The sequence below is a fragment of the Abrus precatorius genome, unplaced genomic scaffold (genome assembly GCF_003935025.1).
Source record: "Abrus precatorius isolate BTA unplaced genomic scaffold, Abrus_2018 Scaffold2, whole genome shotgun sequence".
Classification (NCBI taxonomy): domain Eukaryota; kingdom Viridiplantae; phylum Streptophyta; class Magnoliopsida; order Fabales; family Fabaceae; genus Abrus; species Abrus precatorius.
The window spans coordinates 11,485,921-11,609,796 of NW_020874362.1; the positions used below are offsets into that span (position 1 = coordinate 11,485,921).

General features: G+C 35.5%; 2 protein-coding genes and 1 non-coding gene across 3 annotated transcripts; 2 read left to right on the forward strand and 1 right to left on the reverse strand.

Moving 5' to 3' along the window:
* The first annotated feature begins 16,250 nt into the window (after positions 1–16,250).
* On the forward strand, positions 16,251–71,661 carry LOC113858177 (protein PHYLLO, chloroplastic). Its single transcript, XM_027490686.1, has 26 exons — positions 16,251–16,673; positions 16,885–17,002; positions 17,082–17,198; positions 24,245–24,346; positions 25,173–25,232; positions 25,372–25,440; positions 39,717–39,821; positions 39,887–40,081; positions 44,025–44,123; positions 44,963–45,529; positions 45,692–45,916; positions 46,197–46,496; positions 55,251–55,318; positions 55,581–55,739; positions 56,412–56,537; positions 56,620–56,751; positions 56,865–56,982; positions 58,395–58,550; positions 58,853–59,095; positions 59,212–59,379; positions 59,582–59,725; positions 60,629–61,090; positions 61,637–61,930; positions 62,014–62,171; positions 62,284–62,391; positions 70,047–71,661. The coding sequence occupies exons 1-26, from the start codon at positions 16,297–16,299 to the stop codon at positions 70,291–70,293; spliced, it is 4,917 nt and encodes a 1,638-aa protein (XP_027346487.1). The 5' UTR covers positions 16,251–16,296; the 3' UTR covers positions 70,294–71,661.
* An 8,584-nt stretch (positions 71,662–80,245) lies between these two features.
* Positions 80,246–80,941, forward strand: LOC113859452. The gene has a single exon (XM_027492224.1). The coding sequence runs from the start codon at positions 80,246–80,248 to the stop codon at positions 80,939–80,941; it is 696 nt and encodes a 231-aa protein (XP_027348025.1).
* A 7,150-nt stretch (positions 80,942–88,091) lies between these two features.
* LOC113860377 lies at positions 88,092–88,196 on the reverse strand. The gene has a single exon (XR_003503830.1). It is a non-coding gene; the product is annotated as a small nucleolar RNA R71 (small nucleolar RNA).
* Between the last annotated feature and the right edge of the window lie 35,680 nt (positions 88,197–123,876).

Sequence of the window (123,876 nt, forward strand, 5' to 3'; positions counted from 1 at the left end):
AATAAGCAATATAAAAATAATCTATTACTAGTTTTGATTGGTAAATTTAATAATATGATGATTAATAGATTTGTAGATTAATAATAATTATATTTCATATTGATTATAAATTATAAATACAAATTCATTATCATGAGGGTTGAGAAGATCAATTTTTTATATAAAATTTATATTTTAAAATTTTTAATAATTGTAAAAAAGAAAACTAATATATATATAATTTTCAAATTTGTCTTTACATTTGATTTAAAATATAAAAATATTAATTTTATGATTCAGTGAATAAATTCCTTTTATGAAGTTTTTTTCATAAAAATCTATGATTGGTATATAATTCTAGAATTTTTACTTTATAATAATTACTTTAAATAAATCATTACTAATTGAAAATTTTTAATTATTTGATAGTTTAAAAATATTTTGACGATCAGAAAAATTTTAATAATATAAAATTATTTGATAGATAAAAAAAAATATATGTATAAAATAACAATTATAAATTGTATATAATTTAGATAAGTCCTTTTTATTTTATAATTATATTAGTTTGTTCGGATGCAATTGATTAATAATAAATCATATAAAATCTTATAAGACTTATAAATAAATTATAAAATTTTGTAGTATTTATTAAAAATATAATTAAAAAAGATATTTTTGCACCAATAAAATAATTATAATGTAAGTTGAAGTATAATATAAAAACTTTAGTATTATTAGTGTTATTAGTTGTATTATTATAGGGAGTTATTTATATAATTAAATTTTATTTAATTATTATTATTTATTAAAAATTCTAAATAATGAAAAAATTATGATTAATAATTGTCATGAGATTATTAAATAATTTATTATATTTTTAATAATTATAAGTATTGTTGTATTTTAATGTTTGGAAATCATATAAATTTTTATTACATATAAGTGTTATTGTAATATATTAATTTAAGTAATTATTAGTATTTTACATAGACACGAACTATTGATATAATTTTTTGACATTACATTAAATATTATTGTTATTTTGATTAATTAATTAATTATAGTTAAATTTTTTTGCTAATAATTTCATCTTTTAAGTAAAGAGGAGTCATTAATCTTGAACCAAAGGATACTTCACGGTTGGCTATTGCATTGCGCTTTTAGAGCATTTATGTATTTGATCACATTTGAAATGGTTGAGCTCACCATATTTTGAAGATTAAGAAGAGTCTGTTTATTTAAGATAGTTTAGAAGGTGAACCGATTGAGATACTTCCCCATTTAGAGCTTGTTAGATTTGTTAGAATTGCATAGTTGTCTTAATTCTCACTAGACCTCTTGTTGATCACTGCACTAGTGAAGAGATGGAAGACAAAGACTACACATTTAACCCCCCTCTTAAAGAATGTACAATCACTTTACAAGACCTTTCCATTCTTTTGGGGTTATAGATTGATGGAAGAGTAGTAATAGCCGCTACTAGAGGTGACTAGGCACAAAAATATTGAGGATAGTCTTGGGATTTAGCATGATGCTCTTGTAGGTAGCTTCTTAAAGATGAGTTGGTTAGAACAACATTTTGTCCAAATCATGATACATGATCACAGTCCTATCTAGATAACTCGTTTTGCCAAAGCTTGCATATTATGGTTTATATGAGGGTTTATGTTGAGCCACCACTTCAGCGGTAAGGTTTCAATGAGGTACTTACTTCTACTTTAGGATTTTGTTGTTACCAATCAATATAGTTGAATGTCAGTAGTTTTGAAAGTTTTGTATCGAGAACTCTACATAGCCACCAACATTGGTCAGACTTGTATGGGAGGTCTTGCTACATTAGTTGTCATGTGGGCATGGAATAGGTTCTCCTGGTAGTCACATACACACATAAGGCCATCTTTTGTATATTGCAAGGTATTACATGCATTTGACTTTGTGATGAGGACATGACCATAAGTAAGGGCAAGGATCCACTTGAAGGACTTGGAGGACCTATGACAAGGGCTAGAGCCAGGAAAGCAAAGGAAGCTCTTCAACAAGTGTTGTCCATATTAATTGAATACAAGCCCAAGTTTTAAGGAGAAAAGACCAAGGTTGTGAATTGCATCATGACCCAAATGGAGGAGGACTAATGTGCCACTTTGCTTCAGTTTTTAAGTATTTAGTTTGTTTTAAATAATGACTCAATCCTTTGTAAAGTTGGCTGACCAAATTATGTTTTGGGTTAATCAACTAATGGGCTTTAGTTTGATTTTATTTCAAGTTGTAATAAGGGCCCAATTGGCAACTTAGGCATCAGCCTTTAGGAGATCAAGAAGGCACATATCTGGTGGCTTTTGGGTGACTTTTGGTTGCCACAATTTCAGTTACAATCAGCCATTAAGTAGTCTTCATTTCCCTAGGTTAGTGGATCATTATTAGTTTAAGTGGAATGTCTTTTCCTTTACTGAATCTTTGTAATTCTAATGGTAAAGCTTCTATATAAATTGAACCATTTTTATCAATAAAGCAAGTTGAGTTTTATTTAGATATATCAGAGTTTATCTCTTTTATATTAGTGAGAGTGATTCTCCTAAGTTCTTGAGTGATTTAAGAACACCTTAGCTGTATCAAAGGACTTTCACACCCCTTTGTGTGTTGCCTTCCTTCCAAAGAGTGATTCTTTCATTCCACCATTCATATTCACCACCAAAATTCTAGAAAACTCAGTTTTGCCTAGAATTATCTTGTAGTCATAACTCTCATTCTACTCACCCAAATTGAGTGATTCTTGAGCCTAAATTGAAGTTCAGAACAAGAACTTTCACTTCATTTTGGAATCACCTCAATTGGATTTCTATAACTTGAGATATTGTTGTTTCTAAAATTCTATCCAGCCACCACCAAACCAGCATTTTTGCTTCCTTTTTCATTCATTTTAACACCAAGAACCAACATCTAATTTGCCCAAAAATTCATCACTAAATTTTCTAATTTTCCTATAAGGTTCTAACCCTAAAGATCCTAAGTCAACCCTTGTGCAAATGGGATTCATATCACTTTGCATTGGTTAGTTAATATACTATGATTTACCATTTCTTTTCTCATATATAATAGTTATTTTGTAACATTTTTTGTAGGTGGTTATCAAATCAGGGTTATAAGAAGGGAAAGAAGGACTTTTATTATTATAGATATAATTTTGATCACTTAAGTTGTAAGGAAGTATTATTTTAATTTTTAGTATGTATAATGTTATTATTATTATAATTTATGTTTGTTATTCATTTTAATACTGATAAGGGTTAATATTTTTGATAAAATGTAGATTGAATGGCAACTATATACAATTCAATTGATCAATTTGTTACTTGCAATATGTCGTGAAAATATAAATTTGTGGAGGGTTATCCAGTCACTTATATGTTTCTAAGTGTGTGAGTGGCACTAACCTGATCGAGTCATGTGCCAGTTTGATATAGTTCAACATACACCTTGTGTTTCATATTAGCTAAATGCACTACATGACTTGACACTTTGAGGAAAGACATTAGAGAATTAGTAGGACAAGCTTAAGGATGTATTGTAGATCTAAGAGAGTAGGAGAGACTTTGTAACACTCTCAATTTTATTGCCTTTGTTTTTATAAAAGAGGAATTTAGTGCAGAGTTTCTCGCTCAAGCGAGACATAGTTTTCTAAAAGAAGGTGTTTTTTAGCACTCTCGCTTAAGTGAGACAAACTTTACTTAAGCGAGATAGGATAAAGTTGCCCCAACTGTCCTCTTGCTCAAACGAGAAGTGTAACGCCTCGAATTTTGTAATATTGTTTGACTATTGATATAAATGTATAGGTTGTTATTTGAATGTGTATTTGATGTACATGATGATGTGGATATATGTGTATACGTGTGATATATGTGGATACTAATTATGCATTAAGATTGGATGTGCAGAAACCAGAATGCAGTTTCTTCTGAGATTTTCACTGAAGCGAGAGATGGCTCGCTGTAGCAAGAGTGTTGCGACTCAGGGGTATTTGAGGGGTCTAAGATTTGAAAAATTCATTTCTCATTCCTTTCTTCGAAATCCCTTCGATTCTCTCGACTCAAAACCCTATTTCACTGATTAAATTGCCTCCAAAGTCGTTCGTGGGTTAGATTGAAGACTGGAATCGTGTTTGGAACGCTTGGAGGTGAGTTTTATGGGTTAGGGTTTCGATTTTTGTCCCTCTTCCTTGTTTTCTCAGTTTCTTATGGAGATTTTCCATGTGTTTAGGACAAAATTCGTGTGGGGAGCCTTTTCTTTGTTAATTTCATGCTGGGTCTTCAATTCGAGGTAAGGAGGACTCTACTTTATCTCATTTTGCTTAGAAATCCATTTATTTGTTATATGTTGTAATGTAGTTGAGATAGGACGTAGGAACATGTGTATTTTAATGGATTTTCATGCTGGATATGACGTATTAAACATCGATTGATATTACATGTGAGGAAATGACTTGATTGTGATTGGGTGGTAATAGGAACCTTGTGTAGAATGTAAAAATAATTGACATTGTGTATGATGCATGATGAATTGACTTGATTGTGGTGAAATTAGGATAGAAATTGTGTGGTTGGATATAATGTGGTTGAACACAGGTTGACATGCCCTTGATTGAGAATGAGAGTGAATATGTATATTAACATGCCATCGATTGATGCCGAATAATTTGAATGGTTGGAAATATGTGTGAATAACATGTTAGATGTGATTGTGATGATGTTTGAAAATGTTAAAAAAACTATGAATGGTCCAGTGATACACTAGAGGTATGGAAGATGTGGGAGGTAGAAATACCTTAGGGAAGAAATAGTGGTAGTGACACCAACAGTGAGTGTGAGTGCACTACAGGCCACACACTCTTCTCCTGACTCAGCCTCTGACTAACACTTTTGTTTGGGGGATTCAGTATCGCACGCGTTGTATCCGTGGAGCCAGAGCTATCCGGCGACCATCCATGGTATGAACTGAGTAAGTTCTTGAAGTTGAGGGCATCAGGAATCTGTGATCACAGTGAGCGTAGCTAACGTGTAGTGAGCGCACATGTTGGATGAAATGATTGAAGGTGCAGTGAATTGATGTGCAATTATATGTGAGTATTATTGAAAGTAATGAATTGATACTTGTTTAAATGTAATTTTATCATATGAGTAATTATCGTGGAATGTGGAAAGTGAGGTGAGTCTGTGCTTGTGTATGATAGTGTAGAGTACTCATTCTTACATTTATTTTTCAAGTAACCAAGACGATCAGTACCAGGTTTAGTGAAGGGATGGATGAAACTGTTATAGGACTTACAAAGTTATTTTTGAAAACTATGATGTATTTGAATTAGTCATGTAGCAATTACTTGATTCAAATTGTAATCCATCTTTATTTTGAAATACTTTGATGAAACCATGCGTTGGGAATTGTTAAATAAAAATTTTATTTATTCTCACTTATTGCAAAATTTATTTATTTTAGAAATTAAATTAAGGTGTTACAAGAAAGGTTCTTGCTCAGGCAAGAAGCAGCTTGCCCAGGCGAGGAGTCATAAGAAAAGAGGGAACTCTCTGGATAAAACTATTGTGTAGTTTTCTCGCCCAGGCGAGAATCGAGCACGCTTAAGCAAGAATGCGTTTGCTCAAGCATTATTTAAGGGACTTTAATTCAAGAATTTTCATTTGATAACCCAACAACTTTCCCTCTCATTTCTCTCTATTCTATCACCTTCTTTTCTTAGAGAAAACTCCCATGAACCCTGAATCTCTTCTAGATCTGAGCTTGAATGTTTATTTCATTCAGATCGAAGTAAGTTTCTTAAAGCTTGGTTCTCTAACTCCATTCCTGTTTCTTAGTTTTCTCTTAAGCTAAAGTTTTATGCTTCGCAATACTCAAGGAAACCTTGATCTTTAAGACGATATCCTCCATAGGGAACGTTGTACCTCTCTCTTGGATCTCTAGAAAAACTTGAACTAAGAAACATATTTCCAGGTAAAAGGAGTTAAGCACAAACCCTAAGTCTTATCTATGTATTTTGATTCAAAAAAATATGTACTAACTTATTCTAAATATCTAAATTGTAAGGCTTTTTCGAAAAATCATGATGTACAAAATAGATTTTTGTTAAGAAAACTCCATTTTAAACTCTAATTCCAGTATTCTAGTTTTGGCTAATAAAACCCTAATGATTCATGAGGTTTTAGTACTAAGAATGGAATATGGGGCATGAAGAACCGATGATTTATTTCAAAATTATATAGATAGAATTTTATAATAAAAATTATGAATAATTAAGTTTTTGAGAAATTTTTAAGGTTTTACTATTATTTATGTATGTGTAAGTAATATTTGTCAGGCTCGTAGAAGAAGAAGAATAAGTCTTAGATGTGGCTAAGAGTGATAAGATGTGGTAGGTTTATGTTAGAAGAAAGAAGAATTAGTTATATCAGTTAGTTAGTAATCACATGTGCAAGTATAAGGCTTTGTTGTATAAATACCTAAGTGAGTTGCTTGTAAGAGTTAGTTTTTTATTCTTGAAGTTCTTTCTCTTCATTTCTATAAACTTCTATTTTCTCTTCCTAATTCTCTCAGTTCTTAACAATTGATCTGACCTGTCGAATCCATTTTCCCCAATGAGTACGAGAATGAATGAGAGGGTTGATTTGTTGGATATGCTTGCCGATGAGTTAAGCAGTGCAAGTCAAATTCATGGCAAATGTCAAGAAGCTTTCGTGAAACAAATGGAAGAATTACAATCGATGCAGAACTCTTTACGCATTACGTCGAAAGCTTTACTTTGTGAAGTTCATAAATTGACCAACATTAGGGTTGAGGATCTCAATGAAAGTGGAGGATCATTGCACAGGGAAGATAATAATGTCCTTCATGATATCGCTGCCGTTGACACAGAGTTTTGATCGTCCGTCAAAAAGGTTGAGTTGTCGGCTTTTGATGGTATTGATCTCATCGGTTGGATATGTAAGGCAGAGACATACTTCAAGGTTCAGAATACGTCAAAGGTCAACAAGATTCATTTGGCTAAGATTTGTATGCAAGATCACATGACTTACTAGTTCAATCTTTGGCGTGAGGAAATTGAGACGCCAAATTGAAAGACTTTGAAACAAGCCCTAATTGTTCATTTTAAGGGCGATCGTTTAAGTAATCCTTTCAAGAAGTTGAAATTGTTAAAGCAGTTAGGTATGGTGGATGAATTCATACACAGATTTGAGATTTTGGCTTAGCAAATTCCCAAATTGCCTCATGTCAGGCTAGAGATTTATTATTGAGTAATATATAATATTTTATACTTGTTCAATGTTAATTGAAGGATTATTTGGTATTGGAATAGATTTAGATGGAGTTTGAAATTATTAACAAAAAAAAAAAAGTGAACAGTACCGTATGAACAGTGTCGAATGAACAGTAAAACCGCCTATGAACAGTGCAAACCGCGTACAAACCGTGTATGAACAGTGAAAACCGCGTATGTACAGTGACTGCTAACGTCATCAGTGACATCATCATGACGTCATGGCTGATGTCACATACGCGTACAGTGCGTGTACAGTACTCGTGTACAGTATTTCCCGGCATGAATAGTGCTTTGAACAGTGTTTCCGGCATGAACAGTAAGGCGGTGAACAGTAAATTCCGGTGGTGAACAGTAAATTTCGAAAATTTTCTATAAAAAGGGGGCTTCACACGAAATTTTCATTTCTTCACCCCTATCCAAGGTTCTCAAAGGTTCTAAGGCCAAAAACTACCATTTCTCTCATACTAAACCTTCCTAAACTTAGATTTCTCGCCAGATCTGAGATCCTACGTCTATTCTGAAGGATTTGAAGTAAGTTTCTTTAAGCTTGAAGCTAGATTTACCGTTCGTTTCTCTTCTTCTTCTCTTTTTCATAGAAGTTCATGGTATTCTTAGGAGAAACTCCGTTCTAAAGCCAAATCTTCGGTGAATCTTGCTATAAAACAAGTAATATTCAGTAGATCTAGTGTGAATCGTCGTTCTGAGGTAAGGGGAGTTTACTTTAACCTGTGAACTACGTTTTGAATGGTTTAATATGCTATTTTAAGATGTTTTGATATGATTTTGTTAGATCTATTGAATAAAAGCTATTTTCTAAGCTGTAACTGCTGTTAATTGATTTAAAATGCTGAGATTTTGGCTGATCTATCTTAAACTTGCCTTAGCTGAGCTGTTAAAATAATTTTGGCGGTGTGCATCATGCTGAGATATATGTTTTGCATCATTATAGAGCCGAGTTACATGTTTAGGTGGGTAGACGTGTAACGGTAAGTTCATGCTGAGCTGCTGTGCTGTGCTGTCTGGATCCAGATACCGGAATGGGTCGCTCCCGGACCGGCTCAGTTCCTTCTGGATTACTTAGGCTGTGAAACCAGTTAGAAACCGTTTTCATGCTGTGCATTAGATGGGCCGGAAATGCATGGGGCTATTGCTGTGAGAAATATTTTACTTTATATATATGATTTTATTTTATTTTTGTAAGCTCACCCTTGCATTTCTTTCTATGTCGTTGTGTGCGTGTGTACTGCGATGATCGTACGGTGGTACGTGAGCAGATGTAGCAGGTGTTGCATCTACTTCACAGGCTGAGGGGCCAGTGAAGAAATGATTGAAGTTGGGGTCGAGTAATATTGCATCAAAGTCCTTTTTCCTATATTTTGAGACCTCATGTAGAGGGAGCTACGTAGTATAATTTTGGGTGTTTTTGAATATTATGAACTAAATGTAATATTATGTTGTTCTGTTGGATATTTGTTGTAAGAAACTCTGTTTTATTTTGAATGAGAAGAGAATTTCATAATTATATTTTCTATACTTTATTTCAAATAAGTTTGTGATGTAGAAACAATGTTCTCGGTTCCTTATAAAAGGGGTCGTGACACCTCAGTAGAAATATTTGGGATACTTCATGGGTGGCTTGAAAGAGGATATTCAGATTCGCATTCGTACGTTGGATCCACTATCACGTGAACATGCGATGCGTCTAGTTCGGGGTTTGGAAGCGGAGATACGTGTGGTTGACGACGCTTCACGTGGCAAAAGTTTGCTGATCAGTGGCTATGGTGGTTCAGGGGTTCATGGGAGTTTCTATTCCCCTAGTTCTTCATCAGTTGCGCATACAGTTACAGGATCAATTGTAGGCACCAAATCTTCTTTTGTGGGCCTTTATTCTAGCGCCGCGCCCAATGGTAAGTTATTCTTTGGGTTTAGACATTTTGGGTAAGTCTAAACTTTAGATAAAGCTTAGTGATAGCCATGTGGTTGTCACAAGAGGTTATTGTTCTCAGATTCCTTTACATGTGATTGGGACGTTCATGCACACAAATGCACATGTGTTGGATCTAGGGGACATGATGTCATTTTAGGGTTATGTGGCTTAAGACATTAATGACTATGAAATTTCTTTAGGGACTTCAGCAAGTGAAGCTCAAGGGAGTTGGGCCATCGCATAAAGGGAAGCTAATCTCACCATCCTAGGAACCTTTTTATAGTGCCCATAATTGAAAGTTTAAGGTGGTATTTGCTTGCTACTTTGGGTTATATTCAAGAAAAGAAGTTGTCAACTTCCTAATTGCAGGAGTTGAATGAAATTTTAGAGCAGTATGGTGGGGGGTTTCATGGACTACAAGGGTTGCTATTGACTTGAAAGAGAGCTACAAGGGTTGCTATTTACTTGAAAGAGGGTTCAGAACTATTTAGCATCAGACCCTACAAGTACTTGCATCATTATAAGAATGAGATTGAAAGACAAGTTCAAGAGTTGCTGCAACAGGGGATAATCTATCATAGCTCCTGTTCGTGGGTTATACATGTTTTTAAGCCATTTACCTTAAATTATAAGAAAATTAAACTAATTTATATGTTTTTATTTTTTATAAAAATCTTTGCAAAGAATTTCAAATTTAAAGATGTCAAAATAACAGGGTAAAAAAATTTGAAAGCAAAGTGATTGGGCATGAAAACACTGTATAGTGCATGTATAAATATCATTGTCCAATGTTTTGATACTCAGAGATGGAAAATTGATGTTTTCTGTCTCCCACACTTGAAAATGCCAAATATTTATGTTTTAATACTTAATATGACTTTAAGAATTTATAAATAGATATCATCGGACAAATTTTAGAGAAAGTTTATTTTTAATTAGTTAATTTTAGAAAACATCTTTTTTTAATTTTTTCTCATTTCTTTTTTGCTCTCCTAAGATTTATAAGGACTTATTGTAATTTTTATTGTTTCACTTTGTAATTATGTGAATATGCATAACTGATCATCATTAATTAGGAAATGTTAAACTTTTGTTCCAGTCAATTATATTTTCATGTATCAACTAGAATCACAAAAATTTCATTCAATATAAAGGGTTAAGGGTTCTCTTTGACTTAAAAATTAATTAGCAAAAATACTTCTCCAATTTATGAATTATATTCTTCTTCCTTACTTGATTTTGTGTTTGTCTTTGTCTTTTTGGGTAAGGTTGTAAGGGTGTGTTGATCTCCTCTTTTCTTGGTCTAGTTTGAGTCTCTTTACTATCCTTCCAAGTCATCTTTGAGTATGCCCAAAAAAGTCCTCAAATGTTGAAGTTCTTATGCCGAATTTGGTGTCAGGGTTATTTGGTGCTTTTGGAGTTTTTCTACTTTATTGGCTTGGAAAGTGATGTCACGACCCTCTTTTTATAAGGAATCGAGAACATTATTTCTACATCACTTTCTTATTTGAGATAAATAAATAACAAAGAATATAAATATAAAATTCATTTTTCATTCAAAATAAACAAAATTCCTTACAGCAAATATCCAACAAAACAACATAACATTACATTTAATTTATAGTACTAGAATACACAAAAATTTTACTACATAACTTCCTCTATATAAGATCTCAAAATATAAGGAAAATGACTTTAATGCAAAATCACTTGACTCCAGCCATCTAACACTTCTCCATTAGCCCATCAGCTTGTGAAGTAGATGCAATACCTTCTATATTTGCTCACTTACTACCGTACGATTATCACAGTATACACACGCACAACACTATAGACAGAAATGCAAGGGTGAACTTACAAAAGAAAAATCATATATATAAAGCAAAATATTACTCACAACAGTTCCATGCATTTTCAGCCCATCTAATCCACAACATGAAAATGATTCCAACTGATTTTACAGCCTAAATAATCTAGAAGGAACCGAGTCGATCTGGGAGCGTCCCATTCTAGTATCTGGATCCAGACAGCACAGCATAACTTAGCATACTCTATCGTTACACGTCTACCCACCTAAATGTGTAACTTGACTTTATAATGATGCAAGTCATATATCTTAGCATGATATAGCATAGTCAAAATCATATTCTCAACAGCTCAGTTAAAATAATTCATAATATTTCAGTCAAATCTCATCTTTTAAATCAATTAACAGCAGTTACAACATAGAAAATAGCTTTTATCCAAGAGATATGACAAAATTATCTCAAAACTTTTTTGTAATAACATATCAAATCGTTTCAAACATCGTTTAATAGTTAAAGTAAGCTCCCTTTACCTTAGAACAACAATTCACACTAGATCTACCGAATATTACTTGTTTTAAAGTAAGATCCACTGAAGATTTAGCTTTACAACGAAGTTTCTCCTAAGATATCATCAACTATCTATAAAAAATAAAAGAAGAAGAGAAATAAAAGGTAAATCTAACTTCAAACTTATAGAAACTTAAACTTACTTCAAATCCTTCAGTATAGACATAGAATCTCATATCTGGCGAGAAATCTAAGTTTAGGAAGGTTTATTATGAGAGAAAATGGTAATATGTGGCCTTGGGTCTCTCTAGAACCTTTGAGAAGTGTGAAGAAGTGAAAATTTCGTGCAAAACCCCCTATTTATAGGCAAAATCTTGAAAAAATTTTTTTGACACTGTTAAAAATAAATCAATAACTTAATTATGAATTGCATTTGATAAAAATTTATTGAAAATTTTAAAATACTTAAAGTCATATGTAATTATGATCACACATATTATCAAAATAGATATTAAAAACAAAAATAGTAAAATAAATATAAATTATATTTAATAAAAATTTATTGAAATGAATTAAATGTTTCACATATCTTAGAAATTTAAATTATAATTGATTCATAATTATTATATTTGAATTTATTCAAAAAAATTTATTAAAATTAATTATATATAAAAATTTTACATCGATAGTTATACAATGTGAAACATTTAATTCATTTCAATAAATTTTTATTAAATGCAATTTATATTTATTTTATTATGATCACACATATTATCAAAATAGATGTTGGTGTAAATTAAAAACAAAAATAATAAAGTAAATATAAATTGTATTTAATAAAAATTTATTGAAATAAATTAAATGTTTCACCTATCTTAGAAATTTAAATTATAATTAATTTATAATTATTATATTTGATTTTATTCAAAAAGATTTATTAAAATTAATTATATATAAAAATTTTACATCGATAGTTATACAATGTCAAGAATGGAAATAACAAATTCATAATAAATTGCATTTAATAAAAAATTGTTAAGTTTGATTATATAAAAAAGTGAAAAGGCTCACCATAAAATTTGAAAATAAAAAAATTACTTAAAATTATACAAAAATAACCTCAGAGAAATTTAACAAATCTTGAAAATAAAATCATATAAATTATTTTAGATCTTATTCAAATTTGAATGATATTGACTTAAATAATTTTATTAATTATTTAAATATATTTAGCATTTAAATATGTGTATTAAAAATTAAAATATTTTTAAAATAAAAAAATTACAAACTCACAAATTATAATTTTGTATTGCATATTATTAAATTATTTTTACGATGAAAAGGTAAATAAATTATAATACAGATAAAAAGATAACATTTATTAAATTGATCTTTCATCTTGTGATATATTATTAAATATATATTTATCTTTACTTATATAATAAGCAATTTTTACATAACTCTTGAAAACTTGTCAATAATTCTTTATATTATATTACTTTATATTTGTGTATTAAAATTAAGGATGGAAATAAACTAAAACATCTTACAGGGGCTTACAATTTAACTTTTTTAAAACTTAGCCTGTCTATTTAATTAATTTAAGCTTTTTAAAAAGTCTATTACAGTACTTTCATTTTTTTAACTAAATTTTTAGTTATTCGTTGTCATTTTAACATTGAGATGTAAATTATATGTATACTATTAAAAATATTGATATTACAAGATTTGTGATTTTTTCCAACTATGAGAATTTCAAAAAATTTATATGAAATTTTGATGATGATATAATTAAATAGTGATATAGTAATTTAAATTTTTTTATATTTTTTTCTTATTCATCTTTTAACTAAAATTATTTATTAATTAAATTTTAAGAGTGGTGTTATTTGTTTTTAAACATTACATTAATGGTTATGACTTTAAATTTTAGATTAAAATTATCTAATTAAAATAATTAAAATAAATTAAATAATATTAAATATCATTACAATGAAAAGGTAATATATAAATTTGTTATTAAAATCTTATTGTAATTTTTGGATTTGCATATTTAATATTTTTATACTATAATAAATAAATAAATAACTTATAATATTTTAAATATAAATTAAATTTAAATATTATATTTAGTTTTTATATATATTATTTGTTTTAAAGGTAAATTTGAACTCTTCAACTTTTTAATAATTTTTTTACGTTTCAAATATTTCTCTTACGATTATTAAAAAAATATAAAATCAAATAAAGATATGAATTATTTTTTAAAATAACATAAGAATATTTTTTTTAATATTAATATTTCATATTATATTTATTTATTAATATTTACATTTTAATTATTTAAATTTTTTTTGAGATTAAAATTGAATTTAAATACTTTTAAGTTTTTAAAGTATTCAACCATATAATGAACTTACAATTTATTATTCAGCTATAAACTAAATTATAAAATATAATGTAAGATAAATATATATTTTTGTATTGATGTAATTATTTAGAATATCATATTTTTAAAATTAATAATAATTTAAAAGTTAAAAATATTTTAAATTAAAATTATTAATTATTAGTATACATTTACTTTTTATAAATTAAATTTAAATAAATTATTTTAAAATTATCAATTAATAATATTATAAATAATTTATATTAATATTTATTTTAATTCTTAAAAAATAAAAATTAAACTTCATTTAAATGGATCTTGCTCGAGTATAATACAAAAACTCATTTTTTATTAAAAAATATTTTTGTTATATTTCTACTTATTGATATATATTTTTTTATGTACTTTTATTTTAATTTAAATTTTTTTATTAATAATAATATAGTAAATTTACATTATTTATATTTTAAAATAATTAAAATCTTTTACTATATATTTTCATTTTCATATTCTTTTTAATTGATTTTTAAAAAAATAATTTTTTATGTGTACATCAACTAAAAGAATAATAATTTTTATTATTGAAGAGAATGAAAAATATATAAAATATATATAAAGTTATATATTAAAATATATTTATTATATTTTTTAATATAATTATATTTAATATAATAAAATTTTATGATTATATATTTTTATTTTAAAATTATAATTTTTTTATATTAAAATAAATAAATTTAATAAAAAATATAAACAAATTTGAATAACACATAATTATATTTATTTTTTATATAATTATTTTAAAAATAATTAAATTTTTTATTTTTATTTTTGTGTTACATTAAATAATTATTTTTTAAATTATATTTATTTTTATACTAAATTAATTAATAAAAAATATAAATATATTTGTTCAAATCTGTAAAAAATATAAATATATTTAATAGTATTTATAAAAAAAGAAAATTTTTATTTATTTTCTTTTGATTCGTAACTTAATTTTTTATGTGTGTGAGCCATGCTCTCGTTTTTATTTTGTTTTCAACTGAACTAAAATATATTTTTTAATTAAAATATGATAGTATATGTATTTTTAATAATTAATTATACTTATAAAGTTTTGTGTACTTTAAATTTATTTTTATTTATGAATGTCGATTTATTTTAATTTTATAAATTCTTAATGAGTTTTTAAATAAAATTAATAAATTTTTTAATTAAGATACTAAAATATAGATTAATAATATTTTTTAAAAGCCATTTAACTTTATAAGTAAATAAAATAATAAAATTCTTGATATGAATTAAATTTAAATATGAAAAATCACACATTATTTTATAAAATAAAGTATTTAAAATATTTTAATATAAAAATATTTATTTTTTAACTATATTTTACAAATTTCAAATATTTAAAATAAATTAAAAAATAAAAACTTTTCATAAAATAACATCTATTATAAATGGAGTAATGTAACGGAAAAAAGATACAAGATCCCTGGTCATGACAAAGCCACGCCTAAATTAAAATTCAACACTGCAGATAAGTTCAAATTTTATTATTATTATTTAAATGTAATCTTTTAATTGCACTTGTATAAACAAATGCACAACACTGTTTAATATACGCCTATTTTTAATTTTGGCATACACACATTTTTTGGATTTATATATATATATATATATATATATATATATATATATATTTCTGTATCATTAATTTTAGATAGGATTTATCAAGAATATTCGTTTCTAAAATTTTCTGAAAAACTCACTTTACTTTATCTATCTATTGGTCCTTCCGTTTTTCTCTGCCAAGAAAAGAAAAAAATAAAAAAGAAAAAAAAAGAGAAAAAAATAAAGAAAAACTCTGATCTTCTCGTTTGATATTTAAAGTTAATTTAATGTAAATTTTTATTAAAATTTTAATTATTAATCTAAATAAAAAAATTAAAATTTCTGCTTTAGTAACTTTTAGATTTTTTTTATAATATTAAATATAAAAATAAAAATAATTGTTAACTCCATAATTTTATCATTAATAATATTTTAAATACTATTAAATATAAAAATAAAATATTTTATTTTTCATAAATAATTATTGAGTCAAAAGCAAGGGGAGTTACACACATAAGCTAGGCTTTCCCTCTTTCTTTCTTATCCGTTGTTATCCATCTTGTACTGAGCAATGAATTTGGCTGTGGCGCCCTTGGGAGTGTGGGGGGCGTGCAATGGGGCAATGTTTATGGTTGAGGGACCTCGTTGTGTGGGGAGTGGTGGGAGGGTGTGGGCGAGGAGGAGTAAGAGTAAGAGTAAGAGTAAGAGTGAGTTTGTTGTAGGAGTGGTTGGGGGAGGAGTGAGGATGGATGGGCCGGTGCCCCTAAACGACGACGTTGTGGAAAAGGAAGTGGTTTTCGAGCAGTGCATGACGAGGACTCTGCCTCCAGCACTGACATTGGAAGAGGGACTTGAGAAATTGAAGGAGGCTCTTCAATTGTTGAAGGTGTCGCGTCCTCTCTCTTCCACTGGTTTCCTTCGCTTTCAGGTGGCCGTGCCTCCCAGCTCTAAGGCCTTCTCCTTGTTTTGCTCTCAACCTCAGTCTTCGCCAGTGTTTCCTCTCATTTTTGTTTCCAAGACCAACGCCGACTCTAAGTCAATCTATGTCAGTGGAGGCCGAGGAGTTTTTGGCATTGGTGTTGCTGTTTCTTTTGCCTCTCCCAACCCCACTTTCATCAAAAGGTCAGTTTTTGCTTCCAATGACTGATTTCTATCTGCTCATGACTTGAGACTACTTGTTACTTCTTGCCATGTGTATCAGTCATTGGATTGGATTATGTAGACATTTATTATGTATTCGAAGAAGGCTCTGCATGCTATCAAACTTTTTTGGCCAAGCATGGAATTTTTTATTTATTATGAAGCTAACCAAAGAATTAATTTATTTCCGCAGATACATCTCAACTGATTCAACCCATTTAGTGGCTTATGGTTTTATGGATGTTAATTTGGATAATGATCCGGTTTCTGTGACTCATGAGGAGGGTTCTTTTTGCTTTTTCATCCCTCAGGTCAAGGTTTTTCCATGTTATTGCCATTAGTTTGATGGTCCCATTTTTAGCTTTTAAACTGTAAATTTTGTTATGACAGATTGAGTTGGATGAGCTGGAAAGTGTTTCCATTCTAACAATGACACTTGCATGGGATGACTTTTCCCTCTCTACTTTTGAAGAAGCTCATTATTTGCTTGAAGTTTCTCTAAACCAGGTGCCCAGTGCCTTTATTGTTAGAAATAATAATTAGAAAATAAAATGTTGCATGGTTACAAAAATGACAGGTTGTGAGCAATTGAGTTAAGAACCATAATTCCTTAATTAAGACTTATAATTTTTGATTGTTAACACTTAATATTCAATGACATAATGGGTCAATTATTTGATATAAATTAAGGGTTATCCTACCCCTAATATAAATAGTGGATCATATATGTCTACTAAATAATAAAATCCTTTTTTTCTATTATTCTTCTTTTCCTACTTTTAAGAAAGGGGTATTGGAGATGACAAAGAATGGCCTAAATATGTTTCATATAAGGTGTTCAAGAGGGGCAAGGTTGTTAAAATCGAGATTTTACTTCAAATCGTTAAGGGAAGTCAAAATTGTAAAATCATAAATGGGAAGTAAAAATCGTAAAATCATAAATCGAATTGTAAGATTTTACAAAAACTATATATACATGCATATAAGTTCATATTCTGAATATAAAATAGCTGAAATTAAAAAAAAACATTAAATCACTAAAAGTACTTAAATAATACATATTCCATGAGAAGACTATCAAGCATAATCCATAATGTAACAAGTTAACAACCCAAAATAGCCAAATGACCATGTTTTTGGTAAATTAAAAAGTACAAACATCAAATATAAATAGGAACTACTAACTAGTAATATTCTAAGATGTCTAATCTAACAATTGTGCCACATTAAAATCATAAAGATCCACCATATGTTATTCATCTTCATCTGCATCAACTTCATCATCCAAATTCAGCATATCAACATCATTCTCAACAGCATTGTGGCCAGCTTGGTTCTGTGCTAAGGTCTCATCTCCATCCAAATCCAACCATTCAATATCCCCAAACATTGTCAAGGTCTAGTTCACGAGCTCTTAAGTTGCTTCTTTTTTACCAATTTTGAATTAGCTATTACAAAGACAACATCAGTCATTGTCATTTGCTTCAAGTGATTTCTCTTTTTGATATAGACCTAAACACATTCAAATATGTATAAGCAATCTGTAGGCTTGTAGATAATTGAAAACAACTTTACTAAAAATTTTATCATCTCAAATGCACTCTAATTGTGCTTACATCCAGGGGAACATGTTAAACTTAATACACGAATGACAAACTTTTGAAGCTTTGAATGTTCATCTCCATTTGACTCCCACCAATCAGTTGGGATCTCCTTCTGAAGTGTTGCTCTAGCTAAAGGGCTACTGAAAAACATTTGTTGTTTCTTGAAATCATCAATTTGAACATCAATCTTGCCCTGTTCTTTAATATTAGACACCATTCTTGCCATATAATCATATAGTCCTCGTTTAACTTTAAGATCAACTTTAAATCCAAGACTATAATGCAATTGAGGGCTGGCTTACAAAGTTGTTTGTTCTATATATCAATTATATTCCATAGAGATATGTAACTAAAGAATAAATAAAATGGGTTAATTTTCTAACAATGAATAAAAGACTACAAAATTTTAATTTTAACTAAATTTGATAGATAATCAATTACCTCTTCTTGATACCATTGAAATCTATATGAATAGCCTCTTTAGCTTGGTCTATTGCCTCATAAACAAAGCCCATGGCTGGCTTCTCATCTGAATCAACCAAACGAGTGACTTTGATTAAAGGATATGCACCCTTTAAATATATTAGAACATGGTAGTCAAAATCGAGATTCTGTGTAGGATCAGAGAGGGGATGAAAGATCGTAACTCGTAGGATTGTAACACGGATCGTAAGATCCTACAAAATTGTATAAATGCATATAAAATAGTATAAATATAAAGATGAGGAAGTAAAACAAAGACAAATGAGGGAAGAGTTCAAACCAGAGACAAGGAAATGCTAAAAACAGAAATAGAGAAGAAGGAAAAGATGGATAAGGTAAGGTATTCCGTTAGAAAGACTATTTTACCCCTAAAAAAGATTTAAAATAAAGTCATTTTAAGGGCTAAAAGGGAAAGTCAGATTATTTTTAAAAATTAAGAAGTCTTTTTTACCCTTAAAAAATCCTAAAGTCAGATTGTTGACTACTTATACTCCAGCGGCACTGTTGCACTGCAAATGAGGCTCCAATGATTGCAAATACAACTAGGATGACCACCACAGCAAAATGCTCCGCTTTGACAAGGTCGCCGGTGCAAAGCACAGTGCTGGCACAGACAAGTTCGCTGGAGCAGACACAGTCATCGGAGCGAAAGCTGCAGGGATCGCAAACCAAAACAGAGCACAAAAAGCAGAAAATCCCAGACCAAATCACATTAAAAATCCAGTCGGGGAGCCAAATTGCAGTCGCTGGAAAAACGCACAACAGAGATGTAAAGTTTTGTAGAACAAAATGAAGAAGAAAGGAAGAAGTCGCAGCGCGGAGTTTTTGGGATTTTAGGGTTCCAAAGTCGGGTTGGGTCGCGGGTCGTTGGCCCAAAATATCTTCTTCTGTGCACATCGGAATCATGTGTTTTCAACGTTTTTACGTCCCAGCCGATCCCACCATTTTGTGTTCCTAGCACCGACTCAACACGGAGGCGTGGCTAGAGATCGTAGAATCGTATGATTCTACGATCCAAAATGTGATTCTACGATCCAAAATGCGATTTTGACTACCATGGATTAGAACATTCTTCCATAATTGATTGTCCAAAACAACTTTCTCCACCAATTTCCCCTCTCTTGTCCTAGAAAACGTATTGGATTTCCATTCATCACACGAGAACATTCTTAATAGAGCTCCTTTGTTCTCATGAAGGCACCCCCAAAGTTAAATATGAAGTGGCAAATCGAGTGATACCTGGTCTCACCAAATCTGTTTCTTTTGTGAAGCGTTGCAATGATGAAATGAGAAAAGTCCTTGTGTGAATATAGGTTGTGATTTTTCTGCACTTTGGGATTGTTTCCTCATGGAGAGGTATCTTTTTCTCAAAGTCTTCCAATATTAGTTTAATGCAGTGTGCAGCACAAGGAGTCTAGTATAAATTCCTCTTTTTCTCCATCCACATCTCTCCAACAGCTTTATAGATTGCTGCATTATCACCTACAATCTACACTACATTTTCCTTGCCAACCTTTTCCACAACTTCATCAAGTATGCTAAATAGTTTGTCAGCTGTTTTGGTGATGTGGGAGTCATCTATTGACTTCAAAAATACTGTATCTTTGGGGCTGTTTACTAAGAAGTTTAGAATGGTTCTCCTCCTTTTGTTAGTCCACCCATTTGTCATTATCGTGCAACCAACACTCTTCCAAACAATCTTATGTTCTTCAATAAGTTCCCATGTCAACTTCACTTCTTGCACCGTGTTGTGCAATTAACTCACATATGGCAGGAAATTCTTCACTTCTTGCCACATTGAAAGCCATGGCATTATTGTACAAAAATCTTGCAATATGCATCCTCCCTTATACCCTTCTTGAATATGCTGTTTATTGTGGCTTGTGGACCAACACCCCTTTTCTTGCAAAACTGTCCGATCCCAACACTCTCAACTTCAGCACCTTCAATGGCTTTTCTCTTTTCACCTGTTTCCAAAGAGTCATCTATGTTAGCTACTTTTTTCATCAAGGAAGTAGTAAAAAATCAATCATCTTCTTATTCACTTCCTTAGGAACAGATTTGCAAGGTTCAACATTTTGATTTGTTTTAGCCGAGTGGTGCTTTAGGTGATAAATACCTCCACTTAGTACTTGTTGGCAGACTTTGCATTGAACCTTCACAGTTCCTTGAACTGAAAATCGATATTTTCATCTTGTTGTTTTTCTGGGTCACTCGCAACTATAACCGATAGCTCCAATGCTATGGCTCTTCAAGCGTGCCTCATAGGTTGGTTCCCCAGAATGCTCGTGGAAACAGGGGTGATGTTTGAAGCCATTCTCCAACAAGATGAAAAACAATAGAGCAAGAAGAAAAAAAGTCGTTGTCGCCTAGTCGGTTTAGGGTTCCACAAAGAAACTAGAGGAAGATGAGAAGAAAATAACTAACGAGTAGGATTGGGGCAGAGAAAACCAGAGAGTTGTGAAGAAGAAAAGAAGGATTTAGCTAACAATGCACATGAAGTCACTTTGAGCAAGTCTAGGGTTCGACGAAGGAGAAAAGAACGCTGGACTTCATTTGCAAAAGAAGAAAATAACACGGGACTTCATTTGCTCCTAATTAAGAAGCTGGGTTGGGCTCAGGTTATAAAGGATTTGGGCCGAGATCCAGATCCAACCTGTGTTTTGCTGAAATCGGAAGCAAATTGAGATTTTACTGATTTCACGATCCAAATTGTGATTTTACTACAATTTCACTATGCTCCGATTTCCATTGTGATCTGAATCGTTCAGTTGAGAAAAATCGTAAAATCCTACAATTTTATGATTCTACTCCTGATTTTAACTACCATGAGCAGGGGTGCTTTTTTTTACAATGTGGGAAAGACTTTTGAAGGGATTTGGAAGCAAGACAGTCCTAAAGTGGACTTATTTGATCCTGGGGGAATTCACATGATGAGTTCCAAGGTGTTTCGAAGGGTTCATAAGGTGGGAAGACAAAGGGATGAGTGAATTGATATAGTTGCAACTTGCAACTGCAATGGAAAGGGTGAAATCTGCTGCCCATATTCATACAATGGTTGGCACTTTAGCAAATGCAGTGGGGAAAATGATAGAAATGGGGCAGCAACCTGTCAATGTCACTTTGAGCCTTTTCCAACTTGATTCATGTTAAAAAACATAGGCCTAACTCACTTCCAAAAGCTATCTCGTAGGAGGAGGACTACTCTATAAGGAGTATTTTGGCTCTATTATTAACTAATGTTAAGACACAGTGTGACTAGGATCTCACACATAAGTGTGAACTAAAGAAAAGGGAGAAGTAGAACTGCAATGGACACGACTAGTTAAAGAACGGCGAGTATATTTTCCTAATTGAAACAACTCATAGGACAAAGTAGATAACTTGGAAAGACTTTGTACCAAGTGTTGTAACTTGGTTAAACTAGGATGTCGTAACTGGGCATGAATAAGAAGAGGTGAATCAATTATTGAACCAGCATGAGTAGAAGCATTTAAATGGTAGAGACCATGAGACTCACATGTAGTGCCAATCATCCTCCTTAAACACCGGTCTTGCAGGTACACAAAATCTTTTGTGAAAGAGATAATACAATCAAGGGAACAAGTGGGATGACTAATGGAAAGTAAGTTAAAAGGGGATACGGGAACATCAAGAACATTATCAATAGAGAGGGACGGAAAAGGGTGGACAGTACCAATACCCTGAGATTGTGTTTGGGACGCATTAGCGGTCAATGGCCCTAGAATCAACGGCCCATGGTCCAAGGGAGGAAGAGGGAGAGACATCAACAAAAGAATTACTCGTGTGCACAACAAAAGTAGTGGGACCAAAGGCTTGATGCTCCTCAAACCATTGTAGAAAGTCACTATATGTGGGGGAAGGAGCATGTGCTGGCGATTGCTGAATTTTGATGTAGGAAGGGGTAGAGGTGGCCATAGTGCAGCATGAACAGTACCAAACAGGGCCAAAAATGGAAAAAATTAGGGACCCGTAACTTGGATCGAAGAATAAAGTACAGATTGGAGGACAGCCTGACAAAATAGGCAGCAGTCAGAGACAGCGCTAGAGAAGGAGAGAAAGCTGGTAAAAAAGCATGTCGAAAAAGTCGCCAGCGGTGCGAATAGTGGCCGTCAGAAAAGTTGCCAGCAGAGTGAACAGTGGCAGTCAGAAAAAATCAGAAATCAGAGACACGGTTTCTGAAAAAAAATTTAGGCCCACCGAGAAAGGATGGATTAGGATTTCTTCGTTGTTAGGCTCTGATACCATGTTGAGAAATTCACACCCAACTCACTCCTAAGAGCTTGCTCATGGGAGGACTACCTTAGTCCTTATAAAGAGTATTTTGGCTCTATTCTTAACCAATGTGAGACATCTTATTTTTTATTCTGATACCATATTAAGAAATTTGGGCTTAACTCTTTGCCTCTGATATTGCTGCTTGACCCATGGCAACTCTGGCCCCTCCCAAACTTGAAGCATCTATTTTCACCAACTTTATCACTACTGAGCTGTCTACTAACAAGTTGGATGACAAAAATTGCTTCTTGGGCCTCTGACATCAAACTTTGGCTCAAGGGTCAAGATTATCTTGACCGTCAAAGAAGCAACTGTGGCATAGAATGAACGTGCTTAATGGAGTAAGATTGATGCTCAACTTTGCAGTTTCATCAAGTCCATTATTCATTATTTTGTGAAGCAGATTTTTTACTCCCATGATACATGTGAATTAGTTTGGTCACAAGCCAAGTTACTTTACACCAGTGACATACAAAGTCTCTAGAGTATGTCAAAATCTCATGGATGCTGCGGCTTAGAAACTTGATTGCACTATGCCAAACTATTTGTGTCGTATGAGTGGTCTTCATGACTTTAATGAACTTCTACCTTCCTATGAGATTGCTGCCATGGAATTGGAGAACTGTCAGACCTTTTTTATGTTGCTAACTTTGTATGGTTAACTTATTGCCTTCCACTTTTGCTCCCACTATGAGGATTGCTTGGTCCTCTTTGCTACGCATTCCTACCAAGGCCACCACTGCCTCAGACATTGTTCTTGCTCGTATCATCTACCCCTTTTGACTCTTCCGCCTTGCTCTCACATTTTAAGTGTGACCACTCCCACAAAATTGGCCCCACTATTGATCATTGTTATGCTCTGCATGGTCGGCCCCCTAGAACTGCCAATGTGGTGCAGTTTGCTCCTCCCGAATCTGCTTTGCAGTCTGCTCCCACTGAATTTACTTTCACTTCCAACATTCCACCAACACTCTTCAACGATTTCCTTGTCTAAAAGTTTAAATTGAATTTTCAATGAACTGTTGTTAACTTGTTATTAATTGATTGCTTTACCATTATAAGTGCACCACAGACTTAAGGATGATTCTTTTTCTCTTCTGTTCTTAAAAATAAAAAATCTCATCTCCCTTTGTATCTATAGTTAATGTTATATTTCCTTTGGTGTAGGTTATGTGCCATGTCTGGTCCACTATTGACACATGGAAATCCAAATGCATAAGAGCTGCTCTCAGAAGACTCAATTTGATAGAAGATAGATCTATATCAAGGGTATAAGCTCATTTCTTTCCTAATATGTAAGGTTTACTTACAGCAACTAATTGTTATTTCCTAAATTGCTAATATCTGTTTGACATATCTTTAGTTGTATATCTTGGTTGAAATACAAATCTAGTTCTTATAATTAGCATTCATTTACGAAATAGTTTTTATACTTAAAAATTACGTTTTAGTCCTACATGAGCATTTGTTATGTTTTGATCCCTGTTATTTTTTATAATATCAAGGACCAAAGTAGAGGTTATACTGAAGCAATACTGACTAAAGTGTAATAATGAAAAGCTTGTGTAGCAACTAAATTTTAAGTTTTTTTAGCATAAGGATTAATCTGTAAATGAGTTATAACTATATAGACTAAGTGTGTATTTTAACCATTTATGTTTTTCATATCTTTTTCCATGGGTCTTGTTGAATGTTATTGCTCTGAAGCTATTTTCTTTATCTTTTTTTTGCTTAAATCTATTTGACTATTGTGCTTTTCAGCTATAAGACAGTGAATGTTTAGGGGAATATATAGACACATTATTCTCTGTTTCTTGCCCAAGGGCATCTGTATGCACTACCAAAAGGGATAAGAATTATGTAAAAGAATTCTGTTCCTCTATATATCCTTCATTTCATTCATTTCTGAAATTTAAAGTTGGTACGTAGTTTTATATTGTATTTTCCTGTATTTATTTCATTCCTATGTTTTTTTATTAATTTATTTGCACAATGCTCCTGTTCCAGTATTGTTTTTAGAGTGACGAGCATTTCTTGATCCATTAAAAGATTGCTCTAGTTGTTTATTTATTTGCTGATCTACATGAATCACCAGGTCTACATGAGCACAATTGCATCAGGAGGAAGGGAAAGTGTAGGCAACATCATGGAACTGGTATCTTATTTTTCCAGTACATTTTACATTTCCACCTTTTCCTACATTAATTTGAAATTTGTGTATTTTTCCATCTGTATATGTTTGTTCTCTCTTCTGCATAGTTGAACATTTCTAATTTTATTCACTTCTATTGCAGAAAGAGTCTCCATCTTCCAGTCAATTTTGTGTCAGGCTCTCAGCAGCCCTTGCGGTTTCAAATAACATGGTATATTGTAATTTTGGATAAAGAATGTTTTTTCTCTTACCCAAAGAGTCATCCAATGCTAGAATATAAAGGCAGAGAGTTGGTTAAGTGAAACGCAACCAATCTGTTATGACCCAGAAAAAGATAAAGGAGATAAACATGGCATAAGAAAAGCAGAACCTAAATCATATGTAAGTTGGATAATTTGGTTGTTATCCTTATTCAAACTATTTTCCTAACTTTTAGAACAGACATTTACAGTTGTCTATATGTTGATGGATAGATATGTATTAAGTGTATGTTATTATTAGTTTTAGGTGTTAGTATATGATACCTGTTAGAATTTGTTAGTAATTATCAGTGAAAAGAACAAAGACTACATAAATTCCTCCAAAGGAATGAAGTCTTTAGTCAGATCCAACTGCATGCTGTCTGGAGAGGCAACTGTGCCCCATGTCCTAGGGCGAGGAGTAAGAGGAAGCTCTTCATCATTGTCTCTCCAACCAATGAAAGGTGGGGGTGATCGGGATATAGATTGAGGTGGCGGTGGTGATGGGAGATATACAAAAGGCCTCGTCTCATCAGGGGGTGGTACAAGAATAGGGGAAGAAGGTTTGGGAAAAGGGCGAATGGAGGACTCAATGACCTTAATAGACACCCAATAACACCAGAATCAACAAACAACCTAGAATTAAGAATTGTAAATGTGAATAAAATGATGGGTGCTATATTTAGTGAATATGCAAAGAAAGGAAACTCAGAGAAGGGAGAATTCTCCTCTGCCAAGAGCTAGGCTCCTACACAAAAGCCATAACCGTAAATCATAACAATATCCCCTTCCATAAATCACTGAATCTATATATCACTGAATCTTCTCTCTCCCTTAACCGCAAGCCTCGTCAACATTTTTCTTCTTCCGACGTTCATACACAATCCACTGTTTTGGGCCTCCTTTTCCTTCATGGGCCAGTGGTTCTATTGACCCATGGTGAACTTGGGTCTTATCAGACCTCAACATCCTTCCATTCAAGTTTTGGAGGTGGTGATGAGTCTCTAAGAGGAACATTGTTATGGCCAATGTCGGTAGGGGTGTCCGAAAAAGGGCTCTGAGTGTCCATGGGAGAACTCCCATCATCAGGCTGTGGTACATAAATTGGTGAAGTAGGCTGTGGTGGAGAAAGGTTAGGAATAGTAAAGGGAAGATGCTGCTCTGACTCAGGTGAAGGGATGGAAATCTCTTCCAAAATGCTGTCAACCCAGTACGGCTCCCAGCCATTTTTAGTCACAGACCCCACACCTAGGATCACCAACCACTTGTAGGTGTGCTTACACGTTTCTGGGTCGTAGATCCACATGTCCTCCTTGCTGGACAGGACCCAAATCTTTGCTTGGTCTATGCTTATCTGTACAATATAATATAACAGACAACAAAGGAAAAGAGAATACCAAAAGTACACAAGACGGTGAGTCCAAAACATAATATAATTCATCAAACAATCATTGCATTCAAATATAATAATTAAGGGAATTTACATTTAACCAAACATTCACATTACATTTAATCTTACACAGCACAATGTGCAATGATTTATGATGCAACTAATTATGGATTTATTATTTGTTGGTTAAGTGATGCAATGCGCGTTTCTCTTATCAATACTTCTACTCAGTCATAATCATCCTCCTCGTCAATAGTGGCTAGAGGACTCCACTCCCTACTACACAAAAGCGCACACAATTACCTTAAAAGAATTTGTTGACATTTCCATGCTATGAGAATGCCTACTATGACCTTGGTAATAAGTGTCCACATCAGGATTAGCAAAGAGTTTGACGGTGATGTGACTCGATTGCAGTGAACTACTCTGAGCCATTAGATCCTTAACTACTCCCAAGCTTCTCCTGAACCTAAACACAAGCATCCCACAGCTCTGCTGCATTGTTTGCCTTGACAACTCCCCCTCTCACATGCACATGATGTATGGTGAACAATCAATCATCTGAATCTCACGGTTATTATCATTATTATTATTTGTCATACGTTCAACCTTCATTAATCATCATCACATTCAACCAAGTCTTAATTCCTAACTCCTAGGTTGGTCACCTAGAGTACGTGCATTCAAGGCTGTCTAAGGAACCCCATTTACCACTCTCCTCCTATTCCTCTTTGGTGCCAAGTTGTCTTCTTAGTTTTGCTCCTCCCTTAGCCTTGTCTCGGCTTATTTGTTGACATTACCTTAAAAATGTCCTCCTTGGTCATATACAAACCTTGGGACTCACATATAAAGGTAATCATCCTGTCCGAACTTCGGTTTTGCATAGTAACAAAATCTTCGGTAAATGAAACAACACAAATTAGGAAATGAGTAAGACAATGGATAAAGAGTAGATTAAAGGACCCTGGAACATAAAAGACATTATCAATGGAAACACATGGAAGAATGAATACAATGCCAATACCTCTAGGTTATGTTGGGAACCATTAGACACAATGATTAGGGATAAAAAAATTAGAAAAGGACAGAGTAGAGAAAAGTGATTTATTATCATTAATGTGATCGGTGGCCCTAGAATCAAGAACCCAAAAACCAAGGGAATGGGGGATGTCAACAAAGAAATTACTAGTTTGCCCAATGGAACTGGAAGATTGAGGATTTCACCATTTTAGAAACTCATCATAAGACACAAATTACACCTGAGGAGGAGTCAGATGGGCCCTTTGAAGAAAAGTGAGCAAAGTTGGCCATGCGAGGATGGCAACCATGAAGTGCACAAGAGGAGAAGGAACAATCTTGATAAATGTCTTAGTCAAAATACAAAGCAAGGTGGACTGGGGAGTGTTTAGAGTAGGAATAGTGGGATATCCCTAAATTTGGTTGCGAACATTGAAATGTGTCTCAGGTAAATCATACAAGGCTAGTAACAAAGAATTGCTTCTCAAACTGCTTGCTAGTTTTATCAACATGAGATAAGAGCTCATTGAAATCGTGAAGGAGGCTAGAAAATCAACCTAGGTAGGTAGCCGTAGAATTGTCAAGAGATTTAGCTCCAATAACAGTCTCATGACATATCCCATAAAGCTGAGTTTTATTGGTATAAAGAGACTTATTTCGAGTCCCTACAGCTTCACGTCTCATGGGCATGGAAAACAGGTCGATTAGAGGATGAAGGGTAGGCTTAATAATGCAACAAAGTTGGACATCGATCTTCTTCCAATGAGGACAATTAGCCTCAACAAATGTTTCAGCTTTTGTGGTGATATGCTCATCATAATCCTATCCAACAAGCCAAAGATGAATATTGGAAGCTTATGCAGTATAAATTTTACCATCCAACTGCTCAGTAGAAAGAGGAGCAGTGATGTGGTTGGTAAAGATAGTAGGTCTAGCCTTGGAAAATTGGTAGCAGCCATGGGCAGCGTTGAGGAGAGAGAAAGGTCATAAACATTGTCTGTCAAAGAAAGAATATGGTGGAACCAGATTAGAAACAGAGAACAAAGTGGTTTCTGAAAATTTTTTTTACAACAATAGACAGTGGGCCAATTGGTATTGCGCAGATTAGTATTGCACTCATGTCGGACTCTAGATATCAGGATGAATCCGCGTGTTTGAATACATAGCAGGGCTATATTTATGTTATAATAATAATGCATGATAATTACATGATATTGCATAATAATTACATGATATTTTATTATCTAAAATTATGCTAATTAAATAGTTACCCTATTTACATAGTTTTCTTATTTACATACATTAATCTCAACAATAATTTTTGCACTTGGTCTCATCACTTAAAGAATCCTAAAACAAGATGAAATTATATCTATCAAAAAATACGCATATTCTTCTGAGATCAACATACTATTATACTAACTGTTGTAAATAGGCGTAAATTTAGGAGATTATTTCTATTCATCACAGATTTATTTTCTTTTCTTAGGGACAAATTTGATTTATTTTTATCCTCCTTGTAATTTATTATTTCCTTATTTAGACAGATTAGCTCCCTATAAAATGTATAGACCCTGTACAGCATTCAATATCAGAAAATAATATTTTAATTCCTTCACACTTATTTTCGACTTGGTATTAGAGCTCCCGATCTTGGGGGCTCAGCTTCTGCATGGCGGCTCTTGAATCTTAGTTGCCTTCATTGCCGTTAAGCTGTGGGTTGCCTTCATCGCACCCCAACGCACCTTCAGAGTGTCCGTTCTCTTGTTCACCGTTGCTGTCCGCCACTGCTGGCCGGTAAACACTTCCTTGTACAGTTCATTAGGGATTCTGTGTAATAATTGTTAGCTGTAATTTTTCATTTGCCTTATTTAGAATTAGCTTTTATGGGAAGATCAATTTCCCTGATTTCTAGGCTAGATTAATATCCCCAATGTATCATTCACAAATTCAAGAAAATAAAAAAAGTTTTCCGCATGGTTCAGAGCATGATCTGAACCATCCTTAACCCTAGCTGCCGCCAAGCCATGGTGGAAACCAAATCTGATGAATCGCCCACGCTGGAGGATCATCTCTAACCAGCTCACACAATGGGCTTACACATCTCATCACTGGCCATAAACAGAATGGTCAAAACTATACCCAATGGGTAAGGTCAGTCAAGATCTTCCTCCAAGGGAAAGGAAGAGAAGGCTACATCACAAGAGATTCGAAGTGCCCTGAGGAAGGGACACAAAACTTCAAAAATGGAAGCTTGAGAACAGTCAAGTAATGTCATGGCTGCTCAACACCATGACAAATGAAATTCGTGAAAATTTCATGTTCTATGACACTGCAAAAGACATATGGAATGCAGTGAAGGAGATGTACTCAAACATGGACAACACATATGTTGTGGTTGAGATAAAAAGCATACTCCATGATCTTCGACAAGGAGAGTCCTCTGTTGCTGAGTACTTTAACATACTCTATAGGCATTGGCAGCAGCTAGACATATATGAAGAAGTTACATGGTGTTGTACAGAGGATAAGAAGTATAAGGAGCTGGTGGAAAAAGATAGGATTTACAAGTTCCTACTGGGACTAAACCAGGATCTAGATAAAGTTCGTGGAAGGATCCTTGGAACCAAACCACTTCCCAAAATTCGGGAAGTCTTCTCAAAAGTAAGAAGGGAAGAAAGCTGACGGAAACTCATGCTGGGAACATCCATCTCATCTCCATCCATTGAGAGCTCTGCAATGGCAGCAAGAGGAAACCAGCCTCGACCACCACCAAAGAAAACTCGTCACTAGTGTGATCATTGCAAAAGAGGCCAGGCCACACCAAGGAAACATGTTGGATCATACATGGAAAACCTCCAGAAGTCAAGCAGTTCAAAAGCAAGGAAGGCAAAGGCAACACAGCTATCAACCATCAAGAGGCTGAGGTAAATTCTAATTTATCTCCATTCAGTCAAATGGAGGTTCTTCAGAAACAAGTGGAAGCTCTTCTAAAACAGTTTCAGCAGTCTAGGTTAGCTGCAGAAAAAGGTGGTACTGCTGTAGTGGCTCAAAGAGGTAATTTTTTACATGCTCTAAACACTAGTAAAGAAAGAACAAAGTCATGGATCATTGACTCAGGAGCTTCAGATCACATGACTGGAGATCTTACTTTTTTAGTAGTTATTCTCCCTGTCCATATAACTATACTGTTCAGATAGCTGATGGTACACATTCTAAGGTCATGGGTAAAGGATCAATTATTAGCACACAAACTATTACACTTGACTCAGTTCTGTATGTGCCTAAACTTGATTGTAACTTGCTGTCCCTCAGCAAGATTACCAGAGATTTGAAATGTGTTACTAAATTCTTCCCTAATCAGTGTGAATTTCAGATTTTGGAGTCGGGGAAGACAATTGCCAATGCTGAAGAGTGTGCTGGACTCTACCTCCTTCAAGTTGACAAACCAGAAGAACTTAAGAGACATTCTTATGTGGCAACACCACCTTCTAGTAGTGACAATTCTATCATGTTGTGGCACTATAGATTAGGCCACCCAAATTTTATGTACTTGGAAAAGATGTTTCCCTCATTCTTCAATAAAAAGAAGGAACTTATTCAGTGTGAAATTTGCTAGTTGTCTAAATATACATGCAGCCATTATCCCCCCAACCCTATCAACCATCCAAACCTTTTTCACTAATTCATAGTGATGTATGGGGACGGTCACGAGTTCAGAAATTTACTGGCTCGAGATGGTTTGTCACCTTTATTGATGATCACACACACATATCACCTGGGTGTTCCTAATGAAGGAAAAATCTGAAGTGGGGAGGATATTTGAAACGTTCCACAACATGATACAAACACAATTCCAAAGCAGGATTCAAGTGCTTAGAATTGACAATGGTCGTGAGTACTACAACCTTGCTCTTAATTCATATCTTCAAAAGGTTGGAATTGTTCACCAAAGTTCTTGTGTGGACACCCCCCAACAGAATGGAGTTGCGGTATGAAAGAATAGACACCTTTTGGAAGTGACTAGATCAATCATGTTAGCCTCAAATGTTCCAAAACAGTTTTGGGGAGAAGCCGTCCTTTCAGCAACTTACCTCATAAATAGAATACCTTCACGGGTCCTTGACTTCAAGACCCCCTTCTCTACACTTCAAACCTTCTTCCCAACCAACAAAATTTTCTCTTCTATTCCATTCAAAGTGTTTGGATGTTCAGCTTTTGTCTATAACCTCAACCCTCATCGTAGCAAATTGGACCCAAAATCCATCAAATGCATCTTCCTCGGTTACTCTACTCACCAAAAAGGGTACAGGTGTTACTTTCATACTAAAAATTTTTATCACACCATGGATGTAACCTTCCTTGAAAGTCAGCCCTATTACCCCAAAGTTGATATTCAGGGGGAGCAACCACATCCAACTCAAAATTCAGAATACCAACCTTTGGTTCTTGAGCTAATCGAATCGGCACAAATCCTACCAGATCAAACCTCTAACACTCAACCAGCAGTAGATGAAACCGTACCATACACTCAACCAGCAGCTAAAACTATACCAGACCAGAACCGTGACTCACAAACAGCTAAACCTTTACCTAAACTAGCTGAAAGGGCAGCAGAAGTTGTTACAGGTAACTGGAAGGTTTATAAGAGGACAAGGAGGAAGGATGTAGAGTCAAGCACAACTCCAGTGCAAAACCATGAATCCAACCAGGCTTCAGGAAATGAAGTTCCCACAGGTAATTCTTTTCCTAACCCTGGACCTATTGATATAAGCACATCAGCTACTTTTATTCCCATTGCTAAGAGTTAAGGGGTGAGAACTAAACACCCTATCGAGAGATTTGTTTCCTATTGGAAAATTGTCACAAAGTTACAGGTCCTTTATAGCAGCCATTGACAGCGTAAAAACTCCAAGAAATATTCAAGAAGCTCTACAAATCCCTGAATGGGCAGCAGCTGTAAAAGAAAAAATTCAAGCACTTGTAAAAAATGGCACATGGGAAAAACCACTATTCCAAAAGGGAAGAGGGCAGTGGGATGCTAGTGGATATTCTCAATCAAATATAATGCTGATGGCAATATAAACAGGTACAAGGCATGGTTAGTTGCAAAGGGTTTTACACAATCATATGGAATAGATTATGAAGAGACGTCGCACTTGTTGCCAAGCTCAATTCGGTTCGAGTCCTATTATCTCTGGCAGTAAACCTAGAATGGCCTCCACACCAACTAGACATAAAAAATGCTTTCCTAAATGGGGAGTTAGAAGAGGAGGTATATATGCAAATACCTCCACGATTTGAGTCATCCAGCACCCAAGACATGGTATGCAGGCTCCGTAAGTCCTAATATGGCCTCAACCAGTCCCCAAGGGTGTGGTTTGATAGGCTAACAAAAGTTGTCAGACAAGATGGGTTTGTTCAATGCCAAACAGACCATACTATGTTTGCCAAGCACTCTGTGGATGGAAAGAGAGCTTTATTCATTGTGTATGTTGATGATATCGTTATTATAGGTGATGATTATGATCAAATCAAGCATCTAAAGAGTCTCCTAGCCAAGGAATTTGAAGTCAAAGGACCTAGGCCAGCTCAAGTATTTTCTAGGGATGGAAATTGCTCGAACAAAGAATGGTATTTCAGTTTCTCAATGGAAGCACACTTTGGATTTACTTCAAGAAACAAGGATGTTTGGATGCAAAACAGCCAATACTCCCATAGAACCAGCCAAAAGGAGTGAAAAGGAGGGTGTACCAACTGACAAAGATAGAGATCAAAGTCTAGTTGGAAAGCTGATCTATTTAACTCATACTGGGCCTAGACATTGGCTTTGCTGCGAGCATGGCTAGTCGCTATATGGCAAACCCAACAGAATATGACATGAGAAATGTAAACAGAATCCTCTAATACCTTAAAGGTACACCAAGCCGAGGGCTCTATTTCCAGAAGAATTCAAACAGAGGTATTGAAGTCTATACTGACTCATATTGGGCAGGATGTTTAGAAGACAGAAAATCAACTTCAGGATATTGCACATTTATATGGGGTAACATAGTAACTTGGAGAAGCAAGAAACAATCTGTTGTGGCTAGGAGTAGTGCTGACGCTGAATTCCGAGTTATGGCACAAGGTATTTGTGAAGGAATATGGCTTAAGCAAATGTTGGATGAAATCAAAATTCCTACCAACTACACCATGAAGATATTATGTGATAACAAGGCTGCCATAAGCATTGCGAAGAATTCAGTTCATCATGATAGGACAAAGCATGTGGAAATTGATAGACATTCTATTAAGGAGAAAATTGATCAGGAAGTTATAAGTGTCAATCATGTTCCATCATGCCAGCAAACAGCAGACATCTTAACAAAAGCCCTACCAAGGAATATATACGAGAATATAAGATCCAATCTGGGCATGATAGACATCTACCACCCAAATTGAGGGGGAGTGTTGAAGATTGGCACAGAATCAACAAATTTTCCTAATATTCTGCCTTGTACAGCTCATCAGGGATTCTGTGTAATAATTGTCAGCTGTAATTTTGCATTTGCCTTATTTAGAATTAGCTTTTAAGGGGAGATCAATTTCCCTGATTTCTAGGCTAGATTAATGTCCCTAATTCTGTCACGATCATTCTGTATATATCTCCCAATGTATCATTCACAAATTCAAGAAAATAAAAAACAGTTTTTCGCAGGTCCACTATGTCAGGAGAACAAACAAGCACTATGGGCACTGTTGCACCCTTAGTTCCTGCCTTGAACCAAACGAGCATTACGGGCACTGCTGCATCCTTGGTTCTTGACTTGAACCATATTGACCTTCCTATTCTACAGGGAACATTCTGCCTTGATGGACATAATTACCTCTAGTAGACCCCAACTCATCCACACCACTCTTAAGGGACGTAAGAAGTTGAGCCATATTGAAGGAAAACCCCCCGACAAGACTGACCTGCATTATGAGACTTGGGATGATGAAGACTCTCATATTATGACTTGGTTATGGCACTATGATTCCGGAGATTAGCCGAAAGTACATGTTCTTCTCCATTGCTCGGGAGATTTGGGAGAACTTGGGATAGACCTACTCCATGAAACAAAATATCTCAGCTTGTTATGAGCTGGAGAATAAAATCTTCAACACTAAGTAGGGGTCTCTATCAGTAACTGACTATTATGAGATGTTGACTGGATTGTGGATTGAATTGGATCAATATTAGAATTTGGTAATGAAGTGCAAGGAGGATACTGCTACATTGATATAGTTTGTTCAAAAAGTGCGGATCTTTCTGGCCTAAATTCTGAATATGATCCTATTAGATTTCAGATTCTAGGCAAGGAAAAACTCCCTTCTCTCTCGGAGATAAGACTGTTTGGGCTGAAGATAGCCGCAGGGCAGTTATGCTGGATGAAAAATCCATAGATGGCTTAGCTCTAGCCTCTGGAAAGGCTCCCATTAAAGGATCCTCCTATTTTGAAAAGGCCCCTGCAAGATTTAATAGGGATGATCGTTGGTGCACACATTGTAAGAAGTTGGGCCACACTAAGGAAACCTGTTTCAAACTTCATGGTAAGGAGAAAGTCCTTGAGTAAGCGTCCCGGCATTTAACAAGGCTGAATTGGAACGTCTACGGGCTCATGAATTCATTGAGTAAGCCTTTGGAACTTGTTCTCTTACTATGACAGGTAAGAATTCTAGCTTCTTGTGCTAGAAAACTCTGGATCATTGACTTTGGTGCTACTGATCACATGACACCATATCCCTCAAACTTCTCATCGTACACCAAGCTTCCTAACAAATACCACATAACTGTTGCTAATGGTTCCCATATAGCAGTTACTGGATGTGGTGTCATTCAACTTCAACCTTCCTTTCATTCAAAAAACGTGCTTCATGTTCCTAAACTCTCCAATAATTTTGTATCAATTCACAAACTAGCCAAAGACTTAAAGTGTGCAGTGACCTTTTTCCACTCCCATTGTGTCTTTAGGATCTTGTCACGGGGAGGACAATTGAAGTTGCTGAGGAATGGGACGGGTTGAATTATGTGAGGCTTGAAGAGAGTAAGAGCAATATCAAGCAGAAAACATTCAGTTTCTGTCACCAGAGCAGTTCAGGATCCTTAACTTCTCAAATTTGGCTTCAACACAGGCGTCTTGAACATCCTACTGTTAATGTTCTTAAGTGTTTGTCTCCCCATTTGTTTACCAAAGAGTTTGTTGAGTCTTTTAATTGTGATATTTATCAGTTTGCCAAACACCATCGTACCACTTTTCTTCCTAGTAATAATAAAAGTAGTTAACCTTTTGATCTTGTCCATTCTGATGTATGGGGGCCTGCTTCTACTCCTAATGTTTTTGGTGCAAGGTGGTTTGTCTCGTTTATGGATGATTGTACATGCACTGCACTACATGGATATTTTTGATGAAAGATAAGTCTGTGGTCTTGCAATTATTTGTGAAGTTTTATTGGATGATCCAAACCTAGTTTGGGAGATCAATTAAAAGAATACGATCCGATAATGGGAAGGAGTATGTGAATCAGAACTTCTTCAAGTTTCTAACAGATAATCGTGTTGTTCATGAATTGACTTGTGTATATACTATACAACAAAATGGGGTTGTTGAAAGGAAAAACCGCCATCTTCTTGAAGTTGCTAGAACATTACTCTTTCAAATGTTTGTGCCTAAGTCGTATTCGGGAGAAGCTGTCTTAACTGCCACCTATCTGATAAACAAATTACCTTCTCATATTCTAAATGGTATTAGCCTGTTTAACTCATGAGTCATAACTACTTTCTTTCCTTCTGTTTTTGTCATGACTAGCCTTCAGTGTCGTGTCTTTGGATGTTCTGCATTTGTCCATGTTCATGGTCCTCATTGGGGAAAATTAGATCCTTGCGCTATCAAATGTATCTTCATAGGTTATGCTCCAGACAAAAAGGGATATAAACGTTATCATCCTCAAAGTTGTCGAGTCTGTCTCCATGTATGTCACCTTTCATGAAAGAGTCTTTTTATAGTAGTCCTCAACTTCAGGGGGAGTATAATCTAGAAGCTGAGTCCATTCAGTTGTCATCTGTCCCTCTTATGTCATCTATCCCTCTTATGCAAAATTTGATGCCTTCACCTACAGTTGTTGATGACAATACTATCCTTGATAGGGATAAGGATCCTGAACCAGCACACAATGATGAAGATAAATTTTATAGTGTCAAATATGAGAGAAGACAAAAACTCGGCCTGGTCCAAAAGCAACTTCAACAGTCCAAGCCGGAGGTAAGTACTCAAACCCTTGAATCTTTCGACTTGCCCATAGCCTTGCGAAAAGGAAAAAGATCTTGTGCTAAGTATCCCATATCTCAGTTTGTGTCCACTTAACACCTTTCTGTATAGCATCAAAGCTTTGTTTCAGCTATTGATTATGTCAGAACCCCTACTTCAGTACAAGAAGCCTTAAAGGATGAGAATTGGATTTGAGCCATGAATGAAGAAATCAGTGCATTAGAGAAGAATATGACTTAGGAGATTGTTGAAAAACCCAAGGACAAGTCTGTGGGATGCAGGTGGATATATACTGTGAAGTATCGGTTAGATGGCACTCTAGATTGGTACAAGGCAAGACTTGTTGCAAAGGGATACAGTCAGACCTATGGGATTGATTATGATGAGACGTTTGCACCAGTGGCAAAGATGAATACAGTGAGGATCATTCTCTCCTTAGCAGCTCATTTTGGTTGGGAGCTACATCAGTTGATGATTAAAAATGCCTTTCTGCATGGAGACTTGGAGGAAGAAGTCTATATGGAGATCCCACCAGGCTATGACCCCATTGATGGAAGGAATAAGGTGTGCAGGTTAAAAAAGGCCTTGTATGGCCTCAAGCAGTCTCCTCATGCTTGGTTTGGGAGACTCGTCCAAACTATGATTTCCTTGGGATACAGGTAGAGTCAAGGTGACCATACTCTTTTTATTAAACATTCCCAAGAAAGAAAACTTACACTTCTTTTGGTATATATAGACGATATGGTTATTGCAGGTGATGATGAGCTTGAAAGACAGGCTCTAAGGGAAAAATTAACTGCTCAGTTTGAAATGAAGGACCTACAAAAGCTGAAGTACTTCCTTAGGATAGAAGTTGCCTACTCCAAACAAGGCATCTTTATCTCCCAAGGAAATATGTTCTCGATCTCCTCAAAGAGACTGACAAGTTGGGATGCAAGACCACCAGAGCACCTATCGAGCAAAACCACAGAATTGGAAGTGATGAGGAGAGCCCAAAGGTGGAAAGGGTCCAATATCAGAGATTGGTGGGAAAACTCATTTATTTAGCCCACACAAGAACAGATATAGCCTATGCAGTTAGTGTCATTAGCTAGTTCATGCATGATTCACGAGAAAGGCACTTGCAAGCTGTGAATAAAATACTCCAATACTTAAAGTCAAACCCAGGAGGAGGACTATTGTTTAAGAAGGAGGGAAAGCTCGCTATGGAAGTATACACCGATGCTGATTATGCAGGGTCAATAGTTGATAAGAGATCCACAACTGGGTACTGCATGTTTTTGGGGGGAAACTTGGTTGCATGGAGGAGTAAGAAGCAAAATGTTGTTGCAAGGTCAAGTGCAGAGGTGGAGTTAAGAGCTATTATGGGTCAAGGGGTCTGTGAGTTGTTATGGATGAAGATCATAATAGATGACCTCAAAGTAAAGTATGAGGTTCCCATGAGACTATTATGTGATAATAAGTCAGCCATTAGTGTTGCACACAACCTAGTTCAGCATGACAGGACTAAACATATTGAGATACATTGGCATTTTATCAAAGAAAAGTTGGACAGTGGCTTGGTAATGACTACTTATGTTCCTTTTGAACACCAACTAGCAGATGCTCTAACTAAAGGCCTATCAACTAAGTGACTTCAGCATCTTACTTGCAAGCTGGGAAATGATATCCACTCACCAGCTTGAGGGGGAGTGTTGTAAACAGGCATAAATTTAGGAGATTATTTCTATTCATCACAGATTTATTTCCTTTTCTTAGGAGCAGATTTGATTTATTTTTATTCTCCTTGTAATTTATTATTTACTTATTTAGACATATTTGCTCCCTATAAAATGTATAGACCCTGTACAGCATTCAATATCAGAAAATAATATTTTAATTCCTTCACACTTATTTTCAACTCTAACTATTATATTTTTCCTTTGTTAGTGAAGCCTTAAAAGAAAAGTAAAAGAAATTACTTTTTAATGTTTTACATTATCCTTTGAACTAACTTTTCTAAAAGTTAAAAAAATAAATATTTTTAATAATAATACTAGTTTGTGTCCTATCCATATTGAAGTGCCAGCTAAAGTATCTGAGCTGACAAAAAATAATTTTATAATTGGACAATTCATGGGGAATGTCTAAGACTAGTCAATCAAGTGTCAGGGAGGTGTTGATGTCAGAAACGTCTTACACTATGATGCTTCAAACAGTGAGATGAGTTTGTGCTTTATATTGTTGGGTTTTAAAGAACAAATTCTATCTCAAATTCAATTTTCTTAAGAACTAGATCGATATTTGAAATTGAAATGATAACTGTATGGTCTAAATCTAAAAAACAGGCTCCACTTTTGAAGGTTGGCAAATGCCTTAAGCTGATGGATAATTAGATTTCTTTACGATAGAGAAAACAAGAAAATTATTCAATAGCCATGTTATTTCTGGTTGCTTTGTAATGCTATGTCAGTTTTATTTTTTATCTTACTGTGAAGTGAATTGAGGATTTATTTTAATAATGCTAGACTGAGTAAATTTGGCTGAAGTTTGTTCTCCCATATATTCTCAGTTGGATCATACCAGTGAATTATCGCACTCACTGAATGGAAGTCCAAACTTCAACGCTGTATGGGCAACACTTATTGTTGAAGAGTGCACCAGACTTGGTTTGATGGTGAGATGATTATAAATCTATTCTTCACCTTGAGAAATATGATTCTTATTTATTGTTTCTATTAGTATTTCTGCATTGCTCCTGGATCTAGATCTTCCCCACTTGCTGTTGCTGCTGCAAGTCACAAATTAATCACATGCATTTCATGCCTTGATGAGCGTTCACTTGCATTTCATGCTGTGGGATATGGAAAAGGATCTAGCATTCCAGCAGTAGTCATAACATCATCAGGCACTGCCGTTTCCAACCTTCTTCCGGCTGTAAGTTCCATTAATATTGATTTAGTTCTAGTGGTTTGGTTTGTTATTGATAGAATACCACGCTGAAAATAGAGATTCTTGTTAAAAGAGAGAGAATTACACTCAGTTCACTACTTAATGCCCCTTGTTGAGATATTATTAGCTGTATAGTTGCCTATTGTTTGGTTTGTTATTTAGTTACCGTAAATAGCTGAATCCAAATCCCTAAACTTTAGGGATTGAGGTTGTCACTTTTGTATATAAATACTGTAAAAATTACTCAGAAATAAATGAAAAATATTACTCTCATTCAACTTCAATTTGGTATAAGAGAAACCCTAGTTTTTTGTGCTCAGCTGCAGTCAAGGAGGCTGACTTGTTTTCATCTCAGGTGTTGGGTGTCTAATGTAACACCACTGTCCAGTTCAGAAGCTGCCAATTGGTCTCTCTGCCAAGTGCTGTCACTGAAACCTCTCCACATGCGCTCATGTGCTGTTGTTGCAGGCTCACCAGCACCCAGCGTGTGAGATCCATGTGCTGCCCTATCCACTTTAGACTGTCAACGTCTGTCTCTTCTGGTTCGTCTTGGCTCCCCAGTTTGTTTTTGATCGCTTCTAAATTGTGGGTCACAGTCTTAGTTGCTGTTTGGCTGTTCTTTGCCACTGTTCATTGACATTCTTTGGGCAATATTTTGTTCGATGAAGTTCTGATCTAGTTCTGTGTTCTTTCAAGAGAGTCTTCGACTTTTCTCCTCAACGCCTCTCCTCATGGTAGAAGCTCCCATGTTTGACATACTCCCAAAGGATGACTCCAAAGTTGAGTTCTAAAAAAGAATTGATCTCTTTTGCATTCTTTGATTTTTCCGTAATTACTATAAACAAGCTGAATGGTAAGAATTATCTGGACTGGTCTAGTGCTGTTGACTTATGGTTCTTAGGCCAAGGACTCTTTGATCACCTTACTATGAAGGCTTAAGAGATTGGTAAAGAAGTGAGGAATGAATGGTAGTGGGCAGATTATCAGCTTTTCTCCTTGCTGTGGCAGTCCATTGAATGTGCTAATGACATCCAAAGGTTGTATGAGCTTGTTCGTGGCTTGACAACCCTCCAAATGACTGATAATGATTTACACTCATATTTGAACTGGGCCAGTCCACCAATGAAGAGCGTAAATTAATGCTTGTTAGTGATGATCTCCAAAAGATGTTGCAAGCTTGATAATATGTACATGGTGTTTATCCTTCACGGCCTTCATAAGGACTATGGATCTGTTCTGTGAGACTCCTCACTTTGGACTTGATAAATGTGCATTTATAGCACAATGTTCTCAACCTATGCTAAGAGCCCTCATGCGTGCTAGGGTCATAGATCTACATTTTCTCTTGGGAGGGTAGGATCTAGAACTTTAGCCGGTTGTGACTCATCTGTAAACACATCACAAATAAACATTCAAAAAGAAAGAAAATACAAAAGCATGAAGGGGTCCACAACACAATAACACACAAGTCACATTCACATAGCAATTTAGAAACAAGCTCACAATCAACTATGTCACTAATAATTGTCAAGGAGACATAATCACACATAACTTAATACAAAGATACATGTCTTATGATGCATGATACAAGTTTCTTATGAATTTCTTTATTATGTATGTTTGTATTAAATTATGTGTGCGATTATATATCTTGCTGATGATTATTAGTGACACGGTTGACCCCTGTTTGTGAATTATTGTGAATGTGACTTGTGTGTTAGTTGTGTGGATTCACCCTTGTGCTTTTTGTATTTTCTTTCGTTTCTTCCATTTTGGATGTTGTAATGTGTATACATATGAGTTGCGACCGAGTGAAGATTTTGATCTTACCCTTTGAAGAGGACCTATGGATTTATGACCCTATCATGCGTGAGTGCTCTTATCATGGGTTAGTGACCGGGGGAATATGGCCTGTGAACGAGGGGGTTGGGAGTGCCACTTTATTGACGATGCTGATGCTGAGATCTTTATGCTGAGACTTTATCGTCGTTTCCACCTTGTCGTTCCACCCTTGATTCTTGGATGGATAGGGAGTGATGACGAGGACATGGTTGGACCATGGTCTAGGTCGATGGACACCTCTGAGTAGGAGACCGAGTTTGATCTTGGGAGAGTGGTGTGACCTGGTCACAGTGAGCTATTCTGTACCATTGAGTCATCCCCTTCTCCCCCCCTAAGCCACTCTCAAGGTCTACCTAGAACCTGAACACATAGCATTCCACAACTGTGCCAAATTGTTGCATAAAAAATCATCTCAATATCATGTTCATGATGCATGATAAAGTATTCAACACTTTGAACATTTCTCAGTTAATCCTCTCCCTTTTTAATGTTACATGCTCATGTTCCCTAGTGGATATCCATTGTCGGTTTCATTCCAAATCACTTTAATTAATGGAATCTCCTTGTTTCAATTGCATTCCTTTTGTGTGTGTGAACTCTTGTAATGCTTGGCCGCTTATTCAAGATTGACATTGTCCCCACAAATCAACACAAGTTTTTTAAATGTGTTATGTCCTCACTCATACATTTCGTAAGAACTTCCGAGGATTCATCCTATAATTGCTCCAAGTTAAGCACGATTAACCTTGGAATTCTTAAGTGATAGGCTACTGAAAAGTAAATACATTTTGTTGGTATAAGTAGTACTAATTAATTTCTTTAAACTATCTTCAACTTGATATATCGTTCCCTGTCAGAGTTGTAAGTCAATTCCTTAACTCTCCTTGTGAGTGTCATTGCCATGCTGTTGTCCGAATTCTTACATTAAAGGATCACTTGGAAAGGAACTTGTTTACACTGATAAGGGGCACCCTAATATTGTTGGATGCTCAGATGCAGATTGGGCAGGAAATGTAGGAGAGAGGCGGTCCACTTCATGCTATTTTTTCATGGGAGGTAATCTTGTCTCATGGAAAAATAAAAAGCAAAGTGTTGTTTCTAGGTCAAGTACAAAGGCTAAGTATCGTGCATTGGCTCACACTACATGTGAGCCACTGTGCTGCAACATTTACTTCAGTAGTTGCATTTTTGTGAGGTTGGTCCTATTGAGCTTATGTGTCACCTTTCTCCACTCTAGTGTTTCGTGAGAAAGCAAAATATATCGAGGTGGATTGCCATTTTATTGGGGGAAAGATTCTCTTTGGCATCATCAAGACTTCCTTTGTTTGTTTGCTCTAAAGATTGGTTGGCAGATATTTTTACAAAGTCTTTACGCGGCCCTAGTATAATGTAAATATGTAACAAACTGGATGCATATGATATATATGCTCCAACTTGAGGGGAGTGTTGAGATATTATTAGCTGTATAGTTGCCTATTATTTGGTTCGTGATTTAGTTTCCGTAAATAGCTCCCTTTTGTGTATAAATATTGTACAAATTACTTATTACTGTCATTCAACTTCAAGTCACCTCACCAGAGCCACAATTCTTACAACAGCAATTTCTTTCAATCAGAAGCCCTGACCACACCTCCTCCTGTTCCTTTCTCTCAAATTCACAGCATACGTACTTTCTTTCCTCTCCCCTATTCCCTTATAAACCAGATTCCCTCCTAACAGAATACCAGATTCCTAACTACTGCCACACTGGTAGATGGTATTCTCTTTTTTCTAGAATATACTTACCATAATTGGGGTCTTGCAGGGCTTGGATCAAGTAATTAATCTGTATCAAATTCCAAGGGTCTATCAGTTATCATTCTGTGTGCTGTCACTATTACATGCATTATAAATTTTTATGAAATAATTAATTTTCGATTTTCAAGAATCTGTTCAACTGGTTGCTCTGCTTCCTTTATTACTCCCACTTGTTTTACTCTTACTTCCATCAATTTGAGTTGTAGATTTTCAACAAAGGGATATCTAGCTCCAGTTTCTTAAGATGCAAAAATATTTTGATCACTTTAGGTGGCTATAAAATGTGCAGGTTGTGGAGGCAAGTCAAGATTTTGTGCCACTTATTTTGCTTACAGCAGATCGACCTCCAGAGCTTCTGGATTGTGGGGCAAACCAAGCTATTGATCAGGTTAAAACCATCAATGTTCTTTAATATTATGGTACAGGTAGATATACAACATAGAATGTGGATAGAAGATAAGAACATATGAAATGGCCGCCTTTCTTTAACCCCACTTCAAAATGATTTATTGATATATTTTATCTTAATAGTATATGTTGTTAATTGAATATGCATAAATGGTTTTTATATTATATTTTTAACATGCCCCTTCTTTCTTGAGCCCTTTGGGCTTGGAAGTGTCGATAATGCACAAGCCCTTCTACCTCGTGCTGAAATTCAACTTTTTATTAGAATAATGGGGGCAACAAGGATAAATTTTAGACCACTTGCCCATAAAACTTTCAGTGCCATGTCATGATGAAAGATTCCAAAAGCTTAAGATGTTAAGTGAAGCCATATGAATTATTTTATATCATATATTAAGATGTGTGCTTATGCTTGGACTTTTCTTATTGGTTTGTGTAAATTATAGAATGCTTTCTGTTCTTATTTATTGTTTGGAAAAATTACAAAAAGGGAAGTGTTAAGCGTGGGGTTTTGGGGAGAGTCTGAATACACTCCCTTGCCTTGTGAGCAAACAGGCAGTTTAGTGATTTGTACCTGTTGCAAGTTGCTCACAAAGTAGCCACCTTGCCGTTCTTGCAAAATGGGCCCTATTTTGTTTCTATATATGTTACAAAAGTAAAATTCATCACTGTATTTGCTGCATTAAATTGGTGAGTCTAAGTTTTTTTAATGAGAATATAGTTAGTTGCACTGGCAAGTATATTAGTCGTTTGGAATGTAGGGATCTTTATATCCATGTTTCTTGGTTACTCAAGCTACACATTCAATTTTCATATCAGGTGAATCATTTTGGTTCTTTTGTGAGATTTTTCTTTAATCTCCCTACACCCACAGATGAAATTCCTGCAAAGATGGTACTTACTACTCTTGATTCTGCTGTACATTGGGCAACAAGTTCACCGTGTGGTCCTGTGCACATAAACTGCCCTTTCAGAGAGCCTTTGGAAGGCAATCCCTGCAAATGGTCAAGAAGCTTTTTAAAGGGATTAGACTACTGGATGACTAATGCTGAACCATTTACCAAGTATATTCATATGCAATTGTCTCATACTTGTATAAATGCTCCTGGAGAAATGGTTGAAGTTTTAAACCTGATTCTAAGAGCCAAAAATAGTCTTCTATTATTTGGTGCTATCCATACTGAGGATGAGATGTGGGCTGCTTTGCTTTTGGCTAAACACCTCCAGTGGCCTGTTGTGGCAGATATCTTGTCAGGGTTGCGATTGAGAAAGCTTTTAACTTCTTTTCCTGAAATTGATCGGAATTTCATATTTGTTGATAATCTTGATCATGCTCTTCCCTCAGATTCTGTCAAGGACTGGTTACAGATTGATGTGGTTATTCAGGTACCACTTATTCATGGATCTTTACCCAATTCCCCATCTATTTTCTTCTATAATTTGTATTTTCTATTTAAAATTTCTCTTTTTTTGCATATATTCATTTTTTGATTTGATAGTTATACCTTTTCCACTTGTTCCTGTCCTGCTTGTTTTAATTCGGAACAGATAGGAAGCAGGATAACTAGCAAAAGAATCTACCAAGTTCTTGAGGAGTGTGCTCCTTTTTCATATATTATGGTTGACAAGCATCCACATCGTCATGATCCATCACATATTGTAACTCATCGGATACAAACTTCCATTTTTGAATTTGTGGGCTGTATACTTAAGGCTGTCGTTCCACATACAAGGAGCATGTGGAGCACTTCCCTTCAATTGTTGAGTAAAATGGTATTAATTCCTGTAATGAAAAGTCACTTCTTGTTATGATAATGTTAGCAATTTTCTCTTTTACATTTAGTCTGATGTATTCCTGTGGTATCTATCCAGTTGTCTGATATCATTTGAAAGCATGTCTATAGTTGGCAATCTTTTCCATTAAAATGTTGCTGGAATGGCATTAGATAACTACGCTTTGAGGTTTCTGTTTGTCTAATAATAATTTCTTCGTATTGGATACAACTATAGTCATTTCGTAGTAAAATTTCACTAATAACATTTTAATTTGTAGGTTGAATGGCAGATACAATTTCAAATTACTGCTGAGTGTTCGCTAACTGAACCTTATGTTGCACATGTGATGTCCAAAGCTCTTTCCTCTGAGTCTGCTCTTTTTCTCGGTAACAGTATGCCTATTCGTGATGCAAATATGTATGGATGTAGTTGGTCCATACACAATAGTGTTTCATCATTCATGTTAAATTCAGACCTGCCAATCAACTTGATGAGGGTGGCTGCTAACAGGGGTGCAAGTGGTATTGATGGGTTACTGAGCACAGCCATTGGTTTTTCTGTAGGATGCAACAAAAAGGTAACTGCTTATATTTTCAGAACAACCCATTTCATGAATATATTAGCTGCTGGTTGCTGTACTTAACTGTCTCTTGTAGGAATATAGAGTTTAAAATAGGGTTTTTCTCTTATTACAATATGTAATTTTGATTGAGTAGTATGTCTTGTAGGAAATAAAGAGTTCAAAGTATGTCCAATGCTGCAGTACTAATTTGGCATAAATAATAAGAAGATTGGTTAATCCCATTGAGGGTTGTGTGGGAAATTTGAGGTGGGGGTGGGGGCCTAAATGACAGGCCCACAAGTACTCGACTTTTGTCAAGTTGTAAAAAGAAATTGTTTCCATATGCTAAACATTTGCAATTCAACCATCTAAACCCACCCAATTAAGTAGATAAAATAAAGAAATATTGCAGAAAAGTGAATTATATTTCACTGATGCAAATTTGGTACAATGAAGGAGTATAAATAGAGGAAAGAAATCAGATCTGTATAATTAATCTAGCCCTGGAAATTAGGGCAACATAATTCTCCTATAAATGCAGCAACTAAAAAAGGAAAGAAAATGGAAGACATGATCAGGAACCTTGCAGATCTAGTTGGGAGACTGTCTCAGGGACAGAAACATGTAGGCAAAGGTGATATGGATGTTGAGTCAAATAGGGGGTCGGAGAATGGACAACAACAACAAGATCACAGTTCTTGTTGGCGCAAACTTGATATAGCCATTTTTATGGGGAAGAGGCATATGGGTGGACAAACAATTGGAGAGATCGTATTGCAGGAAGACCGGATACAAGCAGTGATGGTAGCCTTGGAGGGAAAGGCTCTGAATTGGTTTCAATGGTTGGAATCTTGCAACCCTAATCCAACGTGGGAATCATTCAAGGTAGCTGTGATAAGGCAGTTCCAACACACTATGATGAGAAACCCATTCGAAATTCTGCTTTGGTTGAGACAAGGAGGCACTCTGGAGGGAACATATTGAACAATTTGAGCTGTATGCAGGGTTCTTGAAGGGGATGGAGCAAGATTATTTGGTGGCAATATTCTTGAATGGATTACAAGATGACATCAAGGCAGAGGTGAACATGAACCAAACAACTTGGCAGATTTGATGACAAAGGCTCAAATGGTGGAAGATGTTAGAAATATGCAAATATAAAAACATGTAATTATAGTAATGCAGTAATTAGGGAGATGATATGCTGCATTTAGGGAAATAATATTCTTGTAATTATGATAATTAGGTAACCATAATATCTATGTAATTAATCCTTGTATCAATACTCCGAATATAAATATATGCTCCGGTGTGTAGTTGAGACACACGGATTCACTCAATGCTTTTTCGTTTTATTTTCTCTTCACATGGTATCAAAGAGCCAGCGAAAGAGTAATCCTATTTCGTGTATTTTCAGTGGGCCCACTGCTCATCAGTTGAACTTTTTTTTTCCAGAAATCGTGTTTTCCTTCCAATTTCTGGTCTCTGTTCTGTTCTGGCGACATTGTTCTAATGTTACTGTTCATCGCAGTGTACTGTTCCGACGAATTTTCCAGACGGCGATTATACCCCCAGACTCCTCTTGCTCTACTGGTTCTGAATCTGCCCTCAGTTTTTTCCTTTTGAGCCTCTACCAGGTTGTTTCTATTTTTTTTTTTCTGTTGTAGGTGTTTTCTCTCTCCTCGTTGCAATCCATGGTTAGTTCTGCTACTTCCAAAGCTGATGCATCCATTTTACTAATTATATTACTACCTCATTCTATACGGAGAAGCTTGACGGCTGCAACTATGATTCTTGGGCCTTCGACATCAAACTTTGGCTTAAGGGCCAAGGCTATGTGGACCACCTTACGACCAAGGAAGACTCTGTGGATACTGCTGACCGTGAAAAGTGGAGTAAGATCGATGTCCAGCTTTGCAGCATCAAGTCCACCATTCATCCTTCTTTGCGGCAAATTTTTCGTTCTGATGAGACTTGTGAGACTGTTTGGCTACAGGCTAAGGAACTCTATACCAATGACACTCAGCGTCTTTATGGGGTTTGTCAAGATCTCACGAGTGTCATTGATCTTCGCCGTCTTGATGGAACAATGTTTGAATATTTGGGCAAGGTCAGTGGTGTTCTTCATAACTTTAATGAACTCTTGCCTCCCGCTGATACCCGTGCAAAGGAATTGGACCAACGAAAGACCTTCTTTATGCTATTAGCCTTGTATCGGGTACCTATTGATTACTCTGGTTCGGGATCAGATTTTGGGCTCTCCTACTGTTCCTACTATGAATTCTGCTTGGTCCACCTTACTTCGTATACCGCCCAGGTCTTCTTTTGACCCGGATGTGCCTCTTGTACACATTGATCCCGCTGCTTTGGTCTCTCAGAATAGTGACCATAGTCGCCCCCGCAAACCTAGTAAAGGTCGTCCCAAGTGTGACCATTGTCATAAATTTGGTCACATCATAGACCAGTGCTTTGCTCTCCATGGTCGTCCCCCTCATACTGTGAATGCTGTCTAGGCTGCTCCACTACCACTGCCTGAAACTACCACTTTGCCGTCTGCTTCTTAGGCGCCTCCTGCTATCCTTTCCAATTTCTCAAGTGGTATGAGGATCGCCAGACCTCTACTTTCACTGCTTTTGTTGCACATACGGGTAATTCTTTTGCTGGTATATCTCACTCTACCTCTCTTGGTCCATGGGTCCTCGACTCTGGCACTACTGATCACATTACTAGTAATAAGTTTATTTTTTCTTCTCTATCTACCTTTGCTTATTTACCTTCTGTTATTCTGGCTGACGGGTCTCAAACACAGTCTCAGGGCCTTAGTATTGTTCATCCCCTTTCATCACTTTTTATCAATAGTGTCTTATATATTCTTGGGTCTCCTTTTAATCTTCTCTCTATAAGTCGTCTTACTCGTTTTCTTGACTGTGTGGTTTCTTTCACTAAAGGCTCTGTATTTTTACACAGGACTAGATTTTGGGACGGATGATTGGCACTGGATGTGAGTCACATGGATTATATCAACTTCATCCCTCGGCTCATGTTGGATCGGTGGTGAATTCTCCTCTCCTTCTTCATGCTTAGTTGGGTCACCCTAGTCTTCAGAAGCTCCAGCAAATGGTGCCGCGTCTCTCCACATTATCTACTTTGTCTTATGAGTTATGTCAATTAGGAAAACATATTCGTAGTTTTCATAATTGTGTCAATAAACGAGCTGCGTCTCCTTTTTGTTTGGTCCATTCAGATGTTTGGGTCCTAGTTGTACTATGTCTACCTTAGGGTTTAAGTATTTTGTTACCTTCATTGACGATTATTCTCGTTGTACTTAGTTGTTTTTAATGAAAAATCTTTTTGACTTATTCTCTATTTTTAAGTTCTTTTACCATGAAATTAAAAGTCAATTTGGTGTTCCCATTCGTATTTTACGTAGTGATAATGCAAAAGAATATTTGTCTCAATCTTTTCAATCATTTATGGCTTCCAATGACACTCTTCATCAAACCTCTTGTGCACATACCCCTTAACAAAATGGGGTTGCTGAAAGGAAGAATAGACATCTTATTGAGACTACTCGGATTCTCCTTTTTCATGGTAATGTTCCTCATCAATTTTGGGCCGATGCTGTCCTTACAACCTGTTATCTTATCAATCGTATGCCTTCTTCTACTCTTAATAACTAGGTACCACACTTTGTCTTGTTTCCTCACCAGTCCTTTCATCCTTTATCTCCTCGTGTTTTTGGGTCAACATGCTTTGTTCATAATCTTAGTCCAGGGTTGACAAACTTTTGCCTCATGCTCACAAATGTATCTTCTTTGGTTACAGTCGATCTCAAAAAGGTTATAAGTGTTACTCTTCCATCCTTAAATGCTATCTTATCTCAACTGATGTTACTTACTTTGAGCCTGTTCCTTACTTTGGGTCTGACTCTTCTCCAACACCTTCTCAGTCTGTCACATCTCTCCCACCTGTTCCTGTTGTTTTTCAACCCCCAGAGACACCACTTCTACCAGATGACTCTCCTCCAGATGCTCCTCCTTTGCATCCTTTACAGGTTTATCTCCGCCGGCCCCACCCATCTCCTGTGCTACCACTAGCCAATGAAGGGACCCCATCTGACTCACTACTGACTCCAAATTATTCACTTATTCTGGCCTTGCCTTCTGAGACTGATCTTCTTATTGCTCTTTGTAAAGGTATACGTTCCACTCATAATCCATCTCCTCATTATGTTGCTTTATCATATCATCGTTTATCTTCCTTCCATTATATGTGCCTTTCGTCTTTGTCTTCTGTTTCTATTCCTAAACATCCAGATGAAGCTCTTTCACATCTTGGTTGGCGTCAAGCTATGTTTGATGAGATGAGTGCACTTCAGAACAGTGGAACTGGGGACCTAGCTCCCCTACTAGCGGGCAAATTAGTTGTTGGATGCCGATGGGTTTACACAGTTAAGTTTGGACTTGATGGGCGTGTTGATCGCCTTAAAGCTTGCTTTGTCGTCAAAGGTTATACCCAAATCTTTGGCTTGGATTATGGTGGCACTTTCTCTCTAGTGGCCAAAATGGCCTCTGTTCGCTTATTCTTGTCCATGGCTGCCATTCGCTATTGACCTCTTTATCAGCTTGACATCAAGAATTTTTTTCTTCATGGTGATCTCACTGAGGAAGTCTATTTGGAGCAACCTCTTGGTTTTGTTGTTTAAGGGGAGTCTTCCGGATTAGTCTGTCGTCTTCAAAAATCCTTGTAAGGCCTTAAACAGTCTCCTAGGGCATGGTTTTGCAGGATGACTCAGAGTGAAGCAGATCATTCAATTTTCTACCGCCATTCACCCACAGGATGCATTTACTTGATTGTTTATGTCGACAACATTGTTATTATTAGTAGTGATCATCATGACATTACACAAATAAAGCAACACCTATGTCACCATTTTTAGACAAGATCTTGGCAGATTTTGATACTTCTTGGGAATAGTGGTGACAATCTACGAATGGTATTGTTATTTCCTAAAGGAAGTACGCATTGGGTATCTTAGAGGAAACAGGTTTGATGAGTGCTAAACCTGTGGATACTCCTATAGATCCTAATTCTAAACTTCTGCCAAGTTAAGGGAAGCCTCTTTCGGACCCAGAGAAATATGGAGATTGGTTGGGAAGCTAAACTATCTTAATGTGACTCGTCCAGACATCTCTTATGCAGTCAGTGTGGTAAGTCAATTTCTTAATTCTCCCTGTAAAGGACACTGGGACGCATTGATTCACATCTTAAAATATATCAAAGAAGCCCCAGGAAAAGGACTCGTGTATGAGGACAAGGGTCATGCTCAGATTGTAGGTTGCTCTGATGTAGAATGGGCAGGTTCTCCTGTTAATAGAAGATCTACTTTTGGTTATTGCATTCTTATTGGAGAGAATTTGATTTCTTGGAAAAGTAAGAAGCAAAGTGTAGTTGCTCGATCAAGTGCGGAAGCAGAATATCGAGCCATGGCTTTAGCCACATGTGGACTTATGGGGCTGAAACTTTTCAAAGAACTGAGATTTGGGGAGATTACACAAATGACATTTGTTTGTGATAACCAAGCAACCTTGCATTTTGTCTCAAATTCGGTATTTCATGATAGGACAAAGCACATTGAGATCGATTGCCACTTCATTCGTGAGAAGATCTTATCGGGGGACATTACCACAAGCTTTGTCAATTCAAATGACCAACTGGCAAATGTTTTTACTAAGTCTTTGAGAGGTCCTCGAATTAGTTACATATGTGATAAACTTGGTGCATATGATCTATATGCTCAAGCTTTAGGGGGAGTGTTAGAAATATGCAAATATGGAAACATGTAATTATAGTAATGCTGTAATTAGGGAAATGATATGCTGCATTTAGCGAAATAATATTCTTGTAAGTAACCATAATATCTCTGTACTTAATCCTTGTATCAATACTCCTAATATAAATATATGCTCTGGTGTGTAGTTGAGACACACGGATTCACTCAATGCTCTTTAGTTTTATTTTCTCTTAACAGAAGAAAAGATCAGACTGGGGGAAAAATAGGGACACAGACAGGAAGTAGACCTGCTAGCCTGTACAGACCTTTTTCTGCAACTAGAAGCTATTCGAGAGAGGTAGGGTACCCAACCTCAGCAGTTGCTAGTACGAAGGGAAAGGGGTAGTCTTCTGAAACTTTGAGCAGTAGAGGCAGTAACATGGGGTGAACTCGAAGTAGGGGTGCTGCAATCAAAACATTATCTGAGGAAGAAATGCAAGAAAAGTTGTGAAAAGGGTTATGTTTCCATTGTGATGACAAGTTTGGGCCCAACCATGTGTGTAGAAATAAGCAATTACACATGTTGCTGGTAGATGAGATACATCTTGGGAACCTGAGGAATTATTGGAGGAAAGGAATAGGGAAGATGATGTGCAGGACAGCCAGAGAATACTGCAGTTGTTCATGTTTGCCATTGCAGGACTTATTTCCAGAAATTCTTGGAAAGTATGGAGACAAATAGGGAAGGAGAAAGTAGTGGTCTTGATAGATTGTGGAGTCTCTCAAATAGGTTGACATAGTGCCATCAAGTTTTCGAGCTGCAACTACATCCATGTGTCAGAGGCCCCAGAATCATAGTTATTACCATCCAGCTTGTCAGTAGACAGCAGAGCAGTGTGAATATCGAAGCTTCAAGTTTAGGAGGACCTGGAGTCGCCATGGGCCAGCTTAGAAGAGAGAGAAATGCAACCAAATAGTGGCAAAACAAGGTAAAAGCAGCAGTTGAAACTCAAATGGAGAAAGTGACCACGGGGTTGGGTTGGGTTGCACAAAGGGGGGCAACACCAGTGGTGGTGGTAAGCCAGTAAAAAAAGCACGCCGGGGGTGTGAACAGTGCTGCTGGAAAGTCGTTGGAGATTGACTAGTGCATTCAGAAAAGTCGCTGGTGGAGTGAACAGTAGTGGCAAAAAAATATCAGAAACCGGAGACATGTTTTCTGAAAAAAAAATACACCTATGAGTGGTGGCCCCACAGGGAAATGTTTTCAAACGATATCATTTCAAGCAGAGGATGAACAGAAAAATAGAGCTTTAGCACTTTTAGAAAAGCAATGCTTTATCTCTTTCAGCAAAAAAAGGCATGAAATCATGAACAGAAAAGGATAGTGGAGAGAAAAAACCAGAGCATGAACATCAAAATAGAGCTTGAACAGCAAAGCAGAAGATGAAGAGAAAAATAGAGCTTGAAGCAAGAGTGATTAGTGAACAGAAAAACGGAGGAGAATCCAGTAAAGCTGATTTCTCTGTTGAACAGAAAAACAGAGAAGACGTCGGAAAAACTTATTTTGCTAGTGAAATGGAATGAGTGAGCTAGTGAGAAACCACTAAGGCCCTGACTTTTCGTGCAAAGAGGAGCATGCAAAGAAGATGAAATTAATTTGATATAGGTTTTATAAAGGGTAGTAAATGATCTTTCTATCCTTAATATTAATCAAAACACACTATTTTAGGAAAAACAGAATAGGGTTTTTATACTCTCACAAAATTGCGCAATAGCGCATGCGAACTGCTCCTATCCTGGCTTCAAACCCCTGCAACTGCCGCAACGTGACAAATGCCCTGCATCATGGAGGCCGACGGTCATGCTATGCCCCGCTGGCACGATAGCGCCACTGTAGTGCACTATTAACAAATTCCCTCCCAAAAACATGCAATATCCTGGGATAGACCTTCTATGAATGACCGATCCCACATAATCTGCACCAATGTACATTTCAATGGATAACATTTCTTCTTTCTTAAATAGCAACCCTCTTCTTGGACTTTCTTTCAGATATTGAAGAATCTTGTTGACAGCTTGTAAATATCTCTCTCTAGTGTCACGCATAAACTGGTTGACCATCCTAACAGCATAAGCGATGTCAGGCCTAGTATGTGCTAGATAAGCTTTCCCACAAGTCTCTGATACTGTGTTTTTTACATAGGTGGGCTCCTCATTGTTTCTGATTCTGTGATTATGTTCTATAGGTGATTTGATGGCCTTACAACCAACTTTCCCTGTTTCCTTGAGGAGATCAAGAACATACTTTTTTTTTTTTGAAATCAAAATACCTTGTCTCGAAAACTCAATTCCAAGAAAGTACTTCGGTTTTCCCAAGTCTTTCATTCTAAACTGAGCGGCTAGTTCTTCCTTCAATTGCTGAGTTTTACTTCATCATCACATGCAATGATCATGTCATCCACATACACTAACAAAATGTTTAGCTTGCCACTTTTTCAGTGTTTTATGCATGAGTGAATCATCCAAACCTTGCATTTAAGTCCATAGAGAGCCTTCTTCAGTCTACATGCCTTGTTTTCACCATCACTCGGACCATACTTAGGTGGGATATCCATATACACCTATTCCTCCAAGTCTCTATGTAGAAAAGCTTTTTTAACATCATACTAGTGTAGTTCCCATCCAAGATGTGCTGCTAATGAAAGAATGATCCTGACAGTGTTCATCTTTGCGACCAGTGCAAAAGTTTCTTCATAATCAATTCCATAAGTTTGGGTGTATCCTTTTGCAATCAGTCTCGTCTTGTACTAATCAAGGGTGCCATTTGAGTGATACTTGACAGTGTACACCCACTTGCAACCAACAACTTTCTCGTCAACTTTATTTGTTTTTTCATTTTGGTGTCTTTGAAAATTGTTTTCTCCATTTATTTTTTGATTCAGTATTTTCCTTTCTCTTTTGTAACATTGTCTCTTTCAATTTCATTATTTCTTCAGGTCTTTTGTGTAATTGGAGATATCTCTTTACTGCATGATACAAATGGTTTGACAATTTTGAACCAGAGGTAGGAAATATCTACCGAATATTGGGTTATAATAACAGATTACTTGATAGCTAATAACATAATATCTTAGCAATAATTATTACCCTTGTATTTATGACTCCTAATATAAATATATGCTCTACTTTTGAATTCAAACACACATATTTATTCACATTTTGTCACATATCTCTCTGAACATACTTATTGGTCAATAAGGCTATACTATGGCTGCTTATACTTGCATGTTCCACAGCTAACATTCTAAAAATATTTCAACTTTTAGGAAATTGCGGAAACCAATGACAATTCTTGTGGTTAATAATCATGGAGGTGCAATTTTCAGTTTTCTCCCTTTGGCAGATAAAGTTGAACCCTGTATACTGCATCAATATTTTTACACCGCTCATAACATTTCGATTCGTGCGCTATGCATGGCACATGGGTATGAATCTAAATATTGGGCAAGAATTATGTGAAAGATGCTTTTGTCTTATTGATATTTCTGTTTTCTTTATGGTATATCCTTCTCTTTCTCTGGTTGCTTATTATGTAACTGATGCCATTAAGTTGTTTGATACTTTATTCTGTTTGGTAGAAAAAAATGGGAGACATCAAATTTGAATAGTGTTTACATTAAGTCTGAAAATTTGGTTTTTGACCGAGCTCAGTTGTGTTGTGTGATCCATGTAACCGACATTACCTAGTGAGATAAGGCTTGATTGTTGTTGCATTGTGTTTACTTTGCTCTTGTGCTACGGCAGTTACTGGGATGTCTATTTCAACTTTATACTCATGAATGGAGAGTTGGTATGGTCTTTTCTAATTTGATCTTGAAACATTGCAGTAGTGGGTTGTTGTTACAATACAAGAAGGGCAGTATTAACATGAGATTTTCACTGTTACTTGTTTAATATTACCTGACGAATTAATACTATCCTGATCTTGTAATAGGTGTCAGCATAGCAATAGCAGAAATTCTGTAATGTATAACAGCAAGTAAATATGCATTATGTATTCTGTTTGAACTTAAATATTTTGCCCAATTATTTGGATATCTACAGTTCATGCTTTCCAATCCTAACTTTTCCTGAGGAAAAACTCATTATACTTGCAGTATCAAACATTTACATGTGAAGACAAAGGTAGAACTTGAAGAAGCTTTGTGTGTAGCTCAACATGAACGGCTGGATTGTATGGTTGAAATTGAGAGTTCCATTGATGCCAATGCTAGCTTTCACAGGTTTATATGCGTGACACTTATTTAATATTTTGTTGTTTGAATGTATTATCACCTCTTTCCTGACATGTCTCTCTCGGTTCAGCATTTTGAAAAAAATTGCTCTCCAAACTGCTCAACACACCATAAGATTCCTCTCAGTGATTTTCAGTCAAGGCTCTATAAAGGATGACTTTTGTTTATACAAAATTTCTAAAATACACTGCTTAAAATATAGGTGAGTTGTCACATTATACCTAGATTCTTATCACTACTTTCCTATTTGGAGATTTGATATTAATTTTCATTTCTTTCAATTCTTTTCCTGTGTATGCAATGGTTCGGTGGCAGAATTGCACTAAGTGCTCCTCTAACATCTGCATCTATTGATGATAGTTGTAAGGAATTCTATAGAGAAGGATTTATTTTTTCTTTAATTCTTGAAGATGGAAGTGTTGGTTATGGTGAGGTTGGTATCCTTTAGAAATTATATCTTCTTTTGTATCTTGTTTTAATTTGGTGTCTTGGTTTATGATTGTTAGAAATATAACTTGTTAATATCTGTAGGGATTTGATGATGATTAGCATTTATTTATAATATGTATGTGTTTCATTACATTGTAAACTAGAAATACACTGTTATACTGTTTTAGACAGAATAACTTAAATATAATAATGATTACATAATGGAACAGGTTAGGCCAGTGGTAATTGTTTATATGCATATGGGCTTCACAGTATACTCAAGACTAGAGAATCATAACATTTACTTAAGATGAAGCCCAGTCTTCCTTTTAAGACTTCTTTTCGTACATCTCTAGTTCCCCTTTAGCCATGGCTTTAGCCACTTGTGAACTTATATGGCTTAAACAACTACTCAAAGAATTAAGATTTGGAGAAGTTAGAGAGATGATGCTTGTGATAATTAGGCAGCTTTACATATTGAGTCAAATCTAGTTTTCAATGAGAGGACTGAATACATTGAGATAGATTGTCACTTCATTAGAGAGAAGATTTTATCTGTAGACATCATTACTAGTTTTGTTAATTCTCATAATCAACAGGCAAATGTCTATACCAAGTCTTTAAGAGGTCCTTGAATTATTTATATATGCAACAAACTTGGTGCATATGATTTATATGCTCTTGCATGAGAGGGAGTGTTGGAATTATGTAATTATTTATTATAGTAATATTATAAATAGGAAAATTAGTATCTTTGTAATTATAGTAACTTCTTATTTTGTATCAATAGTTTCTATTATAAATATATGTTTCGGTATGTAGTCAAGACACACAAATTCATCCTATGTTTCTTATCCTCCTTTCTCAACAACTATAATTACATATATTTAATAGATAACATGTTGACAGAAAAGAACGAGACAACATGTGAATGAATTCATGTGTCTTGTGTTATGTACCGGAGCAAATATTTATATTGTGTCATTGTGTTAGAAACTGGTTCAAATATTACGAAGATTGTGGAAGAACTCCCAATTTACAGAACTTTGAGAGTATAACTCCCAAATAATTTACATAACTTTGATTGAAGGGAGGACAAGTGATTTATATTAATTTTGTGCTCAACAAGAAAATTTTTTGTCAAGTTTTTCTTTGCATGAATTACACACAATGCAAGATCTAACATCTAACATTTGCAAGATCCATTAATCAATCATGTGGTTCAAACAGTTCAAGAGTGATAGTCATCCACTCTTGAGCTGAGTTAATCACGAGTGGTTAGTGTTGTAAATTCTTAGCCCTTATCTTTGTATGTAACAATTCCTTTTTTTGTTATCCAATTCCTTTTCGAACTTTCTGTACAACAGTCTCTCAAGCTTTTTAAAACACTGTTAGTCTGTTATTGGCACCAAACAGGTTGCACCTCTTGAGATCCACAAGGAAAATCTGGTAGATGCGGAGCATCAACTCAGGTTTCTTATACATGTCATGCAACAGGTTGATATTAGTTGCTTCCTCTCTCTATTGAAGGGTTCATTTTCAAATTGGATATGGAGTGAGTTGGGCATCTTGGTAAGCTGTCTAATCTACATCATTTAGACAATGGCTAGATATATAATATAAATAAGAACCACTAATGAACCCACACCTAAAAGCTTAAACTTTTGGGTGATGAGTTCCTTGATCTGGAATTAAGTTCTTTTCTAACAAAATGATTTTGTATGAGGGGTGTGATTACAGAATACAGGTACGTTGAAGGTTTCTTTAATGTGCTCCTGTGACACCTGAATAGATTGGGAAACTTTTTCCTTGAAGATAAATTTTTCAAATCTTAATACAATCAAATTTAACGTTTTCTTGATTCTGTGATGCAGCCATCTTCTATTTTTCCCAGTGTCAGATGTGGTCTGGAAATGGCTATCCTCAATGCCATTGCTGATGTAAAAGGCACCAACATGTTGAACATACTCCATCCCCCAACAAATGAGAACAATAAATGTGAAAGGTCATTAAATGTTCAGATTTGTGCACTAATTGATTCAAATGGGTCTCCAACTGAAGTAGCTAATGTTGCTGCCTCATTAATTGCGGAAGGATTTTCTGCTATTAAGCTGAAGGTGAACTACTATTTCATTATTTAGTTTCTGCTGGATATACAGTCAGTTCTCTGCTGCATTTTATACAGACTAACTATTGGAGAGGCTAAAAGCCAATAGGTTATAATGCTATGCAGGTAGCACGTGGGGGTGATCCAATAAAGGATGCGTCATTAATACAAGAAGTGCGAAAGAAAGTTGGTTGCCACATTATCATCCGAGCAGATGCTAATCGAAACTGGACTTATGAAGAAGCTATAAAATTCAGCTCTTTGGTTAAGGATTGTAACCTGCAGTATATTGAGGTAGACTAAGAAGAAAATAAGACATTTTTAATATTTCATGGATTCTCAAGTTTTCTTTAGAGTCTCCCTACATGGTTGGTTGTGAAAGCTTTCTCACAAAGCTGTCAAAAATAAGCATTCATTCAAACATGTCTAGACCAATACATTTATTGCTGTATGTTTTTGATACAATTTTAACATGATTCAAATGTCCTCCTTGCAGGAACCTGTTCAGCATGAAGATGATATTCTCAAGTTTTGTGAAGAAAGTGGCTTACCTGTTGCGCTAGATGAAACCATAGATAAAATTCAAGAAAATCCCATGGAAAAGCTAGTGAAGTTTACTCATCCAGCAATAGCTGCTGTTGTATGTAAATAAGAATTTCTATAACATATTAAGGAGCAGGGTAGCTATAATTCATTCTGGTAGTGGTACTATGTTTCTTTCCAAAATCAAAATATAATTATTTTATCAAACTGCAAGGTCACTTTTCTGTGGAATAGAGATAAATTTAGCCTACCTATAGTCAGCGACAGCAAGACTTTAGTTTTTAGGGATATACTAATGAAATAATTATGATGTAGAACATAACTCCAAAGGTGCTCCCTTTGGCAGTGTACTCCCCTGAATAAACCTAGAGTACTCTTCTAGGGTGGATACTCTCTGACTCAATTGTGAAAATGAAGTAAAAGCGAATTTGTGTGCACATAGAGAACCTATTTATAGACTCAATAAACTCTTAAGCCCAATATGAGCCAAAAGTAAAGAGAATAAAATCCCTTAATAGCAAAATAATCCCAAATCAAAACAACAGCTTTGTTTGATTTTGGTGCTACTGTACTTATAAATCAAAATAGACAAATAATCCCAAATCAAAATCCCTAAAATAAATCAAATCAAATCAAATCAAATTGATAACCCAATCTGCTAAAAGTTATGCTATCCTATCCATATTTTGTACCTTTAATTCATGCGGTAGGATTAGAAAAAACTAGAAACAATGCTTAATCATTATTGAGCTTCCATAGTACTGCATTCAGTGATGATGATGATGATGCTGACTGATTTGGAATTGTGAAGACATTTACTTTTTATGTGTGTTTGACTATTGTCGCTCCAACTGGATCAATATCTTGATTAAATGAATGTAATCATCTTTTGTGATTCCCTGTCAGAACTTTATTTACAATTTAAAAAGCTCAGTTAAATGATCTTGTGCATGTAAAATGCTAACTCTGTCTTATTTAGAATTTTATTTTGATTTTTCAGGTGATTAAACCAAGTGTTGTTGGTGGATTTGAGAATGCAGCATTAATTGCGCAGTGGGCTCACCAGCTAGGGAAGATGGCTGTTGTTAGTGCTGCATTTGAAAGCAGTCTTAGTCTGTCTGCATATACTCAGTTTTCTAGTTATCTAGAAATACTGAGTTCAAATACATTCAAAATGTTAGATAATATAGCAGCACCTATTGTAGCTCATGGTCTAGGAACATATCGTTGGCTTAAAGAAGATGTAGCACCAAATCCTCTTTTGATTTGTCGTAATCCCCATAGTGGTTTTATTGAAGCATCTGTGGTGAATGCTAGTCAATTTGTACATGATTTTCAAGTCAACCAGAATGTAATCTCTAACGTTATTGTTGAGGAGCCAGTTCGTCAGTACCAATTCAAGGTAGACCTTGACAATTTGTCTTGTTTATTTGAAGTTCGTGAAACAGGGCCTAAAACAAATGTAAGTAAAAGTTTTTCCGTACAAAATAATTATTGTTTTAGTTAAGTTCTTAAAATTTAATAAATTTGCTGTGATTAACGGTCAATATTTTGATTCACTGTCCTTTAATGCTTATTTATTAATATTAATTTAGATGCAGAATATTAATATGATAACATAAATATATAGAGTGCACCCTAAGTCCTTCCATATTTATATATGCTCTTACATTAACATAAAAATATATGCAAATAAAGTCAAGCAGAAGATTATAATGCTTTATGTCTTTGGATTCTTAACATACACTCTTAAACTGTATCATATATCAGATGGGATCATACAGTTATTGAAATTGCAAAAATATACCAAGTGAACAGATGTTACGGTTATTATAATGAATGGAAATCCAATGGCTAATTTTAAGTTCAGTCTCTGTGCCTTTGCTTTCTCTATTAAGCAAATCTGCTCTATAAATGTGTAAAATACTCAATCTTTGCATGTCTTAACTTGAAAGTAAAAATTGATTCCTTCATACAGATCTGATTTAGTTAGATTTAGCAAATGTAGGATAATGTACTGGTATTTCTTCATGGTTTTCTTGGAACTGGTGAAGATTGGATTAGTATCATGAAGACCTTTTCTGGTTCAGCAAGATGCATTTCAGTTGACCTTCCTGGTCATGGAAAATCGATATTAAATGGTGCAAAGGGTGCTGGTGAGGAACCATGGTTGTCACTGGAAATAATTGCTGCTATATTGCATAAATTAATTTACCTTATAGCTCCAGCAAAAGTTACACTCGTTGGGTATTCAATGGGAGCAAGAATTGCATTGTATATGGCACTGAAATTTAGCACTAAGGTATTGGAGTTATATTCAATGTTATTACTTTGTTTTAATGTTTTCATGACAATTGGTAAACAATTTGAACTTCTATGTTGCAGACAAAAGGAGCTGTATTAATATCTGGAAGCCCTGGATTAAAAGATAAATTATCAAGAAAAATTCGTGCAGCTAAAGATGATTCTAGAGCTCGCACAGTTGTTGCACATGGTTTACAACTTTTCCTGAGTTCCTGGTATGCAGGACGGCTGTGGAAAAGGTAACCTTTGTTTCTATTCTAACCTTTAAATTGTTCAGGGATTTATGTTGATGTTACCGTACTTGTATGATTTATTCCTTCTGTAAGTCTCAACAATTGTTTTATCAAACAGCTTAAGGAGTCATCCTCATTTCAATCAAATCATTGCTTGTCGCTTGAAGCATGATGACATGCAGAATCTTGCACAGATGCTGTCCGGATTAAGCATAGGAAGGCAACCGTAAGCTAATTAAGCTTATTAACTATTTTCTAATTCCTTAGCTTTGGTTATTTGTTATTGTCTTCTTCTCCATGCAGCATCTTATTTATAGGATTAGGAACAACCATATCCAAAGCCCTTAATATCTCAGAGGTTTTGTGAAAATTGTTTTGTACAAAGAACATTCAAGACATGAAAAATATAATATATACAATGTATAATAAATCAATTGATACATGCATGATCACTGCTCAATAAAGTATCCTCCCTCCCCCGTGTGGTGAAATCCATCAGCATGCAGCAGCAGAGGAAAAATCTATAATAAAACTAAATAGATGATGTTCAACTGGCAACCAGGTAACTATGGTGTCAGATTAATATGCAAAACACTGACTGTTAGACACAAGGATATAGGTGAACACAAATGAAACCTCAAATCAAAACCTAATCTGGCCACAAACTGGAAAATTTTGGTCCTACAGAATTTTGCAATCTCAAAGGAGTGAAAATTCCCTAACCGCACAATTGTGTGTGTAGGTTTTAGGGAAGAGGGAATATTATTTTTATTTACTGAATTCTGATTACATTCCAGAATAAATAGACAGAATTGGTAACACCAAGCCTTATCTCACTAGGTGATGTCCTAAGACAACTGAATATGACCATCAATGAAAGAAACAAACCATCTTTTTCTAGAAGAGGTAGCCTCTACTAGGTCCCCATACATCACTATGTATTGAAGTAAAAGGACTGGACTCTTTATACGATTGAGAATAATAAAATGATTTATGATGTTTAGCTAGTTGACACACTTCACAAATAAACAAAGATGGATTTTGATTCATTAGGAGGCAAATGTTTCAAGTACAGAAGGCCTGGGTGCCTAACCTATAATGCCACAGTATGAAGGGCGTAGCATAATTCTTCTTCATGCCTCTTCTAGTCTGACTTTTGAGAAGACTTCTCTAATTGGAGGTAATGGCTTCTGACCAAGCATTCTGCCTCTAACTTCATCTTATTCATGGTTAAGGCTTGATAAAAACATATTGTTGATAGAGGAGATTCTGAGAGACATTGGAATGAATCTGGGTGTATTGGTCACAACGGAGCTATTGAATTTTATAAGGAAGAGACCATAATTACCAAATATACAGTTATTGTTGTAAAATATAATTAGGAGATTTGTTATGTAATTAGGACAGATTTGGCTGGTTTAATTTGTACAGTTTTTTTTTTATTTCCTTAATTAGGAGACTAGTAGTCTATATAAATATATTTTGTACAAGCTCTCAATTAATCATAATCAAGCAATTCAAATATTATTCAAATAATATTCTGTTCCTTTTTTCAAGTTGGTATCAGAGCTCCTGATCCAGGGGGCTTTGCTTTTGCATCTTCTAGGCAGCCTTCATTGCTGCGAATCTGCTCACTTTTAGCACTGTCTGCCGCCGTCTGCCACTGACCACCGCGGATCCAACCGAAAAACACACCAGGAGGAGCGCCTCTTCAAGGTTGACCTATCCCCAAAATTTTGCCGTCAATCACCAGTTCTGCCTCCGGCATGTGTATGTCACGCGCTGTCTCCCCAGCTGCTGTTTTTACTTTTTTTTTGACCGAGCGACCACAGACTTGGTCGCTGACCATCCCTGATTCTGTTCAAGGGGTTGTTTCATCTTAATATGGCCTTTTAAGTACTGTTAAGAGATTCTACTTTAAGAGGGACTTCTGTTTCTGCAATTTATCATTCTCCCAATATATCTGAAGACAAGATACTAACGATCTACAGGTTCTGTAAGGATCTTATTGCCTTGATGGGCAAAATTATTTACAATGAGCTCAGTTAGTTCGCACAACCCTCAAGGGACGGAAGAAGTTGAGTCACATTGAAGGAGGCCCTCCAGCCAAAATGGACCCAAAATATGAAGCTTGGGATGATGAAGACTCTCTGATCTTGACCTGGCTGTGGCATTCTATGACACCGGAGATCAGCCAGAATTGCATGTTTTTCTCCAATGCGAAGGAAATTTGGAAGAACCTTAGAAAGACGTATTCTATGAAGAAGGATACTGCAACATGTTATGAAATAGAGAGCAAGATCTTTAATACCAAACAAGGGAGTCTTTCAGTAACAGATTACTATGGAACATTGAATGGTTTATGGATTGAGTTGGACCAGTATCAGAATTTGAAAATGGAGTGTACAGCTGATTCAAAAACACTGACAGAATTCCTAGAAAAGGTGCGAATCTTTAAGTTCTTGCATGGACTAAACTCAGAGTTTGATCCGATTCGAGTTCAGATTTTGGGCAAGAATGATCTTCCTTCTCTCTCGGAGTTGTTCCACATTGTACGAGGTGAAGAAACTCGGAGGTCAATTATGTTGGAAGGGGGGCAGTTCTATTGATGGTTCAGCTTTGGCTATGAGCAAGGGTCCTATGGATGGTTCAGCCTTAGCTAGTGGCAAGGGTCCTATAAAATGCTCTTCATTTGGAAGGCTACCAATAAAAGCTAGCCGTGATGATAGGTTGTGTAGTTATTGTAGGAAGATGGGCCATATTAAGGAGACATGTTTTAGGCTCCATGGGAAGGATGGAGGGTTCAAAGGGCTTACACAACGACATGTTAATCGGGTAACATCTAACTATGAAAGTGCCGCATCTGCCCCACCAGCAGAAAATGTGGTATTAGCTCTCAGCAAAGCAGAGTTAGAATGCCTAAGGGCTCTTATGGACTCTCTTAGTAAGACATCTAGTTCTTGTTCCTTAACCATGACTAGTAAGAGTTCTAGCTTCTTATCCTTTATGGGCTTTGATACCACTGTTGGGTTGGGAAAGTATTTAAGTAGGGAGCCTTACAATTAGTAGGACACCACAATGCAATCCCAAAACCTTAAGGCTATGGGTACATGGGTCCATCTCTTTATAAACCCCTAACTTGCTCATATCCCATTCCATATGGGACTCAATTCACACTTATTTCAACAGTTATTATATTTACAAGATTCTAACATTCAAATAGGTCATATGCACCAAGCTTGTTACATATGTAGTTAATCCGAAGACCCTTAGTGACTTAATAAATATATCTGCTAGTTGATAATGGGAATTGGAAAAATTAGTAGATATTTTCCCTTAATGGAGTTGAGGTAATATGCATGGTGGCCTGGTTATCACATACAAGTGACGTGTAATCTCTCCAAACTTTAGTTCCTAAAGCAACTATTTGAGTTATATAAGTTCCTGACTGGCTATAGCCATAGCTTGATACTTTGCCTCTGCACTGGACCTGACCACAACATTTTGCTTCTTGCTTTTCCAAGAGACAAAGTTATCACCGAAAAATATACAGAACCCAGAAATGGACCTTCTATCAATGAGAGATCCTGCTCAATCTGCATCATAATACCTCACGACTCGAGTGTGTCCTTTGTCTTCATACAAAAGACCCTTTCCTGGAGCTCTTTTGATGTATCAAACAATGTGAGTCACTGCATCCTAATGTTTCTTACATGGAGAGTTAAGGAATTGACTTACTACACTCATTGCGAACGAGATATTTAGACGGACAATAGTGTGGTAGTTCAACTTCTCTACTAATCGTTTGTACCTTTCAGGATCTAGAAGAGGCTCTCCATAATTTGGTAGGAGCTTGACATTGGGATCCATGGGAGTGTCAACTGTCTTGAAATTTAATATTCCTGTTTCTTTTAGAATATCCATTGCATACTTCCTTTGGGATATGATGATTCCATTTTTTGGATTGTGCTACTGCTACTCTCGAGGAATATTTGAGTTTGCTAAGATACTGTCTAAAAATGTTTGAAGAGATGTTTCACCTATGCAATTCCGAGATGGTGACAATGTCATCAACATAAACAACTAGGTAGATGCAACTAGTAGGTGAGTGACGATAGAAGACAGAATGGTTAGCCTTGCTCCGAGTCATGCCAAACTGTTGAATCACAGTACTAATTCTGCTGAACCATGCTTTGGGTGACTACTTGCGGCCATATAAAGATTTTCGTAGTCGACATACAAGCCAAAAGACTCCCCCTAAGCAGCATAGTAAGGAGGTTGCTCCATGTAGACCTCTTTGAGCAAATCACCATGTAAAAAGACATTCTTAATATCCAACTAATAGAGGCCAATGAAGAATGGCAACAATTGATAGAAATAGTCGCACAAAAGGCATTTTGGTCACGGGAGAAAAAGTATTCGCATAATCTAACCCAAAGATTTGAGTATAGCCTTTACCATATACACCCATTAGTAACCAACAACTGACTTTCTTGATGGTAGAGGAACGAAGTTCCAAGTTCCATTGTTCTGTAATGCACACATCTAGTCTAGCATAGCTTGTTGCCATCCTGGATAGGCAAATACATCACCTGCACTCTAGGAATAGAAACAGAGGATAAGGAAGAAAGACAATAATAATAGGAAGGAGAAAGACAATGATAACTCAAAGAAATATAATGAAGAGACACATTAAGAGTAGAATGTATACCTTTTCAAAGAGCAATGGGAGTGGCAGATTTAGGAGGTGGGACCGAAGGATGAGGCAAAAGAGTTGGCTCCGAAGGTGAGTCCATGGTGTTGCTGGTGCTAGGTGGTGGCAATACAGGACGAGTATGGTGCTGATAGACTTGCAAAGGTGGAGATGGGTTTGGAGGGGACGGAGACTCCTCTGGAGGACAAAAAAGGACTAAAACAAGTGTAGTCGTAGAAGGAGAAGACTCAAATGTAGATGTAGATGCTTCAGGTCCAAAGAATGGAATAGAATCAAAGAAAGTAACATCAATAAAGATGAAATACCTGCGAAGAGTAGGAGAATAACACTTGTACCCTTCTTGAGATCGTGGGTACTCGAGAAAAACACACTTATGAGACTGAGGAGAGAGCTTGTCAATGCCAGGATCAAGAGCATGAGCTAAACATGTAGAACCAAAGACCCGAGGTGGTAAAGGATGAAGAGAGTGGTGAGGATATAGAACTTGATGAGGAATTTTACCTTTTAGAATGGAGAAAGGCATGTGGTTGATGAGATAACATGTAGTAAGTATCGCATCACCCCAAAACTAATTAGGAACATGAGAGTGGAGAAGAAGAGTTCGGATGGTCTCAAGAAGATGCCTATTCTTGCATTTTGCAACCCCATTCTATTAGGGGGTATGAGGACTAGATATTTGATGCAACACTCCATGAAATGCCATAAAGGTCTGAAACGGAGTAGACAAATACTCACGTGCATTATCACTTTTTGAAGTGCTAATAGGGATACCGAATTGATTTTTGGTTTCATGAAAAAAGGATTGAAAAATTGAAAATAATTCTAAATATTCTTTCATTAAATATAACCAAGTACAGCGAGAAAAATCTTTTATAAAAATAACAAAATATCTAAACCCTAATGTAGAGGAAATACAACATAGACCCTAAACATCTAAATGAACTAAACAAAAGGGGACGAAGCCCAACTCATAGTGTGACTAGAAAAAGAAGTACGAATATGCTTTCCTAATTGACATGACTCACAAGACAAAGATTCTAACTCCAGCAATGAACATTGTGCATTGGAAAGTAATTCTGACTATGAACAGTACTCCAACAATGAACTGTGCACACTGGAGAGAAGACCCAAAAAATTGGAACTGAAGTGCAGTTTATGGAAAAAAAAAATATTCACTATTGAAAATTGGCCCACCGGCAAGGAAAACTAAAAGTGTTGATGGAATCCATGTGTTTCAACTACACAACAGTGTATATGTTTATATTGATATTAGCAATAATTACATAATATTTGTAGAATATTCTTACCTAATATAATTACAAAGATAGAATTGTTTTATTACTATAGTTACATATATATTTTGCATGTTGGAAATGTGTAATTATAGTAATGTTGTAAATAGGGAAGTTAATATCTCTATAATTACGATAATGATGTAATTGTATATTTTGTTATTTAATTTGTGTATTAATGATTCCTATTATGAATACATGTTCCACTGTGTATCTAAATCCTAACGTGAAATAACCTTAATCTGTGATTACCCAGTGGGCCCACTGCTCGCTGGTGCAAAACCTTTTTTGAAAGTTGTGCGCCTCATTCCGTTTTCTGATTTTACCTTCTCTGGACACCATTCCTCCGCTGGCTGCTATTCTGGTGACTTATCTAGCAATTTTTCCAGCGAACACCCTTGGATTTGGTGCGCCTTCCCCTGTTTGCCCGATCACCAAAAAATCACACTGAATGGTGCATGTCCTCTCTCCTTGCACAGAACACCGGCAGAAAAATGTCAGTGTAATGACTGGGCAGTCAACCATATTGGAAGACATGGTTGACACAGAGAGAGAGAGAGAGAGATGAACCACGGGGTAGTGGGTCCACCAGGTGAACATGGTTGAAGATGCACTAGTAACAAGGACAACTTGGTGCTAGGTAGAAAAGTATATGGACTAGGAAGTGTGAAGAAAAAACACATCAGAGGAAAAAGAATAAAGAACAGTGACCTCAATGTCAACATACAGAGACCAAAAAGCTGCTGGGCTGCAATGCACGGACAGACAGTTGGCTTGAAACAATGCCAGAAAACTGTGGTTTGTGTTTTCGGAAACAACATTCAGATCAGCCTTCGTGTTTTGTCTTAACAGAGTGGAGAACTGTAGTATTTTTACTTAAAACAGGAAACCTATGCATTTCAAATCTGAAAGAGAAATCACAAAAATACCCATAGAAACATATCATACAGTTCACAAAATGATGTGGTAAACAAGATTTTCCCATTAGGAATAGCAGTTGCAACAGCAGGGATTTTCCTGGATAACAGCCAGAATTTGCATATGTGACTACAAGGACAACAAAATGCGGAGCAACCTGATTCTCATAGCAGCCAGAGGCCACCTTGCACTGCTCGAGTGTGCAATTTATAACTCTCAGCTCACTATTCAAAATATGATCTGGTCTGCCATCTTAGAAATTGGGAAATTTAAATGCTTCAGTTGTGTTACAAAACATTGAAGAAATAATGAAATTTGGTTACTTGTGTGAATTTGTTGGATGTAGATGAATTAAATTTGCTAACAAATGTTACTAGAACCATCCTTTAGCACTTCATCTAATACAATTGAAAACAACAAATACATGAATCCATATTCTGGAAAATAAATATATGAATCCATGTAATAAACTTCCACCCTGATTTCATGCTCTTACCCGAAATTTTATGCAATTTACTGGAAATTAAAGCTCTGAGAGCAGAATATTTGAAATATTTTCTACAGTCATTTCCTGTCACTTTGAAATGCTCTATTTCTGTTTCTTCTATAATTTGAAAGATTTCTTAAATATTCAACTTGCCTATTTACCATTTTTGCTGTAAAGGAAATAATCAAGTTCCTTAACTATGAGCTGTGATCACTCATTGAAGAAGTTTCTAATTATACATGTTGATGTTTGCTATCTATGAAAACTCTATTTTAATAGTAGCATCGAATGAGGGGATCCACATGCATCAAACTATCTACTCTTTGATAAGGGCAACAATTTGAACTACTAATTTCTATTGTTTGCAGATATTAATGTTATATATGTAAATGATATAGTCATCATTTAATGCTCCATTATAAGAACTTGCAGAATTTGTTACCTCTTTTCTTTCTCTCTCTGCTTGGCAGGTCATTGTGGGAAGATTTGCCATATTGTAGAATACCCCTTCTTATCATGCATGGAGAGAAGGATACAAAATTTAAGATAATTGCCCGAGAAATGATTAATGCATTATGCTCTGGCTTGGGAAGTAAGCATGAAAAAGGAAATGACCTACATGAGGTTGTGGAAGTTCCCAACTGTGGGCATGCTGCCCATTTGGAGAATCCTCTTCCTATCATTGCTGCCATGAGACAATTCATGACAAGAATATGAAAGTTACGTGCTAGTATTCTTCAGTTGGAGGATCAAAACATGATGCAATATATTTTCTAGATGCAACATATTAATTGTAGGCTTATTGCAAATTCAGACATTACTTCAATTATCATGAACTTTCACTCGTGTGGCCAGATGGGTGTCCTAATGTAACACTACATACAAATACATATGCAAGTTTATGGCTTAATTTGAGTTTTAGTCACTATACTTTGGATCTTATGCAATTTTGGTCCCCCTAGAGAATTTTATTGTCATTTATGTCCATATGAGGGCACTTGTTGTAGTTGCGCAAAGTTGTGGGTGTAGGAAGTGTATACCTGGCATTATTATGTACTTTTGTTACGATATTTACCTTTTGGGAGGAGTACTACTGTGGGAAACCGAGTTATGTTAGGATTTCGTGATTGTTAAATGTATAATGACGAAAGATTTCATGATTCGAGGGATCCTAGAATGGAATAGGGAATTATTATGTTTCCTTAAATAGTTCAGGTCTGCTGGATTTATTTGTACAGTATTCAATGAAATATACAAGAAAAACACTTAACATAGTGCTCAATAGTTCAGATCTGCTGGATTTATTTGTACAGTACTATCATATAATGGCATAATATTATAGTGCTTAATAGGTTACAACCCTTCTAAATTTCTTCTTGTCATTCAACTAATTACATCATAAAAGAACTGAAGGTCTACATAGTGACCCTTAAAGACAAATCACTAAACATGTAACTAGTTGCAACAATCTTAAGCTACTCCCTAATTAGCTCATCTCCTACTCCTTTGGTCCATTTAGATGAGAGTCATTATGTATTCATAACATTGTCAAAAGACACAAAACAAAGAAGAGGGGTGACTACAAATATTCATAAACAATAATACAAGATAATACATATGCTTAAATGAACAAAACATCAGTCAGGCATCAATAATATCAAGTATTCCCATACTTGTCCTTAAATGAATGAAACAATATTCAAGCATCAAGCCATAATTATTCAATGTCTTTTGTTTTTGAATTATCCATGGAGTAATTAATTAATTATCCAACATTTTATTTTCAGGTTGAGATTGAGAGTTCCGTGTCTGCAATTCGGCTGGTGTCATAGGTACATCTTTTCTTTTTACTGGAGATAAAACATAAGTGCACAATTCTTATTTTATGATCACTACTAGCAGCCCACACTCAAACCAATTTTGGTATGCTCTAGTGTTTGTCAAGATAGGCCAGCAAAGTTCCCACTGCCTACGACACAAGTTAGCTAGACTTGGTCTCCTGTAAGTCTTGGGCATTCTCCTATCCCCTATGGTAAGACCAACACTATTTGCTCCTCGCCTGTACCGTGGCATATTCAACCTCTTTCAAAATAAAAAAAACAAATAATATCATAGCCATTAATTGTCCAACAGGCACATTATAACATCTCTATTTCAAGAGAACAATCGATTACATGGACATGGCTAACTCAAAATTTTTCAGATTTCATAAACTAACTTGTAAAATTCATAACTAATTCGATACAAGTTTAAACATCATGAAATCACCAAGGTTTTCTTCCTTTAAATGTCTACTGTAATATAAAATTACAGTCAAAATACAAAAGCTTCCAAAGAATTAATCAAGTTTCAGTTTACCTTTGCTGTTCTTAGATCATTTCACTAAACAACCAGCATATTGTAAAATTCATAATAAATTCAATTCTCATCCAAAACACATGAGACCAGTGAGGTTATTCTCATTAACATGTATATTTTCATGTAAAAATACTTCCAAAATAAAACTATTTCCAGACATCAATTCGTGCTTTAATTTCTCAGTTCATGTCATAGAATAGCACAATTTAACAACAACATATTGGAAAAATCATAAGTTATTAAATTCATCATCAAAACTCATGAAATCAGTGTCATTCTTTCACTTTGGTTATCTAGTTTCATATAAAAATATAATTAAAAATTTATGGCTTTCAGATTCCAGAACAAGTCCTAAACATTCTCTATCACTCTCAGTAACATACTTCTTAGAATCAGTCAAATAGAAAAGTCATAACTATTTTATTTTAAGTCCAAAATTCATCAAACCTTGTGTTAAATTAGGAGAAGTGTCATTTTATGGTACAAGAAGGCATTGTCCTTGGTCACAAAATTTCAGAGAAAGGAATGGAAGTGGACCAAGCTAAAATAGAAGTCATTAGTAAATTGCCTCCATCTATCAATGTTAAGGGAGTTAGAAGTTTTTTAGGACATGCTAGTTTTTATAGAAGATTCATAAAAGATTTTTCCAAGATTGCTAAACCCTTGAGTAATTTACTTACAAAGGATGCAGATTTTATATTTGATGATAATTGTTTGCATGCATTTCTGTTTTAAAAGAGAAATTGATTTCTGCACCTATTCTTGCAAAACCAGATTGGAAACTACCTTTTGAACTCATGTGTGATGCAAGTGATAGTACAGTAGGTGCTGTGTTAGGACAGAGGAAAGATAGGAAATTACATGCTATCTATTATTCAAGCAAAGTGTTAAATCCTGCACAAGTGAATTACACAACAACAGAAAAAGAACTTTTAGCTGTTGTATATGCTTTTGATAAGTTCAGATCATATTTAATGGGCTCAAAAGTGATTGTATACACTGATCATGCTGCTCTTAAATATCTTTTGACAAAACAGGATGCAAAGCCCAGATTATTAAGATGGATTCTACTCCTCCAAGAATTTGAGCTAGAGATCAAAGACAAGAAAGGGAAAGAAAACAATGTTGCTGACCGCCTATCCAGATTACCTTTGGAGAGTTCAACCACTGAATCATTGGAAATAAATGAAGAATTTCCAGATAAAAAGCTGTTTGCAGTGGATAACATGCCTTGGTTTGCTGACATTGCAAATTTTAAAGCCACTCAATTCATTCCAATGAGGTTTACTTGGCAGCAAAAGAAGAAGTTCTTACATGACAGCAAATTCTATGTATGGGAAGACCCATACCTGTTCAAAATTGGAGTAGATGGGTTACTTAGAAGATGCATTCCACAAAGTGAGCAAGCTGAGATATTATGGCATTGTCACAATTCAGAATATGGAGGTCACCATGCAAATTCAAGAACTGCTGCAAAAGTTTTGTAAGCAGGTTTCTTTTGGCCTACACTCTTCAAAGTTGCCAAGAGGTATGTAGAAAACTGTGACAAATGTCAAAGAACTGAAAATATCTCAAGAAGACATGAGCTGCCATTAACCAACATCTTAGAAGTAGAACTATTTGATGTATGGGGGATTGATTTCATGGGACCATTTCCCCTATCATTTTCACACGAATACATTTTAGTGGCAGTGGATTATGTGTCTAAATGGGTAGAAGCAATTCCCACCAGATCAAATGATGCAAAGATAATGATTTCTCTTATAAGAAAGAACATTTTTTCAAGATTTGGTGTGCCTAGAGTGCTGATAAGTGATGGAGGTACTCATTTCTGCAACAAGTTTCTTGAAGCTGTATTAATGAAATATGGCGTGAAACATAATGTTGCTACTCCATACCATCCACAAACAAGTGGACAAGTGTAAGTCTCAAATAGAGAAATCAAGCAAATTCTAGAGAAAGTAGTGAACAGCTCAAGGAAGGATTGGTCAAAGAGGCTGGATGATTCATTGTGGGCATACATAACTGCTTTTAAAACTCCAATTGATATGTCTCCATATCAGTTAGTATTTGGAAAGGCATGTCACCTACCTCTAGAGCTGGAACATAGAGCATATTGGACTACAAAATGGCTTAATTTCGATTTGTCAAGTTCTGGAAGGAAGAGAGTTCTACAGTTGCATGAATTAGAGGAATTCAGACAGCAAGCATATGAGAATGCAAAGTTGTACAAAGAAAGAACCAAGAGAATCCATGACAAGTTTATTCTGCAAAAAAATTTCAAACCTGGCCAGCAAGTGCTGCTATCCAATTCGAGATTAAAATTGTTTCCAGGGAAATTGAAATTTAGATGGTCTGGACCACTTTTAATTAAGGAGACCTCTCCCTTTGGAGTAATTCTTATAGAAGATCAGAAAACAGGGAGGGAATTCAAGGTCAATGGCCAAAGATTGAAGATCTATCATGGAGAAGAGTTTGCAAGAAACATATCATGCTTGAAATTGGTTCCTCTTGAGTGAGGAACAACTAATGTCAAGCTAGTGACATTAAAGAAGCGCTTTGTGAGAGGCAACTCACATTTCTAACCCAGTTTAAGCTTTCTATAGTGGTTTTAGAATTTTGCATACTATTGTTCTGTAAATTTCTGATATTCTGCAAAAAAAAAATTCCACACAAATATTGCTGAATCTGAGTTTCTGAGGTACATTTGCTTGCTTAATCTGAGAATTGATGAGGTGAATGTGTAGTTAAGAGTTTAAGATTCTGCATAATCTTATTTTATCAATTTCTGGAAGTTTCTGCATAATGTATGTGAATATTCTGTTGAATCTGATTTTCTGAGGCACAATTGATATACTTGAATTAAGATTCAATGTGGAGAGTGTGTATTTGATGGATTAAAGAGTGAAAATTGAATTAATTGAGGTTTTAGAGGTATTTGATTAATGAGAGGAGTCACTTTATTGCAGAAAAGAAGCTACGCAGAGAATGCAAATTGAGGTTTTCTGCTGGAATAATCACTTTTACTGATAAAAGTGATCACGCAGAGACAGATGGGAAAATGAGTTCTCTGGAACGCTTCCTTTTTCTGTCAAGAGTGACTACGCACAGGTAAGTAAACTTCTAATATCTCTGCGTTAGTACTTTTATTGAAAAAAGTTATCACTTTGCTGTGCGTTATCACTTTGCTCTGCAATAGTGATAACGCGCGCCTCACTCTGGAAAATTCACTCTCTGGAACATTCACTCTTTCGAATAATAGTGATTACGCTGGGAACAGTTAATTTTACAACGTTCATTTCTTTTAAAAAAAATTGTCACGTGCCCAGTGTAACCATATATAATCCCTAACCTGAGCACGCACACACAGTTTTCATGCTTGAAACTTCATCTCTGTCTAAGCTTTCTCTGCAAATCTCACTCTCTGTGTGCGTCGACCTAGAATCAACCAGCATTTCTCATTCAATACTACATCTTCCTGCCAGGTACACTTACTCTCATTCCTTTGTAACTGTAGCTAGGGTTTTCTGCGTATAAAAATTTGGAAAAATGTAGAATAGGGTACTGAGGCAATGTAGGAACAATACACTGAAGAAGTCTTCCCTGTCATTTATTGAGCATTCGAATTTGGATTGTACATATTTGAATAAAAGTTCTGCAAAAATTGGGATGACCTAAAAAGAATTCAGTGAAAAGTTGTTTGAGCTAAGACTGTTGAATAAGATTAATTGCAACCATACACTGCATGTAATGCAATCGAATGTTAGGAAAATACCAGGACAAGTAATTCTGCATTACTTTGATAGAATAACTTTTTGTTGAGAATGATTGGGTTGTAAATTATGTTTGAAAATTGGTTGAAACTTGAAAATATTGCTCTACGCCACCCTAATTTTTAATGATAGTGAACACATCCTGAATTTTCAACTTAGGAGTATCTAAATTTCTCTGAATGTGATGGATCAATGTTGAGCATTTATTCTGTGCATCTGTATAATACATGTTTTGATAGCAGAATTAAATTCATCACACTCTGAAGCTAATTGGTTAAAAATAGAATGAATAATACTCTAAAATAGTTGTTCTCTGTCATGTATGTTAGTTTAATGGAAATGTTGAAATCACATTGCATTATATGAACCACATTTCTGCAGAATGCCTTCCCTTATGATTAATTGCCCTAGTTTACCCCTTTGAGCTTAATATTCCCTTTTCTTGAGTTAACTTCATTACAAGCCTTGCTGAAAAACCAATTTTACCATTCAAATTGATCAAAGGCATTGTGAGTTTAATCAAGAATGAGTTTTAAAACTAAGTTTGGGGTAGCATCCATTTAGGTTGCTTGAGGACATGCAAATTTTTAAGTTTGGGGTAGGGGAATAGCAAGCTATCTAAGTTTGAGTTCAAAAAGTCAAAAAGAAAGAACAAAAGTGCTGCAGAAAAATGAAAAATTATGCAGCAAAACTGTGGAAAGAGTAAAACATGAGTTCAAAAACAGAATCTGAGTTGAAAAGAGAAAAATGGAGAGTAAAAAGAAGAAATTCACAGTAAACTGTTGCAGAGAAAAAGAAAAAGAAATTCAATGAAAAGAAAAGAGCAAATGGAAGTAAGAGAAGAAAAAGGAAAATAAAAATTCTGTTGCACAAAAACAATTTGTTTGCTGCATAATTGAGGGATTTAATGTGAATTGATGCTAAACCAGACTAGTTTTAAAGTCATTCACTCAAAATGCTTCTGATATTTTGAAATTGCAACTTGTTTCTTATTTTGTTCAGTATCTACCTTAACCTAAGCCCTGTTATAAACTATAAAAAGTCCTCTTGATGTGTGATTGGCTGTACTAAGCAGAGGAGATAGAGAAATTGGGCAAGCATATGGTAGAGTGTAGCTGAATTGATGATTAAAGAGAGAAAACAGTACTTAAACACTGCTGAGAATCGAGGGAAACATTGTCCAATGAGAAGTGATCATGATTTTAATGTTTCTCACATGAACTTGGCTGATATATATTCACTTAGATAACAATTCTTGCTTAAAATTTGATGAATGCATTGTGATTGCAATGATGAGTAATTGGATGAATATCTTGATTGAAAATTTTGCAGATCACTGCCAGTAAATTTTAAAATAGAACACTCACACAGAGATATACATGGTAAGCTACACGGGCGTGTAACTGACCGTGTACATCTTTGCCGCAAAACTTAAAAGTGACATAACTTTTTACATACAGCTCCGATTTTCTATTATTATATATGCATTTCATATAGCTTGATGAAATCTGCGCAATGGCAATTGGCTAGTTGTGATCTCAATTTGAGTTTTAGATTTTTATAGTTCAACCTTAGGGTAGCAAACAATTTGAGTAATTTCGCATGTTGCTTACTTCACCCCTGCATTTATAGTTTTGTTGTTTGTTATTGCAGTTTTCTGTTAGTGCATGACTAGATCTAATCCAAATCCTAGTTGAATTTGATTCTGAATTAGAAAGGGCTCTTAGACAAATTAGAAAAGATAAGAAAGGTTCATTTCAGAATAATTCTGCTAACAATTTTGCTGTTGATTCTTTAGGAAGCATGGACAGGACCTTGAAGAAACTTGTAGCACCAGATGTCAACTATCAAGCTTTGGCAATTCAGTATCCGAATTTGTATGCAGACTTCGAGCTAAAATCTGGACTAATACATTTGCTGCCTAAGTTTCATGGTTTAGCTGAAGAGGACCCTCACAAGCACTTGGAGGAATTCCATGTGGTGTGTTCAACCATGAAACCACATGGAGTGGAGGAAGATCACATCAAGCTGAGGGCATTCCCTTTCTCTTTGGATGGATCTGCCAAGGACTGGTTATACTACTTGCATCTAGGTTCTATTAAGAGGATGTTTCTGGAAAAATTCTTCCCTGCCTCAAGAGCTGCCTCTATCAAAAAAGAAAATTGTGGCATAAGGAAGATTTCGGGTGAGACCTTGCATGAGTATTGGGAGAGGTTCAAGAAATTGTGTGCAAGCTGTCCACACTATCAAATTAGTGACCAGCTTCTCATTCAGTATTTTTATGAAGGACTCATGCCAATAAATAGAAGTATAGTTGATGCTGCTTCTGGAGGAGCTTTGGTGGATAAAACCCCTACTGCAGCTCGTGAATTAATTGCAAACATGGCTGCAAATGCTCAATAGTTTAGTACCTGAGCCATAGTGTCAACTAGAGAAGTGAATGAAGTGCAAACCTCTGATACAAACTAGTAGAGGATGGAGAATAGAATAGATGAATTGACAACTTTGGTGAGGCAATTAGCACTCAGCCAACGGCCTCAGCAACCAGCAGCAAACGTTTGTGGAATTGCTGCATACCAGGACATCAAATAGAACAATGTCCACAGCTGCAAGAAAATACTGAAACTGTTGTAGGAATTTTTCCTGGGAGGCCTTACCAACAACAGAACCAGCAAAGGAATTATGATCCATTCTCCAATACATATAATCCTGGCTGGAGAGACCTTTGAGGTATGGCAATAATTATAACCAGTTTAAGTATAATGTTGCAGGATTAAACGTGAGACAGCAGTACCCACAAGCTAAACCAAATCAACAACAAGGCAGTGGCTCAGAACCAAGCTTGGCAGAATTGGTGAAGCAGATGGCAACTAGCAGTGTCTAGTTCCAGCAAAGAACAGAAGCCAACATCCAGAATCTGCAAACACAGATTGGTCAGTTAGCAACAACAATAAACGAGCTGAAGTCTTAAGGTTCTGGCAGTCTTCCCTCCTAATTCATGAGCAATCCCAAGAATGTGAGTTCCATCACTTTGAGGAGTGGCAAGCTACTGAAAGTTCTTGATGATGTAGAGAGAAATAACAAACCAAATTTTGCAGACCAACCAAAAAAATTCAATTCTGCAGAAATGAAAAAAATAGTGCAGAACCAACCAGCTGTAGCAGTAGCAAGCAATCTGAACAAATTATTCCACTACCTTTCCCCAACAGAGTGACCCATAACAAGAAGCGAGCAGAAGCTGAATTGGACAAGGAGAGTATGGACACATTCAGAAAAGTGGAACTCAACATTCCACTTCTAGAAATCATCAAACAAATTCCAAACTATGCCAACTTTCTCAAGGATTTGTGTACTCACAGAAGGACGCTGAAGGGAAATGAGAAGGTGAGCATGGGTAGAAATGTTTCTGCCATCATCTAGCCAAGCATTCCTTCTAAATGCAAGGATCCAGGGACTTTCACCATTCCATGCGTCATAGAAAACATAGAGATCAGTTGGATCTAGGAGCTTACATAAATGTCATGCCAAAATCCATTTACCAGTCATTATGCATTGGTGAGCTCAAACCAACGGGAGTGGTCATCCCACTTGCCAACCGAAGCACAACACATCTAGAAGGAGTTTTAGAAGATGTGTTGGTAAGGGTAAATGAGCTTATTTTTCCTACTGATTTCTATGTGCTAGATATGGAGGATTATTTGCTTGCTAATCAACCAACATTGATCTTAGGTAGGCCATTTTTGAAAACTGCTAAGACCAAGATTGATGTGCATTCTGGTACATTATCCATGGAATTTGGAGATAGTAAAGTGCATTATCATGATTTCTGTTAGTGCATGACTAATCATCATTAGGAGATGACTCGGATTGCACCTCTTACTACATAATTTTTATGCAATTTGTTTTTAATAATTTGTCTGAGCGTGACACTCGTGATCAGCTGTTAAGGTATTGCCCGTATTTTACTCAGGCTGATGATAGATCTCGATCTTTAAAATTCAAAAGTGGACTTAGACTCGACATCAAACAAGCCATCAGTTGTCAACATGTGACTCATTTTCCAACATTAATAGATAGATGTTGCATATTTGAAGATGACACCAAGGCATATCAAGCATCATGGAAGGGTACTGGACCTCAGTGCTAAGTAGGTACCTCAAGCTCCAGAAGGAGAGAAAGTCAAGAAAAATGCAAACCGTACTTGAATCCCATCTGTTTTGGAGGAAGCAATTTCTCAAAGAATCAAGGATCCAGTGGGGAGCATGAATCATTTAAGCATTCGATTCCACAATTGTAATGGACCACAGCTTAAAAGGATGTGTTCCTGTGATCCAGTAGTGTGCTTTAGATGCCAACAACGAGGTCATCTCAGCCGTTACTGTCTGCTAAATAAGGGGAGATTTCCTGGAAACAACGGCGGAAACTAGAACCGAAGTGAAGGGAATGAACATGGTCAAAGCAGTGTGGGTAGTCGTAACCCCAATGGACCTTCCAAAGTTCCTTTTGGACGGCCAAATACGAAAGGCAGGGTGTTGACTATGAAGGGTGCGGAGACTACTCAATCAGATGACTTGATACGTGGTAAGTGCTTCATGCATGGAACTCCTTTGAATGTGTTGTATGACTCTAGTGCAACCCACTCTTTTATTTCTGATTCTTGTGTGAAACAATTAGATTTACCCACCTCCCTGATGAAATGTGATATTCTTGTTTCTACTCCTACCAATAGTCCTATAACTGCAAACCACATTTGCTTGAATTGCCCACTTCACATTGACGGCCAAGTTTTCCTTGTCAATTTCATCTGTTTGCCTCTTTTTGAAATAGATATTAGTTTAGGAATGAATTGGCTTTCAATCAACCATGTTTTAATAGATTGTCAAAAAAGAACCTTAATCCTCAACCCTCCAAATGACAATGAGGTTGAGGGTAGAAATCTAGATGACTCGGAGATCTCAATTGTGAGTGTGACCAAGAAGGATGTAATTCAGATGTTCATGATTCTCGCCTCTGAAAATAACAAGGACAACCCTTCTCTGGATAAATTGCCAGTTGTTTGTTGTTTTCCTAACATATTTCCAGATGATATTTTAGGATTGCCTCCTATAAGAGAAATTGAATTCTCTATAGATCTGATGCCTGACACTGGTCCTATCTTTATGGCACCTTATAGAATGTCTCCTATCAAACTTGTCGAGTTAAAGAAGCAATTGGAGGAATTATTGTCAAAATAATTCATAAGACCGAGGGTCTCACCATGGGGAGCTCCTATTTTACTTGTCAAAAAGAAAGATGGAAGTATGCGATTATGAAGATAGGAAGACTAAGAGGAGCCACAGTATTCTCCAAGATAGATTTATGGTCAAAATACCATCAGATTAGAGTCAAGGAAGAGGATATCCCAAAGACTGCTTTTCAAACTCGCTATGGCCATTATGAATACATGGTAATGCCCTTTGGAGTGATGAATGCTCTTGTAGTATTTATGTACTATATGAATCGTGTCTTCCACCCTTACTTAGACAGATTTGTGGTAGTTTTCATAGATGATATCTTGATCTATTCTCGCCACCATGAAGAGCATACCAAACATTTGAAGATTGTGCTGGAAACCTACACCACAAACAACTCTATGCCAAGTTTACAAAATCTGAGTTTTGGTTAGAAAGGGTACAATTTTTGGGACATGTGATTTCCAAAGATGGTATCGCTTAAGACTCCTCGAAGGTAGAAGCTATGTTACAATGCGAACCTTCAAAGTTTCCTTGGACTTGCCAGTTATTATCGCTGTTTTATTGAAGGATTCTCGAGATAGTTGTTCCTTTGACCCGTTTGACTCACAAGAACCAATAATTCGAATGGGACCAAAAGTGTGCAACCAGTTTCTGTGAACTGAAGAATAGACTAATTTCTGCACCAATGTGAATTTTACCGGACTCTTACAAGAAATTTGAAGTGTATTGCAATGCTTCTCATCAAGGTCTAGGATGTGTGTTGATGCAAGAAAGGAAGGTAGTGACATATGCATCACGAGTTGTTTTCGCACTTAAAATTTGGAGACATCACCTTTATGGAGCTCGGTTTGAAGTCTTCTGTGACCATAAAAGTTTAAAGTATCACTTCGATCAAAAGGAGTTGAATATGCGTCAGCAAAGGTTGATGGAATTCTTGAAAGATTATGACTTTGAACTACATTATCACCTAGGAAAGACTAACATGGTAGCAGACGCTCTAAGTCATAAGGCATTGCATGCGTCCTCTTTAATGGTTAAGGAACTGGAATTAGTAGAATCCTTTAGAAATTTGAATTTGGTTGTCCAAGTCTAAACAAATAGTCTAATACTTCGGATGCTCAAGATTTCTAATGAATTTCTAGAACAGGTTCGAATTGCCTAGAAACGTGATGAATTTCTGAAAGAGCAACTCACAATGACTTTTGGCGTTTAGTGTTAGAAGTAACCCATAAGAGTAAACTTAGCATCCATCCAGGTGCCACTAAGATGTATTAAGACTTAAAGAAGACCTTTTTGTGGCAATGAATGAAGGAAGCAGTTGCAGAATTTGTAGCCTCGTGTTTGATATGCCAAAAGGCTAAGGTGGAACACTAAAGACTAGCTGGTCAGTTGCAACCTTTAAGTGTCCTTGAATGGAAATGGGATGATATAGCCATGGACTTTGTATATGGATTCCCAAGGACGACCACGGGTCAAGATGCCATTTAGGTTATTGTAGATCACCTTACCAAATCTGCTTACTTTATTCCGATAAACATGAAGTATTCCTTGGACAAGTTAACTCGAATTTACGTCAAGGAGATTGTACGATTGCATGGCGTACTAAAAAGTATTATATCCGATATAGATCCTTATTTCACGTCAAGATTTTGGGAAAGTTTACATCATCAGGCTTTAGGGACGAAGTTACGACTCATTTCGACATATCATTCTTAAATGGATAGACAATCTGAAAGAACCATCCAAACTTTAAAAGACTTATTGAGGGCTTGCATTTTGGAATAGGGAGGCCAATGAGATAAGCATTTACCCTTGATTGAATTTGTTTATAACAACAACTACCATTCTGGCATTAGAATGGCACCCTACGAAGCTATTTATGGGAGGAAGTGTCAGACACCATTGTGTTGTTTCAAAACTGGTGAAAGTTTACTCATCGGTCTAGAAATAGTTCAAGAAACCAAAAACAAGATTAGGATGATACGTGAGAAAATGAAATCCTCTCTAGACCGCCAGAAGAGTTATTATGACAAACGGATGAAGCCTCTCGAGTTTGAAGAAGGAGACCACACGTTTCTCCGTGTCACCCCAACAACGAGGATAGGAAGAATTTTGAAGCCCCGAAAACTCAATCCAAAATTTATCGGCCCATACCAAATACTTAAAAAGGTGAGAAGTTCAGCTTACCAAATAGCCCTACCCCCAAATCTGTCCAACCTTCATAGTGTTTTTCATATCTTTTAACTTCAAAAATATACTCCTGACCCATTACAAGTTATTGAGTCAGATCAAGTTGCTATAAAGGAAAACTTAACTTTCTAAGCAAAGCCTTTTCAAATTATTGACCACCAAGTCAAGAAGCTTCGAAATAAAGAAATCTATTTGGTCAAAGTAGTTTAGAGTACTATTGATGAGAACGATGCTACGTGGGAGTTGGAAGAAGATATGAGACGAACATGTCCTCAGCTATTTCATACAAGTTAGTCAAATTTTGAGGACAAAATTTCTTGAAGTAGGGGAGTGTTGTAACACTCCAAAAATATCCTTTCTTATTCACACATGTAACATCTTAAATTTCTTTCCTCAATATATGATAAATTTTCATAAAAATTTAAATGGTAAAGTAAATTTTCTTTCAAAACTCTCTAATAAGAAAGAGACATTGAAATGATATAAGGTTCAAAGAGTAAAATTTTATTAATTCATAGGTACTTTAGAAAAACAAAGATTCTAAAATTTTCATCAGCAATAAAAAGAAATAGTAGTTTTACAAATGTTTCAAAAGAATGCTATAGAACTGAAAATATTCATTACATAACTCAAAATAACTAAGTCTTATAGCAGTTCTCATCCATCCATGCACTGTGAGCCTGGTACTATTCATCCTGGTTTCCTGAAAAATGTTGTGTAAAGGTGAGTCTCTACCCTACCACTCATACATAACACATTCATCACACACATCTTATCACGATTAAAGAAAACATCATGGCATTACATATCACTGTGTCATATATAGCATATTCTCATCTCAACACATATTATATTCCATAGATTCACAATTTCTTTTACTTTCATCCGCGCTTACCGCACCCTATGGCCACAGTTATCCGATGCCTCTATCCCGAGGTCTTACACATTCATGTAAATAGTCGCTGGATGGCCCAATGCAATACGGATACAACGCATGCAATAGACGGCCCCTTAGCAAAGGTAATGGTCAGGAGTCAAGTCGAGAAATGAGTGTGTGGCCATGTGGTGCATTCGAACACAATATTCCGTGCACAATCTCGAATGTCACTCACCACCCTACATTTCCCCAAGATATCCCATATCGTCTCCATCTTCCACTCCCCAGTGTATCTCTGTAACTATTTACATCATATCTTTTTTCATCTCATACTCTTTCGAGTATATTCACATGTTCACATATGTCATTTCTCATGTTCACACATATTTTTCATCATATTTCCACATACTTTTCATCATATACACCAAACTATGCAATATTCACAATACACATCATTTTTACATGAAACACAATATATTCAAACATGAAATATCCATCTCTTTGTATATTTCATATCACAAAACCATATAATCATATCAACCATCCTCAATATACCTTATCATGCCTTATTTGAACATAATATCACATTTTCACCATATATTCATCATAAATCACATAAACAGCCAATTATTCTCACTTTTCACCGATTATTTTTCATAAAACAAGGATTATTCCACATATAATCACATACATGGCAAGATCTATGAGAATACAAGTAATAAACATAACAAAATGATAAAGTAGAGCCCCCTTACCTCAAAACAGAGCTTTTATAAGGATTTAACCCTAGAACGAAGTTTTTTCCTAAGAACATCATAAACATCTATAAGAAAAAGAAGAAAAAGAGAAACGAACGGTAAATCTAACTTCAAACTTAGAGAAACTTACTTGAAATCCTTTAGAACGGACGTAAAATCATAGATCTGAAGAGAAATCTAAGTTTAGGAGGTTTAGTATGGGAGAAAATGACGAGATATGACCTTAGAACCTTCGAGAACCTTGGGTAGGAGTGAAGAAATGAAAATTTCATGTGAAGCCTTCTATTTATAGAAATTTTTTTGAAGATGTCAGCGTCAATGTGATGTAAGCGATGATGTCAGCATGATACAAGCGATGATGTCAGCGTGATGCAAGCAATGATGTCAGCGTCAACGTGATGTAAGCGATGATGTCAGCATGATCCAAGCGATGATGTCAGCGTGATGTCACCGATGATGTAAGCGATGATGTCAGTGTGATGTCGCCAATGACATCAGCGTGATGTCGTCGATGACATCAACATGATGTCATTGTTGACATCAGGGGCTACTGTACATACACGATTTCTTTCTGCTCACAAAGTACTACAGATTTTTCTCAATGATATACTATAGGCATGACACAAAGCATAGGATGTTACAACACACACACACATACACACACAATATATATATATATATATATATATATATATAAACGTGTTTTAATTTTTGAATTTAACTTGCCTCAATTATTTCTTTTACTGTTTACTTATGTTACACTTAGGCTAGCATGCCACTAGCTTTTCTCCTTTCTCTAAAGGGGTAGTCCTCGTAATCTATCCTGAATTTTGCAAATTGGGGGGGGGGGGAAGTAGTGTCATGACGAATCCACTTTTTATTATATTTTTACTTGCCTTTTTGGTGCTCCTTGATAGAAAAAATGGACTTAGATAGTGCAAATAATTTAGAAATCACATTTTGAGTAAATATCATAGGTTTATTAATTTTTGGTTAATTTGCATTTAATTACATAGATATAGATTGCAATTTTAATTATCTTGATAATTTTGCAGAGTCCCCAAGTTAATTTTGAGAAATCTTGGCCCTTGGATGAAAGTTGCCCTCAAAGTAGCCACTTTCAGGAGCAAAAGTAGCAACTACAGCAAGTTTGGGCATTAAAGGTTCCAAAGTAGCTACTTTCAACCTTCATAGTAGCAACTCCAGAAAGCTCCAGGGACGCCATTTGAGAAGCATTTTACGCGTGATCACTATTGTCTTTCATAGTGGCTACGCGCATCCAATGTAGCCACTTTCAACCTTCATAGTATCAACTCCAGAAAGCTGCAGGATGCCACTTTTGGAAGCAATTTGTGCGTGGTCACTATTGCCTTTCATAGTGGCTACGCGCATCCAAAGTAGCTACTTTCAACATGAAAAGTGGCAACTCCAGAGAATTGGCAAGCTTACGTAAATATGCGCGTGGACACTTTTAAGGGCCAAAGTGGACACTTTCAAAGGCAAAAGTGAACACTTTGCTGACATGTCCTCCACTATAAATAGATTTTAGGAATAAGGGTACGGGGACTTAAACATTTATTTTTCTTTGATTCTCTTAACCAAATTAGGACATTTTCTTTCCAGAGCTTTGGAGCCTTGGGTGACAGCCAGGGATCCATTATAGGTTTTAATTTTCAATTTACCTTTGATTCTCATTGAGTTTACATTAATGTTGCTTACGTTTCTGCATTTCTTTCTTTTATTTGTGAAGCCCATCCATATGGAGGGCTAAATTCTCTTGTAATTCCTGGTCAACTCATATGGTTCTTGAATTCTTGGGTTTATTGGAAATATTACTCTTTCTTTCCTTGGATTTATTAATCCCAATCTCTGAATGAAATGAAATTTACATGAGGGGAACATTGCTTAATGAACCCTAAATTACCCAAACGAAATTCTAATTCAAAATTGCTTAATTTTGATTAATCTTTAAGATTGCTTAATCTTAGGGATAGAGATTGGAGCCCATTAAGATGCTTAATTTTAATTGGGAAACTAAAGTTAATTTTCGCTTGTTAGATTAACTTAATTCAAGGGAAAAATAGGGGATTATTGAATCATTTGAAAGAATAGGATAGAACTCATTGATTGACTAGGGATTACTCTCCTTAATTGATTGAATTTCACTAGTTCAGATTTTGCTCTTAATTAAAATCTGGAAATTGACAAACATCCCCCCAATTTTCTTGCTTTAAATTCTATGTTTACACTTGTTCGATGTATGTTCCCAACCAAAAATTCCTTAAAGACGACCTAGGACAACACCCTAGTATTGCATTCATTTCTTTGCATATTTGATGAGGATTAACGAAAATCTTTGTGCATAACGAGTAGCGAAATTCGTTTCATCAAATTGGCGTCGTTGCCGGGGAATTTTTGGTGCTGAACTTATGTTGAACATGATTGGTGCTCTGTTTTTGTGTTTTGCACGTTAGTGTGTTTGTTTCAATTTTTTTTTTTTTGAGTTTTTGTATTGTGTTGATAGCCGTACGAATTTTGTGGTCTGTTTCTACATTGTTGTTGCAAGATTTTCTACATTATTTCCTTCATTCAAGTGCTGCAATTTTTCAATTACTCACTTTCAATTTTCTGCACTCATTTTGCTGCATATTACTCTGTTTTTCTGCACTTTTGCTGCATAATTCTGCAGAGAGATTTCAAATTGTTCTTGTTATTTCATTTACTCAATTTGCTTTCGATTTAGTTAGTTGATATCTAGTGCATGACCCGATCAAACCCTAGAGATTTGTATCCATTAGACCAGGAGATTGATAGGACTTTTCATAGGAACATTAGGACACATAAGGATCACTTTGATCACTTTGAACACTCTGAACCATCATTATCTCCTACTGCATCTTTGCAATCTGTGACACTAATTTCTATTTACTCTTCTACATTTTCACTTGACTCTAGTTTTGGAGCAATGAAAGACTCTTAAGGAGCTAGCTGCACCGGATGTCACATACCAAACATTGTGCATCCAATATCCAGATGTGGACGCCCCTTTTGTTTTGAAAACTGGATTAATTCACCTTCTACCTAAATTCCATGGTTTTGCAGGTGAAGACTCTCACAAACACTTGAAGGAGTTTCACATTGTATGTTCCACCATGAGACCTCATGGTGTTCCGAAGGAGCATGTAAAATTGAAGGCATTTTCATTCTCTCTTATGGATTTGGCTAAAGACTGGTTGTATTATCTTCCACCTAGCTCTATTACAAGTTGGGACACCCTCAAGAGATTGTTCCTGGAAAATTTTTTCCCTACCTCAAGAGCTGCCTCAATAAGAAAGGAAATATGTGGTATTAGGCAGCTGGAAAGGGAAAGTTTGTATGAATATTGGGAGTGTTTCAAGAGACTTTGTGCTAGCTGCCCCCATCATCAGATAAGTGACCAACTCCTAATCCAATACTTCTATAAGGGCTTACACCCAATGGATAGGAGCATGATCGATGCAGCTAGTGGGGGAGCCTTAGTTGACAAGACTCCCGCTGCCGCTAGAAACCTCATTGAAAATATGGTAACTAACTCTCAACAGTTTGCTACAAGGCAAAATTCTTTCATGTTCAGGAGTGTCAATGAAATTCAAACTTCAGATTCACACAAGCTGGAGCATAAGCTAGATGAGTTGGCTTCTATGGTAAAACAGTTGGCATCCATCCAAAAGAATTCTGCTACATATACACCTCCACCTCCATTCATTCCAGCAATGCTTTGTGGGATTTGTCCATTTTTTCTGATATGATTGAAAGAATTATAGAAGTTTTTATGGATGATTTTTCTGTATTTGGTAATTCTTTTGATCAGTGTCTAGCTAATTTATCTCTTGTTTTGCAGCGTTATCAAGACTCAAACCTTGTGCTCAATTAGGAAAAATGCCATTTTATGGTACAAGAAGGGATAGTCTTAAGACATAAGATTTCAGCAAGGGGAATGGAAGTGGATCCTGCAAAAGTAGAAGTAATTGAGAAGCTGCCTCCACCTGTAAATGTTAGAGGAATAAGAAGCTTTCTGGGACATGCTGGATTCTATCGTAGGTTCATTAAAGACTTATTTAAAATTGCAAAACCATTGAGTGAGTTGCTAAGTAAGGATACAAAAATTGTTTTTGATGATAAGTGCTTAGCAGCTTTTAATACTTTGAAAGAAAAATTAATTTTTGCACCTGTACTTGTTAAACCAGATTGGGAATTACCTTTTGAGCTGATGTGTGATGCTAGTGATGTAGTTATAGGAGCAGTTTTAGGCCAAAGAAAAGACAAGAAACTGCATGTTATTTATTATGCTAGTAGAGTTCTTAACCCTACACAAATTAATTACACTACTACTAAAAAAGAACTCTTAGCTATAATTTTTGCATTTGACAAGTTTCGGTCTTATTTGATAGGGTCCAAGGTTATAGTTTACACTGACAATGCTGCTTTTAAGTATCTTTTGTCAAAGCAGGATGCCAAGCCCAGATTATTAAGGTGGATTTTACTCCTTCAATAATTCGAGTTGGAGATCAAAGACAAGAAAGGGAAGGAGAATGAAGTTGCTGACCACTTGTCAAGATTACCACTTGAGGCAATACCATTTGAAGTAGAGCAAATAAAAGAAGAGTTTCCATATTAGAGCTTATTCAAGATTAAATCCCAGCCTTGGTTTGCTGATATGGCCAACTTTAAAGCTACAAATCATGTTCCAAATTGGATGAGTTGGCAACAGAGAAAGAAATTCTTCCATGACAGCAAATATTATGTGTGTGAAGATCCATTACTGTTCAAAATTGGAATAGATGGGCTACTGAGAAGGTGTATACCAGAGGAAGAACAGGAAGATGTTTTATGGCATTGTCATAGTTCAGAATATGGAGGACACCATGGTAGTTCAAGGACAGCAGCCAAGGTCCTGCAATCTGGTCTTTTCTGGCCCACATTGTTTAAGGATGCTAAGAATTATGTGGAAAGATGTGATAGATGCCAGAGAATGAGAAATATTTCCAGGAAAAATGAGATGCCACTGTGAAACATACTTGAGGTAGAGCTATTTGACATGTGGGGAATAGACTCATGGGTCCTTTCCCTACTTCATTCTCGAATAAGTACATGCTAGTAGTAGACGACTATGTGTCCAAATGGGTGGAAGCAATTCCTACCAGATCCAATGATGCAAGGACTGTTATTTCATTGATCAAAAAGAACATTTTCTCAAGATTTGGAGTTCCCAGAATTCTGATAAGTGATGGAGGAAGCCATTTCTGCAACAAATATCTAGAATCAATCCTAGAGAAGTATGGAGTCAAGCATAGAATAGCTACACCTATCACCCTCAAACAAGTGGTCAAGTGGAGGTTTCTAACAGAGAAATAAAATAGATTTTGGAGAAGGTGGTGAGTAATTCAAGGAAGGACTGGTTCAAGAAAGTGGATGATGCTCTGTGGGCATACAAGACAACCTTCAAGACACCAATTGACATGTCTCCTTATCAGCTAGTGTATGGAAAGGCCTGCCACTTACTAGTGGAGCTAGAACATAAAGCCTTTTGGCTGTAAAATGGTTGAATTTTGACCAAGGTAGTGTAGGAAACAAAAGACTGCTACAGCTGCATGAATTGGATGAGTTCAGACTCAATGCATATGAAAATGCCAAAATATACAAGGAAAGGACCAAAAAGATGCATGACAGATTTATTCTGAAAAGGGATATTAAACCTGGGCAGTCTGTGTTACTTTTTAATTCAAGGTTGAGATTGTTTCCAAGGAAGTTAAAATCTAAGTGGTGTGGACCTTTTGTGGTGAAAGAAGTCTCACCATATGGTGCTATACTGATAGCAGATCCCAAGGATGGCAGAGAATTCAAGGTGAATGGGCAAAACTGAAAATCTACCTTAGAGGTCAAATTGAGAAAGCCTAAGTGTGTTTGAAATTGGTTCCTCTTAAGTGAGGAACAACTAATGTCAAGCTAGTGACATTAAAAAAGCGCTTTGTGAGAGGCAACTCACAATTCTAACTCATTTTAAGCTTTCTGTATTGTTTTTGAATTTTCATTACTCATGTTCTTCATTTTCTGAAATTTCTGCAATTTTATTCTACTGCATATCTCTGCTTAGGTGAATTTGGTACTTGTTTTGAGAGTTAATGTTTAGAGTGTGTATTGAAAGGATTAGAGTGTGAAAAGTGAGCTATTTGAGGGTTGAGCGGCAATTAACTAATGAGAGGAGTCTGTTTTGCAGGAAAGGAGCTACGCAGAGAACCAATTTGATGTTCCCCTCTAGAACAATCACTTTTGCTGATAAAAGTGATCACCCGGAGGCAGGAAGGTTAACGTGCTCCTCTGGAACACTCACTCTCACTGATGAGAGTGATTACACAGAGACAGATGGAAAAACTAACTCTCTGGAACGCTTCCTTTTACTAGCAAAAGTGGCTACGCATATGTAAGTAGACTTTCAATCTTTGTGCGTTACTTCTTTTATTCAAAAGAGTTGTCACGAGGCTGTGCGTTATCACTTTGCCCAGCAATAGTGATAATGCAGCCCTCACCCTAAAAAATCAACTCTCTGGAACACTCACTCTGATTAAAAATAGTGATGACTTTGGGACCATTTAATGATGTAACGTTCACTTTTGATTTTAAAAGTGGTCATGTGCCAAGCGTAACTATAAATACTCCTTAGAGTAAACACGCACACACTCTTCACTCTTAAAATTTCATTTATCTCTCTGAGCATTTTCTACATTCTCAATCACTGTGTTTGTCGACCTAGCAACAGCAAGTTTTTCATCTACAGTTCTGCATTTTCCTACCAGGTACGCTTACCGTCATCTCTCTGAATCTAAAGTTAGGGTTTTCTGTGTTGATGTTTGGGGAAAATGTCGAATAGGGATAAAGGGGGCATTATTTTGATTTTATTTTATTCAGCAATAGAGAAGATAATACTCTGAATGGTGTCTCCTGATATTCATGACATTTTTAAGGAGATTCGATCTGCATTGTGCCATTGCTCTGAACAAAATTTCTGTAGAAATGAGATTGGCTTAAAAAGACTTCAGTGAAAATGTTTGAACTGAAATTGTTATTCAAATCAGAATAGTAATCTGTACTTCTAACTTTTAATCCATTTTCAATAAAAAAAATACTTTGAATAAAAATTGTGAAAATGATTGTTTGGAGTTACATTCTGCAATGTTTTCTGGTTTTAAGTTAGAAGAAATTCTCGAATGAGCAATGGAAAATTGTTCTGGTATTATTTGATTCAACAATAGAATGAACAAAATGCTGAATAAGTGTTCACTATCATTCATGATATTTTTAAGGAAAGTAGAACCTACATTGCACACTATTTGAACCAAATTTCTATAGAACCCAATATGTCTAAATAGACTTTTATGTAAGTGTTAGAGTGTGAGAAAGTGTGCACTCTGAACTTACAAATTGAGGATATCAATTTAAAAATTTTCTGAACATGGTTGATCAATTATGTGATCTGTGCTTTTATATCTGAATATTGACATACCCTGTTCTGCTGAAATTACAGAGTTTGTTGGAAAATAGATTGATAACCTGTAATAATCCCTCTGCGTTAACCTGATATGCTCTGAGAGTGTACACTCTGAACTCATATATTAGGATTTAACATGCTTTGACTATGAATGCTTAATATTGTGCAGTTGTACTTTTGTATCTGTATGATTAATTTCGCCTAACAGTAGACTGCATGATTATATTGTTAGAAGAAATGAATTTCTACAAATTGCTTGATTGAACTTTCTTCAGTACAGAGATCTATACTTTCACCATTATGTGTTACAAATTTAAACTGTCAAATTACTTTCTTTTTACAGAAACTGAAAAATGGCCAAAACTTCTTTGAACACACCAGTTGGCGTTGGCTCTTCCAAGAAAACTCAAGCTGGATCTTCCAGCAACACTCCAAAGAGGAGATCCAACAGGAACATCCAAGCTGGAACCTCCAGAAACACACCTAAATCAAAGAAGGCCAGAACAGATGGTGCATCAGCTTCATCTCCAATTGAAGTATGTGATCCAAGGTTCAAAAGTATTGCCCATGAGAATTTTTCAAGGAAAATATTCTAAGGAGAAAGATTGTCCCAAACAGAGCTTTTGAAATAGCTGGGGACAATTACCCAGAATACAAAGAAAAAATTCAGAAGAGGGATTGGGAATCCTTCTGCTCCTTAGCTGGAATGGGTTGGAGGGAAATAACCCAAGAGTTTTATACCAATGCTGTGAGGTTCAAAGGAGACAAATTCCCTAAGTTCAACACAATAGTAAAGGGGATGAGAGTGGACTTCACCCCTGCAAACATAAGTAGAGTGTTGAACATAAATTTTGCAAAGCAGCCTGGACAGTTGGAGTTCAATGTCTTTAAGAATAGCCCTGACAAGGACTATGTGAAAATTCTGCAAAGGATTGGGCGACCAGGAACAACTTGGAAGCTGAACCAGTCCAAGAAGTCCAAATGCATTGTTACCAAACAACTGCTGCCATTTGCCAAAGTATGGAGCACTTTCATTTTGAACTCCTTTATGCTAGTCAAGCACAGTTCAACATTGGCTGTGAAAAGGGCAGAACTTTTTTTTGCAATAGTTAATGATTTGTATATTGATGTGGGAGAGGTCATCAGTGAATGCATTTTAAATATTCTGAAAACAAAGAGAGATTCACTTGCCTTTCCTTCATTAATAACCTTACTTTGTGAGGATGCAAGGGTTGAAGTTGGAGATTATCAAGAGAGGATTAGATCTGTGCCTCCCATCTTTGTCTCCATAGTGAAAGAAATATATGCTACCACATCATGCACTGCAGCAGATCCCATTCCTTCTTAATTCAGAAAGGAAAAACCAATGATGATGAAGGACTCTTTGAAGCTAATGGCTGAGAGACAAAACCAGTTAGTAGAGAGGCAGACTGAGCTGCACAGCAATATCAAGTCTGGGATTATGCTGCTGGAATGTGTTATGCTTAATATTGGTCAGAAAATGGGAATGACCAAAGATGAAATGTATCACACTCCAGACTTGGCAGAGAATGCCCAGTGCCTTCGCTCCTCAGTTTTCAAAGATCTGCCAATCTACAAAACCCATTTTCCACAGCCAGCTGAAGAAGTAGTGGAGGAGGAAGATGAGGAGGAAGAGGAAGATGAGGAAGAAGAAGAAGAAGAAACTTCAGAGGATGAGGATGCAGCAGAAGAATAGAATTAGGATTTTTAATTCTGTTTGTTTTAATTTCAGTTTATGTAATTTTTAACAATTAGGATTTTTGTTTCTGTAAATGCAGTAGTTGTTCAGAACAATTTTAACACTTTTCAGTTGTAATGAAGTTCAGTTTCTTTTAGTTTTATAATTCTGAAATTTCAATTACCTTATTTTCTGATGATTGATAAATTTTTGGTGTTTTTGTGCAGCGAATGTCACAATCACAACACTCACACACAATGGATGTTCACACATGCACAAGCTGCCATGAAAAGGGGGTTATTCTTTACCTCTTGATTCATGTGTTAGCTACACAATACACTGAAATTTTACTAAGTAGAATAGATATTGAACTGTCTTCTGTGAAACAATTGCTTTTTCAATTGATAATTCTGTGAATTCTGCTTGATTTTGTTCTTTTTAAGTTGTTTTTCCCATTCTTAAAATGAAATCACACTTGTATGTTCAAAATGAGGCAGTATTGCCACTAGGTGCATATAATTGTGAAAAGTGAAATGTGAGTTCATTGATCAACATGTTCACTTACAAAACCCTAGTGAGACTTAAACTGCATTCTTCTTCATGTGTGATTAATCACATTTTGCTGCATTCTCTAGAACTTGCCTTGTTTCTTGATTGAATATGCATTTTACAGTTTTCACATATATGATGGAGGCCATGTTTGATATTGCCTAGTCAACCTAAATGCCTTCCTTGTGCTTAATTGTCTTAGTTCACCCCTTTGAACTTAATATTCTTTTTCTTGAAATTACCTCATTATAAACCTTGCTGAAAAACCAATTTTACCATTCAAATGAAAAGAGACATAGTGAGTTTAATCAAGAATGACTTTTAAAACTAAGTTTGGGTGGCATCCACATTTTAATTACTTAGGGACAAGCAATGTTCTAAGTTTGGGGTGGGGAATAGTAAGTTATCTAAGTTTTGAGTTCAAAAAGTCAGAAAGAAAGAGCAGAAGTGCTGCAGAAAAATGAAAAATATGCAGCAAAGTTGTGAAAAGAGAAAAATGTGAGTTCAAAAGAAAGAATTGCAGCAAAGTTTTGCAGAAAAAGAAAATGAAATCCAATGAAAAGGAAGACAGTGAATGAAAGCAAGAAAATAGAGAAAAAAAATGAAAATTCTGCTGCACGAAAATAATTCTATTTACTGCATAGTTGAAGGTATTAGTGAAAAATAATGAAGACCCATGCTAGTTTTAAAGTCATTCACTCAAAATGCATATATTGTTTCCCATTCTGTTCAATACCTACCTTGACCTTAGCCATGTTATAACCTGAAAAAGTCCTCTGGATGTATGATTAACTGTATTAAGCAGAGGAGATTGAGAATATGGGTAAGCATATGGTAGAGTGTAGTGAAATTGATGATTTAGAGAGAAAACAGTACCCAAACACTGTTGAGTGATGAGAGAAACACTTCCAAATGAGTTGTGATCATGTTTATTAATTGTTCTCACATGAATCTTGATGAAATATATGAACTTAGATAGCAATTCTTACTCAATGATGATTATGCAGTATGAATATCATGATGAGTATTTGGATGAACAACTTGATTGAAAATTTTGCAGAAAACACAGAATTGAAAATTGGAAAATTTGAGAAAAGCAGTTTGTTAATTGAATTTGAAAATAGAGGAACTTACCCTTGGTTTAGTTTGATTTGCTTAAGGACAAGCAAAATTTCAAGTATGGGGTAGTGATGAAACCATATTTTTACTAGTATTTTACTATAGTTTTAATCCATTTGATAAGGAAAATGTGTTGGAAAAAGCAGAAAAAAATCATAAAAACAGAATGATTGAAGATATTCTTTAAATACATAGTTAGTTTGGCATTTATGAATTTTCTGTGTAGAAATTAATAATCAAAGTGTGTTTTTATAGAAAATTCTGAGCAAAGTCCATGAAGGTGGTAGATCAATGGAGAAATAGCAGAAAAGTAGCAAGTCTGGACTCAAAGAACATGGCCTATGGAGTTTAAGCTGGGCGTGGTTACTCTTGCCAGCGAAAGTGAGTGATTCATAGCTTAAATGAGAAGTTGAGTGTGGGCGTGATCGCTATTATCACTGAAAGTGAATGTTTCAAAGAAGTTCAATCTCAGCAGAGCTGCGCATTACCACTCTCGACAACGAAAGTGAATGTCACGACCCCTTTTTGTAAGGAACCGAGAACATTGTTTGTACATCACATACTTATTTAAGATAAATAAATAATAGAGAATATAAGTATGAAATTCTCTTTTCAATTAAAATAAAACAAAGTTTCTTACAACAAATATCCAATAGAACAACATAATATTACATTTAGTTCATAATATTCAAAATACCCAAAATTATACTACGTAGCTCCCTCTACATGAGGTCTCAAAATATAAGGAAGAAGAACTTAGATGCAATATTACTCGACTTCAGCTTCTAACATTTCTCCACTGGCCCCTCAGCCTGTGAAGTAGATGCAACACCTGCTACATCTGCTCACGTACCACCGTACGATCATCGCAGTACACACGCACACAACGACATAGAAAGAAATGCAAGGGTGAGCTTACAAAAATAAAATAAAATCATATATGTAGAGCAAAATATTTCTCACAGCAATAGCCCCATGCATTTCCAGCCCATCTAATGCACAGCATGAAAACAGTTTCCAACTGGTTTCACAGCCTAAGTAATCTAGAAGGAACCGAGCCGGTCCGGGAGCGACCCATTCCGGTATCTGGATCCATACAGCACAGCACAGCAGCTCAGCATGAACTTACCGTTACACGTCTACCCACCTAAACATGTAACTCGGCTCTATAATAATGCAAAACACATATCTCAGCATGATGCACATCGCCAAAATTATTTTAACAACTCAACTAAGGCAAGTTTATAATAGATCAGCCAAAATCTCAGCATTTTAAATCAATTAATAGCAGTTACAGCTTAGAAAATAACTTTTATTCAATAGATCTAATAAAATCATATCAAAACATCTTGAAATAGCATATTAAACCGTTCAAAACATAGTTCATAGGTTAAAGTAAACTCCCCTTACCTCAGAAAGATGATTCACACTAAATCTACCGAATATTACTTGTTTTAATGCAAGATTCACCGAAGATTCGGCTTTAGAACGGAGTTTCTCCTAAGAGCACCATGAACTTCTATGAGAAAGAGAAGGAGAAGAGAAACGAACGGTAAATCTAGCTTCAAACTTAAAGAAACTTCAAATCCTTCAGAATAGACGTAGAATCTCAGATCTGACAAGAAATCTAAGTTTAGGAAGGTTTAGTATGAGAGAAATGGTGATATTGGCCTTAGAACCTTTGAGAACCTTGGATAGGGGTGAAGAAATGAAAATTTCGTGTGAAGCTGATGAATCCATATTTTTACTGATATTTTAGCATAATTCTAGCTCATTTAATAAGGAAAATATATGAAGAAAGCAGAAAAACTCAGAAAAAGAGAATGATTGAAAGTTTTATTTCAATTTGTAGTTATTTTCGCATTTGTAGAATTTATGCTTAGTTCTTAAGGAATTTATCTTGTTTTTGAAGGAATAATCTGAGCAAAAGTCATGGAAATGGATTATCAATGGAAAGGAAGAGGAAGAATGGCAATGTTGGACTCCAAAATACAAGAATTATGGGATGCAGCCTGGGCGTGATCACTATTGTTAGTGAAAGTGATCATTCCAGAACCTAATGGAGAAGAAGAGCCTGTGCGTAATCACTTTTATTTACAAGAGTGAACGTTGCCAGTGTGCGTTATCACTTTCGCCAACGAAAGTGAGCGTTCCAGAGGCACTTGTATCAGAACAGCTTGCGCGTGGTTACTATTACTCACGAAAGTGATCACGCGCAGCCCTTGACCTCCTGCGTTGCCACTATTATGAATAAAAGTGAATGTTCCAGAGAAGCCTTCAACTCTGCAAGTTACGCGTGGTTACTCTTGCTCTTGAAAGTGAACACGCGCACTACATAAAGCTTCTGCGTGGTTCCTCTTGTGAAGAAAAGTGACAACGTGCAGAACTGGGGTTTCTATATATACATGATTGAAGCGCGAAAACTGGAATCTTTTGCTCATTTTCTGTTTTGTTAGTTAGATTCTCGTTGAGAGAGAGTGGAGAGAAGATTGGGGTCGAAGCTTGAAGCTCCAAGAAGAGGGATCGGATTGGAGCTCGTGGCCATGGCTGCTCTGCATTCTTCTTCATCTTCTTCTTCTTCTTTCTCTGTTTTTGTTGCAATGTGTGCTTAATTTCCCATAGTTAGGGGTTTATGGAACTCGAATTGATGAATTTATTCGACTTTATCTTCTGAACTTTAAGTTCTTGGATTAATTGAGTTGTTAATTCTGCTTTTCATGCAATCTTTGAATGGAAATTCATTTGATTAATCAAGAGGAATCTTTACCAATGGGAATTGGATTGTTTGCTCTGATCTGAATTGGCAATCTTAGGGATAAGGAGACCTAATTCTGCAATCTTATAGTTCTAATTCTTAATGCAACCTGAAATTGAATCTCACCTGAGGGATTAAGGAGGTTTAGTGGATTGTTAGGGTCAATGAGTTAAGGAATTAACCTTTGGCTAGGTATATGTGAAACTGATTGTCAATTATTCAATTGCTTGAATGTTCAGAGGATTTAATTGGATTGATATTGATATTCTTGTGAAGTAAATTCCTAACTATCCTTCATTGCTATTTCATTTCATCACAAATCTTATACTCTGTTTTTCTGCAAGTTCTTTACTTTTGATTGCTCTGATTATTGCTTTTATATGATACACCTCTCTTCCCAAATTCGTATGGCTCAAATGGTTATTTTTCTGTGAAGTGATAATTGAGTTCCTAATTCCCTGTGGAGACGATACTCGGATCTTAAATTTACTCATTACTTGCTGCAATCCTAGTGCACTTGCTAGTGTTTAGATTGCAAACAACAGAAGCCCCCTTTTTATAGAAATTTTTTTAAATTTACTGTTCACCGCGCGGAAATTACTGTTCATCGCCGGAAACACTGTTCACCACCTTACTGTTCACGCCAGAAACACTGTTCAGGGCAGTATTCATGCGCAGAAAATACTGTGCACGCGTACTGTACACGCACTGTACGTGTATGTGACGTCAGCCATGACGTCATGATGATGTCACTGATGACGTCAGCAGTCACTGTACATACGCGGTTTTCCTTGTTCATACGCGGTTTGCACTGTTCATACACAATTTGTACGCGGTTTGCACTGTTCATAGGCAGTTTTACTGTTCATCTGACACTATTCATACGGTACTGTTCACTTTTTTTTTTTTTTTTTTATAAATAATTTCAAACTCCATCTAAATCTATTCCAGTACCAAATAATCCTTCAATTAAAATTGAACAAGTATATTATAGATTACTCAATAATAAATCACTAGCCTGATAGTGAACATTCCAGAGAAGGTAGAATTTCAGCAAGCTCTACGTTACCACTCTTGACAGCGAAAGTGGATGTTCCAAAGAGGAGTGTATCAAGGCAAGTTGTGCGTGATCACTCTTGCTCTCGAAAGTAATTACGCGTACTCCTCGACCTCCTGCGTTACTACTCTTATCAACGAAAGTGAATGTTCCAATCTTCCAGAAACCACATGAGCTTCTGCGTGGCCACTCTTACCAACAAGAGTGACAACGCACAAAATCAGAATTTCTATAAAAACATGTCTTAAGCTCAGAACTCGGGGTCTTTTGTTCATTTTCCATTTTTTCTGTTAGATTCTCAATGGGAGAGAGTGAGAGAAAGGAGTGGGGTCGAACCTCGAAGCTTCAAGAAGAGGGATTGGATTGGAGGTCATGGCTATGGCTTTTCTGAGTTTTTTTTTCTTCTTCTCCTTCTTTCTCTTTTTCTATCACAATGTTTGTGTAATTCTTTGTAGTTAGGAGTTTATGGACCTCGAATTGATGTATTGATTTGATTCTTGCTTCTAAAATTTGAGTTTTTGGATTAATTGAGTTGTTAATTCTACACTTTACGTTCTTTGAATGGAAATTCATTTGGTTAATCAAAGAGGAACATTTGTCAAAGAGAATTAGATTTGATTCTCTGATCTGAATTAACAACTAGAATCAGGGGTTTCTTAGGGATAAGTACACTTAATTCTGCAATCCTATGGTTCTTACTCTCAATGCAACATGAAATTGAACTCCACCTAAGGGATAAGGGGGAATTAGTGGATTGTTAGGGTCAATGAGTTAAGGAATTAACCTTTGACTAGCTATATGTGAAACTGATTGTCAATTAACCAATTGCTTGAATGTTCAGAAGTATAATTGAATTAATATTGACATTCTTGTGAAATAAATTCCTAACTATTCTTCATTCCTATCTCATTCCATCACAACTTTCATATTCTGTTTTTACTGCAAGTTTAATTCTTTGTATTATTCTGGTTCATTACCTTCATATGTTACATCCTTTCCAAATTTGTATGACTCAACTAGTTTTGGCTCTGTGAATTAGTAATTGAACTCCTAATTCCCTGTAGAAATGAAATTCTAAGTTTGTGGTGATGATAAATCCATATTTTACTAGGATTTTAGTTTAATTTTAGTAGTAAATAAGTAGTTAAATAATCAAAAAAACTAAAAATCCCATAAAAATTGCACTTGTATTCAAAGTTGTGTAAAATATATTAGAATTTTAGATTTTATCTCAATTCTAGAATAATTCTACTAAAAAGGTTGATTTTGTATAGAAGATTGAGCTGGAGATTTTGAAGTTGGGATCTAAATGAAGCAAGTGGAAGAATTGGACTTGAAAAGTGAAGAATCAATTGATATATGGTGGAAGTTATCACTCTGGAAGCATAAAGTGACAACTCTGGAGGTTCTTAGAAGTGTTAAAGTTCAAAGTGAACACTTTAAGTGTTCAAAGTTGACACTTTGAAGGAGAAATTCAAGAGGAGCCTAGGCATAACAACTTCCAGTGTTCAACGTAAACACTCCAACAGCTAAATCCATCAAAAGCCTTCGTATAACAACTCTTTGTGTTCAAAATGAACACGCGCAAAGCGAATTTCCATAAGGATGCTATGCATTTCAACTCTATGTGTTCAAAATGAACATGTGCAAGGTGAAATTCCATGAAAGGCTTGCATGTTAACACTCTATGTGTTCAAAGTGTTAACGCGCAGATACATTTCAGCAAGAAGGCTTGTGCTTTAACACTTCATTAACACTTCAAGCGTTCAAAGTGTTAACTCACACAAACAGACATTGTAAAACCACTTTCAAGTGATCACTTTTGGCGTTTAAAGTTCTCACTTCAGCTTAGGAAGCTTTTAAAAGACCTTTTACGTTAACACTTTAAGTGTTTAAAGTGTCAACGTGGAGGAAGGTTGGAAAAATATAAAAAGCAGTTACAATTCAAAATTGGGAATCTTTTCTCATTTTTTCATTTCTACACCTTAGGAGAGTTAGAGAGGGAGATTGGGAGCGACTTCCAAGCTCTGGACCTTGAGGAATCTGATGAATACAAATTTTACTAGGTTTTTAAGTAATTTTCTAGGTTATTTTGATAGAAAATGTAATTTGAAAAGTGAAAACTACACAAAAATATATAAATGTTCAATAAAGTAAATTGTTATCTTTAGTAATTTAAATTGTGTGAATCAGGAGATTCTAAGCTAAAAGTCTTGAGGATAAGGATTGAAGAAGAGGAAATAGAAGAAAGTTGAAAATTTGAGCTTAAAAAGTCAAGAATCAAATTATATATGTTGGGCATTACAACTTTGGGTGCATAAAGTAACAACTTTGGAGGTTTTTAGAAGTGTAGAAGCCCAAAGTGAACACTTTAAGTGTTCAAAGTTAACACTTTGAAGAAGAAAATGAATAAAGATCAGGTGCATAGCAACTTTAGGTACTGAAAGTTATCACTCCAGCAGTAAATTATATGAACAGGCTTGCGCGTAGCAACTTTATCCACTGAAAGTACTAACCCGTGAGGCAAAATTCCACAAAAAGCTTTCGAGTAACAACTTTATCTACTGAAAGTAGTAACGCACGAGGCAAAATTCCACAAAAGGCTTACACGTAGCAACTTTATCTACTAAAAGTATCAACATGCAAGGCAAAATCCAGCAGAAGGCTTATGCGTAACAACTCTAGGCACTAAAAGTGCTAACACACAGTTGCGCGTAACAACTTTATGCACTGAAAGTGTTAATGCGTAGCATCAGAATTAGGAAAACCACTTTTAGATGACAACTTTGGGCGTTTAAAGTTCTTACTTCAGCCTTAGAAGCTTCTAGAAGGCCTTATATGTTAAAACTTTAAATGCTTAAAGTGTTAACATCAAGAAGGGAGAAAAAATTATAAAAAGCAAGAAACTAATTTTTTGAGATCTTTTCTCATTTTTTTCATTTTTAAACCTTAGGGGAGCTAGAAAGGGAGATTGGGGGCGACTTTCAAGTTTTGGACCTTGAGGAATTAGGCTCGGGATTAGATTTATGAATAAATTCTACAACTTCTCTTCTTCTATTCTTTCTTTCTCTTTTTCTTTTAAGAACATGTTTTAATTTCTTTTTGTTAAGACTTGATGAATCTAATTTTGATATTGTAAATTAATTGTGGATCTGGATTTTAAGACTTTGATTGTATTAAATATTTAATTCTATCCTTAATACAATTCTTAGATTAGTTATTCAATTGAATTAAACCTAGAGGATTTTCATCAATGGAAGTTGAGTTAATTTCTCATATCTAAACTAAATGTCAACGTTATGGATATCTTAGGGATAAGAATTTGTGATCTTGTAATCTCTTAATTTCTAATGCCTAATACAATGTTTAATTGATTTACACCTAAAGAATTAGGGTAGTTAATTAAATATTAGGATCAATGAGTCAAGGAATTGAATTTTGATTAATCTAGTGAAATTGATCATTAATCAATTAAAGAACTTAGAGTTCATATTTACTTTAGTTTTGTAGTTGATAAAGAGGTGAAATCAGTCCTAACTTCATCCACATATCATTTCATTACTAAAATTGGTAGCTCTATTTTACTCAACATTTACATTTTAATGCACTTTTTACTTTAGTTCTTAAATTATTCAAAACACTTCAAATTTCATTTAGCTGGACTAATTATTGATTTGTGAAGTGGTGATTGATAGAGCTAAACCCTGGGGATGATACTTGGGACTCAAACTAAATTCTAAATTTTATTACTTTCTACAACAACCTAGTACACTTGCTAGTTAGTGTTTTCTTAGCTTTGTAACAAAATTAGGCTAGGGATTGGATTTATGAAGAAATTCTGCAGCTCCTCTTTTTCTACTCTTTCTTTCTCTTTTTCTTTTAAGAACATGTTGTGATTTATTTTTGTTGAGGATTGATGGATCCAATTTTGATATTGTAAATTGATTGTGGATCTGAATTTTAAGACTTTGATTGTATTGAACATTTAATTCTTTTCTTAATGCAATTATTGGATTAACTATTCAATTGAATTGAACCTAAAAGATTTTCATCAATGGAAGTTATGTTAATTTCTCGGATCTAAATTGAATGTCAAGGTTATGGATATCTCAAGGATACGAATTTGTGATATTGTGATCCCTTAATTTCTAATGCTTAATGCAATGTTTAATTGATTTACACCTAAGGAATTAGGCTAGTTAATTGAATATTAGGATCAATGAGTCAAGGAATTGAACTTTGATTAATCTAGTGAAATTGATCATCAATCAATTAAGTAACTTAGAGTTTAAATCTACTTCAATTTTGCAATTGATAAAGAGGTGAAATCATTCCTAACTCCATTAACACATCATTTTATTTCTAAATTTGTAGCTTTGTTTTGCTGTGATTTTCTAATTTCTGCACTTTTTTGTTTTTGTTCTCAAATGATTCAAAACATCTCCAAATTTCATTTAGCTCAACTAGTTATTGATTTGTGAAGTGATAATTAAAAGAACTAATCCCTAAGGATGATACTTGGGACTCAAACTAAGTTCCAAATTTTATTACTTAGTACAACTACCTAGTACATTAGCTAGTTAGTGTTCTCTCAGCTTTGTGACACTACTCCACGCCATCTTTGGGTTTGATTGTCATGTATTTTGATGAATATTGCAATGTGGTTGAGATAGAGGGTAGGAAATATAAATTTGATGGAATTTTCTGTGTGTGTGAGGTGTGATAGCATGTGGAAACCCGTGATGGGTGATTTTGTGGTGTGAGTATGCTAACACTTGATGAATGAGGAATGTAAATGTGAACTATGTTGAAAATATTATATGAGTGAATAAAGACAATGTGTGTGTCGTGCAATATGAATAAGTGTAGGCAGAGAGTCTTATACAATGGTGAATATTATGTATGTGGTTGAAATGAATTATGTTGTAAATGCATGTGGGTACTTGTGCCATGTATTGAGAACGATAGGGAAGATCCATCCGTGGAGTTGAAGTCCATCACTTGTCTTGTTCTTGCTGATTTTGAAGGACATAATCCCAATGACTCAATTTGAAGTTTATTTATTTTTATTTTTTTTCAACCATGATTAAAATTATATAAAGTGTTTGTAGTAAGACTTGAACCTAGGTACTTGTGGCTAAGTGTTAGCCAATGACCACTAGGCCATCTTAGTTTACTTGTACTAATGGTGCTTTTCTTTTTCTCTTGTTTGACTTTGATTAAGCAAACTCTTAATTTGCATTGTACTAAAAACACTTTGGATTGAATGGAAAAGGGAGAATTCAGATTAAACAAAAATACATAACTGAGATTTTCTCTCAAGGCTAGGGTTCTTCCTCGCTTTTAGGTCTTATCAAGAAATCACTTTCTTGTGGCAACAAGTTAGGCTTATCAACCAATTAGGTTTGTGGCCCCTATCCTTTATTACTTCTTTTTCTAATCCTTTGTTTTTATATAAAATACAATGAGAAACCTTAATATGACCTACGGTTTAAAAATATGCAAAGTTTCATGATAATCCTAAAAATTTGTTCATAATTAACTCAGATCATAGCTCCTAAAATACAACTCCTTTTTCAGTGATTCTTGAGTCAAAATTGTAGTTTAAAACATGAACTTTCACCTTGTTTTAGAAACACTATAATCTGAATTTTGTAGCGTGAGATACAGCCAAAAAATAATTACGTCTGCAGCTGCATAATTCTCTTCTTGTTGTTATTTGTTTTCTTTGTTCAAGTTAATTCTGTCCTCCCAATTTCTAGGGTTCAAGGTATTCATTAGAAACCCTAATTTCCTATTTTAATTTGAGTGTTCCTAGTCCTAGGTAGGTCATTTTCTCTAAGGGGTTTGAGAAACCTCATCACTAAGAACCGTGTAAAATAAATGATTGTGGGCTTTGTGCCGTGAATTGTGACTAAATGCTGAAATGTGTGTGGATGGGCATGTTAACGCCATTATATTCTGCTGTGAATGGTTCAGCGATACACGAGAGATGCGGAAGATCGAAACGGTAGAAATACCTTAGAGAAGAGAGAGTGGTGGTGACACCAACATTGAGTGTGGGTGCACCACGGGGCCACACTCTCTCTTCCTGACTAGACCTCTGACCATTAATGATGTGATCCTTGAAGCTTCCTTCAAGAATGACCAAAGACGAATCGTCTAAGAGATGTTTCAGCCACGATTTTGAGCAAATGTATGAAGAGTTTCACAAATCCAGCACCAAATAAAGAAGGAAAAACAAGTGGAAAGTAAGGAAATGGAATTATAATGCAGCACGACACTCCAAAGGATTGGAGATAAGCACCAATACACTCACCACATGGAAGAATCCATGATAAGAGTATGGTTCTGAATTTTTCAATGAGAAAATTCAAAGAAAACTCACTCACTCAAGAGGAGAACATGCTGAAAAATGCATCAAATGAATCAAAAATCTGAAAATTACAAAGGAGCTTAGCCTATATATAGGTAAGCTAACTCAAGGCCCAAAATGGTCTCTAATGGGCCTTAAAACAAGGAAAAGAAAGGGGATGGGGATTTGGGCTGAATACATGCCTTGAAACATGGCCTAATACAAGCCCAAAGAAAAATACAAAAGACTCCACCCCAAAGCCCGATGGGCTTCCCAAGCCTATGGCCAAAATACAAGGTCCAAAACAAACTATTCTAAGCATGAACAATGCAAGTACAAAAGTATATACATGTGTAATCTGATGACTCCTAGGGTCACATCATCCCTTCCTTCTTGGGAAGAATTCGACCACGAATTTGAAGCGTCCATAAGCTCCTCATGCAAGCCATCAAGGTTGCCTACAAAGTAAAGGATGCAAAATAAGTCTCAGGAAATGTGAAGGATAGGGATCAGGTGCTTATTCATGGAAAGAACCCACTTGGATCAAAGATTAGCAGCTTGACCTTTAGCATTTTTTTACAAAATCTCATACAAAAATTAATAAGATATCCCTATAAGAAAACACATACAAAACTATGAAAGACATGGTTATTAGTATATGAAGTGTAATGTCTTAACAAAGTTGAACTATAAGAAATGTGGGATACATGCATTCTACTTTGTGGTATGAACTCATCATTGTGCACAAAGTCATGTGTTAATATGATTGCATTATTACCTAATGAGAAAACACTTGACCTATTTCTTATCATGCCTAATGAATTGGACCTCAAATATAGCATGTCATTACTAAATGAAAATCGGATCAAGTTCATACATAACATATGTGTTCCTAAATGCCTAGACTCAAAAATTATAACAAACGATCTATGTAACATCCTCGTTTTTGCTAAACGATTAATTTATTAATATAGTTCTAAGTTAATATATAGTACTTGATTTTTTGGGAAAAATTGGGATAGAATTAGCATGAGATGCTTTAGACAAGATTGTTAGGTATATTTTTAAGAAATATTTGGTAATTTTTAATTTTAAAATTTTTAAGTTTCAAAAAGTGTCAATTTGTATTGGTTAAAATTGCTGTATAATGCTAAAAATAACATTTTGTTTTAAAAAAATAACAATAATAATAATAAAAATTATAAAAATTTATATTTTATTTATAAATATTATTTGGAATATAAAAATAATTTTTTTTGTAATTAATGAGCATTTTTGGATTTTCTGGTTAATTTTATGTAAATTAGTTATATGCTCAAGCAGAAATTGCGTGTAAAACTTTTGGACACCAACTAAAAGATCAATAGTGTCAAAAATTATTTTATAATTATGTTTAATATATTTCATGATTATTTTTAAATTTTGGGATTTTTATCTAATTATTTCAATTAATTATTAAAAAATTAGTGAAAATTCTAATATTATATTATTATTTTTACTATTTAAGATAAGATCAATTCATCAATTCATCCAATTCACTCTTGGCTGCCGTAAGTGCTCTTCTTCTCCTTCCAAAAGCTTTGAAACTTCTTTGGCTCTAATCTTTTGATTTTCCAAGTAAGTTCATTAAATTTTTTTAATATTCCATCTATTTTCATCATTTTGAACACTTTTAACCGATTAATTTTTTTATTTTCTTCCTCTTTTGGGTGCTGGAACAGTGGCATGAGGGTGAGATTTTGTCCAAAAATTTTGTTTCTAAATTATGTTTTAATTAGCTTAATCTTTCTATATTTTATAATAAATAATTTTGGTACTTTTTGTTTTGTTAAAAATACATTTGGGGGTTTAAAACCCTTGGTCTAGAGGTGCTGTTCCAAGAGTGTTATGAAGGGAAAATAATTATTTTTAATCACCTTTAGGCTTATAGTATTCCATTTACATCATAGAAAATAATTGTAAGACCCGTAAGCCATTTTTGCGAAGATTAGAAAATGATAGTTACAACTCACTAGTAGTGGATTGGGTGATTAATGCCTCTTAACATTGATCATGATTATGTGTGATTATTTGATTAGGATCATGGTTTGAGAAGTGGTGGAAAGAAGTCGTTGGTGAGAAAAAAATCGATATACACTTCAAGGTAAGGGGGGAGACATATCTATTTTCACGGGTATAGTAGAAAAATGTTGAGAAATGGGTGTTTTATTCTTTGGTATGTATATATGAATTATTTGAAGGAATTTATAATTATTTCCATACTTAGTGTACAATTGTTTGATATTCCTTTTTGAAATTGATTTTATGTGTGATGATGTTTCTATGATAATTGTTTGTTGAATTCAGTATAAATAATTGATTACCTAAAATACTTGAGGAATGAACTATCATTCATGTGGAGTGAGCATATAGAAGGTCTGTTGAAAGTTGAAAAGAATTGGAGAATTGCAAAATAAAGATATTAAAAAAAAATCTTCTTTAATTTCAAGTGGTTTGATCAAAATTTATTTAATAGTTTTTATATATTTAAAATATACCTATATACATATTTAAATAATTTAAAGGATTTTAATTCATTTTAAAGAATTGTTTTAAATGGGTATTTTGAAATGTGGTGATAATTGGAAAAAGGTATTTAAGAGCCATTGAAATGAAAGAAAAGTTGTGAAATGTGGTGGTAGTGAGGCTCTGTTTAAAATTCGAAGTGTATTGGAATTTTCTGGCTGTTTTGCAGAGAGAAGAAAATTTAGAAATATCTGAATTATAGAAGAAACTCTGTCGGATTGTCGGTAAAATTTTGAAATATATGTTGTTGATTAAAAAGAAATGTTTAATACCTAATTAAAAGACTGAAATTAGGTTCATGCATCATAAGCATGTAATGATGATGGTGTTGGATGGGAAGTATACGAAATCTAGAGGAGACTCCAGGTTAGTCTTGGGGATAGTTGGGTGTGATTGAGCTGGGCAAAGGCCAGGGCTCGCAACCCTGTGTTGTCGGTTCTCACTGCAAAACTGGACTATCCTGACAGAACCCGATGGATTATCAGAATCAGTTGAGCTATATCTTTGAAACTATCTAATGAGATGGTTATGACCAAGAATGATTGGTGACAGTGAACTCCTGATCCTTCCCAAAAGGAAAGAAAGAGAAAAAAGAAAAAGAAAATGGTTTGGGCCCACATGCATGTGTCAGTATAGCAATTAACTAGGTGATGCACAGAATCATACATGGCATGTACATTGTGTGTTGAGTTGTTGCTAATTGCTATAATGATTGCAAATATCTTGACGTGTTTTCTACTGTACTTTGGTTGAAATGGGTTTGTCTCACCCTTTTAGCATATATGTGTGTTGTATGTGAATATGTTTAGTAGGTGAGGACACAAATGGCCTGACCACCATACCAGTTCAGCGTCACAGTCAGATATGATCCTGAAAGAAGATGGGCGCACGATTGGGAACGACAACAGTCCACCCATACTGGCACTATTACCTTTTTGTTAGATAGAAATGGAACAGGCCCACGGGCATACCCCATCCCCATCAGGGTACCCATGAGACTCACTTTTCCATTTACTCCTAGAGTACTGTTAACTTTTGGAGGAAATGGTATTTTTCATAATCATGAGTCTAGAGAAAAAGCTTGTGAGGTCATTTTTGTTGTTGTTGTCTCTGATATCGTGACCCCACTTTATTTTGTATGTAAATCAGCTATGTGTATATGTTTATATGACTAGATGACTGTATATTTTGACAGATGATTGCTATATACGTATTTGGATAACTGATGCAGATGGTGTATTTAGTTTCTATTAATGTGAACAAATGTAAACTCATACATTTGGCTTTCTTACTGCTTGAATTATTTTAATATTATATTTATATTGATGGCATAATAAGTAGTAAGGGTGTCACAATCTATGTCTATAGTACCACAACTCAAAAGAATATAAGAAAATCCTAATTCTATCAAGTCTTATATGAATAAGGAATGAGGTACATGAAATCTTAAAGGGGCAAAAGACACTTGGTGTCCAATCTACTTCTTGTGTTATCCCCTAATAAAGTGGTAGTTCTTTAGGAATTTCCTTACAGAATACAATCTCAAAATTCTGTAAAAGAGCCTTGACTCTTTTATCCAAAGAAGAAGGAGTAGTGGCAAGAGTCAAATGACTCATATGACATTCCAAGTACAATAGTTGGCCACTATAAAGGATTCTTTTCACATCTTGCATCTTGGCAAGAAATCCTTTCTTCTTGAGATTTAAGGCAAGCTCATAGTTGCCCTCATCTCCTCTAACTCTTTTTTTACCTTTTTCCTTTTTATTAAGCTTTTGGGCATTAGACAAGCCCATGGCCTCTTTTTCTTGATCTCTTTTAATTTTCATTTTCAATTGATCCTCCATTACTTGTTTGGGTGTTAGAGGAATCAATGTGATTTTCTTTGAATTATGAATGAAAGAGATCTTGTTGGAGGTTCCACTATGAGTGGCATTCAAGGCCTCCTTAAGAGTAAATGGCCCGCCTTCATAGGTACCACATCATATATAACTTCATCTTTATAATTGCCTATGGTAAACCCTATGGCGACTTGTTTATTGACTATTATTTCACCCTCTTCATTTAGTCATTGAAGCTTGTATGGCTTAGGGTGTGGGGTGGTTTCAAGACCTAATTTCTCAACTAATCTCATACTTGCACAATTAGTGCAACTACCCCCATCCACAATTAGTGCACAGAATTTCCCTTTGATGTAGCACCTAGTGTGGAAAATATTTTCTCTTTGAGACTCGTCAAAATCTTTTACTTGGCTTTCCAAGAGTCTCCTAATAATTAAAAGATCCCCCTCACTTCCACAAGCTTCTTCCCCACTAAATTGCCTCTCACTATCGCTAGAGGATGATGAAAAAGTTTCTTCTTCTTGACTAGAATATTGGTCCTTGCCCTTACAAATCATAACCTTCTTAGTTGGGCATTGAGAAGCAATATGTCCCCTACCTAGACTCTTAAAACACTTAATGGATGAAGTTTTGGTACTTCCCTCACTTGTGCTAGGTTTAGAACTTTGGGATTTAGGGAACTTCTCATTCCTTTCCCTAACATTTGAGGTGGATTTTATTTCTTTGTTTTGCTCTTTGTAACTATCCTCCTTACTTTTTCCATCTCTCCACTTAGAGGAACTAGGGTAATTTGAATTAAATTTCTTGTAAGATCCTTTTCTTTTGAGTCATTGTTCTACCCTCATTGCTTGTTGTACTACATCATCTAAGTCCACATAAGGTAGTAATTCCACAACATCTCCTATTTTCCTATTCAACCCACCTAGAAATCTTGCTATGGTGGCTCTTTCTTCCTTATGTATGTTGGCTTTCATAAGGTAAATTTCCATTTCTTTCCTATATTCTTCAACACTCTCGGTACCTTAAGTGAGCCTTTGGAGTTTACTCAAGAGTTCCCTTCCATAGTAAGAGGGCACATGCCTCTTCCTATGTAAGGCTTTAAATTCTTCCCAATCTTCAATGGGAGACATTCCTATTGCCCTTCTATCATTAGTTTGATTTGTCCACCAAAATAGGGCATAATTTTGGAACCCAAGGGTAGCTATTTTTACTTTTTTTTCTTCCTTGATGATGTGACAAATGAAGAGTTGTTCAACCTTCATTTCCCATTCCAAGTAGACCTCTACGTCATCCTTTCCATGGAAGTGAGGTACTTCCAATTTAACTTCTTTTAACTTACTATCCCTTCTATGTCTAGTGTTTCTATCTTCTTCTCTATACCTATCTTCATCTCTCACTCTATGTCTATTTCTATCACCATCCCTTCTTCTTTTATCATGCCTATCCCTTCTAGGGCTTCTCTCACTATTATCGCTATACTCACTAGCCCTATCCCTTCCTCTCCTTCTTTCTTCCCTATCTCTTCCATTTTGGAGATTTGCTAATTCTCTCCTCATAGCTTCCATTTGAACTATCAAATTAGCCACATAGGTTGGTGAGGGAGTCTCATCCCCATTCCTATGGCTCCTATCACTTCTATAGCTCCTATTACTTCTATCACTTTCCATATTTGTTTGCTTTATTTTACAAAATTACAACACTAAAAGCAGACACTAATGATTATCCTAGACCCCAACTTAAAACAAAGTATGTTGGCTTTCATAAGGTAAATTTCCATTTCTTTCCTATATTCTTCAACACTCTTGGTACCTTGAGTGAGATTAGCCACATAGGTTGGTGGAGGAGTCTCATCCCCATTCCTATGGCTCCTATCACTTCTATAGCTCCTATTACTTCTATCACTTTCTATATTTGTTTGCTTTATTTTACAAAATTACAACACTAAAAGCAGACACTAATGATTATCCTAGACCCCAACTTAAAACAAATAAAGACAGACAATTTAAGTGCTACCAAAGCTAGTCGGATCTAGACTCAAAGAAAACTAAGAAAGTTATAATGAGGGAGAGAAGGGGTGAAGTCTTTGTTCATCTCTTGAAGGGTCCTAAGATGCGACGCAAGAAAGGAGGGAGACAAGGATTGGATTCTTTGTCTAATTCCAAAAGTTGATGTAAATGATCCTAAAAACGTGAAAAGCTTTCAGACCACACACAAAGGCCTAATCTAGCATATATTAGTCGTGTGCAAAATTTAAAGTAAGGCCTATGCGCAAATTACCCTATAACTACTTAAAATCAAAGTCCAATGTCCTTTTACAAAAGAAAGTTCAACCTACTACAAATGAACTACTTGTAAGAATTGTAAATTCTCAACCCCAAGCAAATATAATTCTCCAAATACAAGGAGTAAAAGAAATCAAAACAGCCCTTCACCCCAAGTTTCAAGGCTTTGCTCCAAGAAAAATTACAAGTCTTCAAGTCCAATTTTTTCCAAGTAGGATCAAGCTCACAAAGAACAAACAAAGTTAGTATAATCACAATTAACAAGGATGTGTGTGTGGTGTTTGGGTGCTCTTCACTCACTCACATGTTTACACTCAAGACTCACTTAAGTTCTCAATGAAATGCCCAAAAAAAAGAATCCACAACTATTTAACTCTTATTCATCTTCTATTATGCTACCATGGGTGAGTAATACTTAATGCAAAACTCAAAGAAGCCAATGAAGACAAACAAGCAAATGTTGTCACAAGAATGGAAAAACTCAAAGGGAGTGTGTGAATGTGACAAAAAGAATCAATAATGACAAGCTGGAATTAAGGCACCTTTACAAGTTAGCACTCAAAAGGAAATCCTAGAACTCTAGATTGCAAGTTAGATCACAAACACAAAATCACTTCCATAAGTAGGCCTTCATGTACATTTCAACAACAAACCACACTTTCTTTCTTTCTTTCTTTCTTTTTTCAGATTCAACGTGTACTATTTGCAATATGTATTTCTCACTCTTTTCCTTTGATTTGCTAACTTTTGCTGTATAACGGCTTTTGTCCAAATTTTGATTCAACTAAAGAAACTTTTGTGCAGATTTTTTTTTCCAATTGTTTTCTTTGAATCTCTAATCAAAACACCTAAGTGAAACCCATACAGCAGCCAACTCAAACCAATTCCAATTTAGATCACTTGCATGGAGTAATAAGCATGACAAAACATGAAAGGAACAACACACATCAACACAAAAATAGGCACATGGATTGCAAATTCATAGCCATCCAAATCTGGGCAAATAATGGTGCAGAATTCATATACACAATTTGCAAAAACAGAGAATAGAAGCACATATTTTGGCACTGAAAATAGTACATGACCGAACAAAATTCCATGAATTTTATGTAGCACTTGAGTTCAATTTGGAGGTAAACCGATCAACCATACAATTGAATCTATAAAAGCACATTACAATATGAACAATTGGACTAATTGATGCTAAGGGAAATGAAATTACAGATCTAGACAAAATCAAATGTAACACCTTAAATTTAATTTTCAATAAATAAGAAATTTCGTAAATTTTTTAAATAATAAAATTTCCATTTTAATTCAAGTTTCATCAACCATTTCAAATAAAGAAAGGGGTTACAAATTATATCAAACAGTCGCTACAGAACTTATTCTAATACAACAATTTTCCAAAATAATGCCCTAAGTCCTATAGCAGTTCCATCCACCCCTTCACTGAGCCCGGTGCTAATCGTCTTGATTACCTGAAAAATGAATACAAGGGTGAGTACTCTACGCTACCCAAAACACATAGTCAACATAGAGAGTGTGTGGCCCGTGGTGCACCTGTTCCGCAGTCGGTGTCACCACCACTCCCTTTTCCCCAAGGTATTTCTACCGTCTTCATCTCTCACACCCCTAGTGTATCGCTCAACCAGTCACAACACATTACAACGGCACTAACATGCCCATTCACACATATTCCATTCACACATGCAATAATCATGCTTACACATGGCACACAACCCACATTGCATTCAAATACACGGCACTAGGCCCACATTCATTTCACATTACACGACACATAGCCAACATTCATCTATATTACACGGTGCTTGAGCCCACATTTGTTCACACACCGCAATACATAGCAAAATTCCATCAACCACAAATTCTCTCATCCATACACATAATATTCATATATCACGGAACATGGCCCACATCATATTTCATAGTAATTTCCTATCCTCTAGTCAGCCACATCATAATATTCAACTAAATAACGGTAAATCGCATACAAAGAGTAGGGTAGAGTCCCCCCTTACCTCGGATTGACGTCCCACACGCTAATCCACCAAGAAGTACTCCCCCTCATGAATTTCGTCCTAAACACATGGAGAAACTCCATAAGAACCCAGGGAAACATAGAAATAGAGAAAGGGGATGTAAAACTGAAACCCTAACCATTAAAACTCACCTCCAAGCATTCCCCACACGGATTCAACCTTCAATTAAGCTCCCAAACGGCTTTGGAGGCAATTTAATCGGTGAAAAGGGCTTTGGGCATGAAAGGATTGATGATGGTTATTTTGTCTTGTTTAAAAGATTTTGTCGCAAATCCTCATCAAAATTTAAACAAATTAATGTAGTAATAGGGTTACCCTAGATTGTCTCCCGTGAACATTGGCTATAAATCTTCATTAAACATGTTGAAGGCATTAATTGAACAAACAATTAAAATGGGGGGTTTTGTGGTTTCAAATCAATATAAAGAACAATGAGCAAACAAGTTTAATTGATTCAAACAATAAAAAAAAACAGCAATCCTTAGTTCATTCACAAAGATTCTATCCTCATTCCACTCAAGATTTAACATTCATCCTTTCTCCTATGAATTAAGTTAATTTAACAAGTGAAAATCAACCTTATTATCTTAACGAAATTACGCAATTTGCTAGGCTATAATCTCTTATCCCAAAGTTACGCAACCTTAGAATTAAACCTAGGATTAAGCAATCCCTAGTTTAGAATCTCTTTAAAATGAAATTAGGGTTAATTGATCAATACCCCCCTCATTCACCATTAATTCAATTCAAGAGACAAGGAAGAAGTAATTCATGAGAAGAAAGAAATTATATTATCATTAAAATCAAGGAAATCAAGAATCCATGCGAATTTACTAAGGATTACACAAAATTTAGCCCTCTATGGAAATGGGGGTCAAAAACGCAGTTGGGAAATGCAGAAAACTCATTAACATTAATGTAAAAGCAAGAGAAATGAGAAACCAAACCCTAGGTTGGACCCTTGGCTGTCACCCAAGGTTGCCCTAAGCTTTGGAAAATGTCCTAAATTGAGTAACAAAGAGAAAAGGTTCAAAAAGTGTAAGAACTCCCTACCCTAATTTGGTAAAAATCTATTTATACTAAAGTTGGCGCTGCCCAAAGTAGTTACATTCATTCTTTCATAGTAAACACGCGTAGCATCAGTTGGATTTTTCCTCTCTAGAGTGATTACTATGAATATTCATAGTAACCATGCGCAGCACTGGGACATTTTGGACTCTTTAGAGTTGTCACTATGAATTTTGATAGTAACTACGCGCAGCACCTACAATTCTGCATGCTCTGGAGTGACTACTATGAATATTCATAGTAATCACGCGTAAGTTTAGTGGATTCTGGGCTGCTGTAGTTGTCACTTTAAGCTTTGAAAGTGATCACTTTGGTCCCTTTGCTGGAAATGGCTTGCTGTAGTTGTCACTATCAATTTTGAAAGTAGTTACTTTCACCTCAAATTCCTCAAAATCCAATAATTCTTCAAAATAAGCTTGGGGATTCCTGCCACATTATTCAAATGATCAAAACATGTAAAATAAACTATCTAAATCAATGTAAATTAACCAAAAACTAACATATATTATTTAGCCTATTTGGAATATTCATCTTATTTTCACTATCTAAGTTTATTCTTTTCTATAAAAAGTAATAAATGATGTATAAAAATTTAGTAAAATGTGGATTCATCAAGGATCGAAGGGAGAGGGAGAAATAACTCTCCCTGAATCCTAACCCCCTTTAAATCCTTTTCTGGTCATGACACTCTCGCTACAGTGAGATATTCTCGCTGCAGCGAGGCTACAGCGACACGTCTTCACGCTGCAGCAAAAATATCAAACAAAACTGTGCCCTGGTTTCTGCAGAATCTCGCTACAACGAGACCCTCTCGTTACACCGAGACTGCACTCAGAAATGCACCCTAAACTGTCGCTCTGTCACTACAGCGAGACGTCTCTCGCTATAGCGATAAGGCAACAGTTCTGGTCCTTCCTCCCAGGGCTCTCTCGCTACAGCTAGAACAGCCCAGAATTACTCCCTGCACTTAGGCACTTAACCCATTTTCAGCCTATCCAGTCATACATACACACACACACACACATACACACACACACACATATATATACACACATACATATTCACAACACATATCTAGAAAAATACACACATGAATATACATTTATATTTATATAATTATCAATAATTAATATTACAAAATTCGGGGTGTTACATCAAATCTGTATGGAATTGCACAAATTGACGCTAAAAAGGAAGTTACGCAGTATTGTTAAAATTCTCTAAACACTAGCAAGTAATGAGTAAATTTAAGATCAAAATATCGTCTTCACAGGGAATTAGGAATTCAATTACCAATTCATAGAACAATCACCATTTGAGCCATACGAATTTGGAAAGGATGTAACATATGAAAGCAATGAACCAGAACAATACAAAGAATTAAGCTTGCAGTAAAAATAGAATGTGAAAACTGTGATGAAATGAGATAGGAATGAAGAATAGTTAGGAAATTACTTCACAAGAATGTCAATATTAATTCAATTATACTTTTGAATATTCAAGCAATTGGTTAATTGACAATCAATTTCACATATAACTAGTCAAAGGTTAATCCCTTAACTCATTGACCCTAACAATCCACTAATCCCTCCTAATCCCTTAGGTGAAGTTCAATTTTATGTTGCATTAAGATTTAGAACCGTAGCATTGCAGAATTAAGTGTACTTATCCCTAAGAAACCCCTAATTCTTGTTGTTAATTTAGATCAGAGAATCAATCCCAATTTCCATTGGCAATTGTTCCTCTTTGATTAATCAAATGAATTCCCATTCAAAGATCACGTAAAGTGCAGAATTAACAACTCAATTAATCCAAAAACTCAAATTTCAGAAGTAAGAATCAAATTAATACATCATTTCGAGTTCCGTAAACTCCCAACTATGGAGAATTACACAGACATTGTAACAAAGAAGGACAAAGAAGGAGAAGAAGAGAAAAAACTCAGAAAAGTCATAGCCACGAGCTCTAATCCAATCCCTCTTCTTAAAGCTTCGAGGTTCGACCCCAGTCTTCTCTCTCACTCTCTCCCAACGAGAATCTAATAGAAAAAATGGAAAATAAACCAAAGATCTCAAGTTCTGAGCTTAAGACATGTATTTATAGAGATCCCGATTCTGTGCATTGTCACTCTTGCTGATAAGAGTGGCCACGCAGACGCTCATGTGGTTTTTAGAAACTGGAATTATCACTTTCGCTGCTAAGAGTAGCAATGCAAGAGGTCGAGATGTTGTGCGTAATCACTTTTATGAGTAAAAGTGGTCACACACAACTTGTCAAGTTGAGCGCTCTCTGGAACATCCACTTGGAACGCTCACTTTCGCTGACAAGAGTGACCACGCAGAGCTCGTTGAAATTCTGCCTTCTCTAGAACACTCACTTTCGCTGATAAAAGTGGTTACACAGAGCCTGTTGAGTCTGAGGCTTCTCTAGAACACTCACTTTTGCTGGTAAAAGTGGTTACGCCCAGACTTCACTTCTTCCTTGAGCTCTGGAGTGATCACTTTCATTGACAACACTGATCACGCCCAACCTGCATTCCATTGTTCTTGTGTTTTGGAGTCCAGAACTGCCATTCTTCCTCTTCCTTTCCATTGATATTCCATTTCCATGAACCTTGCTCAGATTATTCCTACAAAAACAAGCATAAATTTACAAATGTTAAGCTAACTACATAATAAAAGAAAACCTTCAATCATTTTATTTTTCTAGATTTTTTGTTGTTTCTTACATGTTTTCCTTATCAAATGGGTTAGAATTACACTAAAATATGAGTCAAAATATGGATTCATCACATAGATTGGACAAACAACAACACAATTATATGAAATTTGCACCGATTAACAAATTGCATATTGGACAAAATAGAATTGACAAATTGCATATCGGACAAAATGCAATTGCACCGCTTAAACAAATTGCACAATTTGCATATCAAACAAAATAGAATTGACAATTGCAGATCGGACAAAACAACATTGAAATTTGACGCTAAAGAGAAATTGACGCTAACGGAATCAGTGGAATTGTGGCATTTGATAAATGCATATCCAGACAAAAGACAACAATGTATTTGACAATAAATGAATCGGTGAAATTGCAAGATTTTGAAATGCAGATTCGGACAAAACATACTTGGATTTTTTACGCTAATGGAATTAAATGTGTAGATCCAAAAACAAGAAATGTATTTTGGCGCAAAAAGAATTTCAGATTAGAAATTGTGATCAATTTTTCAATCCGAACCGATTAATCATCCAATTAGATTTGTAGAAACACATTGCAACAAGAATCAATCGGTAGAAATGCAAGATTTTCTAAACACAAATTCGAAAATAGAAAACCAATTTTGGCGCCAAGAACATGCAATTTTGAAAGTGCTCAAATTTTAGATCAATTTACAAGGATTTGATGCTCATGGAATGAGGATTTTAGATCTAAAATCTGATCATCAAAATTCCAAATAGATCTAAGTAGATCTAATTTTCAGATTCAAACCAAATTTGGCGCCAAATGAAGAACAAGTGCAGAAAATGTGTTCAGCCAAAAGAATTCCAATAAAAAGAAGGTGTAGAAGAAGAAAATGCAATTAGATTTTGAAAATAACAACTAAATCAAATCAAAAAAATTTTAGAACAATACCTCTTGGAGAAGGCTCTTGATACCACATGATGTGATCCTTGAAGCTTCCTTCAAGAATGACCAAAGGCGGATCGTCCAAGAGATGTTTCACCCACGACTTTGAGCAAATGTATGGAGAGTTTCACAAATCCAGCACCAAATAAAGAAGGAAAAACAAGTGGAAAGCAAGGAAATGGAATTATAATGCAGCACGTGACTCCAAAGGATTGAAGATAAGCACCAATACACTCACCACATGGAAGAATCCATGATAAGAGTATGATTCTGAAATTTTCAATGAGAAAATTCAAAGAAAACTCACTCACTCAAGAGGAGACTAAGCTGAAAAATGCATCAAATGAATCAAAAATCTAAAAATTACAAAGGAGTTTAGCCTATATGTAGGCAAGCTAACTCAAGGCCCAAAATGGTCTCTAATGGGCCTTAAAACAAGGAAAAAAAGGGGGATGGGGATTTGGGTTAAATACATGCCCTGAAACATGGCCTAATACAAGTCCAAAGAAAAATACAAAACACTCCACCCCAAAGCCCGATGGGCTTCCCAGGCCCATGGCTAAAATACAAGGCCCAAAACAAACTACTCTAAGCATGAACAATGCAAGTACAAAAGTATACTCATGTGTAATCTGATGACTCCTAGGATCACATCAATTACCTTTGCTGAGCAACCCATGACTACCCACGTGGTATCCGTGAGGCAGGGGTAACTGACGACCATCTATAGTAAAAATTTGTGATCATCATGCCACAGTGAGCGTGGCAGGCGTGCAGTGAGTGCACAGGATTATTGTTTGATAATTACGTGTGTAAACTGTTTGGTGTCGTGAGTGCATCAGAGTTGAATTAAAAATGTGAATTGAGTGGTAATGGTGCCTGTGAATATATTTATATGAATTGTATTAGAAATGATGTAAAATATGTGCAAGGTGAGACTCTGTAGTTGTTTGTGTAATGAGTAGTGTAGAGTACTCACCCTTACATTCATTTTCAGGTAATCAAGATGATTAGCACCAGTCTCAGTGAAGGGGTGGATGGAACTGCTATAGGACTTAGGATATCATTTTGAAATTAATGTATTTGAATTAATCCTATAGTAGTGATTTGATATGAATTTTGTAGCCCCTTTCCTTAAATTTAAAATATTTTAATGAGGATTTTATTTAAATGAAATTTATTCTCTCTATTTTTGTGAAATTCATTATTTTGGAAAGTAAAATTAAGGAGTTACATTTTAAGCTAAAAAATCTCATTTCTCCCCAAATCACTTTTCCCCCTTACTTCCCCTCCATTCTCTCACCCTCTTCACTTAAAAAGAACTCTCCCAAAGCCAAACTTTTTCCAGATTTGAGTGAGAACCTCTACCTAGTACGGATCTAGGTGAATTTTAGGGCTTGGTTCCCTTATTTCATTCCACCTTTCCTTTTTTATTTCTCTTCTCAAGGGTTTCTATTATCCAATAGTGTAGAGATTTGATTGAGCCTTTGAGCATTGTTTCTTTCTCTAGAACTCTTGTTGACCTAGATCTAAGGAAAACCCATTCTAGGTAAAGGGAGTTTATTTTAGATAACCTCTATGGTTTTCTTGGTTGTTGTAAGGCAACGTGTAAATCTTATCCTAGCTGTGAATAAGTTGGTGTAGGAACAAACCCTAGGATAGAACCAAGAATAAGCATGGCAAAATGGATTGACTGTTTGGTGGATGTATTAAGCTTGATGTGTGTGTGTGTGTGTAATGGAGCTTTCTGTTATCATGAGAAATTGCCTAGGCTGAAATGCTACAAAAAGATATGTCAAAATTAGTTGATAAGTGCTAATATTTTATGCGGATCATGGTTGTGATATATGTGCTAAGGATGATTAATGTGCTGAAATATTTAACTAATGTTGTGAGATATTTCATTTTATTGTGAAAAAATATATATATATATATATATATACAGTTGTATTGTTGAGGTTTATAATATGTTTAGCTGTGCTACATTATATTAACTTGCATCCTTCTAGAGCTGAGTTATATGTTTAGGTGGTTAGACATGTAACGATAAAAATGCTGAGTTGTGTTGTGTCTAGATCCAGATACTAGGACATGTCGCTTCCAAACCAAAAACAGTTCCTTTGGATTACTTAGGCTATGAAACTAGCTGGAACTGACCCTTGCATTTTTGTTTTGTTGGTATATGTGCTGCAATGACCGTATGGTGGTACATGATAAGTCTGTAATTAGACCCTCTTCTATGATTCATATATTTATGTTTAGCCTTTATTTTAATTGGGTTTTACATTTATTTATATGTTAAATGTGTAGTTCAATATGAAGAGGCCACAAGTAGATTTTGGGTGCGTTTTGGGCCCAAATTGATGAAAGATCAGAGCTTCGCAGCAATTAGCATGCCCAGACGCTTTCAACAAGGCCTTGCACAACAACGCTCATCTGCGAGAACCCCAATTATAAAGAGCTTTAAGGGTTTTCAAACCCTGTAAAAGAAATACCTTAGGCATCTTGTTAGACACATCGTTTATATCTTGTCTTTTACTTTTTGATACACTTCTCATCTCATTTCTCTTGTACAGTATCTTTGGTATACTCTTGGCGAGACTTGGAGTTTCAAGCGATCATACTTGAAGACTAGGAACTCATCTCACACTATAGTTTGCTATTTCTTTTGATTATGACTTTGTTTATAATTGTTTTAGTTCTTTCCTTTAACATGAGTGACTAAATCCATAGCTAGGGCTATAGGAACTACTATTCATGAATTTATAGGATTTTGAAGTTTAAATCCATATTTGGTTTCCGTTTGTGATTAGCTTTTATCCTATTGCGCATAATTATAATCTTAATTAATTATATCATTAGGCAATCGTACCTCGATTAGTCAATAGATCTATAGGGTAAAATGAGACAAAGGATTAGGTGGACTGTTACAGAAATTCAGAGGAATACTAACTAGCAAGTGTACTAGGTAGTTGTAGCAAGTAATAAAATTTAGAAATCAATGAGTCCCAAGTATCATCCATAAGAATCTTATTTTCAATTACCATTTCACAATTTAACAATTAGTTGAGTCACACAATTAATTTGGAAGATTTGTAATATGTAAAAGTAAGAGATAAGAACAATAAAAGGTAACAAACTTGCTGTAAAAATAGAGTACGAATTTTGTATTAAAAATACCGTATAGAAAATAGTTAAGAATCACTTCACCAGATTTTCAATTGTAATATAATCATGTTCTGAACTCTTGAGAACTTTAATTGATTGATAATCAATTTCACTTCTTTAACCAAAAGACAATTCCTTGCCTCATTGATCCTAATACCTAATTAAACCTCCCTAATTCCTTAGGTGAAATTTAATCAAATACTGCATTAAGTTCTAGAAATTATAGGATTACTAGATCATGATACTTATTCCTAAGATCTCAATAACCTAGGCATATGATTCAAATATGATAAATAAACTCAATTTCCATTGATGAAAATTCCTCTAAGTTCAATTAAATGAAGGATTAGTTCACAACTGCATTAAGAACAGAATCACATACTCAATTCAATTAAAACCTTAAGATCCAATTCTAAAATTACATCACAATATCAAATCCGGATCCATAGATCCCTAACCAAAAAGGTTTAGAACAACATTACAATGGAAGAAGGGAAAGTAAGAGAAAAAAAAGACAAAAGCAAAAGAACATCTTCCAAAACCCAATCTTCATCCTGATTCCTCTAGCAATGAAGTTTGAAAATCGCTCTCAATCTCTCTCTATAACTTCCCTTGGAAGTTAAAACAGTTACAAACTAAAAAATAACAAAAAATGAACAAAAGTCCCAAATCTAAACTCTTAATTTCTATTTATATCCCTTTTTCTGCCTTATAACAGGAAAAGTATACTAGAAGCTTCTATAGCTGAGGTGGGAATTCAAATCGTCCAAAGTTGATGCTTTAAAAGTGATTTTCAAAATTCTGTTATTTTGCGTGGACACTTTCAGTGTTTAGAGTGTCCACGCATATGTGTTTTCAGAACTTTTGCCTTGCGCGTGTTCACTTTCAACGACCAGAGTGTTAACACACAGCTAAGTGTGGCTCTCAGTGGCGAAAGTGTTAACGCACAAGGTTCCTAGGCAAATTAGCCGTAGGCATTATCACTCTCAGCAGTCAGAGTGATAACGCGCAAGCCCTTCATGAATTTTGTTGCTGGAGTGTTAACTTTCAGCACTTGGAGTTGCTACGCACTTGACCTTCATAAATTTTCTTCTTTAAAGTGTTAACTCTATGCACCCAAAGTGGCTATGCTCAATATATAACACTTGATTCTTAGTCTTTTAAGCCGAATTCATCAACTTTCTTCACTTGAATATCATCTTCAAAGTCTTAGCTCAAGCTTCTACACAAAAATTAATTCTTTTAAAGCCAATTTTCTCCAAAATTAGAATAAAATCCAAAATTCTAGACTAACTACACAATTAAGAATATCAATACAATTTTTATGGTATTTTCAAATTTATTGAGTACTTTACCACTTATTTATTAACAAAAACTATGCTAAAAATGTAGTAAAATATGGATTTATCCAAACCAATCTTTCTCTTCCAATCA

Bases quoted from the DNA above. Each gene is read 5' to 3' on its own strand.
- LOC113859452 (XM_027492224.1), top strand. From the start codon at position 80,246: ATGAAGGGTGCGGAGACTACTCAATCAGATGACTTGATACGTGGTAAG.
- LOC113858177 (XM_027490686.1), top strand. From the start codon at position 16,297: ATGGATGGGCCGGTGCCCCTAAACGACGACGTTGTGGAAAAGGAAGTG. The intron at 17,199-24,244 runs GTGCCCAGTGCC...CCTTTGGTGTAG, and splicing joins TTGAAGTTTCTCTAAACCAG to GTTATGTGCCATGTCTGGTC. The intron at 44,124-44,962 runs GTTAAAACCATC...TTTTCATATCAG, and splicing joins CAAACCAAGCTATTGATCAG to GTGAATCATTTTGGTTCTTT.